General features: G+C 47.5%; 3 protein-coding genes, 1 long non-coding RNA gene and 1 pseudogene across 8 annotated transcripts in view; 1 reads left to right on the top strand and 4 right to left on the bottom strand.

Annotated features, from left to right (window-relative positions):
• Positions 1 to 4,768: 4,768 nt before the first annotated feature.
• On the bottom strand, positions 4,769 to 19,258 carry LOC149978881 (uncharacterized). The gene is made up of 2 exons (XR_016485478.1): positions 18,947 to 19,258; positions 4,769 to 5,684 (listed from the first exon to the last, which is right to left on the bottom strand). It is a non-coding gene; the product is annotated as an uncharacterized LOC149978881 (long non-coding RNA).
• A 3,883-nt stretch (positions 19,259 to 23,141) lies between these two features.
• Positions 23,142 to 98,143, bottom strand: LOC110485138 (calmodulin-regulated spectrin-associated protein 3). The gene is given in 16 exon segments (XM_090196160.1): positions 23,142 to 24,886; positions 26,863 to 26,981; positions 27,513 to 27,631; positions 27,878 to 27,980; positions 28,163 to 28,452; positions 28,572 to 28,705; positions 28,802 to 30,806; positions 30,939 to 31,011; positions 31,421 to 31,524; positions 31,724 to 31,766; positions 32,797 to 32,881; positions 33,317 to 33,456; positions 33,915 to 34,053; positions 75,753 to 75,927; positions 75,929 to 76,013; positions 97,892 to 98,143. Coding segments are annotated over 16 exon segments (4,050 nt in total). The 5' UTR covers positions 98,025 to 98,143; the 3' UTR covers positions 23,142 to 24,583.
• Positions 98,144 to 101,123: 2,980 nt separating this feature from the next.
• On the bottom strand, positions 101,124 to 128,158 carry LOC110485139 (pre-mRNA-splicing factor SYF1). Its single transcript, XM_036940739.2, has 19 exons — positions 127,961 to 128,158; positions 127,507 to 127,655; positions 123,185 to 123,308; positions 122,774 to 122,971; positions 120,635 to 120,769; positions 120,375 to 120,539; positions 119,887 to 120,031; positions 118,373 to 118,524; positions 117,777 to 117,896; positions 117,531 to 117,662; positions 116,983 to 117,114; positions 116,131 to 116,244; positions 115,663 to 115,825; positions 114,988 to 115,178; positions 105,861 to 105,983; positions 105,197 to 105,362; positions 104,823 to 104,949; positions 104,422 to 104,528; positions 101,124 to 102,949 (listed from the first exon to the last, which is right to left on the bottom strand). The coding sequence occupies exons 1-19, from the start codon at positions 127,994 to 127,996 to the stop codon at positions 102,882 to 102,884; spliced, it is 2,547 nt and encodes an 848-aa protein (XP_036796634.1). The 5' UTR covers positions 127,997 to 128,158; the 3' UTR covers positions 101,124 to 102,881.
• Positions 128,159 to 128,238: 80 nt separating this feature from the next.
• Positions 128,239 to 130,011, top strand: LOC110486099 (uncharacterized; annotated as a pseudogene). Its single transcript, XR_002468032.3, has 2 exons — positions 128,239 to 128,534; positions 128,735 to 130,011. The product of XR_002468032.3 is annotated as an uncharacterized LOC110486099 (transcript).
• Positions 130,012 to 134,647: 4,636 nt separating this feature from the next.
• The window catches only part of LOC110486100 (syntaxin-binding protein 2), a 21,267-nt gene continuing 11,735 nt past the window's right edge, over positions 134,648 to 144,179 (bottom strand). For 2 of the 4 annotated variants that reach the window (XM_090196174.1, XM_021557449.3), the window contains 6 exons: positions 142,779 to 142,920; positions 142,322 to 142,428; positions 142,076 to 142,174; positions 139,918 to 140,003; positions 137,221 to 137,378; positions 134,648 to 135,512 (listed from right to left, as the gene is read on the bottom strand). In XM_090196174.1, the coding sequence (XP_090052300.1) occupies positions 135,433 to 135,512; positions 137,221 to 137,378; positions 139,918 to 140,003; positions 142,076 to 142,174; positions 142,322 to 142,428; positions 142,779 to 142,920 (672 nt within the window). In that variant the 3' untranslated portion in view covers positions 134,648 to 135,432. Of the gene's footprint in view, positions 135,513 to 137,220; positions 137,382 to 139,917; positions 140,004 to 142,075; positions 142,175 to 142,321; positions 142,429 to 142,778; positions 142,921 to 144,179 lie in introns of all 4 variants that reach the window. The other 2 variants (XM_021557450.3, XM_021557448.3) reach the window with 1 other exon arrangement.

Below are 144,179 nucleotides of genomic sequence, written 5' to 3' on the forward strand. Positions count from 1 at the left end.
ATGTAACAACATGTGTGGTAAATTGCTTACAACATGCATGATCTGAGGATACATAGTGAAATTCTGTATTTACTATGAGGATTATATGGGAGGAACGAAATGTATTCTTATGTAGACCCCATCGGGCTTCTGGTAATGCATACTTTCTCCATAATAATGAATCTAAATGATGTAGCTTCAAGTTAACAGTTTGAATCCTAAGGGGCTAGCCTTAATCTGTCTCCAGGAAACTTATACTTTTTTCAGTGGAGGCTGTGAGTCATTTTTAAGTGGTTTCTAAATAGGTTTCTTTTGAGGGATTTTAACCCAAATGTGTCAACCTAAAAATAAAAATAAATCGGACTTTCCGCTGGGACCTACCTGATATCTACTCAGTGTGTGTATTGTTTTGCTTCTAAAGGTCAGTCATCAATAATTTATTCAACAACGGGAATGTAGACTTTACTACACAAAGTATGAAATATTTGTAGTACTCTATTGTGTTAGTTTTTTTCCATATAGAAAAGTATACTTTCTAACTATGCACATTTCAAATTAGTAAGTTCTTTTTCATCTTCTGAAGCTAATAAAGAAGCCGGTTCTGAACGTAAAAAAATATGGTAAACATTCACATTTGTTGTACAACAAAGCATCTCACTACCTGGAAGATGAAGCTCTGAGCTTTGGGCTAATAGAGCAACCTGCTGTTTACCTGGTAACAGCACATCGTCCCCTGCTGTGAGTTGGAAGCTTTTGCTTGTTTTTCCTTTCTGTTGATTCCTGTCCCCCTCTGTTAAGGCTACTGAATTTGTCACGCCCTGGCCTTAGTTATCTTTGTTTTCTTTATTATTTTGGTTAGGTCAGGGTGTGTCATGGGGGATTTATGTGTCTTGCCTGGTCTAGGGTTTTTTGTATGTTTATGGGGCTGTTTCCTTTCTAGGTAGTTTGTAGGTCTATGGTTGCCTAGATTGGTTCTCAATTAGAGGCAGCTGTCTATCATTGTCTCTGATTGGGAACCATATTTAAGCAGCCATATTCTGTGGGTATTTTGTGGGTGATTGTCTTGTCTTTGTGTCATTGCACCAGATAGGACTGTTTCGGTTTTCACATTTGTTGTTTTGTATTTTGTAGTGCTCTCGTGTATGGTCTTGATTAAACATGTGTCAGTGTAGTGTCTTCGTACCCATATTTGTTTATGTTCTTTTCCTGTTTAGTGTTATGGAGCATGTTTTTATGACATTATCTTCCCGCGCCCAGAGCCGCTACCGTGGACAGACGCCCACCCAGACCCTCCCCTATGGATTTAGGTGTGCGGCCGGGAGTCCGCACCTTTGGGGGGGGGGGGGTACTGTCACGCCTTGGCCTTAGTGATCTTTGTTTTTTTATTATTTTGGTTAGGTCAGGGTGTGACATGGGGGATTTATGTGTTTTGCCTGGTCTAGGGTTTTTTGTATGTTTATGGGGCTGTTTCCTTTCTAGGTAGTTTGTAGGTCAATGGTTGCCTAGATTGGCAGCTGTCTATCGTTGTCTCTGATTGGGAACCATATTTACCATATTTACCAGATAGGACTGTTTCGGTTTTCACATTTGTTGTTTTGTATTTTGTAGTGTTCTCGTGTATGGTCTCGATTAAACATGTGGAACTCCAACCACGCTGCATTTTGGTCCTCCTCTCCTTCAACGGAAGAAAACCGTTACAGAATTCATCTCCCAGGGAGGACTTGCCCTACAGGCAATGGTGAATTATCATATAAGATCGAGGGGCAGATTTGCGGACACAGATGAAGTTTAATCCTAGACTAAATTGCACTTTTAAACTGGACTAACTGAATGATTTATTAAATACATTTCTGTGACCGTTTCTGTATGTACAAAGAAAATCCACCTAATATTTGTTTGCTTGAGCCAAGGCTTTCATCTGACTCTCTTCTGGGAAGTCCCATCCCTCCTTCCCTTACAAGTTTTGATCACCTTGAGGTTTTTGGCATCTGGAATTTTTCATCATGAAACAGGAGATTTGTGTGATGTAAGTGAATCGACTGTATGCAGAATAGCCCGCAAAGTCTATGTGAACTGAAAGACATTTACATCAAGTTCCATGGTGCTGCTGTCCAAGCCAACTACACTGTAGAGTTCTATAAATATGGGAACGTCCCTGGAGTTATTGGCTGTATAGATGGATTCACATTGACAGGGCTGTAGTGGAGACAATCGAGAGCTTCAAGTTCCTCAGTGTCCACATCAGTAAGGACCTGTCATGGTCCAAACACACCAGCACAGTTGTGAAGATGGCATAACCATGCCTCTCCCCCTCGGGAGGCTGAAAAAATGTGTCATGGGCCCTCAGATCCTCAAAAGGTTCTACAGCTGCTCCATTGAGAGCGTTTTGACTGGCTGCATCACCGCTTGGTATGGCAACTGCTCAGCATCTGACTGCAAGGCGCTAGATAGGGTAGTGCATACAAACTAGTACATCACTGGGTCCGAGCGCCCTGTCATCCAGACCTCTTTAACCTGTAGTGACACCCCATCCCGTGAACGGGACCGTTGTCATCATCTGACACTAATTAGCATAACGCAACGGACATAAATCTTCCTAGAAAATCTTCCTAGTCATGAAACTTCATGAACTTCATCAGAATGCAGTCCTAGGAATCCCAGGTGCACAATAAATGCTTGATTTGTTCAATAATGTCCGATTAGCTACTTTGGTTAGCGCGTTTGGTAAACAATTCCAAAGTCACAAAGCATGTCCACTAAACCGTGACGAAATGTCCAAAAGTTCCGCAACAGTCAGTAGAAACATGTCAAACAATGTACTGAATCAATCTTTAGAATGTTGTTTACATACATCTTGAATAACGTTCCAACCGGAGGTCCTTCCGTTGTGAACGCGCATAGTGAAAGCATGGTCAACTCATGGCAGTGGTGACTATTTCCTGTCTCTTTCGACCCCCCTTCACATTAGTCATCAGACAAAGTTCTATTGACTGTTGACATCTAGTGGAAGGCGTAGGAAGTGAAAACTCATCCATATCTCGCTGTAATTTCAATGAGAGCTAGGTTGAAAATCTGCCACCCCCAGAAAGGGAGTGGAATTTCAGGTTTTTGCCTGCAATATGAGTTCTGTTATACTCACAGACATAATTCAAACAAACTTCAGAGTGTTTTCTATCCAATATTAGCAACTGAGACTGAGGAGCTGGCCTTTTACAATGGGCACCTTTTCATCCAAGCTACTCAGTACTGCCCCTGCAGGCATAAAAAGTTAAAAGGTAATTTACCACCTTCACAAGTGCAGTTTCAGTGCTATGATGAGGTCTAAAACCAGACTGAAGCGTTTCATATACATTGTTTGTCTTCAGGAAGGCAGTGAATTGCTGCGCAACAGCTTCTTCAAAAATCTTTGAGAGGAATGGGAGATTCGATATAGGCCAATAGTTTTTTATATTTTCCGGGTCAAGGTTTGGCTTTTTCAAGAGAGGCTTTATTACTTTCACTTTTAGTGAGTTTGGTACACATGCGGTGGATAGGGAGACGCTTATTATGTTCAACATAGGAGGGTCAAGCACAGGAAGCAGCTTGTCGCGATACGAAACCTTCAGCCCCGCCCCTTGGCTGGCAGCGGGGTGCTAGAGGTGATTAGCGTCCCATTCCCTGGATTGGACAGGGCACTATAGATACTTCAGGCTATCTCGGTATAACCAGGACCGCTCGCGTAGCCCTGCCTCTCTTTCTTTATCGATACGTTGTCCGCGTAGAGAGGTCTTTTGCCTTGTCACTCTCAACGGTCTAGCTCTAGCTGGGATGTGTGAACCCCACGTTTATCCTCTAGACTCCAGACTCTAACACCACTAATGGATCCTTGAGTTGTTATTAAGCCTTCTTCCTACCAGTCTCTATATGATTTCCCTCAGGTTGAGTATTTCCCCTCTGTGATGTATCTAGTTTAAAGTGTGAGGACCTTTAGTCAACTTAGTCTCACTACTCTGCCCGTCGGCTATGTATCACTTGGATAATAAAACTTAGATCGATAAGACAATTAATGAATCACTACTGGACACAACTCACTTTGTCATAGAGTATTAGTCTCCGTTTCCAGTGTCCCGGTAGAGGGGAGTGTCAAAGTTGTTATCTCCCGTGCCGCTAACTGTCTTTGGGAGGACATTTTACTCGAGACAAAATATGGCTACCGTTTATTTTTGGAAACACTCTGTTTTTTGTCTTTTACAATCAAACACACTTCAAAATACACAATTTGTTACTTGGTTACACACAGCGTTAATCAAAAACATGCAACTGCCTTAATGCTCTATAATGCCTGGTACAATGATAACACTTATCTCTAATAAAACATGATATTTCAACTTAATTACCTTTAAAAGATGACAGGGAGACCCACGGTATCAGGAGCAGAGTTTCAGTCGGTCAGAGTTCTTTTAAGAATTTAGGTAGGTAGCGACTCCCCTCTACTGGCTGAGAGGTTGAATTAGAGTTGTGCTTTACTAAATTTAGAGATTCAAGTTTGGACTGGATGAGAGAACCCGCTGGTGATTCCCTGCCCCACTGGAATATCAAATAGTCTGTGCCATGCAACTAGGGCGAGGTACTGAGCTCAATCGAGAGGTTAAGTTTTTTAGACTTTCTCTGGATGTAATTTGCACCAGTATACAAGCACGAAGGCCACAGGCGACAGAACAGCTGTTCAATAGTTAAACGGTATATCGGAGAGACACTTCTCAGATCCTGTAACGGTTTTCTTGGTGTGAAGGAGAGTCGGACCAAAATGCAGCGTGTCGATTGCGATCCATGTTTATTCAACAAACGAAACACGAATCTAAATACAAACACTACAAAACAATAAACGTAACGAAAACCGAAACAGCCTATACTAGTGTAAACTAACACAGAATAAGGACATCAAGACACTAAGGACAATCACCCACGACAAACTCAAAGAATATGGCTGCCTAAATATGGTTCCCAATCAGAGACAACGATAAACACCTGCCTCTGATTGAGAACCACTTCAGACAGCCATAGACTTAGCTAGAACACCCCACTAGCTACAATCCCCATACATACACACCACATACAGAAACCCATGCCACACCCTGGCCTGACCAAATAAATAAAGATAAACACAAAATACTTCGACCAGGGCGTGACAGATCCAACAAGTTAGAATCTTTAAGTAATTTGAGTCAGGTGCCAATTACCCTAAGTCAAATGGCTGTCTAAATGAATTCAGAATCCAAGAAGGCAGCGCCGAAGTATCGGCAGTTTCTCTATATATACCTTTTTTATCTCTCACTCAAGGTCACGTGAGTGTCCTCCCCTCTACAAACTTTGGAGGACACACAGCTGCATTACCACATATTAACAACAGTTGATATATGGGCATCCGTTTATGATAGTGCCCTTACTCTTATAACAGTACATATATGGGCATCCGTTTAGGACAGTGTCCTTACTCTATCAGCAATGAGTCTAACAGCTGTTCCCATTCAGAGGTGTCACTTGAGGCAGAGTGTGGTTCTTCCTGACACCAGTCTTGTTCAGTAGTGGGTTGGCTTGAGTCATCTTCTGGTGACGCTGTCCAATCCGGCATTTCAGTAGGTGCGGTCATCTCTGTCTCTACCATTGGTGGGTAAAGGCAGGGGAAGAGGGCCAGGAGGTAGATCCATTTGGCGTTTTACTACAAGCTGCAGTGGGGAGAACAAGTATTTGATACACTGACAATTTTGCAGGTTTTCCTACTTACAAAGCATGTAGATACCTCTGATGTCCTTACACAGCTCTCTGGTCTTGACATTGTGGAGAGGTTGGTGTCTGTTTGATTGAGTGTGTGGACAGGTGTCTTTTATACAGGTAACAAGTTCAAACAGGTGCAGTTAATAAAAGTAATGAATGGAGAACAGGAGGGCTTCTTAAAGAAAAACTAACAGGTCTGTGAGAGACGGAATTATTACTGGTTGGTAAGTGATCAAATACTTATGTCATGCAAAAAAATGCAAATGAATTACTTAAAAACTCATACAATGTGATTTTTGATTTAGATTCTGTCTCTCACAGTTGAAGTGTACCTATGATAAATATTACAGACATCTTCATGCAAACAGTAGCTATAAAAATGACTACTCAAGTAGGCTGCATAGATTTCATGACTAGAAGCTCAAAAGACGAAAACGGAGTCATTTTTTTGTAAATTGACATTTGCTATTGTAAATGTTAGCAAAACCTCTGCATTTGCAGGATACGCGAGGAATATGGTCACTAGTGTAACCAGGAGGAGAGGCCTCATTTAATACAGTAAATTCATCAGGCTTAAGCCATGTTTCAGTCAGGCCAGTCAAATCAAGATTATGATCAGCGATTAGTTTATTGACTATAACTGCCTTGGATTGAGGGATCTAACATTAAGTAGCCCTATTTTAAGATGTGAGATATCACAATCTCTTTCAATAATGACAGGAATGGAGAAGGTCTTTATTCCAGTGAAATTGCTAAGGCGAACACTGCCATGTTTAATTTAGCCTTTACCTAGAACGAGGCACAGAAACAGTCTCAATGGGGATAGCTGAGCTGACTACACCGACTATGCTAGTGGCAGACTCCTATCTTTTGGAAGGGGCAGAAAACAGTTTTCAACCAGCGATTGACTTGTGAGACTGCTGTTGAGCTCATCACTCCCCCTAACGGGGAGGGGGCCAGAGAAAATTACTCGATGCCGACATCTTTCTAGCTGATTTACACGCTGAAGCTATGTTGCACTTGATCACCTCAGACTGTTTCATCCTAACATTGTTTCCGAATGACATCACCAAGAGGTAATATGTATAGTGAAAACAGTTATGGTCCTAAAACTGAACACCGAACACCGTTGGTGCCGACGTGAATAACAATATCCCTATACTCTCTACACTCACCAGTTTTAGCCTTAGTCAGCACCATCTTCAGATTAGCCTTAACGTCAGTAGCCCTGCCCCCTGGTAAACAGTGTATGATCGCTGGATGATTATTTTTTATTCTAATACTCTGGCTAATGGAGTCGCCAATGCCTAGGGTGTTCAATTTGCCAGAGTTAATGGTGGGAGGCTTCGGCGTTTCAGACCCCATAATGGGTGGAGGAGAGACTCTAGAACTCGGCCTCTGACTCATTGCTTAACTTCTTGACGCAACACATCCCGTTAGCGGGATAATTGTCATCAAAGGAGTTTACTTTGGGAATGTTATTTTTCTAAAAATTAAAATAGTGCACCCTAGTTTCAAGAGGTTATGGATAGGGATAGCGTCTCAACTGGCCAATTGCCAGGGGAAATGCAGAGCGCCAGATTAAAATAAAATGCTATAAAATTCAAACTTTCATTGAATCACACATGTAAGATGCTCAATTAAAGCTACACTCGTTGTGAATCCAGCCAACGTGTCAGATTTTAAAAATGCTTTTCGGCAAAAGCATAAGAAGCTATTATCTGATGGCCTGGAACATCTGCACTAGGAGAAAACAAAGGAGCTAGCATAGCAGGCGCTACACAAAACACTGAAATAAAATATAAAACATGCATTACCTTTGATGAGCTTCTTTTGTTGGCACTCCAATATGTCCCATAAACATCACAATTGGTCCTTTTGTTCAATTAATTCCGTCAATATAAATCGAAAATTTCCATTTATAAAGCGCGTTTGTATATTTGTTTGTAAAATATTTCAAACTACTTTTGCAATACAACGTTAGGTATTTTTAAACGTTAGTAATCGATCAAATTGTAGATGGGGCAATCTGTATTCAATACAGGAACAAAAAGAAACCTGCACTGCTTTTCACATCTTGCGTTCCGAGTTGGCCTACTTCTTCATAGCACAAAGGAATTAACCTCAACCATATTCAAAAGACTGGCGACATCGTGCGGAAGTGGTAGGAACTGAAAATAGGTTCCTATTAAATATCCAATGACAAAGACAAATTAGTGAACAGAGAGGGGGGAAAAAAATTTCTGAACAGTTAGTCCTCGGGTTTTGCCTGCTACATAAGTTCTGTTATGCTCACAGACATGATTCAAACAGTTTTAGAAACTTCAGCGTGTTTTCTATCCAAATCTATGAATAATATGCATATCTTATATTCTTGGCATGAGTAGCAGGAAGTTGAAATTGGGCACGCTATTTATACAAAAGTGAAAATTCTGCCCCCTAGCTTTAAGATTAACTGACTTTCCTAGTTAAACATATATATATATATATTTTTTTTACAAATTACCTCGACTAACCGGTGGCCCCGCACATCGACTCTGTACCGGTACCCCACTGTATATAGTCTTGCTATTGTTATTTTACTGCTGGTTTTTAATTACTTGTTACTCTTATTTGTTATTCTTATTTTTTTTAACTGCATTGTTGGTTAGGGGCTCGTAAGTAAGCATTTCACTGTACCTGTTGTATTCGGCGCATGTGACTAATACAATTTGATTTGATTTGAACCCCTAGCCTAGCTAATGTTAGCATTAGCCACCTAGTAACAACAAATTGGAATTTGTAACATATTGTATGAATTGCAATTTGTAACATATTGTAAGCGATGCAATTCTTAACACATCATACGAATTGTAATTCGTAACATATTATACGAAATGGATGATGGACAATCACAAATTAATACATACCACATGAAACTTAACTGTCTTGGGTTTAGATTTACTATGTTACATTTACCCCTGATTCCAAGTTGTTAGGTCATGTGACTGTTCATATTGACTGTTCATATGGACTTCACACACAGGTACAATAAATGTGAGCTTCGCCCAGTGCAGAACTCAAGGCCTGATGAATAATGCACACTCTTATTGCAGCAAGAAAGTGTGATGATTTCGTCTCAGGTCTGGAAATGTGGAGATAATAGTCTAGAAGCTTTGGACCCTGACAAAGGTGTTTGGTAAATACTCTATCCTTTGCCCTGTCTACAGTGCTAACAAAAATTAAAATGTATCTTATTATAACTTCAGAATCAAAAGTAGAATGCACTGTAAGCAGTGGCGACCCTTCATTTAGCCCCACCTGTTTAGCATGTTATTCTGGCATAAATTCGTGTCATATCAGTTTGCAAACAATAAAAAACTAAAAATCCTTGAGTTAATAAAGCTGCACATAAACATGGCCTCTTTCTTGAGTAAGGCAGCTCCATAATGCAGGTGTTTCAGCCTAGCTCAGTGCATTATGTGGTGGTGGGACAGAGCATGGTAATCTAGTTGCACCGTGATTGGCTCAGTGTTCTGTCACTCATGTATAGGGACCCTGCATCATTGCAGAATCTACAGGGAGAGCTAGGCAGTTCAAGCCCCCTTGGGTGCTGCCATAGATTTACAGTAGAAGTCCCCGTCCAAGAAGGCTCAAGGTCATTGGCCACAGATAAAAGGACATAACATCACCTTATATCTACGATTCGATGGATCATGTCAACATCATACTTTCAAAATCTTAGCTAGCTAGGCAAGAGACAAGCAGTCACCATTATAAACCACATCAAAAATGTTACTGGCAAATCGTTTATAATCCTTGTCGTAGGAATAGAAATGATAGATAAAACGTATCGGTGCATAAACATTACACAACAAGTCAGAAATCACATTCAATAATGAGTGGTTTGGAAGGAATCACTGGTTAACTGCAAGCGTTGCAAAACAATCCCTATTTTGCTTCCCCTGCCTGCTATACCGTGGAGAGGGAGTGTGGTCCAAGACTGTGTTTCTACACCTGCATTGCTTGCTGTTTGGGGTTTTAGGCTGGGTTTCTGTACAGCACTTTCTTACATTAGCTGAAGTAAGAAGGGCTTTATAAATACATTTGATTGATTGATTGATTGACTGGGTTTAAAGATTTAAAACTTCCAGAGCTGCCAACTCTCATGCATTGGCAGTGAGACACATGCATTTCACCCTCACACTCACACGGCACACCTCTTGTATCTCATTGATTGAAAAGTACTGTATTTATTTTTCTAATTAGTCCAGAGTGTCAGTGTTAACCTTTCAACTGTTATTTGTTCTTACCTTTATTTAACTGGGCAAGTCAGTTGAGAACAAAATCATATTTACTATGACGGCCTACCCATGCCAAACCCGAACGACTCTGAGCCAATTGTGAACCACCCTATGGGACGCCCAATCTCAGCCGGATGTGATACAGCCTGGATTCAAACTAGGAACTGTAGTGATACCTCTTGCACTAAGATGCAGTGCCTTAGACTGCTGAGCCACTCAGGAGCAACTGTGCTCCAAATCGTTTTGAAATGCAATTTAAACGTCTCATGCGGAATTGTCCTGTCTTGCCCCAGCACTGTAAATTATGACACATTGAAAGATATGATTGGTCTAATTATGTAAAGGATCAAGGGGATTGGATGCATGATTTAAAGAAACACCCCTCAAGATTAGAGTGAGGTTAAAAGGAGAGAGAACATTCTCTGCTGAGTTTATAAAACTATAAAAAGAGCAGCACAGTAGCTCTGTTTATATACGTTGTCAACAAAACTAGGTTGCTGTTACTCCCGTCCCTATTGCAGAATACAGCCTTATAACAACATGTACTAAAGTTGATTTATTCCACACTTGCATTAGTCCCCTTGTTTGGTGATTGGCATTTAGGCTGTGACAACGCAAAGGCAGCAGCCCTACCTACAGTATGTTTTAGTAAGGAAGTTTGGTAGGGTGACCTGATTTGTAAATATGGAAATAATTTTGACAGACAGACTTTGAACCCAAAAGTGTAAATTTGATTCTAGAGGGGAGACAGTAAATATGAAAATATTTGGGTTGAGAGTCTTCAGGAGATTTTCTGAATTGAATTTATTTAGTCTGATCAGTGGACCAATTCTCATTCTTAACAATGGGCTATTACATAGGAAAATTACAGTTCTTGTCAGCAAGAACACTACCGTTACTTCCAACACTTATTTAATTATTCCATGTCTTTCCAATTCTGACAATGTAAATACAGTCGTCGCCTAAAGTTTTGAGAATGACACAAATATTAACAATTACATGAATATTGACGAAAAGAGTCAATATTTGCAGTGTTGACCCTTCTTTTTCAAGACCTCTGCAATTCGCCCTGGCATGCTGTCAATTAACTTCTGGGCCACATCCTGACTGATGGCAGCCCATTCCTGCATGATCAATGCTTGGAGTTTGTCAGAATTTGTGGGTTTTTGTTTGTCCACCCGCCTCTTGAGGATTGACCACAAGTTCTAAATGAGATTAAGGTCTGGAGAGTATCCTGGCCATGGACCCAAAATATTGATGTTTTGTTCCCCGAGCCACTTAGTTATCACTTTTGTCTTATGGCAAGGTGCTCCATCATGCTGGAAAAGGAATTGTTCATCACCAAAAAGGATGGATGGTTGGGAGAAGTTGCTCTTGGAGGATGTGTTGGTACCATTCTTTATTCGTGGCTGTGTTCTTAGGCAAAATTGTGAGTGAGCCCACTCCCTTGGCTGAGAAGCAACCCCACACATGAATGGTCTCAGGATGCTTTACTGTTGGTATGACACAGGACTGATGGTAGCGCTCACCTTGTCTTCTCCGGACAAGCTTTTTTTACGGATGCCCCAAACAATCGGAAAGGGGATTCATCAGAGAAAATGACTTTACCCCAGCCCTCAGCAGTCCAATCCCTGTACCTTTTGCAGAATATCAGTCTGTCCCTGATGTTTTTCCTGGAGAGAAGTGGCTTCTTTGCTGCCCTTCATGACACCAGGCCATCCTCCAAAAGTCTTTGCCTCACTGTGCGTGCAGATGCACTCACACCTGCCTGCTGCCAATTCATGAGCAAGCTCTGTACTGGTGGTGCCCCGATCCCACAGCTGAATCAACTTTAGGAGACAGTCCTGGCGCTTGCTGGACTTTCTTGGGCACCCTGAAGCCTTCTTCACAACAATTGAACCGCTCTTCTTGAAGTTCTGGATGATCCGATAAATTTAGGTGCAATCTTACTGACAGCAATATCCTTGCCTGCGAAGCCCTTTTTGTGCAAAGCAATGGTGACGGCATGTTTTTCCTTGCAGGTAACCATGGTTGATAGAGGAAGAACAATGATTGCAAGCACCGTCCTCATTTTGAAGCTTCCAGTCTGTTATTCAAACTCAATCAGCTTGACAGAGTGATCTCCAGCCCTGTCCTCGTCAACACTCACACCGGTGTTAACCAGAGAATCACTAACATGATGTCAGCTGGTCCTTTTGTGGCAGGGCTGAAATGCAGTGGAAATGTTTTTTGGGGGGATTCAGTTAATTTGCATGGCAAAGAGGGACTTTGCAATTAATTGCAATTCATCTCATCACCCTTCATAACATTCTGGAATATATGCAATTGCCATCATACAAACTGAGGCAGCAGACTTTGTGAAAATAAATATTTGTGTGGCCACGACTGTACATACAGTTGAAGTCGGAAGTTTACATACCCCTTAGCCAAATACATTTAAACTCAGTTTTTCATAATTCCTGACATTTAATCCTTGTAAAAATTCCCTGTCTTGGATCAGTTAGGATCACCACTGTATTTTAAGAATGTGAAATGTCAGAATAAGCTATTATTTCTTTCATCACATTCCCAGTGGTTCAGAAGTTTACATACACTCAATTAGTATTTGGTAGCATTGCCTTTAAATGGTTTATCTTGGGTCATTTGTTTCGGGTAGCCTTCCACAAGCTTCCCACAATAAGTTGGGTGAATTTTGGCCCATTCCTCCTGACAGAGCTGGTGTAACTGAGTTAGGTTTGTAGACCTCCTTGCTCGCACACGCTTTTTCAGTTCTGCCCACACATTTTCTATAGGATTGAGGTCAGGGCTTTGTGATGGCTACTCCAATATCTTGACTTTGTTGTCTTTAAGCTATTTTGAAACAACTTTTGAAGTATGCATGGGGTCATTGTCCATTTGGAAGACCCATTTGCGACCAAGCTTTAAAACTGACGTCTTGAGATGTTGCTTCAATATATCTACATCCTTTTTCACCCTCATGATGTCATCTATTTTGTGAAGTGGTGCCTCCTGCAGCAAAGCACCCCCAAAACATGATGCTGCCATCCCCACAACATGATGCAACCCTGTGCTTCATGGTTGGGTTGGTATTCTTCTGCTTGCAAGCATCCCCCTTTTTCCTCCAAACATAACGATGGTCATTATGGCCAAACAATTGTATTTCTCTTTCATCAGATCAGAGGGCATTTCTCCAAAAAGTATGATCTTTGTCCCCATGTGCAGTTGCAAACCATAGTCCTGCTTTTTTATAATGGTTTTGGAGCAGTTGCTTCTTCCTTGTTGTGCGGCCTTTCAGGTTATATTGATATAGGACTGGTTTTTACGGTGGATATAGATACTTTTGTACCTGTTTACTCCAGAATCTTCACAAGGTGCTTTGCTGTTGTTCTGGGATTGATTTGCACTTTCGCACCAAAGTACATCTCTAGGAGACAGAAAGTGTCTCCTTAATGAGAGTTATGATGGCTGTGTGGTCCCATGGTGTTTATAAGTGCATACTATTGTTTTTACAGATGAATGTGGTACTATCAGGCATTTGGAAATTGCTCCCAAGGATGAACCAGGTTCTACAATTTTTTTCTGAGGTCTTGGCTGATTTCTTTTGATTTTCCCATGATGTCAAGCAATGACGCACTGAGTTTGAAGGTAGGCCTTAAAATACATCCAGAGGTACACTCCAATTGATAATTTGACAAATTATGCCAAATAGCCAATCAGAATTGGGTCCCTCTCCCCCTCAGAACTTAGCCTACTGTTCTGACTTGGTGGTGCTCATGTAGCCTATGGCCTGTTTAAGATAAATGTTATCATTGAATATTGTAAGAGCTTTCATTGTCTGCTTGTACTGTATCCCTCCGTTATTTATTCTATGGTTCTGACCTGGTGTACCTGGAGAATACTGTAAGAATGGCCCATGTTATGAATTCTGTCACTGTCAATTTTATAGTGCTGAACAAATAGGCAAATTGCTACTACGTCCGCCTTAGCTTGCTCATTAATGTCATAATTGAAATTACGGCTTGCCTCCTATCTGCTCATTGTTCCCTTATGCCATAGTTTGTACATGTTAATTGTTATATTGCTTATATAGTTCTAGCTCATTGGTACCTTATTCATCATTTTTAGGCCATGTTGGAAGGATGCATTTCATTGTTTTGCTTACTTTGTGTATTGTAATTAGCTCATGTGCTTTTTTCCACGAGGAGGGTAAACTATATAATGTTGTTGGGTCTGTAACCATATTTGCCAGTGACAGTCTCTTCGCATTCAAATGTTTTTGTTTACAAAAAGTTCAGTAATAGACCCATGTAATTCCATCTAATATTGTGAGGTATTTGTTTGTTTGCGCAATGCTCTGTCTCTGCGTCGGTATATTCTCTATAAAAGTGGATCCTCGTGATTGTATTTCCCTTCCTTTTTAGACCACCTAGACCTAATAAAATACATACAATGGTAGGCTAACTATGTCTCTCTCGTCTCTCGCTCTCTTTCTCTCTCTTTCTGTTTAAGTCCTCAACATCTTGCTGAATTGAACAGAACTAACGTCTGTCTGAATTTCCGTCATTGTAAATTTTGAAAGTGCTGAACGAATAGGCTTACCTCGTCGCAGCATGTTTGCTTATACTTAGAGCTAAGTGTTAATTATATAAGAACAAACCTTATGAATTTACTGAACATAAATGTAATAATGTTTGTATATGATTCAAAAGTCAAAACCTATGTCGGCATTCGTTATTATTGAAGGAGAATGCGGTTCTTATCGAGTTACACAAATCCACCAGGAGTGAGTAGAAACCATATTTATTTAAGCAAGTCAGCTTAATTGTTTTTTAAAAAGGCAGTAATTTAGACTGAATTAACTTTCGCTACCCGAAGAGGCACCGCTGATAGCCAGGTGTAGTGGTGGTAAGGATTCACTGGTGCGGAAAGGAAAGCTCCTCTGTCGGGACAGCCTTATGTAGGCCCTAACAGTTTGTGGGCACCGTTTGTCACTGTTATAGTGCAATAAATGTATTGTTTAGTGTTTGTGTTGATTTACTTGCTAAAATTGCCACTGACTGGAAGGAATACAAAGGATGATGTGTGGTTCGAGTTCAGTTGACAGTTTTAAAGGACAAAGAAAGCCGTTGAGCATCCTTTTGACCCAAAGTAGTTTATAAACACTGACATTAACTAGCTGTGTCTGATGGTCCGCTTGGATCCTAAAATAGAAGCCCTCTCCTTGGATTGAATCACGAGGTGTGGTACTGAAACGGTTTTATGGCAGGTCACAGTGTGGCAAGATCTAAAAAGGCTTCCAAGTCGATTGAATGGAGTTGCTGAAACACTCCTTTAGATAGAGGGGCTTTCCGTGTCCTTGTTTTTTTGCCAGAAGAGACTGGTTATAAATAAAATAAATGATTAACAGACTAAATTAAAATACTTCTGTCACTAAATAGAAAATCCATAAAAGTGAGTGTCTCTTTAGGCCTAAGGGATGAGGTTTGAATTAAACATTTTCCAAACAAATATGTTCTTTCAATGTGTTTCTTGGTTCAATAATGCATTTCATTCAGATACTATTTGCCTAATTTGCGTTTCTGCTACAACAGATGAAAGAAACCTTCATTGTTTCTATGGTTATCACTGTGCATTAGCAGTCCTCTTTAGCCAAATGGCATGGGTGGCTTGAAAGAGGGTTATGATAAAGCATTTCCACTTCCTCTAAAAGTTACAAGAAAAATACCTTGCCATCACAGAAAAGTCTAAGGGTCCCAATTATTCCATCAGGGTCATACATAGAATTACCAATTGCATCTGGATTTCACCCAGTCCATTCCAGTATTAACTACATATTTGAGCTGGAATATCAGGCAGAGTTAATCACCTCTGATTTACGGGTCACCTGCTCAGTGGCATGTATTCATGGACGCCAAGGGAATTCAGGATTCCCATTTTTTTATACCAAAAAAATCATTAAAATAATTGATATTTTGTCTCAGTGTTTCATAATGTTCCTTCAATTTGCAAGAGGCTGAATGTATCTCACAGGATAAAGCATCCGAGCTAGCGAAACAGAGCCCCTCTGTCTCTTTACGTGTAAAATTGGCCATCTATCTGATACTGTCTGACCCAAAGGAGTATGACATTGTTGCCACCCGTAGCGCTGAATGTAAAGGAAGCCAGTGGGCATTTGGCATCCCATTGACAACAAAGTATAAAAAATAAGACAATCAGCATTGAGCTGATTGGAGCGAGCTCAACTGTGAATGGTCCTGGCGGGGATAAAAAACAGTGTAAAGGGAAACCAGCTTGGATTTGGCGTCTCTCCTATCAAATCGCTTCGAGAGCATACATCATTAACAGAAACAACTTGAATTGTTGCATCTCATTGTGTTGTTGTCCTCAGGTAGCTAGCAGCCTGTTGGGGTAGGGGGCAGCATTGTAACTTTTTGATGAATTGCGTACCAAACTGAACTGCCTCCTACTCTGTCCCTGATGCTAATATGTATTATTAATATCGGATAGAAAACACTCTGAAGTTTCTGGCAAGCAAAAATCTGAGAAGAAGTCGAATTTCAAAACACTGCCTTTTCAAATCCCTGATAGTTATGGATGTGCATGCACTTCCCAGGGCTTCCACTAGATGTCACCGTCTTTAGATCCTAGTTGTAAGATTATACTATAAAGGAGACCTCTTTTACTGAGTGGTGTCGGAGCTGGGTATCTCCACACATCTCCTCTCAGTTCCCATGGATGCCAGAGCATTGGACGGATGCTCTATTAGCATGGTCACTCACAGTACAATTCCTATCATCATGCAAGTGTCAGGGAATCACAGTCAGTTCATGCATTTTCTACTTAGTGAATCTCCTCATGTACTCATGGTTTTGGGGTTGTCATGGCTCCAGAGGCACAACCCCCTGATTGACTGGGCTACCGGTTCAGTTATGCGTTGGAGCCATTCTGCCACACGCATTGCCCCAAGGCAGCGCAGCCCGCCCCTGGATGTCCTCCTGCGGGCTTGGGTAAAGCCTCGGATCTCTCTGCTATTCCCACGGCGTATCAGGACAAGGCCCGTGCCACATCTCTTCCTTCGCATCGGCCCTATGACTGTGCCATTGACCTCCTCCCTGGCACTACACCGCCTTGGGGGCAGCTTTATTCCCTGTCTGGTCCGGAGACCAAGCCCAATGAAGGGTACATTGAGGACTCTCTGGGGGCAGGGATCATTCGTTCTTCTTCTTCCCCTGCCAGCGCAGGGTTCTTCTTTGTGGAGAAGGACAAAACCTTGCGCCAGTGTATCGACTACCGGGGGCTTAATGACATCACGGTAAAGAACCGTTTCCCGCTACCACTTCTCTCCTCAGCTTTCGAGCATCTCCAGTGGCCGACTGTATTCTCGATGTTGGACATTGGAATGACTACCATCTGGTTCGGATACGAGAAAGAGATAAATGGAAGACGGGCTTTAAACCCTTCCTGACTATTTTAGCAGTATCAGTTTCTAGTCAGGGTTCATCATTGTCATTGTCTGAGTCAGGCTTTGGGCGCCTCTCTCCTTTTTTTATTTTTACCCCCCTTTCCATGTGGTTTGTGTTTACAATCGCGGCGCTGATGTCCTTTTTTGTTTATAATATCCACATGGAGCCTCGCATACCCTGGCGAAATGTCAATTTTTATTACAATTGTAAAATTTTAGCACCCTCTTTCTCCCTTCCTTTCTGTCTGCCCCCGTCCTGCTCTCTCTGTTTTTAACTCCCGTTGCTCTATCTTCTACCACTGCCATTAAGAACTCATCTTTCTTATTCTCTTGACTGACCCTATATACTTCTAAAATGGGTTCCTGTCCTTCTTCCCCCGCCCGTGGGTTCAGTAAGGCAATTAGGGGATATTGACTGAGCTCTTCTCCTTTCTCAGCCTTGACTCTTTTCCTGGCTTCAGAAAGTCAGACCCTAGCTGTATTCAACCCTTGTTTATTCTGCTTCATGTAACGCTGATCTCCTCCTCCTTGGAGGATTTACTACGCATGTTTAATAAATCCTAGCCACTCCTAGTAGCTATGGTATTTATCACTATCTATGTGTATGTATTTCTATGATCTATGTATGTGCTGTTTTTACCGTTTCCTAGTTCCTATGGTTGTTCTCCTGCCTGACTATGTGTGTGTCTCTTTAATGCTTACAATCTATGTCTATGGATTTCAATTTGTGTTTTCTCCTTTCTGGAAACTTTATCTATAGCGTTGACTGTTGATCGGATACTAGGTCTCACCCGTACTACAACTATAATCTGTTACCCAGGGGTCGTAAATCCCTAGTTAACCTCCTATTTCATGTTGCGTCATAGGACTTGTATCTCACTCCGCTATATTAGGCATCCCTCTCCTAATCTTTTGGACTTTATTTCAGTACTGTTTGTTGAATCGGAACGATGGTCAATTCACCCTGAGTTTAATTGACCATTCAAGTTATCTTGTACGCATAGAATTCCCTTCCTGTCTCCCCAAGCCTAGTTAATATTCCCTCTTAATCCTATGAGTTATCCTATTTGTTTAAGATCGCCGTCCTATCTCCCAGCACCTATTTAATATCCCCTCTTAATAACCCCTCTGGCCACCAAGGCACCCGGATCTACCTCTTACCGAGGTGATCCCTGCACAGGAACACCTCAGCGGAAATTTCAGAGCGCCACCTATAGTACTATAGTATAGTACTCGATAAATCTCAAACTTTCATTAAAACACACATGAAAGGTACTGAATTAAAGCTACACTCGTTGTGAATCTAGCCACCAAGTCAGATTTGTAAAAATGCTTTTCGGTGAAAGCATGAGAAGCTATTATCTGATAGCATGCACCCCCCAAAATACCAGAACGTCACCTAAACAACAGATTTTGCAGTAGCCGGCGCTACACAAAACGCAGAAATAAAATATAAAACATTCATTACCTTTGACGAGCTTCTTTGTTGGCACTCCTATATGTCCCATAAACATCACAATTGGGTATTTTTCCCGATTAAATCCGTCATTGTATACCCAAAATGTCATTTGCTGAAGGCCAGTCATTTCCTGGAAAATGCCCCTTTACAAGACGCAACGTCACTTTTTAAAATTACAAAAGTTGCCTATAAACCTTTACAAATCACTTGAAACTACTTTTCTAAACCAACTTTAGGTATTAATAAACGTTAATAATCTATTAAATTGATCACGGGGCGATCTGTATTCGATAGCAGCAAGTATGGAAATCATCGGCCATGTTTTCATTTTCACAACATCCTGTGGTGCGCCTCAAGTCAGGAGGGGCCTATTCGTGACGTAACCAAGGATAAATTAGGCAGAAATGGACAGCAATGGCGACATCGTGTGGAAGCTGTAAGCGTTTACAGGGGATTCGCATATATTTTCTGTTGCCTTAAACAATTAATTGAATGGCGGATTAATATTATTTTTGTGTTTTTGGTAAACAGTTTTACCAGGGATTTTTACTCCTAAACACGTTCTGTTATAGCCACAGACTCGATTTAACCAATTTGAGACTTGAGTGTTTTCTATACACACATACTTATCATATGCATATACTATATTCCTGGCATGAGTAGCAGGACTTTGAAATGTTGCGCGATTTTTAACAAAAAGCTGCGAAAATTCGCAGCATCCTAAAGAGGTTTTAAGCTCATTTTATTTATGGAAGTGCACCTTACCTCAGGTCATTTCGGACCTGCCCTGTTATCGATATATGTATATTGGTCATACAAAACCCAGTGGATCTGTTTGGAATAGCAAAGCTCCTATTATCTATAAATTCTAAACATTTTAGAACATCAAATCAAAGATAACTTAAATCATTCCCCCCAGAATCGAGAATATAGGCTCCTGACCTTGTCGCCGACTGGGAAAAGCAATGTTCGTTGGATCTAGTCACCGTCCCTGTCGGTCTGGGGTGTATACCGGCCTGTTATAGAGCCCCAATGTCAGGGGACAGGACTTTGTTATATGGGACCACGGCCCGCCCGTGCACGATTCTCTGCTTATTACCTTCAGAGGACAGGGACAGGTATTTAGATCCGGCTCTCGAAGGACCAATTGATAAAGGAATTTTGTTCCTATTTGTTCATTTACCAATTCAATTAAAACACTCTGCCCATTTCTAAGAATTTGTAAGATACTTATTTGCATAAAATGGACAGAGACCAGTCTCAAAATCAATCAACAGTGTTTATTCTCGAGAGTACTGATCATGGTACAATTTACAACAATTTAAAAATGACGGTTTTATTCTGTCCTTCCTCCTCTCCGATACAATGGCAGTATAGTTCACAAACCTTCCCACATTGTCCACCACCTGTTAAATAATCTACTACTAGCCCAAGGTCTCTCCTCTCCCTGTGTAGAGACAGGATGTCCTGTAAGGAACACAGCATTCTAGCCAGTCTGACGATAACTTCATTAGTTTCTAACAAGGAACAGTATGTCCTAATTCTGGATGAAAACTACACACATTGCATTCAGTATTATGATTATAAGATTCACACATCCATACAGTAACATAGCAGTATTCTGTTGTCATAGTTCTGATTGAAATGTATACATAATTTAGTCATTATTCATAAAAATCCCTTAACATCCATCTACTTTGTGTACTTCCTCCCAAGTAATCATCGTTATTCAGATAAGTATTACATTATTCAAACACATCTCCAATTGATCATTTGTTTGAAACCCCGAGTTAGTCAGTATACATTCAGATGGGAGTAGGAACCAAAACACTGCCATTATGCTCCCTCCTCTTCTCATGTACACCCATTATGCAGACGACATATATCATTTGACAAGACAATTAATGTTGTGTACTATTTTTATGTCAGATAGAATCTGGAGTAAGGTATGTCATCCCTTTACCACAAGACCGGTTTGAAATATACAAGCAGAGATGTCCTGTACATTTTATGAATTTTTGGTTGTTCCTTCTCTGTAATACTACTCGCAATTTTATGAAGTTGGTTTTAGGTTCCCCACCTGGGCTAGCCATCTCCCAACTAGCTACCAAGAAGCCATTTCAGGCTATCAATCAAGTTAGTAGCTAGATTGTCTATGTTAGCTGGCATGCCTGCTGGCAAGGTTGGTAGACTTTAGAAAAGCAAGCAATTACTAAATGTACTGAATAAGATTCACATTCCTTTAATTTTGTACCCAGATTTGAGCATATATAGTTTCATTAAAATAACAACCACTCAAGAGGATACAGACTGCTCAAGAGGTATATGCTTTAATTAAGCATAATGAATATGGTTCTAGATTGCAGGAGAAAGTGGTTTCAGGTGTTTGAAAAATGCTAAATTCGCCAACTTCCAGACGGGGGACCTAGTTCACCCCCGAACCACCCGCCAGCCATCCTCACTTTGTTCCCCCTTAGATTTTTGGGGTGCATGACACCTCTATAAACAAGAATTGTGAAAAGTGGAAGTCTCGTGTGTGTGTGTGTGTAAGCAAGAATGCGTTCAACCTATACTCTCATTTCCACACACACTTTTTTGTTGACTTGGGCCATAGAGGGTACGAGTTTGTTACACACATGGCATTTAGCAAAGCAGTCTTCTTAGTCACAGTGCAATTCTGCTAATGCTGACAATGATAGTACGGACTTGAACTAAAAATCAAAATGAAGTGAGGGGAAAAAGAGACATTAAAAAGGCAAGAAATTCTCTCAAACTTTAAAAACGTGGAACTGATAGGCAATGTAACTTTAAAAGGTTTTATGAAGCTTTCATAAACACCAAGGCTTCCATACGGTAGATGCTTTAGAAATAATTTATTAGCAAATACCATTCTGTATACATAAAGGGTGAAATAAGAGCTGTCATATTTGGATAAGCACTAGATGTTCTATTTTTTTTATATATATAGTACAATTTGGCATCTAAATTATTTGTGAATATGTTGCCCTATAATGGGTTCATGAAGGCTTTGTTAAGCCTATAACGTTGTTCATTTAAAGGTGGGTTCAGAAACACTAAGAATGAGCATGACAAAAACTTTAAGGGGTAATGGTGATTTTTAAAAGGATTGTATTAGCCTGGTCCAGTTACCTGGGATAGATCTGTAATCAAGAACAATTTGAGAGGAACACAAATACTCCGCCCACATTGACACGGTGGTGACAGAGTAAAATAAAAAAGACAACATGACTTCTTATGAAATGAACGTGAATCACCACTTTAATGGAAAAAAATAATACAATCTTGAAACTAAAACAATCCTTACCCAATAAACACAGCTTGGGGTTACATGACTTGTCTGTCTACAGGAGAATTGCACAGAATCCAGTTATAGTTTGACTATCACATACGTACTCTTCTTTACAAACAGATTAAACCAACAGTCACACAATCCTTGCAATATACACCGAACATACAAACCCATTGTCACGCTTTCATTTAATAAATGCTGATTTAGAGAGACAATAAAAATCTCAGATCTCCATTTGAAATTCAGTCAAAACGACAGAAACATTTTGTTGTTGTTGGAGGCAGTTTGTGATGTATAACAAGACAGGAGAGATGACAGCTGACCTACATCAGCTGATGTAGTGCTAAATGAAGCCAAGAGGAGGTCAGAACCCACTTGAGCCTACAGGTTACACCAGAAACACCATGTGTCCCCTATGGGGTCTAGGCTTACCCAAAACTGCATATAGTATTACACCATACCCTGCAGAGGGACCAAATTAGGGCTGAGTCCTGATTATCCTTCATTCACAGGTAACATATACTGTGTGTGTGATCTCAAATGACACGTCTTGTTCATTTTTGTCCTTCTCGGTTTATTTCTCAGATTGTGGATAGTCCTCTAAGTCTCTGTTTCTCTAAGTCTCTGTTAAGACAGTTTTTCTACTCATTCGCTCGTTCTTTCACTCACTTGCACGCTCTTCTCTCAAACACACACACACCTCGCTAATGGTAAAGCAGCAGGCTAGTGTATTCATAGTTCTTTTTTTCTCTCCACACAATGTGAATCCAGGGTAATGCTAAACAGAGTATAAAGTCCTTCATTTTTTCCAATATTATTAATCAAGATAATCATGTACAACAATATTACGCTATTTTCATTCCTCCTGTCGTACTGAAATAGGAAATAAAGCAATTTTTTTTTTTTTTTTTAAGAGTTGAGTTCTCATTTCTGCTCACGAAGGCTGAAGAGATTCACTCAGCACATGTCAAAAGTAGTGGTGTAAAAAAAACAGCCAGATGTCTACAGCTGAAGTAGAGTTGGAGATGGGCGGAGCCCTTCATACCGCTCTGACTGACAGGCAAGGCAGCCAGTCAAGAGTGCTAGAGCCCTCAGTGGACCCGCCCAATACAGTACCTCCCAGTCCTTGACTGGCGAATGAAAACTGGGGGAGCAGTGGTTCGGGTGCGCCCTACATTCATGAGAGAACAGATTGCTAAGTCTGATTTTTTTCAGCTTGGGTTCTTCTGTCCCGTCTGCACGGAGAAGCAGCAGACGGGAGGAGAAAGAGTCCTGGAATTAAAGAAGAAAGGTCAGATGAAAGAGAAGAGAGAGAGAAATAGAGGGAGATTACAGGTCTGTTCCCCCCCCATGTTCTGTTCAGAGAGCTGCGGCAGTGTGTGAGATGTTCTCTCTCACGCTCACCACCGAGTGTTTAAGGTCACAATGGAGGACTGTGGACGGGGTTAGTCAAGGGGAGGCAGTGGGAAGGCAGGTAGGGTCAGGGGGGAGAAGGGAAGGCAGTAGGAGGCTGGGGGAGCCAGGTCCTGGGGTTGATAGGCCCAGTACAGTGGGAAGGCAGGTAGGGTCAGGGGGGAGAAGGGAAGGCAGTAGATGGCTGGGGGAGCCAGGTCCTGGGGGTGATAGGCCCAGTACAGTGGGAAGGCAGGTAGGGTCAGGGGGGAGAAGGGAAGGCAGTGGGAGGCTGGGGGAGCCAGACCCTGGGGGTGATAGGCCCAGTACAGTGGGAAGACGGCTTGTTCATTCCAGTCCTATCACAACATTATTATTATTATTTTACAAACTAGGTAGATCAGGCTGGGGGGGGGGGGGGCAATCAGAGGCACCTACGGGGTGTAGTGTGTGACAGATAGAGCCCTATGAATGGCTTTAGTAGTAGTGATTAGCTTGCCCCCTTGTCACATGACATGTACCAATGTCCCCCATGCACAGAGCTGATAAGGGTCATATTCATTAGTGCACACCGTAGCAAATCATTTTGCAACGAAAAACAAGCTTTTCTTATTGGACACATTCAGGTAGTCCCTCCCTGTTTTGGTCCGTTTTCTTCCCAGTGAATACAACCGAGGATGGTCTTAAAGGGACAGAGACCATCTGGTTGGACAGGCGGTTTGTATAGGCACCAGTGTCATTTATTCCTTTCAGATCCCTCTGGCGGTCTAACTGACCAGCCTACTGAGCTAAAGCAGTCTCCAAATCAACAGCCAACACTGGACCAAACCAATATAAGATAAAGGAGGGGGTTGACTGGGGGAAGAGGGGCCCCTGATTTAGATATGTCCACCTCCTTCCTCCCCCCGCCCATCACCACCTCCATCTTTGAGATGTTCTCATTATTATTTGGGGTTCCCCAGCTTCTTGGGGGTCCCTGGGCGCTTGCTCTGCCACAGGTGCCCGGGGATGGTGAAGGCATCGACGCTCATGGACATGGTCTTGGATGGGATGGTGGTGAACTGTTTGCGGTCCGAACTATACTTGTATATGGACTCCACCATGGCAGGGCTGATGACACGAGGCCCGATGCCCGTCAGGCGCATCATCTCCTCGGTCTCTGGGTTCATGGTGTAGACGGCCTGGAACTGACAGCTGGAGTCACGGAAGAGGATGAGGAAGTGGTTGGCCTGGCACTTCTCCATCTCCTGAACCATAGAAGGAGAGGGGAAGATAAAACAATGTTAAAAACGCTTTAACAATGACAATTCAACAAATTCAATGCAAAAACACATTAGAAAGAGTGAGAGCGCTTTGCCAATGTAAACACATGTTTCCCATGCCAATAAAGCATTGAATTGAATTGAATTGAGAGAGAGAGGCAAAGAGAGAGAGTCCCATAAGCAAGCTGGTCCTCTGTTCACAAACAGAGCCCAAGGACAGCAACACAATTAGACCCAACCAAATCATGAGAAAACCAACAAATTATTACTTGACACATTGGAAAGAACAAACAATAAAAATTAGCAAACTACAATGCCATTTAGCCCTGAACATAGAGTACATAGTGGCACTGTGTACCACTGTGACTGACCAAAATTAAGGAAAGCTTTGACTATGTACAGACTCAGTAAGCATAGCCTTGCTATTGAGCAAGGTTGCCGTAGGCTGACCTGGCTCTCAAGAGAAGACAGGCTATGTGAACACTGCCCACAAAATTAGGTGGAAAATGACCTGCACTTCCTAATCTCCTGCCAAATGTACGACCATAGAGACATATTTCCCTCAGATTACACAGACCCACAAAGAATATGAAAACAAATCCAATTTTGATAAACTCCCATATCTATTGGGTGGAGTGTGCAATCACAGCAGCAAGATGTGTGAACTGTTGCCACAAGAAAAGGGAAACCAATGAAGAACAAATATCATTGTAAATACAACCAATATTGATGTTGACTTATTTTCCCTTTTGTACTTTATCTATTTGCACATTGTTACAACACTTTATACAGACATGACGACATTTGAAATGTCTTTATTATTTTGGAACTGTAATATTTACTGTTCACCTTTTATTGTTTATTTCACTTTTGTAAACATATGTTTCCCATGCCAATAAAGCCCTTTTGAATTAAGAGAGAGGAGGTAAACGGGATATGAACAGAGGCAATGGGGAGGCTCCAACCAGGTAGACTGTGACAGCCAGTCCAGCCAGCGGAGCGGAGAGGGGGTTAGTGTCAGGAGAATTCTATACTCCTGTTCATTTACCAATTCAATTGTTACCCTCAGTCTGTTATATCAGGATTTGTAAGATACTGATAGAAACAAAAACAGACAGAGGCCCAGTCTACCGAAGTTAAATGTTTATTCACGGGAACGTTCTGACGTGTACAGTACAGGACCTTCAATTTATAGCGACACACATACTTCCACACCAACCATCAAATCCGCCCGCCAATAGAGCCTAGGGGAGTACATGAGAATAGTGTCTTCCTACCCTCCCCTATGATAGGGAGAGACCTGGGACTGGGAAGTTCTCAGTGTCCCAGCCAAGGTCTTCCCGGATCTGGCGCAGACAGTCTGTTCTCAAAACACTAGACACATTGTTCCCAAAACGTTGATTCTGACTAAAACCACACACAGTATAATAATATAATCATCGAATGAGACTATCTGTCTGAGCCAGATCCGGGAAGACCTTGGCTGGGACACTGAGAACTTCCCAGTCCCACATCTCCCTATCTTAGGGGAGGGTAGGAAGACACTATTCTCACGTACTCCCCTAGGCTCTATTGGCGGGTGGATTTGATGTTTGGTGTGGAAGTATCTGTGTCGCTATAAATTGAAGGTCCTGTACTGTACACGTCAGAACGTTCCCGTGATTAAACATTAAACTTTGGTAGCCTGGGCCTCTGTCTGTTTTTGTTTCTATCAGTATCTTACAAATCCTGATATAACAGAGTGGGGTAACATCATTTAATTGGTAAATGAACAGGAGTATAGAATTCTCCTGACAGTTAGAAAGGTTGTTGATTTAAAGGGCTCTAACAGGGGTTGTTGGCATCCTAAATGGCACCCCTATTCCCTAAGTGCACTATAATGGATTATGGTGGTGCCATTTGGGATGCATACATTGATTTAAAAGGATCTAAGGGGAGTTGTTGATTTAAAGATTTCTGACCTCTACAATCTTGTTTTTCTGCAGTGCGTTGACCTTGCCGGCAAGGCAGCAGCGGGAGATGGCGTTGTGGATGATGAACTTGTTGGACTTGAAGCTGGGCTCCTTGTACAGCTTGGGCCCTGTAAGCCAACACAAATCAACGCCGAAACACAATCAATACAAATAACACGCCATATATCAAAGACCAAGTACGTTCCCATATGGGCTTTCTGTTAATATGTGGTGGATTGGTTCAAACAGATACTTATGATGACATCGTATTCCCATATCCACACTAGCATTCCACTTATGATAAAGTAATCTATCGTAAACATAAATGGTAGCGTAGATCTGTCATGATTACAAAGGGATGCATGAGATAACGAGCAGCATTAGTTCTGGTACTTTGGACAAATCACGATTTTGCAGGTCTTAGCATCTTTCAATATTCAGACGGGGAGGGAACATTTAAAGAGAGAGTTCTTTGTTCCGGTTCGCTTTCTTAATCGAGCATCTGGCCAATTACACAATACTTTAGTTCTGGGTTAAGTAAGATTATTGATTAATGCTAGTGTGGATATTATTGGAACAGGAATATTGGAAGAGGGTATGTCACAGTCATGGACCCCGAGTGATGGTTAACAGTAAGCTGTAACGTAAGGTAAACATACCGGTGTATTCTGGAATGGAGGTAGGAGACGAGGCCGTGGAGGCGTTCTCCCAGTCCTTCTCTCCGTTCTGATTGGCCATTCGTCCTGGTGATATCAGCCTTGAGGGGGAGTGAGATCGGCTGTAGGGAGGAGAGGAAATGTGTTGTGAAGCATAACAACAAAACAATCTATATACTGGTACATAAAACAGACAGACACCGAATCACATATTTATTTAAAAAACAGGCCGATAGTGAGGACGGGAGCATAGTCGGGCAGCTACAGGTCCCTGTGGGGGGGAAATACAACTCGTTATGGTTAACCAACTGTGCGGTATAGTTACCTGTGCAGTAAAATACAACTTGTTATTGTTGACAGTTAGTTACCTGGGAGATTTCCTGACGGCCAGTGTCCCGCTATTGCCAGTGTTGTTAGCCATTGAGGACAGGTTCATGGTAGAGTGGGAATAGACCTTGTTGAGTTTGGAGCCTAGTGAGTGAGTGAGTGAGAGAGAGACAGAGAGAGAGTGAGAGAAACACAAACACAGAAAAAAACACATTAATATGACACATTGCAATCTTCTGATATACGCAGCAACAACAAAAAAACGACAAGGAACAGCCCAGGACTGACTCAGCAACAGGAGAGCAGGCGGTGGAGTTTATATCTACCCATTAATCCCTTGGTGGGGCAGCGGAAAAGCACTAAGTCGTCCCGGAACATGGTCTTGGGTCTCTGCTTCTTCACGCCACGCACCGTGGTGGGCTTCTGCTGCAACACCTCGTCCAGATCCTCCATGATCTTCAGCTGCTGCCTCCGCTCGTACTCCTGCCTGGTAAAGGTGTCTCTCCGCTGGGTCGTGCTATCCGAAGAGTGGGTACAGGGGGTCCGGGGCTTGTCCTCACCTCCGCCACCACCACTCTTGTCTCCACATCCCTCGATGTTAAACCACTCAGGTCGGCTACAGGTATAGAGAGAGGAGGTAAGAGAGGAGGTAACATAAGCAGCTCCATCTAGTTGATTCAGAGACTCGACTATTGGACAATGCAGTTCTATAAGAGGCTTGAAAACACAACGCACATCGCATGCTCTTTCTCGCTCTTCTCCTCCTGCTCGAGTCTGCGTCTCTTCATCTCCTCCGCCCTCTTCTGCTGTTTCTCCATCAGGGCTGCTTTCCTCTGGGCCATTTCGTCCTCCGGCCACACCCTTCCATCCTGATGGAGGACACAAACGCACACATACAGATACAGAATTAGTCAGGCTTAAACACATACACAGACAAACAAACACACACACATAGTCCGACTAACCTTAAAGAAGAAGCCGACCCCTCCCTTCATCTCAGGTTCGGTCACGTCGCTCATGGAGTCATCCATGACACTCAGGTCATCCTCGTCCCCACGCAAGGCTGATAGAGAAATCTCGATCAGGCTGCTGCGCTTGCCATTAAAAAACCCCGCCGCCAGAACATCACTCTCAAACGAGCACTCTGAGGGCGCCCCAGAGCTCCCACAACCCACACGCTCCTTTCTCCCCGAGGTGGAAGAGTTCTGGTCCCGGCACTGCCAGGGGGAGGCGCGGCGCAGGTGGGGGATAGTGTCCACATTCTTCGGGGGGGTGAGCACGCGCGACAGGCCCTGCACTTTGAGGTACTGGGGGCGGACGTGGTGGTAGTGGGTGGCCTGGTGCTTGGGGCTCTTGGGAGGCACCGACTTGGCCCGGCGCTGGACCTGGGGCGAATTGGATGTTCTGGTGGGACTGGCGGCGTTGCGGCGGGATGACGAGGGGGAAGAGGAGGCAGAGGCGAGGTCACGGGGGGTGGACGCGCGGGACATGCGGGTCGAGGGAGGGGCCGAGGATTTGAGACTGGGCAGGATCACCCAGGACTTGTTGCTGGCGGGAGCGACGGGCTTCTTCCTGATGAGTTGGTCCTGTTGTTCGGAGAGGCGCTGCATGTCGCTCTGCAGGGAGCTTAGTGCCGCGTTCAGCTTTGATACGGCGTTGTTGTAAACCCCCAAGGGCGCTGGCTGATGCCTTGCCACCCCGACCTGCTCTCCTCCTGGCCCTGCCACCCCTGCACCCTTCTCCCTTCTGGGTAAGGAGGCCTGCTTGTTGTCCAGGTGTGATGAAGGTTTGACGTTCCCCTCCTGCTGCTCCTCGTCCTCCACGCGAGCCAGCGTTTCCTCTAGCGTCAGCCCCCCGAGGTCCTCCTCTGTGGAGAAGGCGCTGACTTGACCGCCCTCCTCCTCCTCTCTCTCCCCCTCTCTGTGCTCCTTCTTCAACTGCAGGAAGGCGCTCTTGCCCAGTCTCTGGCGGTGCTTGGCAAAGATGGCCTCAATACGTTTCTTCTGGGCCTCGATGGCCTTCCTCTTCTCATCCAGCCGGGCTCCCAGCTCTGACATCTCGGTGGTCAGTCCAGGGCGCTTACTGGGGCTCTCCTCTGTCGACTTCTGGGGCTGGGCCACCCAGCTTGTCATCGGAGCCGTTGCTGCCGGGGCGACGGGTTCACTGCTGCTGGCGCTGCCGCTTTTAGGTGATTTGCCCACTGTCGACAGTTTCTTCTTGAACTCAGCAAAGCTGGTCATCCTCACGCCACTGTCCGGCGCGTCGTCATCCCCTCCGTGGCTTCTGGTGTGGACAGCAGGCGTGGACTGGGCATTGGGGAGGAGAAGGAGGTCCTCAGAGGCGTCAGAGTCCATGCTCCCGTCCCTCAGCAACGAGTCGTCATCTCGCCAGCCCTCCGAGGTGTGTCGGGTATGGGAGGAGGAGGGCTGCTCCCTGGGTGCCTGCGTCTTGCCCCCCATGGGGAGGTGGGGGTGGTACATCATCCCAGAGCGGGACGGGGCGGAGCAGCTGAGGGGTATGGGGTTAGGCGGGTGGGAGGGGTGAGTGGCGTGGCCGTTGTGTCTGGTGCTGGCCGGGTCATCGGGCGAGTGCAGGAAGAATCCATCGACCGCCCCGTCGGGGTGGAGCCGGGGCTCCATCTTGCCCTCGTTGTGGATGATCTGCAGGGCCTCCTCGATGGTGGGCAGCTCCCCTTCCCAGTCTCCCAGGCAGTTCTCCTTCAGCAGCATGGGCACCACAGAGGAGCTCTGGGTGGCCCAGGAGCCTCTGTGGGAGCCCGGGGTGGCTGGGGGCTTGTTGAGCAGATGGCTAAGGTCCTCTGGGGGAGTGTAGGGCACGCGGGTCACAGTCTGGCCGGGGGCCACGTTGTCAGAGCTGACCGAGCAGGTGATGGCTCCGCCCATCACAACGTCCACGTCGCTGTCCAGGCTGAAGGGAATGCTAAATGACATGGCTGAGGACAGGGGATGACTGGACAGAGAGAGACAGGAAGAGAGAGAGAGTTTACTTCCTGAATTGACCTCAACCGTTGTATTGAGAAGGAAGGAAGGAAGGAAGGCAGGCAGGCAGGCAGGCAGAGCAAGACAATGAGATGGGGCCTACCTGAAAGGCTTCTTGGTCATTGTTCTCCCAGCTCCCTCTACATGAGACATGGAGGCAGACTGAGTCAGAGATCCTGTACACATTCACACATATTCACACACACACACACATACACACACACAAACAAAAAGCACAAAAAACTGAGACAGAAAAAGCTTTACATGGACCCACTGATAAACACATGCAGACCACACAGTTACAAAAGATGCAATGGCATCCTCACCAGACCTGGGTGTAAACTTAACTATCTGTTCTCCCTCAAATACTTTGAGGAGCGATTGATTGAGCATGCCTGCATGTGGTCACAGATGAACGGGGTTTGCGCTTTCGGGACTACTCCATTGCTTTCATTGTGCCAGGCAAGCTCATCAATCAATCAGTTTTGTATTATATGTACTATGTATAATCATGTTGTTTTATTTTAAATAAAACAAATACTATTTGAACCCGGATGTTCTGCAGAGAACAGAAGTGTGACAGACCTAAATGATGGGATGGCGTTGCCCTGGTCTCAACTGGCACAGGCCCTGGCGACACTGGTGAAGAGATGGGCAGGAATGGCTTCTTGAAGATGGAAGGAGAGCCGCTGAAATACAGACAAAAATGTGATTCCAGTTTCAAGTTCAAGTTGATTTGCCATATGTAATAAATACATTGGAAATCTACTCATTCACCAGCTCTCACAATAAACTTTCACTCTAAAGATACCATTCCTGAAATAGATCACTTTATATTTTCTATATTAGTGGTAATGTTAGTGATTATGACTGTGCGAGCTGCTGTACCTGTTATTGCTCAAACTGGTTGGCTTGAGCAGTGCAGAAGCATCTGGAATAAAACAAACGGTCTCATTAGTCAAATATCGACACAGCCATTTAGGCCTACGCAGGAATCACATATAATGTATCAAGCATCTCAAAAGTAGAAGTGCTTGATATAGGATCAGTTTAGCCTTTTTTATCACAATGAATAAGATATGGACAGAGAGAACCTGATCCTAGACCAGCACTCCTACTCAGTCGCTTTATGAATATAGGCCTAGGGGTGTATTCAGTGAGGCGAAACGCTTTGAATATTGCAGATAGAAATGTAATAACTAGAGCTGACATAATTCCCTATTCTACTTGACAGACCATCTGTTCTATAGGACACATTTCTACGTGTCAAAGACCCCAGCAATAGACTGTTCTCTCTACTACTGCATGGCAAGCGGTACCGGAGTGCCAAGTCTAGGACAAAAAGGCTTCTCAACAGTTTTTACCCCCAAGCCATAAGACTCCTGAACAGGTAATCAAATGGCTACCAGGACTATTTGCATTGTGTGCCCCCTTCCCAAACCCTCTTTTCTACGCTGCTGCTACTCTCTGTTTATCATATGCATAGTCACTTTAACTATACATTCATGAACATGCTACCTCAATTGGGCCGACGAACCAGTGTTCCCGCACATTGGCTAACCGGGATATCTGCAACCGGGCTATCTGCATCCCACCCACCACCCCCTCTTTTACGCTACTGCTACTCTCTGTTCATCATATATGCATAGTCACTTTAACCATATCTACATGTACATACTACCTTAATCAGCCTCACTAACCGGTGTCTGTATGTAGCCTCGCTACTGTATATAACCCCTCTACTGTATATAGCCTCGCTACTGTATATAGCCTGTCTTTTTACTGTTGTTTTATTTCTTTACTCACCTAATACCTTTTTTGCACTATTGGTTAGAGCCTGTAAGTAAGCATTTTACTGTAACACCTGTTGTATTCGGCGCACATGAATTTTTTGTTGTTGATTTGATTGGAATGTTTTGTAACATTGCATCCTCTTGAACAGGGCCCAGCAAAACGCTTACCAGTGGTGTTCAGTGGCTGAACAAACTCTGGCCTCCGTACCTCAAACCAACCCAGTAGCTCTGCTAGGAAACTCATCACGTTGACCTGAACATACCAGAGAAACAGTTAAAGGGCCCCTGTAATGCTGTTTCGGTCTCCATAACAAATCATTCCTGGGTATCAATAAAGTTATATGCTCTAATAGTTTTATTACATGTATGGCATCCAGCCCCAGGTGGCCAAACACTCTCTGTATAAGACAGTCTAGGAAGTGACATATATTTAGCCATATATTTCTAAATACATGGTTCTGAGGCAAAGACAATGTGTAGATCAGAGCTCTCCAACCCTGTTTCTGGAGCGCTACCATCCTGTAGGTTTGTACTACAACCCTAGTCTAGCACACCTAATAATAAGCCAGATGAATCAGGTTAGTTACAACTGGGGTTGAAGCAAAAACCTACAGGAAGGTAACTCTCCAGAAAAAGGGTTGGTGTAGATGTGGCTATATGGGCCCACAATAAGGTGGGGGTGTAGTACCTGGAGCTCCTGTGGGGTGTAGAGCAGGTCCTCCAACACCAGGGGGCAGCAGCTCTTCAGACAGCTGTCACAGAACTCTCGGATCAGCTGCAGGTTGTACAGGCTGTCTGCCACCGCCATGGACTCCTTCATACACACATCTGAAGAAGAAAACAAGGATGACTTTATCATCCAATTATACACGGAAGACCGAATGAAATTCGACTTCCGCTTTATCCCAACCCTTCCGAAAGTCACACACAGAGGTTGGTTTTGGCTAGGGCACAGGGAAGTCGTATTGCGACACCCATTTAACACAGGAACGGTACAATGAGCAGGTAGTCAGGTCATGGACTCTAAACATCTAACACAGGACAATGAGAGGGTAGTACAGTAAGTGTTATGATACACTGCACACAGTATGTTACTGTATTAAAGTGTGGTTTAAACCTAATTGGAACCTTGTGTGACATAGTAAGCTAGGCTTTTTAGACAAACCCCCAGGCATGTACTATATTATATTGGACAACTGTACACTAGTCCAGTGTTTTTAATTTGTATTTGCATATCAAATACGGTCAAGTTCATTTTTATCATGTGGGTTTATGTATGTACGTACCCTCTAGTCGCAACAGGCCGGGGCAGTAGTAGTGTACAATAGCAGCGATGGCACAACCGTTGGAGAGGTTTTTGACTTCAGTCACCACCGGAAACGTAGGCTTCTGTTTAGACAGCGTCTTATCCTTTCTGTAGCGGATCTTAGATGGGGTGTGTGAGAGAGAGGGAGAGAAAAGAGAGGGACATCATTGAGTGAGTATGTGAGAGTTAGGGAGATGTCCAGGCTGCACAGTTCAATGCAATACCTTTGATGTTTGCATTTGGAGAGCTCGTTCAAGTCCAATGTTCTTAAAAAACACATCGCGCGCGCGCGCGCACACACACACACACACACACATTACATAATTACATACATTACATACAAACACCACCCATCATGAGTCCAGAGACAGCGAGGGCTTTGTCAGTGGAAAGTAGGCCATGAGAGAGAGTCTCATCGGAGGAAGATATTTAACCCAACCTGACGCAGGTGAGACTATTCAGGTTGAAACTATTCAGGAATTAGACAACGACTGAACTGAACACAGCCAGCACAGTGTCAACGCTATCAGCAGACTAATTACTGGGGTCTGTTCAGGAGAGTGTAATGTTACACAATAGTCCCAATCAGATAGAAACGTGTAATGTAAAACAGCTATGACTATCAGCCATGTTAGAATTGGGAATCTGTCACATCTACTTGTTGTATCTGCACTGTTCATAATGTTTCACCTCACATAAAAGGCCTCATTACTTCTTACTCTATGGGCCCTGGATAAAAGTAATCCAAGAAATAGGGAATACGGTGCCATTTGGGACTCAAAATAATGAGTGGATGGTGGCTAGAAACTAAAACCTCCCTCACACAAGGTCCGTTTTAAGACAGAGCCGACCAGAGGGAATGGTTTCTAGCATGAAAGTTTTTTCACATTGACGATATAGTGCACTACTCTTGACTAGGATTACATGTGAGTTACGTCCAACAACAACACCATACCCTTCTCTGCCACCCCCTGTGACATCAGCCCAAGGAAATGTACAGAGAAGCAGTATGCCTGCATTATTATATTGCTCCAACAGGGGGAGAGGCAGAGAGAGAAAAACAGAACAGACCTTTAATTTGAAAATCTAATAATAGAGAAAATATGAAGATGGAGAGAAAGATAAGAAATGACAACAGAGGATAAGAAATAGGAGGAACTTACAGGGACAAGTTTCCAGTACCAGCGAGTGGGACACTGTCAGAGAGGAGGAAAGAGTGAAGGAAAGGAGGTCGGAGAAAGAGAGGAAAGTGGGGAAGGAGAAGACCGGAGGAGAGGAGACTGTCGGTATTAAGGCTACTTTAGTAGGATAGTTAAGAGGAAATAGACAGTTTTGAAGAGGGTATATATATGCCTAAAAATCATACAACCAGTTGTTAACGTTATGTTGAGATACTGGTAACTGCCAAAATAAAGGAAACACTTGAGTAAATGAGGGATACGAAAGAAGGTGCTTCCACACAGGTGTGGTTCCTGAGTTAATTAAGCAATTAAAACATTCCATCATGCTTAGGGTCATGTATAAAAATTCCCAGCTGCCTGTTATTCTGGCTATTATGGCTAGAAGATATCTCAGTTACTTTGAAAAAGGGGTCTCAAAGGAGAATAGGGGGTTTACAGGGTGTGTGTGTGTCTCAGTCACCAGATCTCAACCCAATTGAACACTTATGGGAGATTCTGGAGCGGTGCCTGAGACAGTGTTTTCTACCACCATCAACAAAACACCAAAATATGGAATTTCTCATGGAAGAATGTTGTCGCATCCCTCCAAACTTCTAGGATCTATGCCAAGGCGCATTGAAGCTGTTTTGGCAGTTTGTGGTGCCCAACACCGTGTTTCCTTTATTTTTGGTAGTTACCTGTACAAGCACTAGGGTACTAGGGAGATTGCATGTATAGTGTGTGTGTAGGACACTATAAACGGTCACAATAAAGTATACATATCTTACAAGCACACTGTATAAAACATGCTTGTTCACAGGACATGTTTACATCAAGTGTTTTAATAGCATGAAATCCATGAGATTGATGTGCATGTATTACACAATGCATTGTGTAATGTGAGTGCTGTTGACATAAATACTGTTTGCATCCTAAATGGCACCCTATTCCATACATAGTGCGCTACTTTTGAGCAGGGCCCATAGGGCTCTATATTGATCCACTATATAGGGAGCCTTTTTTTTTTCTTGTTTTTCCATCAACCAACAAAACACATTCCACATTCACAGATGTGACAGACTTAAAAAATAAATAAAATAACAATAATAATAATTATAAATTAAAAATTAAAAAAACTTGCCGCAGCACTATTAAGGTTCTTATTAGCTATTTCCAGATTTAGCTGAGACGACAAGCAAATAATTTGTTTTTACAGCACCATACACAACATGTATCTGCTCATTTCCCTAATCACCCCATTTTACTCCGTCCAATTTGAAATATAGTTGAGTAGTGGAGACCAGTCTATCAAACTTGGGCTGTCTCTTGCGGAGGTCATAGGTGAGCTTTTCAAGAGGGAGAAAGTCAACAATCTGGTCAATCCACATTTTAAATGTAGGAGAAGTATTAGAAGCCCACAATAGAAGAATACATTTCTTAGCAAAGTATGTGATAGTCATAAAGAAATTCTCTCTGTCAGGATCTAGAACAAAGTCCTGCTGGGCATTAAGATAGCTCGATACACGGGGTCATATCAAACTGTACATCTAGTATTTTCTGCTCAGCAGTATGTATAGATTGCCAGATTTTGGCAATCTCTCTACAGCTCCAAAATACATGCATATAGGTTCCACTTTCAGAGGTACATCTTTTACAGTTAGGAGAAATGTCTGTTTTTATTCTCATTGGAGAGTAATACAATTTTGACAAATGTGTAATTAGATTCTTCCATTTTTACATTAGTAGAGGAGCAGTATACCCTGTCGCAAACCTCCGCCCTTAACTCATCACTGATAGTCAGACCAAGGTCCTTTTCCCAGATTATTTTCAAAGGAGTAAAGGAGGAGTCTCCTTTCTCAGAAAGGAGTCTATAGATATAGGAGATTTTGCCTTTAATGGATTGTGCTGTAGCAAGAAGGGTTTCAACTTCATTCAGCTGAGCTCTAAACCTCCTCTTGGAAGCAAATGAGGAAATGACATGTCTAATTTGAATATATTTAAAAAAAATGGGATCTTGGCACATTGAATTCACTGCAGAGCTCTTGAAAGGATTTCAGTGTAGTGGTTTTCTGATGGAATAGGTCTGAAAAGGTCCAGATTCCTAGAGTATGCCAAAGATTAAAGTTGGCATCACTCAGGGCTTTTAGCAAGTCTAGGTTGCATACTATAGACGAGTGAGAACATATTTGGGAGGAAATGCACAGGTATTTCTTACAATCCTTCCACGCTACAGTCCCTCCAGTCCCTCAACATTTTTGCAGATCTAGTATTTGTGGTTGGGACTTGAGATGATTTGTCCAGGGTTAGGTTGAGGGTACAATTAAAATCTCCAGCCAAAGGAAACACAAAGCGCTCATTGAACAGGGTTATCATTTTCAACATGAAAGCAGGACTATCTGTGTTAGGGGCGTTTAAGATAGCTGGGTCACTGTATGGGCAACCAATTTCTATCACTATTAGAGTAAATCTCCCCTCTGGATCAGATCTGTTTTTGTCAATTACGAATGGAACATGCTTATGGATAAGTATGGCTGTACCTCTACTGTTTGATTTGAAAGATGAGAAATAAACCTGTTCCACCCAAGCTCTGCGGAGTTTGGCATGTTCGGCATCACAGAGGTGTGTCTCTTGTAATAGTGCAATGTCTGCTTTTTTCTTATTTAGAGCACATAGTATCCTTTTCCGTATCATTGCATGACCTAGACCATGGCAGTTCCATGTCAATAGATTTAAGGTACTAGTCAACGTCATCGAACAGTAATGGAACTCTCTAAGTCATCTCTGGGTAAAGATGGATAATAGTTACAGCTGCGATCACATAAGAAAAATAAATGGTGTACATAAAATAACAATCTCTGAACACCCCAGCCGAGTTCCCAAACAACTCGACACATCCCGTTGGATCTATTACCCCCACGCTCAGTCTCAATTCTGTGTTCCGAAAAAAATGAAAAAACGGTAACAGTTAGCAACGCACAACGTCTCCCCCTCCCCACCAAAGAAATGCCTCATCCTCTCCGCCCCGCATTGAGTAAGTAACAACGTAGCCCCTGTCCAGACCACATTAAAAAAGAGGGAGAAAATAAAATCAATAGACCAGCCTACATATACCTCCCCAAAGGACATGGGGCTAATCGTATGGACCAAATAAAACAGAAATGTTGGGGCAAATCCTTAAGAGGGATCTATAGGATAAGTTGTTGATATTACGTTTAATTGAAAACAAACAGGATAAGGCCATAGGCAAAAAATTGACACATTGAGCTTCTCGTTAGGTCTGTAAATGTGTCGTAATCGACAGCCTATAAATGGTGGAGGCCTATGAGAAAATGATAACTACAAATAATAATAAAAGGGAAATAAAAGTAGGCTGAAACGTTAGTAGGCCTAGGTTATGCTATAGAGCCTATCCCTCTCAGCTAAAATAAAATAAATATAAATTAGATGGCTAAAATTACATTTAACAGGCAGGGCTGGTTCTTTGGATGGCGGCTATAAGTTGTCTTACCTCCTTTAGTAATAACAGTAATCGATTTTAGTCATTGGTACATTTCTCAGTGACCAGGATTGTCCTTCAAAAAACGTTTTGCCTCTTCGGGAGTTTTGAAGTGTAGCAGGGATCCTTGGTGAAGAATCCTGAGCTCGTTTGGGTATTTGAATCCCCTAAGATGCCTCGGTCAATGGGAATATTTCTTCAACTTGTCAAACTCTCTGCGCTTTCGGCGCATTCCAGCTGACAGGTCCTGGTGTAAAGTGAGTTTGGCGTTTCCGACTGTAATGGTGTTAATTTTCTCCGCCTGTAGGACTCGTTTTGTCAGTGAATCTCAGGAAACGTATGGTGATTGGGCGCGGTGGTTGTCTGGCTGCTGGTGGGGGCCTCAGTGCTCAGTGAGCTCTCTCGAGTTCTATGGGCCTGTCGGTGGACAGGTGGAGCGAATCCGGAAGTTTGTCTTGCAGGTAGCGGATCAGTGGCATGTTTCCCTCTTCTTTTTCGCCCAGATTTAATAGAAAATAATTATTCCAGGTCCTCTTTTCTCTTCCAGATGCTCCATTTTCTTTTTAACATATGCTATTGTTTCCATGGCGTCTGTCAGTGAGTTTTCCATGGATAGGATTCGCCCCTCTGCCTCATTCGCCCCGCGTTGATGGTGATCTTATTGTTGATGTCAGGCAAAGCATTTTCCAGGGTTGTCACCTTGCCCCCTATCGCACTTGAGCTGAGAGTTAATGCCATCTAATTTGATGTTGAGTTCTGTACGTTGAGATCTCAGCTCAGAAAGGATGCCTTCGACAGAGTGCGAGGTTGGCATTTGTTGGGCCTGGGGGGGGGGGGTCCTCTTGCTCCTGGCTAATGGCGCTAGCTTTTTCTGAAGCTAGCTGCTTCTTGGAGGTTTTTTTCCGTCGCTAATGCTCGAGTCCGGGAGAGACAGGGGCTGAGTGGAGAGACGGAGAGGGGCTGGGGGGAGAGACGGAGAGGGGCTGGGGGAAGAGACGGAGAGGGGCTGGGGGAGGAGACGGAGAGGGGCTGGGGAAAGAGACGGAGAGGGGCTGGGGGAAGAGACGGAGAGGGGCTGGGGGAAGAGACGGAGAGGGGCTGGGGGAAGAGACAGAGAGGGGCTGGGGAAGAGACGGAGAGGGGCTGGGGGAAGAGACGGGGTCTGAGGGGAGAGACGGGGTCTGAGGGGAGAGACGGGGTCTGAGGGGAGAGACGGGGTCTGAGGGGAGAGACGGGGTCTGAGGGGAGAGACGGAGACAGGGGCTGAGTGGAGAGACAGGGGCTGAGGGAAGAGACGGAGACAGGGGCTGAGTGGAGAGACAGGGGCTGAGGGAAGAGACGGAGACAGGGGCTGAGTGGAGAGACAGGGGCTGAGGGAAGAGATGGAGACGGGGGCTGAGTGGAGAGACAGGGGCTGAGGGAAGAGACAGGGGCTGAGGGAAGAGACAGGGGCTGAGGGAAGAGACAGGGGCTGAGGGAAGAGACAGGGGCTGAGGGAAGAGACGGAGACAGGGGCTGAGGGAAGAGACAGGGGCTTAGGGAAGAGACGGAGACGAGGGAAGAGACGAAGACGGGGGCTGAGTGGAGAGACGGGGGCTGAGTGGAGAGACAGGGGCTGAGTGGAGAGACAGGGGCTGAGTGGAGAGACAGGGGCTGAGTGGAGAGACAGGGGCTGAGTGGAGAGACAGGGGCTGAGTGGAGAGACAGGGGCTGAGTGGAGAGACAGGGGCTGAGTGGAGAGACAGGGGCTGAGTGGAGAGACAGGGGCTGAGTGGAGAGACAGGGACTGAGGACGGAGACAGGGGCTGAGGGAAGAGACGGAGACGGGCTGAGTGGAGAGACAGGGGCTGAGTGGAGAGACAGGGGCTGAGTGGAGAGACAGGGGCTGAGGACGGAGACAGGGGCTGAGGGAAGAGACGGAGACGGGCTGAGTGGAGAGACAGGGGCTGAGTGGAGAGACGGAGAGGGGCTGGGGGAAGAGACGGAGACGAGGGAAGAGACGGAGACGGGGGCTGAGTGGAGAGACAGGGGCTGAGTGGAGAGACAGGGGCTGAGTGGAGAGACAGGGGCTGAGTGGAGAGACAGGGGCTGAGGACGGAGACAGGGGCTGAGGGAAGAGACGGAGACGGGCTGAGTGGAGAGACAGGGGCTGAGTGGAGAGACAGGGGCTGAGTGGAGAGACGGGGCTGAGTGGAGAGACAGGGGCTGAGTGGAGAGACAGGGGCTGAGGACGGAGACAGGGGCTGAGGGAAGAGACGGAGATGGGCTGAGTGGAGAGACAGGGGCTGAGTGGAGAGACGGAGAGGGGCTGGGGGGAGAGACGGAGAGGGGCTGGGGGAAGAGACGGAGAGGGGCTGGGGGAGGAGACGGAGAGGGGCTGGGGAAAGAGACGGAGAGGGGCTGGGGGAAGAGACGGAGAGGGGCTGGGGGAAGAGACAGAGAGGGGCTGGGGGAAGAGACAGAGAGGGGCTGGGGAAGAGACGGAGAGGGGCTGGGGGAAGAGACGGGGTCTGAGGGGAGAGACGGGGTCTGAGGGGAGAGACGGGGTCTGAGGGGAGAGACGGAGACAGGGGCTGAGTGGAGAGACAGGGGCTGAGGGAAGAGACGGAGACAGGGGCTGAGTGGAGAGACAGGGGCTGAGGGAAGAGACGGAGACAGGGGCTGAGTGGAGAGACAGGGGCTGAGGGAAGAGACGGAGACAGGGGCTGAGTGGAGAGACAGGGGCTGAGGGAAGAGACGGAGACGGGGGCTGAGTGGAGAGACAGGGGCTGAGGGAAGAGACAGGGGCTGAGGGAAGAGACAGGGGCTGAGGGAAGAGACAGGGGCTGAGGGAAGAGACAGGGGCTGAGGGAAGAGACAGGGGCTGAGGGAAGAGACGGAGACAGGGGCTGAGGGAAGAGACAGGGGCTTAGGGAAGAGACGGAGACGAGGGAAGAGACAGAGACGGGGGCTGAGTGGAGAGACAGGGGCTGAGTGGAGAGACAGGGGCTGAGTGGAGAGACAGGGGCTGAGTGGAGAGACAGGGGCTGAGTGGAGAGACAGGGGCTGAGTGGAGAGACGGGGCTGAGTGGAGAGACGGGCTGAGTGGAGAGACAGGGGCTGAGTGGAGAGACGGGGCTGAGTGGAGAGACAGGGGCTGAGTGGAGAGACAGGGGCTGAGTGGAGAGACAGGGACTGAGGACGGAGACAGGGGCTGAGGGAAGAGACGGAGACGGGCTGAGTGGAGAGACAGGGGCTGAGTGGAGAGACAGGGGCTGAGGACGGAGACAGGGGCTGAGGGAAGAGACGGAGACGGGCTGAGTGGAGAGACAGGGGCTGAGTGGAGAGACGGAGAGGGGCTGGGGGAAGAGACGGAGACGAGGGAAGAGACGGAGACGGGGGCTGAGTGGAGAGACAGGGGCTGAGTGGAGAGACAGGGGCTGAGTGGAGAGACAGGGGCTGAGTGGAGAGACAGGGGCTGAGTGGAGAGACAGGGGCTGAGTGGAGAGACAGGGGCTGAGTGGAGAGACAGGGGCTGAGTGGAGAGACAGGGGCTGAGTGGAGAGACAGGGGCTGAGTGGAGAGACGGGGCTGAGTGGAGAGACAGGGGCTGAGTGGAGAGACAGGGGCTGAGGACGGAGACAGGGGCTGAGGGAAGAGACGGAGACGGGCTGAGTGGAGAGACAGGGGCTGAGTGGAGAGACAGGGGCTGAGTGGAGAGACGGGGCTGAGTGGAGAGACAGGGGCTGAGTGGAGAGACAGGGGCTGAGTGGAGAGACAGGGGCTGAGGGAAGAGACGGAGATGGGCTGAGTGGAGAGACAGGGGCTGAGTGGAGAGACGGAGAGGGGCTGGGGGGAGAGACGGAGAGGGGCTGGGGGAAGAGACGGAGAGGGGCTGGGGGAAGAGACGAAGAGGGGCTGGGGGAGGAGACGGAGAGGGGCTGGGGAAAGAGACGGAGAGGGGCTGGGGAAAGAGACGGAGAGGGGCTGGGGAAAGAGACGGAGAGGGGCTGGGGGAAGAGACAGAGAGGGGCTGGGGAAGAGACGGAGAGGGGCTGGGGGAAGAGACGGGGTCTGAGGGGAGAGACGGGGTCTGAGGGGAGAGACGGGGTCTGAGGGGAGAGACGGGGTCTGAGGGGAGAGACGGGGTCTGAGGGGAGAGACGGAGACAGGGGCTGAGTGGAGAGACAGGGGCTGAGGGAAGAGACGGAGACAGGGGCTGAGTGGAGAGACAGGGGCTGAGGGAAGAGACGGAGACAGGGGCTGAGTGGAGAGACAGGGGCTGAGGGAAGAGATGGAGACAGGGGCTGAGGGAAGAGACAGGGGCTGAGGGAAGAGACAGGGGCTGAGTGGAGAGACAGGGGCTGAGGGAAGAGACGGAGACGGGGGCTGAGTGGAGAGACAGGGGCTGAGGGAAGAGACAGGGGCTGAGGGAAGAGACAGGGGCTGAGGGAAGAGACAGGGGCTGAGGGAAGAGACAGGGGCTGAGGGAAGAGACAGGGGCTGAGGGAAGAGACAGGGGCTGAGGGAAGAGACGGAGGCTGAGTGGAGAGACAGGGGCTGAGTGGAGAGACAGGGGCTGAGTGGAGAGACAGGGGCTGAGTGGAGAGACAGGGGCTGAGTGGAGAGACAGGGGCTGAGTGGAGAGACAGGGGCTGAGTGGAGAGACAGGGGCTGAGTGGAGAGACAGGGGCTGAGTGGAGAGACAGGGGCTGAGTGGAGAGACAGGGGCTGAGTGGAGAGACACGGGCTGAGTGGAGAGACGGGGCTGAGTGGAGAGACGGGGCTGAGTGGAGAGATGGGGCTGAGTGGAGAGACAGGGGCTGAGTGGAGAGACAGGGGCTGAGGACGGAGACAGGGGCTGAGGGAAGAGACGGAGACGAGCTGAGTGGAGAGACAGGGGCTGAGTGGAGAGACGGAGAGGGGCTGGGGGGAGAGACGGAGAGGGGCTGGGGGAAGAGACGGAGAGGGGCTGGGGGAAGAGACGGAGAGGGGCTGGGGGAAGAGACGGAGAGGGGCTGGGGGAAGAGACGGAGAGGGGCTGGGGGAAGAGACGGAGAGGGGCTGGGGGAAGAGACGGGGTCTGAGGGGAGAGACGGGGTCTGAGGGGAGAGACGGGGACAGGGGCTGAGTGGAGAGACAGGGGCTGAGGGAAGAGACGGAGACAGGGGCTGAGTGGAGAGACAGGGGCTGAGGGAAGAGACGGAGACAGGGGCTGAGTGGAGAGACAGGGGCTGAGGGAAGAGACGGAGACATGGGCTGAGGGAAGAGACAGGGGCTGAGGGAAGAGACGGAGACAGGGGCTGAGTGGAGAGACAGGGGCTGAGGGAAGAGACGGAGACGGGGGCTGAGTGGAGAGACAGGGGCTGAGGGAAGAGACAGGGGCTGAGGGAAGAGACAGGGGCTGAGGGAAGAGACAGGGGCTGAGGGAAGAGACAGGGGCTGAGGGAAGAGACGGAGACAGGGGCTGAGGGAAGAGACAGGGGCTTAGGGAAGAGACGGAGACGAGGGAAGAGACGGAGACGGGGGCTGAGTGGAGAGACAGGGGCTGAGTGGAGAGACAGGGGCTGAGTGGAGAGACAGGGGCTGAGTGGAGAGACAGGGGCTGAGTGGAGAGACAGGGGCTGAGTGGAGAGACAGGGGCTGAGTGGAGAGACGGGGCTGAGTGGAGAGACAGGGGCTGAGTGGAGAGACAGGGGCTGAGTGGAGAGACAGGGACTGAGGACGGAGACAGGGGCTGAGGGAAGAGACGGAGACGGGCTGAGTGGAGAGACAGGGGCTGAGTGGAGAGACAGGGGCTGAGGACGGAGACAGGGGCTGAGGGAAGAGACGGAGACGGGCTGAGTGGAGAGACAGGGGCTGAGTGGAGAGACGGAGAGGGGCTGGGGGAAGAGACGGAGACGAGGGAAGAGACGGAGACGGGGGCTGAGTGGAGAGACAGGGGCTGAGTGGAGAGACAGGGGCTGAGTGGAGAGACAGGGGCTGAGTGGAGAGACAGGGGCTGAGTGGAGAGACAGGGGCTGAGTGGAGAGACAGGGGCTGAGTGGAGAGACAGGGGCTGAGTGGAGAGACAGGGGCTGAGTGGAGAGACGGGGCTGAGTGGAGAGACGGGGCTGAGTGGAGAGATGGGGCTGAGTGGAGAGACAGGGGCTGAGTGGAGAGACAGGGGCTGAGGACGGAGACAGGGGCTGAGGGAAGAGACGGAGACGAGCTGAGTGGAGAGACAGGGGCTGAGTGGAGAGACGGAGAGGGGCTGGGGGGAGAGACGGAGAGGGGCTGGGGGAAGAGACGGAGAGGGGCTGGGGGAAGAGACGGAGAGGGGCTGGGGGAAGAGACGGAGAGGGGCTGGGGGAAGAGACGGAGAGGGGCTGGGGGAAGAGACGGGGTCTGAGGGGAGAGACGGGGTCTGAGGGGAGAGACGGGGTCTGAGGGGAGAGACGGGGACAGGGGCTGAGTGGAGAGACAGGGGCTGAGGGAAGAGACGGAGACAGGGGCTGAGTGGAGAGACAGGGGCTGAGGGAAGAGACGGAGACAGGGGCTGAGTGGAGAGACAGGGGCTGAGGGAAGAGACGGAGACAGGGGCTGAGGGAAGAGACAGGGGCTGAGGGAAGAGACGGAGACAGGGGCTGAGTGGAGAGACAGGGGCTGAGGGAAGAGACGGAGACGGGGGCTGAGTGGAGAGACAGGGGCTGAGGGAAGAGACAGGGGCTGAGGGAAGAGACAGGGGCTGAGGGAAGAGACAGGGGCTGAGGGAAGAGACAGGGGCTGAGGGAAGAGACAGGGGCTGAGGGAAGAGACGGAGACAGGGGCTGAGGGAAGAGACAGGGGCTTAGGGAAGAGACGGAGACGAGGGAAGAGACGGAGACGGGGGCTGAGTGGAGAGACAGGGGCTGAGTGGAGAGACAGGGGCTGAGTGGAGAGACAGGGGCTGAGTGGAGAGACAGGGGCTGAGTGGAGAGACAGGGGCTGAGTGGAGAGACGGGGCTGAGTGGAGAGACAGGGGCTGAGTGGAGAGACAGGGACTGAGGACGGAGACAGGGGCTGAGGGAAGAGACGGAGACGGGCTGAGTGGAGAGACAGGGGCTGAGTGGAGAGACAGGGGCTGAGGACGGAGACAGGGGCTGAGGGAAGAGACGGAGACGGGCTGAGTGGAGAGACAGGGGCTGAGTGGAGAGACAGGGGCTGAGTGGAGAGACAGGGGCTGAGGACGGAGACAGGGGCTGAGGGAAGAGACGGAGACGGGCTGAGTGGAGAGACAGGGGCTGAGTGGAGAGACAGGGGCTGAGTGGAGAGACAGGGGCTGAGGACGGAGACAGGGGCTGAGGGAAGAGACGGAGACGGGCTGAGTGGAGAGACAGGGGCTGAGTGGAGAGACAGGGGCTGAGTGGAGAGACAGGGGCTGAGTGGAGAGACAGGGGCTGAGTGGAGAGACAGGGGCTGAGGACGGAGACAGGGGCTGAGGGAAGAGACGGAGATGGGCTGAGTGGAGAGACAGGGGCTGAGTGGAGAGACGGAGAGGGGCTGGGGGGAGAGACGGAGAGGGGCTGGGGGAAGAGACGGAGAGGGGCTGGGGGAGGAGACGGAGAGGGGCTGGGGGAAGAGACGGAGAGGGGCTGGGGGAAGAGACGGAGAGGGGCTGGGGGAAGAGACGGAGAGGGGCTGGGGGAAGAGACAGAGAGGGGCTGGGGAAGAGACGGAGAGGGGCTGGGGGAAGAGACGGGGTCTGAGGGGAGAGACGGGGTCTGAGGGGAGAGACGGGGTCTGAGGGGAGAGACGGAGACAGGGGCTGAGTGGAGAGACAGGGGCTGAGGGAAGAGACGGAGACAGGGGCTGAGTGGAGAGACAGGGGCTGAGGGAAGAGACGGAGACAGGGGCTGAGTGGAGAGACAGGGGCTGAGGGAAGAGACGGAGACAGGGGCTGAGGGAAGAGACAGGGGCTGAGGGAAGAGACGGAGACAGGGGCTGAGTGGAGAGACAGGGGCTGAGGGAAGAGACGGAGACGGGGGCTGAGTGGAGAGACAGGGGCTGAGGGAAGAGACAGGGGCTGAGGGAAGAGACAGGGGCTGAGTGGAGAGACGGGGCTGAGTGGAGAGACAGGGGCTGAGTGGAGAGACAGGGGCTGAGTGGAGAGACAGGGACTGAGGACGGAGACAGGGGCTGAGGGAAGAGACGGAGACGGGGGCTGAGTGGAGAGACAGGGGCTGAGGGAAGAGACAGGGGCTGAGGGAAGAGACAGGGGCTGAGGGAAGAGACAGGGGCTGAGGGAAGAGACAGGGGCTGAGGGAAGAGACGGAGACAGGGGCTGAGGGAAGAGACAGGGGCTTAGGGAAGAGACGGAGACGAGGGAAGAGACGGAGACGGGGGCTGAGTGGAGAGACAGGGGCTGAGTGGAGAGACAGGGGCTGAGTGGAGAGACAGGGGCTGAGTGGAGAGACGGGGCTGAGTGGAGAGACAGGGGCTGAGTGGAGAGACAGGGGCTGAGTGGAGAGACAGGGACTGAGGACGGAGACAGGGGCTGAGGGAAGAGACGGAGACGGGCTGAGTGGAGAGACAGGGGCTGAGTGGAGAGACAGGGGCTGAGGACGGAGACAGGGGCTGAGGGAAGAGACGGAGACGGGCTGAGTGGAGAGACAGGGGCTGAGTGGAGAGACGGAGAGGGGCTGGGGGGAGAGACGGAGAGGGGCTGGGGGAAGAGACGGAGAGGGGCTGGGGGAGGAGACGGAGAGGGGCTGGGGGAGGAGACGGAGAGGGGCTGGGGGAAGAGACGGAGAGGGGCTGGGGGAAGAGACGGAGAGGTGCTGAGGGAAGAGACGGAGAGGGGCTGAGGGAAGAGACGGAGAGGGGCTGAGGGAAGAGACGGGGCTGAGTGGAGAGACGGAGACAGGGGCTGAGTGGAGAGACGGAGACAGGGGCTGAGTGGAGAGACAGAGACGGGCTGAGTGGAGAGACGGAGACAGGGGCTGAGTGGAGAGATGGAGACGGGCTGAGTGGAGAGACGGAGACAGGGGCTGAGTGGAGAGACGGAGACAGGGGCTGAGGGAAGAGACGGGCTGAGTGGAGAAATGGAGACGGGCTGAGTGGGGAGACGGAGAGGGGCTGGGGGGAGAGACGGAGAGGGGCTGGGGGGAGAGACGGAGAGGGGCTGGGGGGAGAGACGGAGAGGGGCTGGGGGGAGAGACGGAGAGGGGCTGGGGGAAGAGACGGAGAGGGGCTGGGGGAAGAGACGGAGGGGGGCTGGGGGAAGAGATGGAGAGGGGCTGGGGGAAGAGAAGGGAGGGGCTGGGGGAAGAGAAGGGAGGGGCTGGGGGAAGAGACGGAGAGGTGCTGAGGGAAGAGACGGAGAGGGGCTGAGGGAAGAGACGGAGAGGGGCTGAGGGAAGAGACGGGGCTGAGTGGAGAGACGGAGACAGGGGCTGAGTGGAGAGACGGAGACAGGGGCTGAGTGGAGAGACAGAGACGGGCTGAGTGGAGAGACGGAGACAGGGGCTGAGTGGAGAGATGGAGACGGGCTGAGTGGAGAGACGGAGACAGGGGCTGAGTGGAGAGACGGAGACAGGGGCTGAGGGAAGAGACGGGCTGAGTGGAGAAATGGAGACAGGGGCTGAGTGGAGAGACAAGGGCTGAGTGGAGAGACAGGGGCTGAGTGGAGAGACAGGGGCTGAGTGGAGAGACAGGGGCTGAGTGGAGAGAAAGGGGCTGAGTGGAGAGACAGGGGCTGAGGACGGAGACGGGCTGAGGGGAGAGACAGGGGCTGAGGGAAGCGAAGGGGCTGAGGGAAGAGACGGAGAGGGGCTGGGGGAAGAGACGGGGTCTGAGGGGAAGAGACGGGGTCTGAGGGGAGAGACGGAGTCTGAGGGGAGAGACGGGGTCTGAGGGGAGAGACGGCGTCTGAGGGGAGAGACGGCGTCTGAGGGGAGAGATGGGGTCTGAGGGGAGAGACGGGGTCTGAGGGGAGAGACGGGGTCTGAGGGAAGAGACGGGGTCTGAGGGAAGAGACGGGGTCTGAGGGAAGAGACGGGGTCTGAGGGAAGAGACGGGGGCTGAGGGAAGAGACGGGGGCTGAGGGAAGAGACGGAGACAGGGGCTGAGGGAAGAGACGGAGACAGGGGCTGAGGGAAGAGACGGAGACGGGCTGAGGGAAGAGACGGGGACAGGGTCTGAGGGAAGAGACGGGGTCTGAGGGGAGAGACAGGGTCTGAGGGGAGAGACAGGGTCTGAGGGGAGAGACGGAGACGGGGGCTGAGGGGAGAGACAGAGACAGGGGCTGAGGGGAGAGACAGAGACAGGGGCTGAGTGGAGAGATGGAGACGGGCTGAGTGGAGAGACGGAGACAGGGGCTGAGTGGAGAGACGGAGACAGGGGCTGAGGGAAGAGACGGGCTGAGTGGAGAAATGGAGACAGGGGCTGAGTGGAGAGACAAGGGCTGAGTGGAGAGACAGGGGCTGAGTGGAGAGACAGGGGCTGAGTGGAGAGAAAGGGGCTGAGTGGAGAGACAGGGGCTGAGGACGGAGACGGGCTGAGGGGAGAGACAGGGGCTGAGGGAAGCGAAGGGGCTGAGGGAAGAGATGGAGAGGGGCTGGGGGAAGAGACGGGGTCTGAGGGGAAGAGACGGGGTCTGAGGGGAGAGACGGGGTCTGAGGGGAGAGACGGGGTCTGAGGGGAGAGACGGCGTCTGAGGGGAGAGATGGCGTCTGAGGGGAGAGATGGGGTCTGAGGGGAGAGACGGGGTCTGAGGGGAGAGACGGGGTCTGAGGGAAGAGACGGGGTCTGAGGGAAGAGACGGCGTCTGAGGGAAGAGACGGGGTCTGAGGGAAGAGACGGGGGCTGAGGGAAGAGACGGGGGCTGAGGGAAGAGACGGGGCTGAGGGAAGAGACGGAGACAGGGGCTGAGGGAAGAGACGGAGACAGGGGCTGAGGGAAGAGACGGAGACAGGGGCTGAGGGAAGAGACGGGGACAGGGTCTGAGGGAAGAGACGGGGTCTGAGGGGAGAGACAGGGTCTGAGGGGAGAGACAGGGTCTGAGGGGAGAGACGGAGACGGGGGCTGAGGGGAGAGACAGAGACAGGGGCTGAGGGGAGAGACAGAGACAGGGGCTGAGGGGAGAGACGGAGACAGGGGCTGAGGGGAGAGACAGAGACAGGGGCTGAGGGGAGAGACAGAGACGGGGGCTGAGGGGAGAGACGGAGACAGGGGCTGAGGGAAGAGACGGAGACAGGGGCTGAGGGAAGAGACGGGGACAGGGTCTGAGGGAAGAGACGGGGTCTGAGGGGAGAGACGGGGGCTGAGGGGAGAGACGGAGACGGGGGCTGAGGGGAGAGACAGAGACAGGGGCTGAGGGGAGAGACGGAGACGGGGGCTGAGGGGAGAGACGGAGACGGGGGCTGAGGGGAGAGACGGGGGCTGATGGGAGAGACGGGGGCTGAGGGGAGAGACGGGGGCTGAGGGGAGAGACGGGGGCTGAGGGGAGAGACGGGGGCTGAGGGGAGAGACGGGGGCTGGGGGGAGAGACGGAGAGGGGCTGGGGGGAGAGAAACAGGGTCTGAGGGGAGAGACAGGGTCTGAGGGGAGAGAAGGGGTCTGAGGGGAGAGACGGGATCTGAGGGGAGAGACGGGGTCTGAGGGAAGAGACGGAGACAGGGGCTGAGTGGAGAGACGGAGACAGGGGCTGAGTGGAGAGACGGGCTGAGTGTAGAGACAGGGGCTGAGTGTAGAGACAGGGGCTGAGTGGAGAGACAGGGGCTGAGGGGAGAGACAGGGGCTGAGGGGAGAGACAGGGGCTGAGGGGAGGGACAGGGGCTGAGGGGAGAGACAGGGGCTGAGGGGAGAAACAGGGTCTGAGGGGAGAGACAGGGTCTGAGGGGAGAGACAGGGTTTGTGGGAAGAGACGGAGACAGGGTCTGAGGGAAGAGACGGAGACAGGGTCTGAGGGAAGAGACAGAGACAGGGTCTGAGGGAAGAGACAGGGTCTGAGGGAAGAGACAGGGTCTGAGGGAAGAGACAGGGTCTGAGGGAAGAGACAGGGTCTGAGGGAAGAGACAGGGTCTGAGGGAAGAGACAGGGTCTGAGGGAAGAGACAGGGTCTGAGGGAAGAGACAGGGTCTGAGGGAAGAGACAGGGTCTGAGGGGAGAGACAGGGTCTGAGGGGAGAGACAGGGTCTGAGGGGAGAGACAGGGTCTGAGGGGAGAGACAGGGGCTGAGGGGAGAGACGGGGGCTGAGGGGAGAGACGGGGGCTGAGGGGAGAGACAGGGGCTGAGGGGAGAGACAGGGGCTGAGGGGAGAGACAGGGGCTGAGGGGAGAGACAGGGGCTGAGGGGAGAGACAGGGGCTGAGGGGAGAGACAGGGGCTGAGGGAAGAGACAGGGGCTGAGGGAAGAGACAGGGGCTGAGGGAAGAGACAGGGGCTGAGGGAAGAGACAGGGGCTGAGGGAAGAGACAGGGGCTGAGGGAAGAGACGGAGACAGGGGCTGAGGGAAGAGACAGGGGCTTAGGGAAGAGACGGAGACGAGGGAAGAGACGGAGACGGGGGCTGAGTGGAGAGACAGGGGCTGAGTGGAGAGACAGGGGCTGAGTGGAGAGACAGGGGCTGAGTGGAGAGACGGGGCTGAGTGGAGAGACAGGGGCTGAGTGGAGAGACAGGGGCTGAGTGGAGAGACAGGGACTGAGGACGGAGACAGGGGCTGAGGGAAGAGACGGAGACGGGCTGAGTGGAGAGACAGGGGCTGAGTGGAGAGACAGGGGCTGAGGACGGAGACAGGGGCTGAGGGAAGAGACGGAGACGGGCTGAGTGGAGAGACAGGGGCTGAGTGGAGAGACGGAGAGGGGCTGGGGGAAGAGACGGAGACGAGGGAAGAGACGGAGACGGGGGCTGAGTGGAGAGACAGGGGCTGAGTGGAGAGACAGGGGCTGAGTGGAGAGACAGGGGCTGAGTGGAGAGACAGGGGCTGAGTGGAGAGACAGGGGCTGAGTGGAGAGACAGGGGCTGAGTGGAGAGACAGGGGCTGAGTGGAGAGACAGGGGCTGAGTGGAGAGACAGGGGCTGAGTGGAGAGACAGGGGCTGAGTGGAGAGACAGGGGCTGAGTGGAGAGACGGGGCTGAGTGGAGAGACAGGGGCTGAGTGGAGAGACAGGGGCTGAGGACGGAGACAGGGGCTGAGGGAAGAGACGGAGACGGGCTGAGTGGAGAGACAGGGGCTGAGTGGAGAGACAGGGGCTGAGTGGAGAGACGGGGCTGAGTGGAGAGACGGGGCTGAGTGGAGAGACAGGGGCTGAGTGGAGAGACAGGGGCTGAGGACGGAGACAGGGGCTGAGGGAAGAGACGGAGATGGGCTGAGTGGAGAGACAGGGGCTGAGTGGAGAGACGGAGAGGGGCTGGGGGGAGAGACGGAGAGGGGCTGGGGGAAGAGACGGAGAGGGGCTGGGGGAGGAGACGGAGAGGGGCTGGGGGAAGAGACGGAGAGGGGCTGGGGGAAGAGACGGAGAGGGGCTGGGGGAAGAGACGGAGAGGGGCTGGGGGAAGAGACGGAGAGGGGCTGGGGGAAGAGACAGAGAGGGGCTGGGGAAGAGACGGAGAGGGGCTGGGGGAAGAGACGGGGTCTGAGGGGAGAGACGGGGTCTGAGGGGAGAGACGGGGTCTGAGGGGAGAGACGGGGTCTGAGGGGAGAGACGGGGTCTGAGGGGAGAGACGGAGACAGGGGCTGAGTGGAGAGACAGGGGCTGAGGGAAGAGACGGAGACAGGGGCTGAGTGGAGAGACAGGGGCTGAGGGAAGAGACGGAGACAGGGGCTGAGTGGAGAGACAGGGGCTGAGGCTCACTCAGGGGAGAGCTCCTTAGCGCCCATAAGAGGGTTAGCTCGTTATCGGTCTACTGCTGCCTCCCTCTATGCTTTCCATGGGGCTAGGTCAGGGATGGGCAACTTTGATGGGATCGGGGTCCAAAAAAGTCTGAACTCATCATAAGGGCTAAAATTCTACACATTTTGCCATGAGGCAGGCGGAGAGAAGATTTTGCAATTTTATAAATCCCTCAATGCAATTCTATTAATTTTGCAACTCAACAAGAAAAAGGGCAGTTTTTCAGGACCCTGGCTTTAAAAGATAATTCGTAAAAATCCAAAAGACTTCACAGATCTTCATTGTAAAGGGTTTAAACACAGACTCCCATGCTTGTTCAATGAACCATAAACAATTAATGAGCATAAACCTGTGGAACGGTCGTTCCAGAACTCTGAACTCTATGGGCCCTGGTCATAAGTAGTGCACTCTATTAGGTATAGTAAAAGTAGTGCAATAGATAGGGAACAGGGTTCCATTTGGGACACAGCCTGTGCCTGACATTAATCCACACAGCAGCAGCAGTGGGCCTCCTCCCTTCTCTCTATTGGCTAACCGCATCCCCCTCTCTCTGTTATAATCATGAACCCTGTCTGAGTCTCAAATGGCACACTATTTGCTACATAGTGCACTACTTTTGACCAGATACCAATGGGGCCTGGTCAACAGTAGAGCAGTGGAGAGGACAGACAGGTCATAACAGATTCCCTTGTCAGGGGGCCCTTTCTTCCATCTCAACCCTTCTCTAGTCTAAGCCTAATCTGTAACTAACAAGTGCCGGGCCCCTTTTACTCGTTTTACTACAAGTTTTTATTTTACTCAAATTCTCCCTGACTGGTAGTCATCATAGCGCGCACACACGAACACACTGCTGCAGCTGCTACAAGGCTGCGGCCTGAATCTCTCCACACAACTGCTGTTCGGTCTGTCTGTGTCTCTCTCTCCATGTTGGGTGTAAAGTGCTGACGTAGGCACCTTGCTGTGTGTGTGCACGCGAGACAGAGACTAGAAAGAGAGAGAGACTAGAGACTACATGGCAGTGCCAGCCCAGCCAGCATAGCCCTGATGTCATATACCACTCTACCTAGGGGAGGGATAGAGGGTGCTGGGCACTGGGAGAGACTGATGGACTCTCCCCTCCTCACTCTAGGGGTGTGCTGTGCTCAATGGAGGCAGGGTCACACTACTAGCTTATCTGTGACGGAGAGGGGCTGAGTGGAGAGACGGAGAGGGGCTGGGGGAGAGACGGAGAGGGGCTGGGGGGAGAGACGGAGAGGGGCTGGGGGGAGAGACGGAGAGGGGCTGGGGGGAGAGACGGAGAGGGGCTGGGGGGAGAGACGGAGAGGGGCTGGGGGGAGAGACGGAGAGGGGCTGGGGGGAGAGACGGAGAGGGGCTGGGGGGAGAGACGGAGAGGGACTGGGGAAGAGACGGAGAGGGGCTGGGGGAAGAGACGGAGGGGGGCAGGGGGAAGAGACGGAGGGGGGCTGGGGGAAGAGACGGAGAGGGGCTGGGGGAAGAGAAGGGAGGGGCTGGGGGAAGAGACGGAGAGGGGCTGGGGGAAGAGACGGAGAGGGGCTGGGGGAAGAGACGGAGAGGGGCTGAGGGAAGAGACGGAGAGGGGCTGGGGGAAGAGACGGAGAGGGGCTGAGGGAAGAGACAGGAACTGAGTGGAGAGACGGAGACAGGGGCTGAGTGGAGAGACGGAGACAGGGGCTGAGTGGAGAGACGGAGACGGGCTGAGTGGAGAGACAGAGACGGGCTGAGTGGAGAGACAGAGACGGGCTGAGGGGAGAGACGGGGTCTGAGGGAAGAAACGGAGACAGGGGCTGAGTGGAGAGACGGAGACAGGGGCTGAGTGGAGAGACGGGCTGAGTGTAGAGACAGGGGCTGAGTGGAGAGACAGGGGCTGAGTGGAGAGACAGGGGCTGAGGGGAGAGACAGGGGCTGAGGGAAGAGACAGAGACAGGGTCTGAGGGAAGAGACAGAGACAGGGTCTGAGGGAAGAGACAGAGACAGGGTCTGAGGGAAGAGACAGAGACAGGGTCTGAGGGAAGAGACAGAGACAGGGTCTGAGGGAAGAGACAGGGTCTGAGGGAAGAGACAGGGTCTGAGGGAAGAGACAGGGTCTGAGGGAAGAGACAGAGACAGAGTCTGAGGGAAGAGACAGGGTCTGAGGGAAGAGACAGAGACAGAGTCTGAGGGAAGAGACAGAGACAGGGTCTGTGTGGAGGGACAGAGACGGGGGCTCAGGGGAGAGACAGGGGCTGAGGGGAGAGACAGAGACGGGGGCTGAGGGGAGAGACGGGGGCTGAGGGGAGAGACGGGGGCTGAGGGGAGAGACGAGGGCTGAGGGGAGAGACGGGGGCTGAGGGGAGAGACAGAGACAGGGGCTGAGGGGAGAGACAGAGACAGGGGCTGAGGGGAGAGACAGAGACAGGGTCTGAGGGAAGAGACGGAGACAGGGTCTGAGGGAAGAGACGGAGACAGGGTCTGAGGGAAGAGGGAAGAGACATGGGCAGAGGGAAGAGGGAAGAGACAGGGTCTGAGGGGAAGGGTCTGAGGGGAAGGGTATGAGGGGAGAGACAGGGTCTGAGGGGAGAGACAGGGTCTGAGGGAAGAGACAGGGTCTGAGGGAAGAGACAGGGTCTGAGGGAAGAGACGGAGACAGGGTCTGAGGGAAGAGACGGAGACAGGGTCTGAGGGAAGAGACGGAGACAGGGTCTGAGGGAAGAGACAGAGACGGGGGCTGAGGGGAGAGACAGAGACGGGGGCTGAGGGGAGAGACAGAGACGGGGGCTGAGGGGAGAGACAGAGACGGGGGCTGAGGGGAGAGACAGAGACGGGGGCTGAGGGGAGAGACAGAGACGGGGGCTGAGGGGAGAGACGGGGGCAGAGGGGAGAGACGGGGGCTGAGGGGAGAGACGGGGGCTGAGGGGAGAGACGGAGACAGGGGCTGAGGGGAGAAACAGGGGCTGAGGGGAGGGACAGGGGCTGAGGGGAGAGACGGAGACGGAGGGGAGAGACGGGGTCTGAAGTGAGAGACGGGGGATGAGGGAAGAGACGGGGGCTGAGGGGAGAGACGGGGCTGAGGGGAGAGACGGGGGCTGAGGGGAGAGACGGGGGCTGAGAGGAGAGACGGGGGCTGAGGGGAGAGACTGGGGCTGAGGGGAGAGACGGGGGCTGAGGGGAGAGACGGAGACGGGGGCTGAGGGGAGAGACAGAGACGGGGGCTGAGGGGAGAGACGGGGGCTGAGAGGAGAGACGGGGGCTGAGGGGAGAGACGGGGGCTGAGGGGAGAGACGGGGGCTGAGGGGAGAGACGGGGGCTGAGGGGAGAGACAGGGGCTGAGGGGAGAGACAGAGACAGGGGCTGAGGGGAGAGACAGAGACAGGGGCTGAGGGGAGAGACGGGGCTGAGGGGAGAGACGGGGCTGAGGGGAGAGACGGGGGCTGAGGGGAGAGACGGGGGCTGAGAGGAGAGACGGGGGCTGAGGGGAGAGACGGGGGCTGAGGGGAGAGACGGGGGCTGAGGGGAGAGACGGGGGCTGAGGGGAGAGACGGGGGCTGAGGGGAGAGACTGGGGCTGAGGGGAGAGACGGGGCTGAGGGGAGAGACGGGGGCTGAGGGGAGAGACGGGGGCTGAGGGGAGAGACGGGGGCTGAGGGGATAGACAGAGACGGGGGCTGAGGGGAGAGACGGGGTCTGAGGGAAGAGATGGGGTCTTAAGGAAGAGACAGAGACGGGGGCTGAGGGGAGAGACAGAGACGGGGGCTGAGGGGAGAGACGGGGGCTGAGGGGAGAGATGGGGGCTGAGGGGAGAGACGGGGGCTGAGGGAAGAGACGGGGGCTGAGGGAAGAGACGGGGGCTGAGGGAAGAGACGGGGGCTGAGAGAAGAGACAGGGGCTGAGGGGAGAGACGGGGTCTGAGGGAAGAGACAGAGACGGGGGCTGAGGGGAGAGACAGAGACGGGGGCTGAGGGGAGAGACGGAGACAGGGGCTGAGGGGAGAGCCAGGGGCTGAGGGGAGAGACAGAGACAGGGGCTGAGGGGAGAGACAGAGACAGGGGCTGAGGGGAGAGACGGAGACGAAGACAGGGGCTGAGGGGAGAGACGGGGGCTGAGGGGAGAGACGGGGGCTGAGGGAAGAGACGGGGGCTGAGGGGAGAGACAGAGACGGGGCTGAGGGGAGAGACAGAGACAGGGGCTGAGGGAAGAGACGGAGACAGGGGCTGAGGGGAGAGACGGGGGCTGAGGGGAGAGACGGGGGCTGAGGGGAGAGACGGGGGCTGAGGGGAGAGACGGGGGCTGAGGGGAGAGACGGGGGCTGAGGGGAGAGACTGGGGCTGAGGGGAGAGACGGGGCTGAGGGGAGAGACGGGGCTGAGGGGAGAGACGGGGCTGAGGGGAGAGACGGGGGCTGAGGGGAGAGACGGGGGCTGAGGGGAGAGACGGGGGCTGAGGGGATAGACAGAGACGGGGGCTGAGGGGAGAGACGGGGTCTGAGGGAAGAGATGGGGTCTGAAGGAAGAGACAGAGACAGGGGCTGAGGGGAGAGACGGAGACGGGGGCTGAAGGGAGAGACAGAGACGGGGGCTGAGGGGAGAGACGGGGGCTGAGGGGAGAGACGGGGGCTGAGGGAAGAGACGGGGGCTGAGGGAAGAGACGGGGGCTGAGGGAAGAGACGGGGGCTGAGGGAAGAGACGGGGGCTGAGGGAAGAGACGGGGGCTGAGGGGAGAGACGGGGTCTGAGGGAAGAGACAGAGACGGGGGCTGAGGGGAGAGACAGAGACGGGGGCTGAGGGGAGAGACGGAGACAGGGGCTGAGGGGAGAGCCAGGGGCTGAGGGGAGAGACAGAGACAGGGGCTGAGGGGAGAGACGGAGACAGGGGCTGAGGGGAGAGACGGAGACGAAGACAGGGGCTGAGGGAGAGACGGAGACGGAGGGGAGAGACGGGGTCTGAGGGGAGAGACGGGGGATGAGGGAAGAGACAGAGACGGGGGCTGAGGGGAGAGACGGGGGCTGAGGGGAGAGACGGGGGCTGAGGGGAGAGACGGGGGCTGAGGGGAGAGACAGAGACGGGGGCTGAGGGGAGAGACGGAGACGGGGGCTGAGGGGAGAGACGGAGACGGGGGCTGAGGGGAGAGACGGAGACGGGGGCTGAGGGGAGAGACAGAGACAGGGGCTGAGGGATGAGACAGAGACGGGGGCTGAGGGGAGAGACGGGGGCTGGGGGAAGAGACAGAGACGGGGGCTGAGGGGAGAGACGGGGGCTGAGGGGAGAGACGGGGGCTGAGGGGAGAGACGGGGGCTGAGGGGAGAGACGGGGGCTGAGGGGAGAGACGGGGGCTGAGGGGAGAGACGGGGGCTGAGGGGAGAGACTGGGGCTGAGGGGAGAGACGGGGGATGAGGGAAGAGACAGAGACGGGGGCTGAGGGGAGAGACGGGGGCTGGGGGAAGAGACAGAGACGGGGGCTGAGGGGAGAGACAGAGACGGGGGCTGAGGGGAGAGACAGAGACGGGGGCTGAGGGGAGAGACGGGGGCTGAGGGGAGAGACAGAGACGGGGGCTGAGGGGAGAGACAGAGACGGGGGATGAGGGGAGAGACGGGGGCAGAGGGGAGAGACGGGGGCTGAGTGGAGAGACGGGGGCTGAGGGGAGGGACGGAGACGGGGGCTGAGGGGAGAGACAGAGACAGGGGCTGAGGGATGAGACAGAGACGGGGGCTGAGGGGAGAGACGGGGGCTGGGGGAAGAGACAGAGACGGGGGCTGAGGGGAGAGACAGAGACGGGGGCTGAGGGGAGAGACAGAGACGGGGGCTGAGGGGAGAGACGGGGGCTGAGGGGAGAGACAGAGACGGGGGCTGAGGGGAGAGACAGAGACGGGGGATGAGGGGAGAGACGGGGGCAGAGGGGAGAGACGGGGGCTGAGTGGAGAGACGGGGGCTGAGTGGAGAGACGGGGGCTGAGGGGAGGGACGGAGACAGGGGCTGAGGGGAGAGACAGAGACAGGGGCTGAGGGGAGAGACGGGGGCTGGGGGAAGAGACAGAGACGGGGGCTGAGGGGAGAGACAGAGACGGGGGCTGAGGGGAGAGACAGAGACGGGGGCTGAGGGGAGAGACGGGGGCTGAGGGGAGAGACAGAGACGGGGGCTGAGGGGAGAGACAGAGACGGGGGATGAGGGGAGAGACGGGGGCAGAGGGGAGAGACAGGGGGCTGAGTGGAGAGACGGGGGCTGAGGGGAGGGACGGAGACAGGGGCTGAGGGGAGAGACGGAGACAGGGGCTGAGGGGAGAGACAGGGGCTGAGGGGAGAGACGGAGACAGGGGCTGAGGGGAGAGACGGAGACGAAGACAGGGGCTGAGGGAGAGACGGAGACGGGGGCTGAGGGGAGAGACAGAGACGGGGGCTGAGGGGAGAGACAGAGACGGGGGCTGAGGGGAGAGACGGGGGCTGAGGGGAGAGACAGAGACGGGGGCTGAGGGGAGAGACAGAGACGGGGGATGAGGGGAGAGACGGGGGCAGAGGGGAGAGACAGGGGGCTGAGTGGAGAGACGGGGGCTGAGGGGAGGGACGGAGACAGGGGCTGAGGGGAGAGACGGAGACAGGGGCTGAGGGGAGAGACAGGGGCTGAGGGGAGAGACAGAGACAGGGGCTGAGGGGAGAGACGGAGACAGGGGCTGAGGGGAGAGACGGAGACGAAGACAGGGGCTGAGGGAGAGACGGAGACGGAGGGGAGAGACAGGGTCTGAGGGGAGAGACGGGGGATGAGGGAAGAGACAGAGACGGGGGCTGAGGGGAGAGACGGGGGCTGAGGGGAGAGATGGGGGCTGAGGGGAGAGACAGGGGCTGAGGGGAGAGACGGGGGCTGAGGGGAGAGACGGAGACAGGGGCTGATGGGAGAGACAGAGACAGGGGCTGAGGGGAGAGACGGAGACAGGGGCTGAGGGGAGAGACGGAGACAGGGGCTGAGGGGAGAGACGGAGACGGGGGCTGAGGGGAGAGACGGAGACGGGGGCTGAGGGGAGAGACGGGGGCTGAGGGGAGAGACGGGGGCTGAGAGACGGGGGCTGAGGGGAGAGACGGGGGCTGAGGGGAGAGACGGGGCTGAGGGGAGAGACGGGGGCTGAGGGGAGAGACGGAGACAGGGGCTGATGGGAGAGACAGAGACAGGGGCTGAGGGGAGAGACGGAGACGGGGGCTGAGGGGAGAGACAGAGACGGGGGCTGAGGGGAGAGACGGGGGCTGAGGGGAGAGACGGGGGCTGAGGGGAGAGACGGGGGCTGAGGGGAGAGACGGGGCTGAGGGGAGAGACGGGGGCTGAGGGGAGAGACGGAGACAGGGGCTGATGGGAGAGACAGAGACAGGGGCTGATGGGAGAGACAGAGACAGGGGCTGAGGGGAGAGACGGAGACAGGGGCTGAGGGGAGAGACGGAGACGGGGGCTGAGGGGAGAGACAGAGACGGGGGCTGAGGGGAGAGACAGAGACGGGGGCTGAGGGGAGAGACGGGGGCTGAGGGGAGAGACGGGGGCTGAGGGGAGAGACGGGGGCTGAGGGGAGAGACGGGGGCTGAGGGGAGAGACAGAGACGGGGGCTGAGGGGAGAGACAGAGACGGGGGCTGAGGGGAGAGACAGGGGCTGAGGGGAGAGACGGGGGCTGAGGGGAGAGACGGGGGCTGAGGGGAGAGACGGGGGCTGAGGGGAGAGACGGGGGCTGAGGGGAGAGACGGGGAATGAGGGGAGGGACGGAGACGGGGGCTGAGGGGAGAGACAGAGACAGGGGCTGAGGGATGAGACAGAGACGGGGGCTGAGGGGAGAGACGGGGGCTGGGGGAAGAGACAGAGACGGGGGCTGAGGGGAGAGACAGAGACGGGGGCTGAGGGGAGAGACAGAGACGGGGGCTGAGGGGAGAGACAGAGACGGGGGCTGAGGGGAGAGACGGGGGCTGAGGGGAGAGACAGAGACGGGGGCTGAGGGGAGAGACAGAGACGGGGGATGAGGGGAGAGACGGGGGCAGAGGGGAGAGACGGGGGCTGAGTGGAGAGACGGGGGCTGAGGGGAGGGACGGAGACAGGGGCTGAGGGGAGAGACGGAGACAGGGGCTGAGGGGAGAGACAGGGGCTGAGGGGAGAGACAGAGACAGGGGCTGAGGGGAGAGACGGAGACAGGGGCTGAGGGGAGAGACGGAGACGAAGACAGGGGCTGAGGGAGAGACGGAGACGGAGGGGAGAGACAGGGTCTGAGGGGAGAGACGGGGGATGAGGGAAGAGACAGAGACGGGGGCTGAGGGGAGAGACGGGGGCTGAGGGGAGAGATGGGGGCTGAGGGGAGAGACAGGGGCTGAGGGGAGAGACAGAGACGGGGGCTGAGGGGAGAGACGGAGACAGGGGCTGATGGGAGAGACAGAGACAGGGGGCTGAGGGGAGAGACAGAGACGGGGGCTGAGGGGAGAGACGGGGGCTGAGGGGAGAGACGGGGGCTGAGGGGAGAGACGGGGGCTGAGGGGAGAGACGGGGGCTGAGGGGAGAGACGGGGGCTGAGGGGAGAGACGGGGGCTGAGGGGAGAGACGGGGGCTGAGGGGAGAGACAGAGACGGGGGCTGAGGGGAGAGACGGGGGCTGAGGGGAGAGACGGGGGCTGAGGGGAGAGACGGGGGCTGAGGGGAGAGACGGGGGCTGAGGGGAGAGACGGGGGCTGAGGGGAGAGACGGGGGCTGAGGGGAGAGACGGGGAATGAGGGGAGGGACGGAGACGGGGGCTGAGGGGAGAGACAGAGACAGGGGCTGAGGGATGAGACAGAGACGGGGGCTGAGGGGAGAGACGGGGGCTGGGGGAAGAGACAGAGACGGGGGCTGAGGGGAGAGACAGAGACGGGGGCTGAGGGGAGAGACAGAGACGGGGGCTGAGGGGAGAGACAGAGACGGGGGCTGAGGGGAGAAACGGGGGCTGAGGGGAGAGACAGAGACGGGGGCTGAGGGGAGAGACAGAGACGGGGGATGAGGGGAGAGACGGGGGCAGAGGGGAGAGACGGGGGCTGAGTGGAGAGACGGGGGCTGAGGGGAGGGACGGAGACAGGGGCTGAGGGGAGAGACGGAGACAGGGGCTGAGGGGAGAGACAGGGGCTGAGGGGAGAGACAGAGACAGGGGCTGAGGGGAGAGACGGAGACAGGGGCTGAGGGGAGAGACGGAGACGAAGACAGGGGCTGAGGGAGAGACGGAGACGGAGGGGAGAGACAGGGTCTGAGGGGAGAGACGGGGGCTGAGGGGAGAGGGAAGAGACGGAGACAGGGGCTGAGGGGAGAGACGGGGGCTGAGGGGAGAGGGAAGAGACGGAGACAGGGGCTGAGGGGAGAGACGGAGACGGGGGCTGAGGGGAGAGACAGAGACGGGGGCTGAGGGGAGAGACGGGGGCTGAGGGGAGAGACGGGGGCTGAGGGGAGAGACAGAGACGGAGGCTGAGGGGAGAGACAGAGACGGAGGCTGAGGGGAGAGACAGAGACGGGGGCTGAGGGGAGAGACAGAGACGGGGGCTGAGGGGAGAGACAGAGACGGGGGCTGAGGGGAGAGACGGGGGCTGAGGGGAGAGGGAAGAGACGGAGACAGGGGCTGAGGGAAGAGACGGAGACAGGGGCTGAGGGGAGAGACAGAGACAGGGGCTGAGGGGAGAGACAGAGACGGGGGCTGAGGGGAGAGACGGGGGCTGAGGGGAGAGACGGGGGCTGAGGGGAGAGACGGAGACAGGGGCTGAGGGAAGAGACGGAGACAGGGGCTGAGGGGAGAGACGGGGGCTGAGGGGAGAGACGGGGGCTGAGGGGAGAGACGGGGGCTGAGGGGAGAGACGGGGGCTGAGGGGAGAGACGGGGGCTGAGGGGAGAGACGGGGGCTGAGGGGAGAGACGGAGACGGGGGCTGATGGGAGAGACGGAGACGGGGGCTGATGGGAGAGACAGAGACAGGGGCTGATGGGAGAGACAGAGACAGGGGCTGATGGGAGAGACAGAGACAGGGGCTGAGGGAAGAGACGGAGACAGGGGCTGAGGGGAGAGACGGGGGCTGAGGGGAGAGACGGGGGCTGAGGGGAGAGACGGGGGCTGAGGGGAGAGACGGGGGCTGAGGGGAGAGACGGGGGCTGAGGGGAGAGACGGGGGCTGAGGGGAGAGACTGGGGCTGAGGGGAGAGACTGGGGCTGAGGGGAGAGACTGGGGCTGAGGGGAGAGACTGGGGCTGAGGGGAGAGACGGGGGCTGAGGGGAGAGACGGGGGCTGAGGGGAGAGACGGGGGCTGAAGGGAGAGACGGAGACGGGGGCTGAGGGGAGAGACAGAGACGGGGGCTGAGGGGAGAGACGGAGACGGGGGCTGAGGCTGAGGGGAGAGACGGAGACGGGGGCTGAGGCTGAGGGGAGAGACAGAGACGGGGGCTGAGGGGAGAGACGGGGGCTGAGAGGAGAGACGGGGGCTGAGGGGAGAGACGGGGGCTGAGGGGAGAGACGGGGGCTGAGGGGATAGACAGAGACGGGGGCTGAGGGGAGAGACGGGGTCTGAGGGAAGAGATGGGGTCTGAAGGAAGAGACAGAGACGGGGGCTGAGGGGAGAGACAGAGACGGGGCTGAGGGGAGAGACAGAGAAGGGGGCTGAGGGGAGAGACGGGGGCTGAGGGGAGAGGGAAGAGACGGAGACAGGGGCTGAGGGAAGAGACGGAGACAGGGGCTGAGGGGAGAGACAGAGACAGGGGCTGAGGGGAGAGACAGAGACAGGGGCTGAGGGGAGAGACAGAGACAGGGGCTGAGGGGAGAGACGGGGGCTGAGGGGAGAGACGGGGGCTGAGGGGAGAGACGGGGGCTGAGGGGAGAGACGGGGGCTGAGGGGAGAGACGGGGGCTGAGGGGAGAGACGGAGACAGGGGCTGAGGGAAGAGACGGAGACAGGGGCTGAGGGGAGAGACGGGGGCTGAGGGGAGAGACGGGGGCTGAGGGGAGAGACGGGGGCTGAGGGGAGAGACGGGGGCTGAGGGGAGAGACGGGGGCTGAGGGGAGAGACTGGGGCTGAGGGGAGAGACTGGGGCTGAGGGGAGAGACTGGGGCTGAGGGGAGAGACGGGGGCTGAGGGGAGAGACGGAGACGGGGGCTGAGGGGAGAGACAGAGACGGGGGCTGAGGGGAGAGACAGAGACAGGGGCTGAGGGGAGAGACAGAGACAGGGGCTGAGGGGAGAGACGGGGCTGAGGGGAGAGACGGGGGCTGAGGGGAGAGACTGGGGCTGAGGGGAGAGACGGGGGCTGAGGGGAGAGACGGAGACGGGGGCTGAGGGGAGAGACAGAGACGGGGGCTGAGGGGAGAGACAGAGACGGGGGCTGAGGGGAGAGACAGAGACAGGGGCTGAGGGGAGAGACAGAGACAGGGGCTGAGGGGAGAGACGGGGCTGAGGGGAGAGACGGGGGCTGAGGGGAGAGACGGGGGCTGAGGGGAGAGACGGGGGCTGAGGGGAGAGACGGGGGCTGAGGGGAGAGACGGAGACGGGGGCTGAGGGGAGAGACGGAGACGGGGGCTGAGGGGAGAGACGGAGACGGGGGCTGAGGGGAGAGACGGAGACGGGGGCTGAGGGGAGAGACGGAGACGGGGGCTGAGGCTGAGGGGAGAGACGGAGACGGGGGCTGAGGCTGAGGGGAGAGACGGAGACGGGGGCTGAGGCTGAGGGGAGAGACAGAGACGGGGGCTGAGGGGAGAGACGGGGGCTGAGAGGAGAGACGGGGGCTGAGAGGAGAGACGGGGGCTGAGGGGATAGACAGAGACGGGGGCTGAGGGGAGAGACGGGGTCTGAGGGAAGAGATGGGGTCTGAAGGAAGAGACAGAGACGGGGGCTGAGGGGAGAGACAGAGACGGGGGCTGAGGGGAGAGACGGGGGCTGAGGGGAGAGATGGGGGCTGAGGGGAGAGACAGAGACGGGGGCTGAGGGGAGAGACAGAGACGGGGGCTGAGGGGAGAGACAGAGACAGGGGCTGAGGGGAGAGACAGAGACAGGGGCTGAGGGGAGAGACGGGGCTGAGGGGAGAGACGGGGGCTGAGGGGAGAGACTGGGGCTGAGGGGAGAGACGGGGGCTGAGGGGAGAGACGGAGACGGGGGCTGAGGGGAGAGACAGAGACGGGGGCTGAGGGGAGAGACAGAGACGGGGGCTGAGGGGAGAGACAGAGACAGGGGCTGAGGGGAGAGACAGAGACAGGGGCTGAGGGGAGAGACGGGGCTGAGGGGAGAGACGGGGGCTGAGGGGAGAGACGGGGGCTGAGGGGAGAGACGGGGGCTGAGGGGAGAGACGGGGGCTGAGGGGAGAGACGGAGACGGGGGCTGAGGGGAGAGACGGAGACGGGGGCTGAGGGGAGAGACGGAGACGGGGGCTGAGGGGAGAGACGGAGACGGGGGCTGAGGGGAGAGACGGAGACGGGGGCTGAGGGGAGAGACGGAGACGGGGGCTGAGGCTGAGGGGAGAGACGGAGACGGGGGCTGAGGCTGAGGGGAGAGACGGAGACGGGGGCTGAGGCTGAGGGGAGAGACAGAGACGGGGGCTGAGGGGAGAGACGGGGGCTGAGAGGAGAGACGGGGGCTGAGAGGAGAGACGGGGGCTGAGGGGAGAGACGGGGGCTGAGGGGAGAGACAGAGACGGGGGCTGAGGGGAGAGACGGGGGCTGAGGGGAGAGACGGGGTCTGAGGGAAGAGACAGAGACGGGGGCTGAGGGGAGAGACGGGGGCTGAGGGGAGAGACGGGGGCTGAGGGGAGAGACGGGGGCTGAGGGGAGAGACGGGGGCTGAGGGGAGAGACGGAGACGGGGGCTGAGGGGAGAGACGGGGGCTGAGGGGAGAGACGGGGGCTGAGGGGAGAGACGGAGACGGGGGCTGAGGGGAGAGACGGGGGCTGAGGGGAGAGACGGGGGCTGAGGGGAGAGACGGAGACAGGGGCTGAGGGAAGAGACGGAGACGGGGGCTGAGAGGAGAGACGGGGCTGAGGGGAGAGACGGGGGCTGAGGGGAGAGACGGGGGCTGAGGGGAGAGACGGGGGCTGAGGGGAGAGACGGGGGATGAGGGAAGAGACAGAGACGGGGGCTGAGGGGAGAGACAGAGAAGGGGGCTGAGGGGAGAGACGGGGGCTGAGGGGAGAGACGGGGGATGAGGGGAGAGACGGAGACGGGGGCTGAGGGGAGAGACGGAGACGGGGGCTGAGGGGAGAGACAGAGACGGGGGCTGAGGGGAGAGACAGAGACGGGGGCTGAGGGGAGAGACAGAGACGGGGGCTGAGGGGAGAGACAGAGACGGGGGCTGAGGGGAGAGACAGAGACAGGGGCTGAGGGGAGAGACAGAGACAGGGGCTGAGGGGAGAGACGGGGCTGAGGGTAGAGACGGGGGCTGAGGGGAGAGACGGGGGAAGAGACAGAGAACGGGGGCTGAGGGGAGAGACAGAGACGGGGGCTGAGGGGAGAGACGGGGGCTGAGGGGAGAGACGGGGGCTGAGGGGAGAGACGGGGGCAGAGGGGAGAGACGGGGGCTGAGGGGAGAGACGGGGGCTGAGGGGAGAGACGGGGGCTGAGGGGAGAGACGGGGGCTGAGGGGAGAGACGGGGGCTGAGGGGAGAGACAGAGACGGGGGCTGAGGGGAGAGACAGAGACGGGGGCTGAGGGGAGAGACAGAGATGGGGGCTGAGGGGAGAGACGGGGGCTGAGGGGAGAGACGGGGGCTGAGGGGAGAGACGGGGGCTGAGGGGAGAGACGGGGGCTGAGGGGAGAGACGGGGGCTGAGGGGAGAGACGGGGGCTGAGGGGAGAGACGGGGGCTGAGGGGAGAGACGGGGGCTGAGGGGAGAGACGGGGGCTGAGGGGAGAGACGGAGACGGGGGCTGAGGGGAGAGACGGGGGCTGGGGGAAGAGACGGAGACGGGGGCTGAGGGGAGAGACGGGGGCTGAGGGGAGAGACGGGGGCTGAGGGGAGAGACGGAGACGGGGGCTGATGCTGAGGGGAGAGACGGAGACGGGGGCTGAGGGGAGAGACGGGGGCTGGGGGAAGAGACGGAGACGGGGGCTGAGGGGAGAGACGGGGGCTGAGGGGAGAGACGGGGGCTGAGGGGAGAGACGGGGGCTGAGGGAGGAGACGGGGGCTGAGGGGAGAGACGGGGGCTGAGGGAAGAGACGGGGACTGAGGGATGAGACGGAGACAGGGGCTGAGGGATGAGACAGAGACGGGGGCTGAGGGGAGAGACGGGGGCTGGGGGAAGAGACGGAGACGGGGGCTGAGGGGAGAGACGGGGGCTGAGGGGAGAGACGGGGGCTGAGGGGAGAGACGGGGGCTGAGGGGAGAGACGGGGGCTGAGGGGAGAGACAGAGACGGAGGCTGAGGGGAGAGACAGAGACGGGGGCTGAGAGGAGAGACGGGGGCTGAGGGGAGAGACGGGGGCTGAGGGGAGAGACGGGGGCTGAGGGGAGAGACGGAGACAGGGGCTGAGGGGAGAGACAGAGACGGGGGCTGAGGGGAGAGACAGAGACGGGGGCTGAGGGGAGAGACAGAGACAGGGGCTGAGGGGAGAGACAGAGACGGGGGCTGAGGGGAGAGACAGAGACAGGGGCTGAGGGGAGAGACAGAGACAGGGGCTGAGGGGAGAGACGGGGCGAGACGGGGGCTGAGGGGAGAGACGGGGGCTGAGGGGAGAGACGGGGGCTGAGGGGAGAGACGGGGGCTGAGGGGAGAGACGGGGGCTGAGGGGAGAGACGGAGACGGGGGCTGAGGGGAGAGACGGAGACGGGGGCTGAGGGGAGAGACGGAGACGGGGGCTGAGGGGAGAGACGGAGACGGGGGCTGAGGGGAGAGACGGAGATGGGGGCTGAGGGGAGAGACAGAGACGGGGGCTGAGGGGAGAGACAGAGACAGGGGCTGAGGGGAGAGACAGAGACAGGGGCTGAGGGGAGAGACAGAGACAGGGGCTGAGGGGAGAGACGGGGCTGAGGGTAGAGACGGGGGCTGAGGGGAGAGACGGGGGCTGAGGGGAGAGACGGGGGCTGAGGGGAGAGACAGGTGCTGAGGGGAGAGACGGAGACGGGGCCTGAGGGGAGAGACGGAGACGGGGCCTGAGGGGAGAGACGGAGACGGGGGCTGAGGGGAGAGACGGAGACGGGGGCTGAGGGGAGAGACGGAGACGGGGGCTGAGGCTGAGGGGAGAGACGGAGACGGGGGCTGAGGCTGAGGGGAGAGACAGAGACGGGGGCTGAGGCTGAGGGGAGAGACAGAGACGGGGGCTGAGGGGAGAGACGGGGGCTGAGGGGAGAGACGGGGGCTGAGGGGAGAGACGGGGGCTGAGGGGAGAGACGGGGGCTGAGGGGAGAGACAGAGACGGGGGCTGAGGGGAGAGACGGGGTCTGAGGGAAGAGATGGGGTCTGAGGGAAGAGACAGAGACGGGGGCTGAGGGGAGAGACGGGGGCTGAGGGGAGAGACGGGGGCTGAGGGGAGAGACGGAGACGGGGGCTGAGGGGAGAGACGGGGGCTGGGGGAAGAGACGGAGACGGGGGCTGAGGGGAGAGACGGGGGCTGAGGGGAGAGACGGGGGCTGAGGGGAGAGACGGAGACAGGGGCTGAGGGAAGAGACGGAGACAGGGGCTGAGGGGAGAGACGGGGGCTGAGGGGAGAGACGGGGGCTGAGGGGAGAGACGGGGGCTGAGGGGAGAGACGGGGGCTGAGGGGAGAGACGGAGACGGGGGCTGAGGCTGAGGGGAGAGACGGAGACGGGGGCTGAGGGGAGAGACGGGGCCTTTTGCCACATTTCAGGCTTCAAACATAAAGATATAAAACTGTATTTTTTTGTGAAGAATCAACAACAAGTGGGACACAATCATGAAGTGGAACGACATTTATTGGATATTTCAAACTTTTTTAACAAATCAAAAACGGAAAAATTGGGCGTGCAAAATTATTCAGCCCCTTTACTTTCAGTGCAGCAAACTCTCTCCAGAAGTTCAGTGAGGATCTCTGAATGATCCAATGTTGACCTAAATGACTAATGATGATAAATACAATCCACCTGTGTGTAATCAAGTCTCCGTATAAATGCACCTGCGCTGTGATAGTCTCAGAGGTCCGTTAAAAGCGCAGAGAGCATCATGAAGAACAAGGAACACACCAGGCAGGTTCGAGATACTGTTGTGAAGAAGTTTAAAGCCGGATTTGGATACAAAAAGATTTCCCAAGCTTTAAACATCCCAAGGAGCACTGTGCAAGCGATAATATTGAAATGGAAGGAGTATCAGACCACTGCAAATCTACCAAGACCTGGCCGTCCCTCTAAACTTTCAGCTCATACAAGGAGAAGACTGATCAGAGATGCAGCCAAGAGGCCCATGATCACTCTGGATGAACTGCAGAGATCTACAGCTGAGATGGGAGACTCTGTTCATAGGACAACAATCAGTCGTATATTGCACAAATCTGGCCTTTATGGAAGAGTGGCAAGAAGAAAGCCATTTCTTAAAGATATCCATAAAAAGTGTAGTTTAAAGTTTGCCACAAGCCACCTGGGAGACACACCAAACATGTGGAAGAAGGTGCTCTGGTCAGATGAAACCAAAATTGAACTTCTTGGCAACAATGCAAAACGTTATGTTTGGCGTAAAAGCAACACAGCTGAACACACCATCCCCACTGTCAAACATGGTGGTGGCAGCATCATGGTTTGGGCCTGCTTTTCTTCAGCAGGGACAGGGAAGATGGTTAAAATTGATGGGAAGATGGATGGAGCCAAATACAGGACCATTCTGGAAGAAAACCTGATGGAGTCTGCAAAAGACCTGAGACTGGGACGGAGATTTGTCTTCCAACAAGACAATGATCCAAAACATAAAGCAAAATCTACAATGGAATGGTTCAAAAATAAACATATCCAGGTGTTAGAATGGCCAAGTCAAAGTCCAGACCTGAATCCAATCGAGAATCTGTGGAAAGAACTGAAAACTGCTGTTCACAAATGCTCTCCATCCAACCTCACTGAGCTCGAGCTGTTTTGCAAGGAGGAATGGGAAAAAATGTCAGTCTCTCGATGTGCAAAACTGATGGAGACATACCCCAAGCGACTTACAGCTGTAATCGCAGCAAAAGGTGGTGCTACAAAGTATTAACTTAAGGGGGCTGAATAATTTTGCACGCCCAATTTTTCCATTTTTGATTTGTTAAAAAAGTTTGAAATATCCAATAAATGTCGTTCCACTTCATGATTGTGTCCCACTTGTTGTTGATTCTTCACAAAAAAATACAGTTTTATATCTTTATGTTTGAAGCCTGAAATGTGGCAAAAGTTCGCAAAGTTCAAGGGGGCCGAATACTTTCGCAAGGCACTGTATATTCTGTTTACCCTTGCTGTGTGTGTGCGCGCGTCTGGTGTGAAATGGCTAGCTAGTTAGCAGTGCGCGCTAGTAGCGTTTCAAATTGGTGATGTTACTTGCGCCGAGACCTTGAAGTGTTTCCCTTGCTCTGCAAGGGCAGCGGCTTTTGTGGAGCGATAGGTAACGATGTGTCTTGGGAGGCAGTTGTAGATATGTTCACAGGGTCCCTGGTCGAGCCCAGGTTAGGGGCAAAGAGAGAGACGGAAGCAATACCGATTACGTGTGTGCGCTTTGGGTGGTGTGTGAACATGCTTTGTGTGTGCGTGACTGCATGCATGCGTGTATGACACAGATGAGCCTTAATATAAAACAGCACATTACAGCAGCAGATTGCTGTTGCTTCAAAGCTGTTTTACTGGCCAAGGCCCACATTGTTGCACTGCTCCATCTTCTTAATGCTGTGCGTGTTGCATGACCCACTTTTCCCCCTGACAGAGCCAGGCAGCGGCGGCCCAGCTCAGACAGCAGCACTGTCCCAAAGCTCAAGCTCAGAGAGCACTACAAGTGCAAGTTGAGTAGCAGCAGTAGCAGCAGCCTAACAGTGGCAGCCAAGCAGTGAGTGTCACTATCAGCTCTTGGCCAGCTTAGGCTGAGGCAGCCTCCCAGGTCTGGCGGCATGGCAGCAACACCATCACCAGCATGGAGCTGAGACAGCACCAGCTGAGCACAGAACACAGCACACACTGTACTAGCTGACCACAGAACATAGCACACTGTGCAAAGACAGCACACTGGAGCACAACTCTCACCTCCACTATTCCATCGGTTCCACTGTGCCTGCCAGGCAAGCTCAATTGATCGCAGCTTAAGTGTTTAAAAGAAAGTCAATACTATTTGAACCTAGGTCTGGCTCAAAGCTGAGAACACTTGATAAAGTGACTTGACAGCCCAGTGTAGCTCCCCTGTTAGAGGCACCAGGGAGAGTTAGTGGCAGAAACAGGGGCACAGGCAGAGAGGTAGAAGTAGAGAGGCACCAGGCAGAGAAGCAGAGAAAGAGGTGGAGTTAGAGAGAGGTGGAGGCAGGAGTAAAGGAGCGTTCTACTTTTCACCTGACTGACTACAGCTACACAGGTTCTCCAGAAACAGAATTCAGGGCACTCAAGTCACAGAGCCGGTGACTGTTGGGCTGGTGTCTGCTAGAGGAGCTGGGCTGGCTGAGGGTGAGAACATAGATGTTGTAGTGAAGATTATATATAGTATAGGGGGGGTAATATGGTCAAAGCCACAATGTAAACATTTGCAGAATGTCAAAGTATGCTCATGCAGCCAAAATGTAGCCTTTGACTACAGCACTTCCATGATGTATAATAAGAATTCAATGATGTCTAGGGCTCAAGAGCTGAGGTCAAACGCAAGTTGGAATTCCATTAATTGTTTACAAAATCTTCTACATCTCATTAAGATATATATTTTTTAAATCGAGAAGGTATAATATTTAATTAGTTAAAGACTGTAATGTTACACAGACTCTGTAAATTGGGTCACAGTGAATTCAGAGAAATTAAGCTGTAATACATCTGTTCCTATTTGAACAGGCTCAGGCCTCCGGAACCATGCGGGTTCCCCTTCTAATTGGCTGCTGAGAGAGATCATTTGGCCAATTGAATGGGAATATGGTTCTCAGACAGAGCAGACATGATCAAGCTTCAATGACCACATAACAATGCAAGAGCGAGAGAGAGAGAGAGAAACAGACAATAGTTAGATTTCCATCCAATTGGCGACAGATTTTCTTGCAAATATTCTAAAATCTGCATAAAGACTTGTTATAAAAATCAGTGCATGATGACGTAGTGCATTTTTATTTTTCACTTAAGTTTTCATGTACCTAATAACATTTCAATATGTTTCCATTGCATTTTCAACTCTACCACTAAGTTTTCTTTAACAAAAACTGTTGCGTTAAATAGCAAATGTGCCCAATCGGGTCTTGGCACGTGCACTCCAGCCAACAGCTCGTAGTTACAGTGCGGGTAGGCTAGTCTATATGATGAGATTATTATGGATAAGAGTCAGAATATTTGTATGTCAAACAGCAGTCAAGCATCGATCATCAAGCTCATCACCTTGTACTTTCACCACTCTGAAGTTCATCATAACATACAGTGCCTTCAGAAAGTTACAGCCTGAATTAAAAATGGATTAAAAAAAAATGTCTGACCCATCTACACACAATAACCCATAAAGACACAGAAATACTAACTTACATAAATATTCACACCCCTGAGTCAATACATGTTTAGAATCCCCTTTGGCATCGATTAAATCTGTGAGTATTTCTTGGTAAGTCTAAGAGATGTGCACACCTGGATTGTACAATATTTGCACATTCTTTAGAAAATTCTTCAAGCATTGTCAAGTTGGTAGTAGATCGACATTTTCAAGCCTCGTCATAGATTTTCAAGACGATTTAAGTCAAAACTGTAACTAGGCCACTCAGGAACATTCAATGTCATCTTGGTAAGCAACCCAAATATTTGGCCTTGTGTTTTAGGTTATTGTCCTGCTGAAAGGTGAATTTGTCTCCCAGTGTCTGTTGGAAAGCAGACAAGTTTTCCTTTTGGATTTTGCCTGTGAGTAGCTCTATTCGGTTTATTTTTATCTTAAAAACTCAGTAGTTCTTTCCGATGAAAAGCATACCCATAACACGATGAAGCCAAGACCATACTTGAAAATATTAAGAGTGGTACTCAGTGTTGTGTTGGATTTTCCCCAAACATAAGGCTTTGTATTCAGGACATGAAGTACATTTCTTTGGCAATTTCTTTTGTGCCTTTTTGCAAATCCTCCAAAAGTCTTCGCCTCACTGTGTGTGCAGATGCACTCACACCTGCCTGCTGCCATACCTGAGCAAACTCTGTACTGGTGGTGCCCGATCCCGCAGCTGAATCAACTTTAGGAGACGGTCCTGGCGCTTGCTGGACTTTCTTGGGCGCCCTGAAGCCTTCTTCACAACAATTGAACTGCTCTCCTTGAAGTTCTTGATAATCCGATAAATGGTTGACTTAAGTGCAATCTTACTGGCAGCAATATCCTTGCCTGTGAAGCCTTTTTTGTGCAAAGCAATGATGACGGCACTTGTTTCCTTGCAGGTAACCATGGTTGACAGAGGAAGAACAATGATTCCAAGCACCACCCTCCTTTTGAAGCTTCCAGTCTGTTATTCGAACTCAAATCAGCATGAGAGTGATCTCCAGCATTGTCCTTGTCAACACTCACACACCTGTGTTAACGAGAGAATCACTGACATGATGTCAGCTGGTCCTTTTGTGGCAGGGCTGAAATCCAAATATTTTTGGGGGATTTGCAATTTGCATGGCAAAGAGGGACTTTGCAATTAATCTGATCACTCTTCATAACATTCTGGAGTATATGCTAATATGCTATTTGCCATCATACAACCTGAGGCAGTATACTTTGTGAAAATTAATATTTGTGTCATTCTCAAATATTTTGGCCACAACTGTCTTTTAGCCACAGAGTGATGAGTCCATGCAACTTGTGAAGCAAATTTTTACTCGATTTATTTAGGCTTGCCATAAACAAAAGGGGTTGAATATTTATATATTTTTTAACTAGGCAAGTCAGTTTTAACTTCTTATGGGCAGGTGGGATGTTAACTACAGAATTATCAATATTTAATTTCATAAAATCACAAGTGTAATACATCAAAATAAAGCTTAATTTCTTGTTAATCCAGCCGTTGTGTCAGATTTCAAAAAGGCTTTATGGCGAAAGCACACCATGCGATTATCTGAGGACAGCGCCCCGCATGCAAAAAATATTTCAACCAGGCAGGTGCGACACGAAAGTCAGAAATAGCAATATAAAAAATGCCTTACCTTTGATGATCTTCTTCTGTTGGCACTCCAAAAGGTCCCAGTTACAACACAAATGGTCCTTCTGTTCGATAATGTCCTCCTTTATATCCATAAAAACTCAGTTTAGCTGGCACGATTCCACCCAGTTTCCCTCCATCAAAATGCATACAAAATTATCCCCAAACGTCACTGATAAACTTTTCCAAACAAGTCAAACAACATTTATAAATCAAACCTTATGTACCCTAATACATAAATAAACTATAAAATTTCTCTCCGGTTATTGTCTTTACCGGAGAAAAATACCAAAGAACGCGCTCTCATTCACGCACTTGGAAATACTACAGCCAAAATGGGAGCCACCTAGAAAAACTGCAATTTCTGGCTCATTATTCCAAAAACCAGCCTGAAACTTTCTAAAGACTGACATCTAGTGGAAGCCCTAGGAACTGCAATCTGGGAGGACTTTGCGTTATAATAAAAGTGACATCAATTGAAAATAGTGGTCGGCTGAATTTTTTTAGGGGGGCATGGTTTGTCCTCGGGGTTTCCCCTGCCATATCAGTTATGTTATACTCACAGACATTATTTTAACAGTTTTAGAAACTTTAGAATGTTATGCATATCCTAGCTTCTGGGCCTGAGTAACAGGCAGTTTACTTATCATCCTGACGTGAAAATACTGCCCCCTACCCAAGAGAGGTTAAGAACAAATTCTTATTTTCGATGATGACCTAGGAACAGTGGGTTAACTGCCTTGATCAGGTGCAGAACAACAGATTTTTACCTTGTCAGCTCGGGGGATTCGATCTTGCAACCTTCTGGTTACTAGTCCAACGCTCTAACCACTATGGAGTATTGTGTGACACAAAATCTCATGTTAATCTATTTTAAATTCAGGCTGTAACAGAACAAAATGTAGAAAAAGTCATGGGGTGTGAACACTTTCTGAAGGCTCTGTATTGCATCTGTAGTCTAATAAACTGCATGGTTTCCCCGAGTCTAGTGGGAGGACCACACACACCATATCATTGTGTGATTCCATGTTTACTTCGATATGATGGTTATTATATCAATATTTGCACATAAAGTTGTTTCCACCGCTGTTTTTCACATAACACATTTTACCGACACAAACAAATCCCACCATGTCGAATGAACAAAGTATCTGTTGGCATTTATAAAATTGTACCGAAACCTCCTGTTTCCATCACAGCTGTTTTTTTTTTTTTTATTCGGTATGACTTTACTCGCATAAAAACAGTGGACAGAAACGTGGTGAGTGAATAAGACCAAAATATTCATTGTGAATGACTAGAGATGACAAACCAGTTTCTCTTGCTTCAGAAGCTGCATTGACAGCCAGCTACAGGGAGCTCTGGTTTCACTGGTGCTGCGCAGTTTGCCTATTGTTCTAATCTAAGGCCTAGTCAGAGCCACCGATTGTCTAGTAAACACTACCTTCTCCAGGCCTCCAACCCCTCCCTCCCAGTCCTACCAGAATTAAGACTGAATCCCAGCTGGAGTTGCTCTGACATCCCCATGGTCCTCACAGCTGGATCCACTCATCTTCAGGAGATCGGCTTGGGTGAAGGTGGGGGGGTTGGGAAGGACTAGGGAATGGGTCCAGAAAGGGGGTATTTTTTAATGTCGTCTAATCCGTGGAATCAAAGCATAAACAAGACCCACAGGCCAATCCCCTCCACAGCTTTAACATCCCCACTCCAGCCATGGCCAGCAGGCTGAGGGTGACCAGACAATGCCTGTGTGTGCCCAGACGACCAGATCGATCACTGCTGGATGGATTATTGTGACACCAGGACCGGTCCAGTGGCAGTTTCCAGTGCAGCTTCGATCTTCCCTCAATTGAACCTGTGTGTTGTGGCAGTCGTCCCCAGTCACCCCAATCCCATCCCAGGGGCATTACTAATACTGGGAGACTGGTGGCCAACAGTAAAACAGGAATCCTTCTCCTTTTACATATTTCCATAACTCGAATCATAGTCTCACATGTCAGACTAAAAACATAACACAAGACTTGGTTCTGGGTACCAAGATTACCCAAAATCACAATGGACTAAACCATGTCAACATGTCATATGCATATTCCACACCCACTCCCACCTCTTACCATTTTGATTGGTTTATGCCGGAGGTCGACGTCAGACACGGGGACGTCTTGATCATTGGGGACCACGCCCCTGTTGGCGAGGAGCTGCAGCAGGGTGGCGTTGTCTTTTGGAGCCCCTGACCCCCCCTGGTCCCCCTGCAGCAGACCGTAGGTGCGGCAGTAGTTCAGAGGAGAACAGGAGGCGTGTGACGGGGGGCTTCAGGTGCTCCTGCTCATACTGGTCACAGTAAAAGGGCTCCCGCAACTCCACTGGAACATGCTCTACGGACGGAGAAGAGGGACAAAAACAGTGAGTGAAATAATCATGTTGTGGGAGACGAGTACACGATTAATAGGTCAAACCAGCGCATCAATAGAACGCGTTTCCACTGAGGGAGAAAATACTAAAAAGATACCCATACTGCATCCAATATACATTTGAATTCACAATGCAGCTGTGCTGCTGCATGCAACATTTTGAGTTTCACGGTGCGTCGCTTTCAGATGGTTAAGCATCGCACCTGTACCACCATTACTGTACCTCAATTTCAACTCGCAAAGTTTGTATTTCATTCTCATTTAACTTCTCAAAGTATTGCCATACAGGACTTCACAGCTGCCATTGTTCCAACTGTTAACGACAATGACTTAGTCGTCGTGGAGAGTCGATTCCTTGCACGGCTCCTTATACGTTGACTCCCATTTCTGAGTGTCAAGATTCGATTCCGGTAGGATTCAGTATTTTTGGAACGAAGTACGAAGTTCTTCGAAGTTCGGCAACTAATCGAACACTCGCATCTTTCATAGCATGCTAGCGAGGGACGGAGAATGAAGGGAAGGGCACAGTATAGGCAGTAGGGTCGGGAACGATACTACTATCGTGATACACTACATGACCAAAAGTATGTGGACACCTGCTTGTCGAATATCTCATTCCAAAGTCATGGGCATTAATATGGAGTTGGTCCCTCCTTTGCTGCTATAACAGCAAAGTTTAATCTGCTTCATGTTTACATTTTTGATATGGAAAAAAATATTGGCATCATCCCGGCCCTAATGGGCATGTCGGCTACCAGCCAGACAGAATCAGAACCGTGGACTATTTGCAATCAAAAGCTTTATCTCACAATGGCATACTGTATATCGCAGATTTCTTGGCTTGCCATGTCTCGTAACTTCAGTAAATCAGGGCCTATCATCAATGAATAGGCTAGGATATTGAGATGAGCAAGATGCAAAACAAAGTATCTGTGCATGTGCACAGGTTTGCTTCAAGCTGTTCACAGTGTGGTAGCAAGGGCACCAAAGCTCTTAGTTGTTGCGAAAATTGACCCACTATGCTGTTTACTTTCTGCATTTACAAAAACATTAACAATTATAATTAGGTTTGATTTTTCTTAACATTAAGGATCACAATTTAGTTTTAATGTTTAAAATGTCACACCCTTAATACCAGAGGACTTTAAAAGGAATAGTGTGCCATTTCAGATGCAGCCACAATCTCTCAGCAGTGTGTTGTGGATATAGGTTACACAGAACATCAACGAAAAACACAGTTCAAAGTCCTAACAAGATCATTGACAAAACACAGTTTAAAGTCCTATTGTCAGATAAACACACATTCTGTTTATCTCTTAGTATATAATAGAAACAAACTTAAAGAAGTTGGTGTTTCCTCATCAGTTATACACAGAGTATACAAAACATTAGGAACACTAGCTCTTTCTATGGCATAGCTGTCACCTGGATTCATCCTGGTCAGTCGATGATCCTTTGTTGATATCAATTGTTAAAGCCACTTCAAAATCAGTGCATATGAAGGGGAGGAGACAGGTTAAAGAAGCATTTTTTAAGCCTTGAGACATGGATTGTGTATGTGTGCCATTAAGTGACGAGGTATGTCAGTAGGTGCCAAGCGCACAAGTTTGAGTGTGTCTAGAACTCCGACGCTGCTGGGATTTTTCCTGTGCGTATCAAGAATGGTCCAAACCCAAAGGACATCCAGCCAACTTGACACAGCTTAGGAAAGCATTGAAGTCAACATGGGCCATCATCCCTGTGGAATGCTTTCGACACTTTGTAGAGTCCACGCCCTGACAAATTGAGGCTGATCTGAGGGCAACAGGAGGTGCAACTCAATATTAGGAAGGTGTTCCTAATGTTTTATACACGCAGTGTATAGTGAAGGTATAGCGTTTAGTTACCTTGACAGTACTATGGGCATAGTTAGATATGGATAGGCAATGCTAGGCATCTGCCTAAGTAACTACAATCATCTGAGTGAATGAGCTGAGCAGGGTACATGTGAGTTTGTGTGCGCTTGTCGTGCATTTGTGTGTGTGTGTGGCATGTGTCTCGGTGTTGTTTTTCACAGCAAATCCACCCAGCCAATCATAGGGTCTGCAGGAGTCATAAAGTTACACATATAGGCACGATACACTGGTTACAATTAGATATTTTCTGGGGGCTTGTATCAACTCCTCCCTCCATTTCCCTGTCTAAATGTTCATTCAGCAGTTCAGGTCTCATGGTGAACGTGTCATTCTTCCCCCACGGGAACGATACTGTGGTGCATTCCATTTCCAACCCCACGCGTCAGTCCGTTAGTTGCGTCCCAAATGGCACCCTATTCCCTATATAGTGCACTACCTGGGCCATTTTGGATGCGGACAGTATGGAACCACATCATCAGTCTGGGTCAAGAGGAGCATATGAGAATTACCAGACAGAGCCCTGTGGTATTGATAGATAACCAGGGTTGTGTTCATTAGGCTTCAATTGGCCTATCAATTAAGAAAAGCTCAATTTCATTTGCCATTGTGTGCCCCGATGAACACGACCCCAGTGTTTTATTTTTAGCTGAAGGCAGTCTCTGTGGGAAATTATCTTTAAGGTGACTTGTTGGGGATTAATCAGAATAGTTGGGTAACATAGATAAGATGTTTTATTTTCATTATATGCTTGTGAGTTACTTATCATTTAGAATGTATCTTGTTGTACTATAGTGGTGGCCATTTGCAGTTATCTTTTCCTGTCCTGGGTTCAGTTACTTGGGCCGCAGAGAGGGGAGAGGTCAGGCTTGTCTTCATATGTAAACATATCTTTTAAACCATGTGAAGGGATGATTGAGGGGGAACCAATTATCTCTTGGTCCACAATGTCTGTGTGCCAGTCACTGTTGATGCCTGTTGATGAGGTTTTGTTTTATGGTCCTGAGTGGTACCAAGAGCGAGATAAGAACATAGTTTAGGAGACAAAGCTGAACGATAATTTATAGCCAATGCTGTTTGGCTATGTGTTTCTTTACTATAAAGGATCTCAGTTGCAATGTGTAAGCACTCTCAGAGAATTAATTTATAGACACTGAATTAATCTGGGAGTCACAGGGTTGTGATGGAGCTCATATAATTAAAGATAGACTTTATGATAACTCTGACTTGTGTGTGGTTTGCTCTCATGATTTGGTAAATACAGGACATTTCCACTACAGACTTCTGGACAGACCCTAACCCTAAGCTTTGTGGCACATTTCTTTCAGAGCAGCTAGGACAAGAAAGTAACCTGAACCTAGTTAAAGGGCAAACCAAAACACTTGCTGCATCCCAAATGGCACCATATTCCCTTTATAGTGCACTACTTTTGAGTAGCTCTGGTCAAAAGTACTGCATTATAAGGGGAATAGGGTGCCATTTGGGGCAGACACACGGTTTCCACCTCAATGGAGCACACAGCACCATGTAGGAAACTGAATACAAACATGAATCTGAAAACCCACATCCGACACACCCTCTTAACTGGTTTAGCGGTATTCAGAGTGGATGAGACTAGGGGGGCGCAGTGGTCTAAGGCACTGCACCGCAGTGCTAGCTGTGCCACTAGAGATCCTGGTTCAAGTCCAGGAGACCCATGGGGCGGCGCACAATTGGGCCAGCGTCGTCCGGGTTAGGGGCCGGGCGCAATGCACGCTGACACGATCGCCAGGTGTACGGTGTCTCCTCCGACACATTGGTGCGGCTGGCTTCCGGGTTAAGCGGGCATTGTGTCAAGAAGCAGAGGCTTGGTTGGGTTGTGTTGTGTTTCGGAGGACGCGCGGCTCTCGGCCTATGCCTCTCCCGAGTCCGTAGAGAGAGATATATATATATATATTTTTTTTTTTTTTTTTAAAGACTAGGGCTGTTACGGTGACCCTATTACCGCCACACCGGCGGTCAAATTAGTCAAATTGTAGTCAAATTCCACGAGACCACGATAATTAGGCTTCTACAAGGTCTGATGCTGCTGATGGTCATACATAGCCTACTAAACTTGCTAACTGCCTGGTACTCAGCACTCCATTGTCCCTCTAATCACTCTGACATCAATGCAAATGTAATCGAAAATCTAATCAAACACTTCATGGAGCCCATGAGCTCATGTTGCGCAACATTTCTATAGGCTATGCAGTTGTGAGAGAAAATAGACTGATGGCCTCTAGTAAAAATAGGAGGATTCCCCCATCAGGTTTCTATAGGCTAGGCCTACTATATTTATTTCTCCTCTTTCCTAATATTAAGCGCATTGCTTCTCTTTACAACAGGAGTGTAGCCTGGCTGGCATGAAAATGAATCACGGGAAAAGTGTCCTCCATTCTCTATTTAAGTTCATAGATGTCATGTATTTTTTCCCCCTGCCCCTATTTCGAGACAGGTGCATGATAATGGTCCATTCTAAATCAAAACAAATTTCACATATATTATTTAGTATATGTAAAGACAAGATTAAAATAAGAACAGTCTGATGGGTGACAACATTAGCCTGTCACTTGTGAATTATATATTATCACTTATGAATGATGCCCAGCTTGGGTGCAGTAAGGCAAGAAACAGCACATGCCTATTTTTTTGCACATTTTTCAAATCATAGTCGCACACCTCATGTAGCCTAGCCAATTGGTCTATATGTTTTATTAAGGTTTGTATCAGAACTAAAAAGTGGCCAAATAACTTATTAAATTAAGCACATTCATCTGCTTTACAACAGCTTAACTGGCATGATTTCAAGTTTGATGAAAATAATTTGCACCATAAAAATGCACCTTTATAATAAAGCATAACATTTTCCCTTTTGGTCCCTTTTGAGAATGGTGTTTTCCTGCTAATTGATTGCATTATGGAACATTCGCCCTTATAGCCTACTGCCATGTGCGCATTGCTGCGCTTGGGTGAAGAAATAGCCTAATAGTTTATCAACATTTTAAGCGGAACATTCTGATCTGTTGCATCAGCCTCATTGCATAAAAAAAGTTACAAGTTTTAGGGATGGTAGTGGTAGTGCTAATTTGGGATCTATCGCATCCCACAATTGTCCCAGAATATGTTTGGAATATTACTTTCTCACACAGAGAATAGGTCAACTATTGTACTATGGCGGATAGTAGATTGATATACAGTGGGGCAAAAAAGTATTTAGTCAGCCACCAATTGTGCAAGTTCTCCCACTTAAAAAGATGAGAGGCCTGTAATTTTCATCATAAGTACACTTCAAGTATGACAGACAAAATGAGAAAAAAAATCCAGAAAATCACATTGTAGGATTTTTTGTGAATTTATTTGCAAATTATGGTGGAAAATAAGTATTTGGTCAATAACAAAAGTTTATCAATACTTTGTTATATACCCTTTGTTGGCAATGACAGAGGTCAAACATTTTCTGTAAGTCTTCACAAGGTTTTCACAAACTGCTGCTGGTATTTTGGCCCATTCCTCCATGCAGATCTCCTCTAGAGCAGTGATGTTTTGGGGTTGTTGCTGGGCAACACGGACTTTCAACTCCCTCCAAAGATTTTCTACGGGGTTGAGATCTGGAGACTGGCTAGGCCACTCCAGGACCTTGAAATGCTTCTTACGAAGCCACTCCTTCGTTGCCCGGGCGGTGTGTTTGGGATCATTGTCATGCTGAAAGACCCAGCCACATTTCATCTTCAATGCCCTTGCTGAGGTAAGGAGGTTTTCACTCAAAATCTCACGATACATGGCCCCATTCATTCTTTCCTTTACACGGATCAGTCGTCCTGGTCCCTTTGCAGAAAAACAGCCCCAAAGCATGATGTTTTCACCCCCATGCTTCACAGTAGGTATGGTGTTCTTTGGACGCAACTCAGCATTCCTTGTCCTCCAAACACGGCGAGTTGAGTTTTTACCAAAAAGTCATTCTCCCAATCTTCTTCTGGATCATCCAAATGCTCTATAGCAAACTTCAGACGGGCCTGGAAATGTACTGGCTTAAGCAGTGGGACATGTCTGGCACTGCAGGATTTGAGTCCCTGGCGGCGTAGTGTGCTACTGATGGTAGGCTTTGTTACTTTGGTCCCAGCTCTCTGCAGGTCATTCACTAGGTCCCCCCCGTGTGGTTCTGGGATTTTTGCTCACCGTTCTTGTGATCATTTTGACCCCGCGGGGTGAGATCTTGCGTGGAGCCCCAGATCGAGGGAGATTATCAGTGGTCTTGTATGTCTTCCATTTCCTAATAATTGCTCCCACAGTTGATTTCTTCAAACCAAGCTGCTTACCTATTGCAGATTCAGTCTTCCCAGCCTGGTGCAGGTCTACAATTTTGTTTCTGATGTCCTTTGACAGCTCTTTGGTCTTGGCCATAGTGGAGTTTGGAGTGTGACTGTTTGAGGTTGTGGATAGGTGTCTTTTATACTGATAACAAGTTCAAACAGGTGCCATTAATACAGGTAACGAGTGGAGGACAGAGGAGCCTCTTAAAGAAGAAGTTACAGGTCTGTGAGAGCCAGAAATCTTGCTTGTTTGTAGGTGACCAATCTACTATCCCCCATAGTACAAAAGTTGATAGGCTAGTGCTTTTGCTGTTTGTAAGGCCTACTCATCTTGTAGGCTGACGAAAACTAAATGTGGACAGTTCTTCCAATATCTTAAATGTACACCTCGGAATTGGAGAAGGACATATGCCGGATGTTTTAAGGGGTATTACAGCCACACAAAGGGGATGCAGCTGGGAAATTCGAGGCATAATCAAGTGCTTGTCAAATTGTGAATGAGAGACTGATGAAGTGTGAAAAGCCTGCGCAAATAAAGCAGAGCTCATGACTTTTTCATGCAAATCTTCATTAATCGCATCATGCAGCCTTAGAATGTATTAAAAAATAAAACATATAGCCCAACCTTTGTATCACAACTAAAGTTACATAAATAACTCTAAATTAAGCAAATAGGAGTACATGTTTCGTTGTTAACAGCTCAACACAGAATAGCCGCATGTGCGCACTCCCTCAAATCGTTTGGAGAAAATATACTTTCCATTTTATTCAGCTATGTTCAATTGTATTCTTCATATATTCTTATATAAAATAAATTATATAAAATAATGGCATGGGGGGGATAGGAGGGACCCCATGTGCGACTGACGTGTTTTCCGTTTGCTCCCGTGGTATTCTTAAAGTTTGTGAATTTTGCAGCAGAACCTATTTATTTTCAAATATTAACTTGGTGATCCCTTTCCGTAAAAACCAAGACTACTTTGCTTCCGAATGTCAGCATGTCGACCAAACATAAGGCCAAAAGCATGACTGAGAAAACCCGGCCTACAAAACCCGCTCTCATCACCGCCCTCTCTTGAGTCTGAGGGCCCGGGGACGCACACTTTACCCGGGGGGTGCGGCTTGGCCTGGCGTCGCTGAAATGAACATTCAAGGCCATCAAACTACTATGCTCTGAGATAGTTGAAATGAAAACACAGATGGTTGCTACGATTGAGGCCAGAATACAGGAGGTTTCTGATACTTTAAAAGCAGATTTAACCATCCTGCGGAACGAGACTGTGCCAACAATCACATTACTCAAAACAACAGCTGCATCACACACAACGATTGCAGCACTGGAGACCTCCGCTACTAATGTCTCCGACTTAACTACATCCCTGGAGGCTGAAGTTAAACGCCTAGCTGCGGATATGAAAAAGGTGAAGGAGAGCTGTGTGAGTTTAGAGGGATTCTCTCGCCGCAATAATCTGAGACTTGTATCGGTCCCAGAGTCAGCGGAAATGCACCGCGCCACGGATTTAGTTTCAGGGCTGCTGAAGGATGTTCTTGCCTTAGATGAAAAGCCCCTGATTGATCGTGCCCACCGGTCGTTGCGCCCAAAGCCCCGGGATGGGGAGAGGCCCCGTGACATAATTCTTCGAGTGCACTTTTTTCATGAGAAGATGGAGATCCTCCGACGAGCCCGCAATACCACACTGAGCTTTCAAGGACAGAGCTTCTCCATCTACCAGAACTACTCCCCCACTGTTTCCTGGCAGCGCACAGCTTGTGGACAGGCCAAACGAGTACTTCGGGACCATCCAAGTGTGAAGTATGGACTGCGATTCCCGGCCCGTTTATGGCTCTCATGAGGGTAAAGACTACACATTTGAATCTCCGGATGAGGCTATGGCTCACATTCAACGTCACATCAAGAAGTCTTGAACATGCTCACAGTTCAGCAACTGTTGCTTGCAAACTGTGGATAGTAAGTAACCCACCTGTGGTACAATTATGTTTAGATATAACAGGCTAGTCTTGTATAGTTGGTGAAACCATTCAGGCTTATTTGATGTGATCTAATGTTTTGATCATCTAGTGTGCGTGCCTTACAAGCATTCAGTCATTTTAATTTAATTGTATTAAGGTTTTACTTAACTCCTGTGTTTCTAGGCTGTCTCGATCACCTATTCCGTTTGTTTACACAGTGTCTCAAAATATTTTTGGTTATTTGTTTACTACATCCGTTTGCATTGACCCAGTAAACAGTAAATGTCTCCCGAGGCTACACGGTTTTTGGGGTCTCACTTCAATTTTTAAAAATTTGAGTGTCATTTACGCCCAGCAAACGTTTAACGTTGCGCACACGCAGTTTTTTGGTATTGTTTGTAAGCTGTCTCAGTCAACTAGACTACTATTATAATTACTATTATTTTTGATTGTCTTACTACGATTTCCTTACTTCAAATTAGATTTTTGGCTGAGAGCCTTTATACATTTTACTTATTTTCTCTCTCAATGCCTGTTATAAGACTGGGAATATAATTATATACATCTACAAGTGGTGCTTTTGTCATTCCGTTTGCACAAGGGATTCGCCTTTTTTTAATTTGAAAAAAAAAACATAAAAATCGTTCATTTTGCTTCTTGATCCACTAACAAAACGCAACTTTCAAGAGCGGGACTGTGGGTTTAGGTTTAAGACCGCACTCTCACAGACATACTCTGCGAAGAGAACATGTTCTATTTAGGCTTGTACCTCATTTGGGGAGGTATTGTCTGGGATGGGGGGAGGGGGTGGGGGGGCAGGTTGAATTGTTCAGTTCTAATGTTGTCATTCTGTCTTTTTAGTTTTTTTTCTGTACTTTTTCCAAACATCTACCACTGTACATTATTACTCTGAGACAAGTTATTCTGGGGGTTTTGGGCACTCATTGCTTTTCCATTCTATGCTCTAATGACAGGGATGAATAACGGGAATGCCAGAGGGGCCGAAATAATGTGATAAAGTACATTTCATGGAACACCAAAGGGGTTAATAACCCGGTGAAGCGTAAGAGGGTGTTGACACATTTAAAGGGTTTGAATGCAAATATTGTATTTCTACAAGAGACTCACTTGAGGACTGGTGAGCATTTTAGGATGTGTAAGGACTGGGTTGGTCAAGTGTTCCACTCAAACTTTCATAGTAAATCAAGAGGTGCTGCTATTCTGGTTGATAAAGCTACTCCCTTTGTAGCTTCTGAGGTTATTGCTGATCCTAAGGGACGATACGTCATAGTAACTGGTTTTCTAACCCTCTTGTTTTGGCTAGTGTTTGTGCTCCCAATTGGAATGACAAGTTTAATTTCTTCCTTTCTGTCTGCAATTCCCAATTTAGATTCTCATTCTTGTTGATTTTAGGGGGGGATTTCAACTGTAAAGTGTCCCCAGTTCTTGACAAGTCCTCACAAACAAATACAGGCCCATCTAAATGTGCCCTACTTATTCAATCCTTTCTTCAGAAATATGCTATGTTTGAGGCCTGGCGTTTCCTACATCCTACAGATAGACAGTAATTCCTTTTATTCTCATGTTCATCAAACATACTCCCGGATTGATTACTTCTTTTTGGACAAAAAAAACTTCTGCCCAACCTTCGGCAGTGTACTTACGAGAGTATTGTTATCTCTGACCATTCACCATTAGTGCTTGAACTAGAGTTTCCCCAACGACCTCCTATGTGTTATCAATGGCGTCTCAACCCCATTTTACTCTCAGATAAGGAGTTTGTCAATTTCATTTCTTCTGAATTCACCTTATTCCTAGAAACTAATTCAACACCAGGTATGTCCTGCTCTACCATATGGGAGTCTCTCAAAGCACACCTACGTGGCCAAATTATTTCTTACACAGCCAACCAAAACAGAGTTTGCTCTCAGCGACTTCGGGACCTGAGCGAGTCCATAGCCACATTGGATAACGTTCTTTGCTTCACGGAAACGTGGCTTACTGGAGAGACGCTATCCGAAGCGGTGCAGCCAACAGGTTTCTCCACGCGTCGCGCAGACAGGAAAAAACATCTTTCTGGTAAAAAGAGGGGCGGGGGCGTATGCCTTATGACTAACGTGACATGGTGCGATGAAAGAAACATACAGGAACTCAAATCCTTCTGTTCACCTGACGCTGAGGTCTGTCCAACGCTGGTCCGACCAAGCTGACTCCACACTCCAAGACTGCTTCCATCACGTGGACTGGGAGATGTTTCGTATTGCGTCAGATAACAACATTGACGAATACGCTGATTCGGTGTGCGAGTTCATTAGAACGTGCGTTGAAGATGTCGTTCCCATAGCAACGATTAAAACATTCCCTAACCAGAAACCGTGGATTGATGGCAGCATTCGTGTGAAACTGAAAGCGCGAACCACTGCTTTTAATCAGGGCAAGGTGTCTGGTAACATGACCGAATACAAACAGTGCAGCTATTCCCTCCGCAAGGCTATCAAACAAGCTAAGCGCCAGTACAGAGACAAAGTAGAATCTCAATTCAACGGCTCAGACACAAGAGGCATGTGGCAGGGTCTACAGTCAATCACGGACTACAGGAAGAAACCCAGCCCAGTCACGGACCAGGATGTCTTGCTCCCAGGCAGACTAAATAACTTTTTTGCCCGCTTTGAGGACAATACAGTGCCACTGACACGGCCTGCAACGAAAACATGCGGTCTCTCCTTCACTGCAGCCGAGGTGAGTAAGACATTTAAACGTGTTAACCCTCGCAAGGCTGCAGGCCCAGATGGCATCCCCAGCCGCGCCCTCAGAGCATGCGCAGACCAGCTGGCCGGTGTGTTTACGGACATATTCAATCAATCCCTATACCAGTCTGCTGTTCCCACATGCTTCAAGAGGGCCACCATTGTTCCTGTTCCCAAGAAAGCTAAGGTAACTGAGCTAAATGACTACCGCCCCGTAGCACTCACATCCGTCATCATGAAGTGCTTTGAGAGACTTGTCAAGGACCATATCACCTCCACCCTACCTGACACCCTAGACCCACTCCAATTTGCTTACCGCCCAAATAGGTCCACAGACGATGCAATCTCAACCACACTGCACACTGCCCTAACCCATCTGGACAAGAGGAATACCTATGTGAGAATGCTGTTCATCGACTACAGCTCGGCATTCAACACCATAGTACCCTCCAAGCTCGTCATCAAGCTCGAGACCCTGGGTCTCGACCCCGCCCTGTGCAACTGGGTACTGGACTTCCTGACGGGCCGCCCCCAGGTGGTGAGGGTAGGCAACAACATCTCCTCCCCGCTGATCCTCAACACTGGGGCCCCACAAGGTTGCGTTCTGAGCCCTCTCCTGTACTCCCTGTTCACCCACGACTGCGTGGCCACGCACGCCTCCAACTCAATCATCAAGTTTGCGGACGACACAACAGTGGTAGGCTTGATTACCAACAACGATGAGACGGCCTACAGGGAGGAGGTGAGGGCCCTCGGAGTGTGGTGTCAGGAAAACAACCTCACACTCAACGTCAACAAAACTAAGGAGATGATTGTGGACTTCAGGAAACAGCAGAGGGAACACCCCCCTATCCACATCGATGGAACAGTAGTGGAGAGGGTAGCAAGTTTTAAGTTCCTCGGCATACACATCACAGACAAACTGAATTGGTCCACTCACACAGACAGCATTGTGAAGAAGGCGCAGTAGCGCCTCTTCAACCTCAGGAGGCTGAAGAAATTCGGCTTGTCACCAAAAGCACTCACAAACTTCTACAGATGCACAATCGAGAGCATCCTGGCGGGCTGTATCACCGCCTGGTATGGCAACTGCACCGCCCTCAACCGTAAGGCTCTCCAGAGGGTAGTGAGGTCTGCACAACGCATCACCGGGGGCAAACTACCTGCCCTCCAGGACACCTACACCACCCGATGTCACAGGAAGGCCATAAAGATCATCAAGGACATCAACCACCCGAGCCACTGCCTGTTCACCCCGCTATCATCCAGAAGGCGAGGTCAGTACAGGTGCATCAAAGCTGGGACCGAGAGACTGAAAAACAGCTTCTATCTCAAGGCCATCAGACTGTTAAACAGCCACCACTAACACTGAGTGGCTGCTGCCAACACACTGACACTGACTCAACTCCAGCCACTTTAATAATGGGAATTGATGGGAAATGATGTAAATATATCACTAGCCACTTTAAACAATGCTACCTTATATAATGTTACTTACCCTACATTATTCATCTCATATGCATACGTATATACTGTACTCTATATCATCGACGGTATCCTTATGTAATACATGTATCACTAGCCACTTAATACTATACTATGCCACTTTGTTTACATACTCATCTCATTTGTACATACTGTACCCGATACCATCTACTGTATCTTGCCTATGCTGCTCTGTACCATCACTCATTCATATATCCTTATGTACATATTCTTTATCCCCTTACACTGTGTACAAGACAGTAGTTTTGGAATTGTTAGTTAGATTACTTGTTATTACTGCATTGTCGGAACTAGAAGCACAAGCATTTCGCTACACTCGCATTAACATCTGCTAACCATGTGTATGTGACAAATAAAATTTGATTTGATTTGATTTGAATTCACCTTATTCCTAGAAACTAATTCAACACCAGGTATGTCCTGCTCTACCATATGGGAGTCTCTCAAAGCACACCTACGTGGCCAAATTATTTCTTACACAGCCAACCAAAACAGAGTTTGCTCTCAGCGACTTCGGGACCTGAGCGAGTCCATAGCCACATTGGATGAGAAGTATGCTACGGATCCTTCCTCTGATCTGCATAAAGAGCGTCAACTACTCCAATCTGAATTCGATGAGCTTTCTACCAGGCAAGCTGAACAGTTACTCTTGCAAGCTCGATACAAAGTCTATGAACAAGGCGACAAGGCCAGTAAACTCCTTCCGCATCAGATCCGTAAATCTGAGGCCTCACGTTTAATCCCACAAATAAGGACCCCGTCTGGTGCCACCACAGTTTTTACATAAAGAGATCAATGATCAATTTAAACAATTTTACTCTGCGCTATACATCTCTGAATCCCCTCAAGACCATTTCCTGATTGACTCCTTCTTTAATGGCTTGAATATGCCTTCAATTGATACAGACTCCCATGACTGTCTAGAAGAAGAATTTACGCTTGAGGAGATTGCAACAGCAGTGACCGCAATGAAAAGTGGTAAATCACCAGGTCCGGACGGTTTTCCAACCGAATTTTACAGGACGTTTTCTGGTCTGCTTTGCCCATTCTTGTCTAGACTATTTGCAGAGTGCATAATACTTCAAAGCTACCGCCTAGTCTTTATCAGGCTTTAATTTCATTACTATTAAAGAAAAATAAAGACCCCCTGGAATGTGGATCCTATCACCCAATCTCACTTTTAAACTGTGATTACAAAATCCTAGCTAAGCTTTTAGCCATCCGCATGGAAGGCTTGCTGCACCAAGTAATACACCCTGACCAGACTGGCTTTGTGAGAAATAGGCATTTATTTTTCAATATTAGGCGCCTTATGAATATACTGTACTCCCCAGCGTCGGGGGACCCGGAGGTGGTGGTCTCACTTGATGCCGAAAAAGCGTTTGACCGCGTTGAGTGGGATTACCTAACAGCTGCCCTTTATAGATTTAGCTTTGGCCCCAAATTCATTGCGTGGATAAAGATGATTTATTTTTCCCCCATGGCTTCGGTACGGACTAATAACTTGTCCTCTGACTATTTTCCCTTGCATCGCGGATCCATATAGGGTTGTCTACTCTCCCCCTTGTTGTTTGCTTTGGCAATCGAGCCTCTCGCCATTGCACTACGCTCTAATGATGCCATTCAAGGTATAATCAGGGCGGGCTGGGAGCAGAAAGTCTCGCTATATGCTGACGACCACCTATTGTTTATTTATAACCCTGATACCTCATTGTCACGTGCCCTATCTGTTCTCAAAAAGTTTGGATCAATCTCAGGGTACAAGCTGAATCTAGGCAAGAGTGAGCTTTTTCCGGTAAACAAGCCTGCTTTAAAGTGCTCTTTTACAAGTTCTCAGTTTAGGATTGTCCGGGATCAATTCACCTACTTGGGAGTAAAAGTGACAAGGAAATATTCTAAATTTGTTTCAGGAAAACCTTGTTGCTCTAGCATACCTTAAGGGAACATTTTGACATTTCGTGTATGGTTAGTGAGAAAGTCCATATTGCAAATGTACGGTCCCTTACTAGACGTCCGAAAACGTTTGTAAAATTTGCGGTCGGCGTCGGGCCGTGCGGTAGGGCCGGACCTACCGGGAAGTCATCGAATGAACTTTGTCGGACATTCGGTTTCCGTTTTATAAAATAAACAAGTTTTGGACCATTTTTTCCGCTATCCCGGAAATTCCCACAAGAGGGCATAAGGAATCATATGGCAATTTGACAAAACATCACGAATCACGACAGGGCCTTATTTTTGCATCACGAAAATGACGACATTTAGAAATGTCCCAGAGTCGCAAGACTAGGTGCATTGCGAATATAGACAGACCCCAACGTTTTTCTCGGACACCAAATGACCTATCGAGCCGAAACTTGGGATTCGGGGTCGCCTCAGCTAGGCCGACACATAACATAAGAAATGGACCCGCAACTAGAACGTAACTACGTGTATGTTTTTTTTATGGTTTGAACCGAAGGCGTTGTGAATTTTGGGCCAGCTCTGAAGTATGTAATAGTTGGCTACTAAACGAGTTGGAAAAAGTGGGTTTGGTGTCAGTTTGTATCAGTTTGGTGTCAGAATGATATCTAATTGACTGATGGACTCTTGTCCACTTGACGCTTGTCCATTTGCAATATGTTTAAACAGTGAGGTACCATCACCAAAAGTGACATTCTGAAATCTACCCTAACGAGCGATTGAGATGAACCAGAATCACTGCAAAGCCATCCCGAGTTCATCGGGCCAGTCAATTTCACATTCCTGCAGGATTTTTATAGCATGACAAATTTGTGATGGTACCTGCCCATTAAAATATATTGCAAATGAACAGTGACTTTGAAAAAGTAAGGAAACATAAACAAATGGACATAATGAAATCACCATTTTTTTATTTTTGGGTTACCAGTTGCACAACAATGCACGTGCATTTGCAATATGATTCTATAGTGAAAAAACATCACCAAATGGACATTCTGAAATCAACCCAAACGAGCAATTGAGATGAACCAGAATCACTGCAAAGCCATCCCGAGTTCATCCGGCCAGTCAATTTCACATTCCTGCAGGATTTTTATAGCATGACAAATTTGTGATGGTACCTGCCCATTGAAACATATTGCAAATGCACAGTGACTTTGAAAAAGTAAGAAAACACAAACAAATGGACATAATGAAATCATGAAAACAATGCGTATCCATCGTCATATTTTAAACTGTCCATAAAGCACTCAAGGATGGCCCCACTGATAGAGGGCCGTAGTAGGGTACTCCCATAGCGGGCATGGACAATAGTAGTCCCAGTAAATGCATTTAAAACAGTATTTTAATTTTTGGGTTACCAGATGCACATTTCAGATCACCAGTTGCACGGAGGAAAATCACAATCTGCATCCATCGTCATATTTTAAACTGTCCATAAAGCACTCAGGACGGCCCCCATGGATCGAGGGACGTAGTAGGGTACTCCCATAGCGGGCATGGACAATAGGAGTCCCGGTAAATGCATTTACAACCATATTTTTGATTTTTGGGTTACCAGTTGCACAACAATGCACGTGCATTTGCAATATGATTCTATAGTGAAAAAACATCACCAAAGTGACATTCTGAAATCAACCCTAACGAGCGATTGAGATGAACCAGAATCACTGCAAAGCCATCCCGAGTTCATCGGGCCAGTCAATTTCACATTCCTGCAGGATTTTTATAGCATGACAAATTCGTAATGGTAAATGCCCATTGAAACATATTGCAAATGCACGTGCATTTGCAATATGATTCTATAGTGAAAAAACATCACCAAATGGACATGATGAAATCAACACAACGAGTGATGGAAATGAAGAACTATCACTGCCCGGCCATCCCGAGTTCATCAGTTCAGTCAATTTTGGCCCCCCCAAAAATTTACTTTTGACTTTGACTTTTGACTTCCTATGAAATCATATTGCAAATGGACAAAACATATGCCTTATGCACAAGTAAAACAAACAAAAAAATTATGATAATACAAGTTGACAAAAGTATAGTTTGAGCAAAGTATAGTTTGAATTTTGAGCATGCCAAATTCGTGATGGTACATGCCCATTGAACCATATTGCAAATGCACAGTGACTTTGCAAAAGTAAGAAAACATAAACAAATGGACATAATGAAATCACCATATTTTTATTTTTGGGTTACCAGTTGCACAACAATGCACGCGCATTTGCAATATGATTCAATGGTGAAAAAAACATCACCAAATGGACATGATGAAATCAACACAACGAGTGATGGAAATGAACAACTATCACTGCCCGGCCATCCCGAGTTCATCAGTTCAGTCAATTTTGGCCCCCCAAAAATTGACTTTTGACTTCCTATGAAATCATATTGCACAAGTTTAAAAAATAAATATGCTAATAACATTTTACAAAAGTATATTCATACAGTTCTTACACATGATTAATTGTCTTAAAATCGAAACAATTTCGAAAAACGGTCCAGAAAGCACTTTTTTTAGTTTTTAAAGTTTTTAAAATAAAATCACATTTTCAACTTTTGACTTCCTATTAAATCATATTGCAAATGGACAAAACATATGCCTTATGCACAAGTAAAAAATAAATAAAAAAATAATGATAATAAAATACGAATAAAGTATGTTGATACAGTTCTTATACGTGTGTAATTGACAAAATTCGAAATAATTTTGAAAAACGGTCCAGAAAGCACTTTAAGGGTGTGTGAAGTTTTTTACCAAATTTTGACATTTTTTACTTTTGACTTCCTATGAAATCATATTCCAAATGGACAAAACATATGCCTTATGCGCATGTAATTTTAAAAAAAAACAATTATGATAACAAAATTGGACAAAAGTATATTCATACTGTTCTTACACGTGTAATTGACAAAAAAAATCGAAAGAATTTCGAAAAACGGTCCAGAAAGCACTTTAAGGGGTGATAAGTTTTTGACAAAAAAATCATTTTTTCAAAATTTTGCTTTTGGATGTTGACTTGGGTTGCATTTCCAATATGAAAAACCCCGGTGGAGCGCACTCGCCCCCTGTTGGATTTTTGAAGTGTTACAACTGGCAATTGCCATATGGCATTTGCAATACACTTTGCACGAATCAACGCCACATTGGGTGGTATTGGACATCGTGTATATGGTTTGTCCAATGCCAATATGTTGCCATTCATTTTTGTCCATTTCAGGGGGGTATTCCCTTACATCTTTTACTTTTTGGAATTCGCTACCCCTTTCTTTTATCGGAAGGATTCATGTCATTAAAATGAATGTGTTGCCCAAATTTTTATATTTATTTCAATGTTTACCCATTTTTATTCCAAAATCTTTTTTTATTTCACTGGATCAAACATTCATGCATTTTATTTGGGATGGCAAAGTACCACGGATTGGTATTAAACATTTACAGAAGCCTAGGTCATTGGGGGGTTTAGCTCTACCAAATTTTCAGACATACTACTGGGCTGCAAATTTCAGAGCCCTTCTGTTACTGGCTGCAGACTGATCCTACTGGCCCTAGACCACTCTAGGTCCAGATGGAGTCTGAATCGTGTAAACCTGCAGCACTTTCCTCTGTGTTGTGCTCGTCTCTCCCAGTGTCCCTAGGCAAAAGGTGTGTCAACCCAATTGTAAAGCAGTCTCTTGAAATCAGTTCTGTTTAGCCTTTAGCCTCCGAGGCTTTTCTCTATCAGGCCCAATCAATCAGAACATTTTATTTCCTCCATCTTTGAATGATGGGGCTTTTGGCATTTGACACTCACTAGGCCTCTCCTCACTAGCCCAATTATTCTTTGATGATACATGTTCCTCTTTTTCTCAGCTGCAGGAAAAGTTAAAACTCCCCCAATCCTTTTTCCGCTATCTCCAGGCTAGAAACTTTGTCAGAGCTAACACACCTGGATTTCCCAATAGGCCTGCGAATACAGCTACAGAGAGCATCTTGGAGTTGAACAAGCTTCCTAGGGGTGCAATTTCAGATGTATATGCAATCATTCATGACTTACAGAACCCTTCTTTGGTGCCTTTAAAGACTCGAAGGGAAAAGGATTTGGGGGAGGAACTTGGGGAAGACGCCTGGGAATCTGTGCTGCACAGATCAGAGAAGATTGAAGGATAAAGGGAGTCACCCGACCATGTTGTTGTTTTATCATTACGGTTCCTTGAAATAAGTTAATGGTTATATTTAGGGGACACAATAGCATGGGATAGTTTTCCCAAAAACAACATTCCATATACCTCTCTCCAGCTTTCTGTACTTTCACTGACTTCACAACTACAATGTTTTGCAACAGAAAACAAAACAATCTGTGCTCTTATGGGACAAGTCATGTAGTACCACTCTGTTTCTCAAAAGGTTTTCTCCCAACTGAACACAACCCTGGTGTAGAATACTAGTGTGTCAAACAGAGGAAGATTACAATGGGGTGTGAATGTTCCATTGTGTTTAAACCACAGGGCATTGTTAGCCATATAAACATTTCAGGCAAACTGACTGACCAAGTGAGGGAGGTTAAACTACGGGTGCATCTCAATAGTCTTAAGCAGTTGACCTTCTCGTCTCCTTTCTCTCATCCACTCTGATTCAAAAGAACTGGACTGATGGAAGGAAACACATTGACCCGCCAAGTTGCTAGACTATTGAAATGCAACATAAGATACTGCCTGGAACACACAAGGCATTTTCAGACACTGCACAAGGAATAATAATGTTGAGGCTTTTCCATGCAGTTCCACCATGCACCACCAGGATGTCACTATAGGAAGTGGTGAAAAAAAAAGCATAATGCAAAGTAGGATGCAAAGCAAGATGGATGCCGTCGATACAAGCATAATTTCCCTGTGGGACGCTCCAGAAAGATGAATGACCAGTCTGTGTCACACACATCACCAGGTTGTAACAGACAGACAGGGGAGCAGCAATGGCTAGAAATATACATTTTGCAAATGGGATTTCAGGTATTGGGAACCGCAGTTTTAAAAAGGCCTGCAGCACACCTGCTCTCTTTTTCCATTCACATTTTGTTAGAAAAAAAAATGCTTAGGACACAGAAAGGAAATTGAATATGAGAGAGAGAAAAAAAAGAGTGAGAGTGGAAAGCAGGAATAGGGTAATTAGTCAGTAGTAAATGGAGGATATCAATGTCACCAGGACATTGATATCCACAACCCCTCAAGAGGATAGTATTTTGAAAGCAAACACTAACCTGTCCGACTTTGAGTAAACTGAGTAAACTGAGTGAGTGAGTAAACTGAGTGAGTGAGTAAACTGAGTGAGTGAGTGAGTGAGTGAGTGAGTGAGTGAGTAAACTGAGTGAGTGAGTGAGTAAACTGAGTGAGTGAGTAAACTGAGTGAGTGAGTGAGTGAGTGAGTGAGTGAGTGAGTGAGTGAGTGAGTGAGTGCATTTGGGATGGTGGGTAGCCTAGAGCGTTGGGCCAGTAACCGAAAGGTTGCTAGATCGAATCCCCGAGCTGACAAGGTAAAAATCTGTCGTTCTGCCCCTGAACAAGGCAGTAACCCACAAGGCCGTCATTGTAAATAAGAGTTTGTTCTAACTGAGTTCCTAGTTAAATAAAGGTGAAATACAAATTAACAGGGAAGCAGCCTAACAGGACAGCCTAACAGGACAGGGCATATCTATTGGTCTAGGTGAGGGGTCAAAGGTCATACTCGTGCTGCACACCAAGGGAATTATGGGAGCTGGGTTGCACCCAGAGAGCTCAATACACAAAGGCTCTGTGCCTTTTTGTATTACTCACCAAATTTGCATAATGAGCTCTCTGGGTAGCTCATCGGGTACCACAATTACGGTGGAAAATAAGTATTTGGTCAATAACAAAAGTTTATCTCAATACTTTGTTATATACCCTTTGTTGGCAATGACAGAGGTCAAACGTTTTCTGTAAGTCTTCACAAGGTTTTCACACACTGTTGCTGGTATTTTGGCCCATTCCTCCATGCAGATCTCCTCTAGGGCAGTGATGTTTTGGGGCTGTTGCTGGGCAACACGGACTTTCAACTTTCAACTGGAAGGAGGTTTTCACTCAAAATCTCACGATACATGGCCCCATTCATTCTTTCCTTTACACGGATCAGTCGTCCTGGTCCCTTTGCAGAAAAACAGCCCCAAAGCATGATGTTTCCACCCCCATGCTTCACAGTAGGTATGGTGTTCTTTGGATGCAACTCAGCATTCTTTTTTTGACGAGTTTAGTTTTTACCAAAAAGTTATATTTTGGTTTCATCTGACCATATGACATTCTCCCAATCTTCTTCTGGATCATCAAAATGCTCTCTAGCAAACTTCAGACGGGCCTGGACATGTACTGGCTTAAAGCAGGGGGACACGTCTAGCACTGCAGGATTTGAGTCCCTGGCGGCGTAGTGTGTTACTGATGGTAGGCTTTGTTACTTTGGTCCTAGCTCTCTGCAGGTCATTCACTAGGTCCCCCCGTGTGATTCTGGGATTTTTGCTCACCGTTCTTGTGATCATTTATTTCAATTGACTTATTTCCTTATATAAACTGTTACTGTAATCGTTGAAATGGTTGCGTTTATATTTTTGTTCCAGGAGGGTAGGCGGCCTATATAAAACATAAGAAACTAAAACGGGTTTCGTTTAAATTGTGTAGTAGGCGTATATCCAACAAAAGGATTGTCTTTAAGTGGGTGTGTATGCGCGTCATCGAAAGCGCACGGGTGGTTTTAGTAGCCTCCATGCGCCGTCTACTACCAATATTATAGAGAAACAGACCCTCCTCTATACCTCCTGTTTTATTATATTTGGATACATTATTAAAATCTCACGTTATTTGTTCAGCAGCTGACCTGACAAATAGCCTATGCGTTTGTCAGTGGTGAACCTCGGTTCAGGTCAGGATATTTTATAGTCCAGTCCCTGAGTTGCTAGCCAGCCAAAGTGAAATTGGTTCGATACATTATTTGAAATTAGGCAAGCTGTCAAAACCGATGCCTCGAGCTGGATCTTAAATCGGCTTAAGTCAACTACTGTAGATCAAATAGGCTGCTGTGATCCAAACAAAACAATAGTGCCTCTGTTTTTAGGATGTTGTTAATGATATATTTTAGAAGTTATACAATATTTAGGTAGAACACCTGGGAATCTGAGGAAGGGCCGCTATTCGTGTTAAATGGGGTGCAGAGTAGGACTACATACCACACACGCTCTCTGTCCCACCGCTCATGTACTGTGGGCTATTACTCTTTGTGTGCCCAAAATCGCTGAGTTTACACAACGTGCAGTCAGTTCACCTTCATGCACACGCTTTTCAATACACTGACAGTCAGGGAACAACGCTGGATTACATAGGAGGGAGGGGATGTAGGGAAAAACAGAACACAATATAAACGTTTGGCCACAATAGCCTAAGCCACATACCTGCATTGCCGTAAGATTTAGCCAAGAGCCATCCCACACTTGCGCATATTTTTGCCCTGGTACAATCATACAGATCCAAAGGTGTTATGTCCGGGACTACAAAAGTCTTCCTCGTCGCGTCGGAGTCCACCATAGCAAGTCCGCAGACAGGCCGTGATAACCGGAGGGGGATAGAGACCTAGAAAAATAGTTGGTGGCGAAAGAAGCTTCAAATCAAGCATTCATTATTTTATTCATCCTATTTCATAACACTGGGGCTGAGGCACACGGATGTGGGTAAGCGTTTTCTCAGGAACTATCCTGACACTATGGGCCCCAGCTCATAGTGTCAGCTCCCGTTTCTCTCCTGATTCGACCCCAAAAAATTGTCATAAAATGAAGGCGCGCGCTGTCTTAAAGCCCTACAGAAGCCCCCAACACATCGGGTTATACAATTTATTCACACATATATATATATACATATATATATATATATATATATAAAGGCGTATTATTTTCCGTTTCGCCGTCCCCATTGCTAACGTTTGGTTAGCGCTCTACAGTAGGCTAGAGCCCGGCCGATGACTGATTTCCAGGTGCTCCACAATGGCATCACTCACTCAGCCGACTGGCCAATCGTGTTTGAGGAAGAGTGAAGGGGTGGGATCTTGGTCGTGTGAACCCGACCAGCAGGTATGATGACAGCTCTCGAGACAGGTGCATTAGGTTGGTGAAACTTGCCGAGTTGAGCAAGTAGCCTTACAGGAGGTTTTCATACACTTGTCTCCAAATATTGTCCTCTAACCATGAAACATACCATACAGATAAAAGAAAACACCAACGATGCATTTTGAGAATTATATGCCATGTATAGGCTTTTACGTTTTAATTAAACAGGTGCATAAATGGCCTAGGTGCGATAAATTATAATGCAAGTAGGCCTACTCTGTGGGGTGTTGAACAAAAAGTAGCCCATCAAATTATAAGCAACTTCTATCAAAATAAAACACATGGACTGCCACAAACCCCCAAATTGTACTAAAATAAAACATGTGAAATAGGAGACTATGCCTTAATTTATTTTCTTTACACTTTCCAGTCAACGCTCAAGCTTTGCAAACCACACAGGAAACACCGAATTCTCAGCAGGCACACAGATCTCACAATCACATCACTGCCTTGAAAGTTCCAAGAGCTCTTTCAGCGTCCCTCAGCAGTAACATTGTGTCTGCGTCCCAAATGGTACTCTATTCCTTATATAGTGCACTACTTTCAACCAGGGCCCATAAGGCTCTGATCAAAAGTAAAACACTATGTATGGAAAAGGGTATCATTTGGGACACAACCTGTGAGGATTACCTCAACTATTTTGATCTAATTATGAAAGAGAATAATGCTAAGGCCTATTATTTTCCATTCCAGGTTTATTCCCTTCTCTGAATAACTAATGCGTCCCAAATGGTACTCTATTCCTTATATAGTGCACTACTTTCAACCAGGGCCCATAAGGCTCTGATCAAAAGTAAAACACTATGTATGGAAAAGGGTATCATTTGGGACACAACCTGTGAGGATTACCTCAACTATTTTGATCTAATTATGAAAGAGAATAATGCTAAGGCCTATTATTTTCCATTCCAGGTTTATTCCCTTCTCTGAATAACTAATCGATCACTGAAAACAGAAGATGGAAGAGAATGCTAGGTCTATTTCTTTTTCCGTTCTAGGGTTATTAATTTCCCTTCATAACAATACAAACTAATCAGTAAAAAACTGGTTTAAGGGTTAGTTTAGGTGGAAGTTTACATTATATAACTTTTGGCTACAATTCACAACATACTGCTCAGATCCAGTCTTGGATACGACGTGTTTTTTCCTAATTCCTAAGAATTTTTGAATGCCAGCTAGAGTGAGTGCTAAACAGTTTTTAATCAAAAAACAGTAAGCCAGGGAGGATGACAAGGCTGTAAAATATGGCTCTTGTTGCTTACTACAACTCCCAGCTCCAGTATCAATTAAATATTCCCTATTCACCCAGCGTAACTACTCCCTCTGTTTTTCTAGGGAAGTAAACTCCTCTTTCTGCAGCAAAGCACTGCTGCACAGACTGTCAGTCATGGTGTTGGACTTACAGTGGGAGTTATGTCAGCAGTTTACACATCAATTTCATAGAACCATTGTGAACAGACTCAAATGTCATGCAGGTTGAAATAATCGCAATGCCAAGACATACAACAGACTCAAAAATATGTGCAAGTGTAGGGTGGTAGTGGTGCATGAGGGCACACAGTGTGTTGTGAAATCTGTGAATGTATCGTTTCGCTTTTAAAATTGTATGAACTGGGCCTCCCGGGTGGCGCAGTGGTTAAGGGCGCTGTACTGCAGCGCCAGCTGTGCAATCAGAGTCCTGGGTTCGCGCCCAGGCTCTGTCGTAACCGGCCGCGACCGGGTGGTCCGTGGGGCTAGGGCTTGGTCGGTAGGGGTGTCCTTGTCTCATCGCGCACCAGCGACTCCTGTGGCGGGCTGGGCGCAGTGTACGCTAGCCAAGGTGGCCAGGTGCACGGTGTTTCGGCGCACCGGCGTATTGGTGCGGCTGGCTTCCGGGTTGGATGTGCGCTGTGTTAAAGAAGCAGCGGCTTGGTTGGTTGTGTATCGGAGGACGCATGACTTTCAACCTTCGTCTCTCCCGAGCCCGTACGGGAGTTGTAGCGATGAGACAAGATAGTAGCTACTACACAATTGGATACTACGAAATTGGGGAGAAAAAGGGGTAAAAATTTGTAAAAAAATTTAAAAAATTGTATGAACTGCCACAATTTTGCTGGAGCCCGGGAAGAGTAGCTGCGCTAATGGGGATCCATAAAAATACAATACTGTAGCAAACAGTGATTGTTGCCAATGCTAGTTTTGCTTTAATGCATCACTACATTTGTTGAAAAAAAGAATAGGAAGCGCTGCTAGGATACACTACTAGTAGATCTTTGTATGTTGAAGGCGCTCTTCGGTTAAGGGGTTAATTTGACATAAATAACAAGGAGGACCAAGGCCCACATACAGAGCATGTTCAATAGATACATCTTAAAAACTACCTGACAAAACTTGTGCCAAAACACGTCATTAGTTTTTACGATTTTGTTCTATTGAACATGCCGTCGTAATTTAAACATTTTAACTTTATGAAACGTGCCTTGGTCCTCATGTTTAGAAGGAAATTGAGCATTTACATTGTTTTTAGAATAAGGAGCATTTAAACTTTATTCACAAATCTCATTTTTATTCACTGATCTAGTGCAGACTTGACAATCTATGAATGTAGAGCAAAACACTTACAGTCGACAACATAGTGGCAAGAAAAAGTATGAACCCTTTGGAATTACTTGGCTTTCGGCATAAATTGGTCATCAAATTTGGTCTGATCTTCATCTAAGTCACAATAATAGACAAACAGTGTGCTTAAACTAATAACAAACAAATTATTGTATTTTTATTGTCTATATAGAATACATAATTTAAACATTCACAGTGTAGGTTGGGAAAAGTATGAACCCCTAGGCTAATGACTTCTGAAAAAGCTATTGCAGTCAGGAGTCAGCTAACCTGGAGCCCAATCAATGAGACGAAATTGGAGATGTTGGTTAGAGCTGCCTTGCCCTATAAAAAAAACACTCAGTTTGCTATTCACAAGAAGCATTGCCTCATGTGAACCATGCCTCGAACAAAAAAGATCTCAGAAGACCTAAGATTAAGAATTGTTGACTTGCATAAAGCTGGAAAGGGTTACAAAAGTATCTCTAAAAGCAGTCTATAAATGGTGAAAGTTCAGCACTGTTGCTACTCTCCTTAGGGGTGGCCGTCCTGCAAAGATGACTGCAATAGCACAGTGCAGAATGCTCAATGGGGTTAAGAAGAATCCTAGTGTCAGCTAAAGACTTTACAGAAATCTCTGGAACATGCTAACATCTCTGACGAGTCAACGATACGTAAAACACTAAACAAGAATGGTGTTCATGGAAGGAACCACGGAAGCAGCCACAGCTGTTCAAAAACATTCATGCACGTCTTTAGTTTACAAAAGTGCACCTGGACTGTCCACAGCGCTACTGGCAAAATATTTGGTGTACAGATGAAACTACAGTTGAGTTGTTTGGAAGGAACACACAACAACTATGTGTGGAGAAAAAAGGCACAACACACCAACATCAAAACCTCATCCCATCTGTAAAGTGTGGTGGAGGGAGCATCATGGTTTGGGCTGCTTTGCTGCCTCAGGGAATACACTGCTTGCTATCATCGACAGAAAAATGAATTCCCAAGTTTATCAAGACATTTTGCAGGAGAATGTTGGGCTATCTGTCTGCCAATTGAAGCTTAACAGAAGTTGGGTGATGCAATAGGACAACAACCCAAAACACAATAGTAAATGGCTTCAAAAGAAAATACACCTTCTGGAGTGGCCCAGTCAGAATCCTGACCTCAACCCGATTGAGATGTTGTGGCATGACCTCAAGAGAGCAGTTCAAGTATATTGCTGAACTGAAACAGTTTTGTAAAGAGGAATGGTCCAAAACTCCTCCTGATCGTGGTGCAGGTCTGATCCGCAACTACAGAAAACGTTTGGATGAGATTATTGCTGCCAAAGGAGGGTCATCCAGTTATTATATCCAAGGGTTCACATACTTTTCCCACATGCACTGTGAATGTTTATATGGTGTGTTCAATAGACATGAAAACGTATAATTGTTTGTGTTATTAGTTTAAGCAGACTGTGTTTGTATGTTGTTGTGACCTAGATTATCAAATTTTATGACCAATTTATGCAGAAACCCAGGTATTTCCAAAGGGTTCACATACTTTTTCTTGCCACTGTAGAAAAGATCAACGACGAAGTTCACATTCCATACAATCTATTTTCATCATACATTTTACGGGTGTTGAAGGCTCCATTCGTAGACCATGGAGCTCGTCTGTGATGTCATGTCTGTGGGACAGATACCATCCCAACATTCTGTATTCAATCTTCTCCTTCTTTCAGCCCTCCAAAGACAGCAGTGGGGACACTTTTCTGTTCCAGCTGCACCTCTGGAGAGAGACAAACATAATCAAAGCACACATTTACATAAACACCATGGTAGTGTCTCAAATGGCACCCTATCCTCTATATAGTGCACTACCTATGACCAGTTAAAAAAGTGCACTATATAGGGGATAGGGTGCCATTTGGAACATTGACACCACTCTCAAAGTAAACAGGTCACATGCTTGTTGCAGCCATCACGCTGTGCTGCAAGGCATCTCTCGCTCTCTCAAAGACACACACCTGCTCGTCAAACATTTCATTCCAAAATGTCATTCCAAAATCAAAAACATTTGGGATGAATTGGAACCTAATTGGCCAACATCCGTACCCGCAGCAATGTTCCAACATCTAGTGGAGTTGGTCCCCCCTTTGTTGCTATTACAGCCTCCACTCTTCTGGGAATGCGCTCCACTAGATGTTGGAACATTGCAGCGGGCACTGATGTTGGGCGATTAGGTTCCAATTCATCCCAAAGGTGTTTGATGGGGTTACGGTCAGGGCTCCACCCTGATCTCGACAAACCATTTCTGTATGGACCTCGCTTTGTGGACTGGGGCATTGTCATGCTGAAACAGGAAAGAGCCTTCCCCCAAACTGTTGCCACAAAGTTGGAAGCACAGAATCGTCTAGAATGTCATTGCATGCTGGAGCGTTAAGATTTCCCTTCATTGGAACTAAGGGGCCTTGCCCAAACCATGACAAACAGCACCAGACCATTAATCCTCCTCCGCCAAACTTTACAGTTGGCACTATGCATTCGGGCAGGTAGCGTTCTCCTGGCATCCACCAAACCCAGAATGTGAAGCGTGATGCTTGTGTGAAGGCTGAAGGCTTGTGTGCGCCTGCTTGGCCATGGAAACGCATTTCATGACGCTCCCAACAACAGTTCTTGTGCTGACTTTGCTTCCAGAGGCAGTTTAGAACTCAGTAGTGAGTGTTGCAACCGAGGACAGATGTGTGGCCTACCTCTTCGCGGCTGAGCCATACTGCTCCTAGATGATTTCACTTCACAATAACAGCACTTAGTTGACTGGGGCAGCTCTTGCAGGACAGAAATTTGACAAACTGACTTGTTGGAAAGGTGGCATCCTATGACAGTGCCACGTTGAAAGTCACTGTGCTTTCATCAAGGCCATTCTACTGCTAATTTTTGAGATTGCATGGCTGTATCCTCAATTTTATACACCTGTCAGCAACAGGTATGGCTGAAATAGCCGAATACACTAATGTGATGAGGTGTTTATATATTTATTAATATTTTTTATTATTAGGGTTGTCAAGAAAACAGCTAGAACATATTCAATCAAGTGAAACATTCAAAACATTGCAGATAGAAATGCAATGTATAGAGTTGTCATGCTTCTATATTATATGACAGAATAATTTTCTGTAATCTACACAGTCCATTTCTATGTGAATGTTCTGTAGCATTGCTCCCTCCTGAACAGCGCCACCTAGTGGTGTTGTAACTCACCCTCTGGGCCCTGGTCTTCATCATCACCATCCTCATCCTCAATATCAATCTCATCGGGGTTGGCTTGTTTGGCCAGTTCAGCCAGCTCACTCCGAGATGTGTCACTCCTAAACAAACAGATTCACAATGACACAGAGTGGTTAAGACCAGTATTGAACCATTTCTGCATTGTTGTATTTATATTAAATGACTGCCCACTTACTGGGCCCGTATCCACACAGCATCTAAAAATAGGAGTGCTGATCGAGGATCTGTCCATATTATCTTATTCATTATGATTTAAAATCTTAGATCAGCGCTAATATTCTGAGACGCTTTGTGGATACGGGCCCTGGTCTGCAGTTGGGTTTTCAGAGGACAATGGAAAGGATGCTAAATGGGTGGGGGGATGGATGACAGACCTGACGAAGAGGATCTTCTCTTTGAGTTTGGGTTTGTCCTGTTCAGCCTCGGCAGCCAGCTGTTGGGCCTGCTGCTCCAACAGCTTCATATCATCCAGCCCCAGCTGGCCCGGGGCAAGGTCTGAGACTGCACAGACATAAAATAACAGAGTTATACAGAGGTACACCCTAACACTGATTTAGCCCTAACACTAACCAAGCCCCATCTGGCCTGTGTTTTTCATGAAAAACATTTACAGCTGTAAGCATGACACTTCAAAATCATGTTAAAAATCAACATGGAAGATGACACGAGATTAATTGATTCATCATTAGAGACCGAAGGTGTGGGTGCGTATATGTTTGTATGCGTGTGTGTGTGTGCGCATTCTTACTGGTGGCGTTGGTGGTGGCCTTCATCATCTGTGAGGACATGAAGTTGACCTGTGTGTTGTACGTGGCCTGGACGCTGCGCTTGATTCTCAGCATCTCCCGGATAGTGTCTTCGTTCCCGTGGCGGATCTCAAACTCCTTCCACGTCTGCCAGAACGTGGCCGTCATCTGAAGCAAACACACATACAGGAAGTAAAACTTTTTATCGCTACTGTGCACAAACCTGTGTTTCCACAAATTGAGGAAAGGACTGAAACAGGGAAGGAGTACGTGGATTGTCCAATAAGAACAGCTAGTTTTCTGTTCAATAACATTTTCTTACTGTGTGCGTTACAGCTGGGACAATAAACCACAAATTATCGTCACCGACCATACCGATAACTTATCGCAGGCATTTTGCTTATATCATTAATTATAAGTAGCGTACACTAGAGAAATGTGAAGTTTGAAATTAAATACGTTTGCAGAGTGATTGTTAATTGCCCATTTTGTGGCTACAACCATCAAACTAGTAGTAGTGGTAGCACATTAATGTTATAAACGTATCACTCTATTTATTGTTATCACATCAATTCAGGCAATTTATCGCAATATGGATTTTTTCATATTGCCCAGCTCTAGTGCGCACTAATGAAGAGGACCCTAGGTCAGAGTGTGAGAGCTCACCCTTGGGTCACAGATCTGAGAGCAGTAGGAGTATATGGCTCTGCCCCGGTCGATCTCGCCCAGTTTGCTCTCCATGTCAGCGAAGCGCAGGCACATGTCCCTGGAGTGTTCGTCTGGAAGCACCTGGAAGAAAACAACATATTATATTATATATTCGAATATATTAGTTGCACCATCTCAATAAAGAAAAATCACATGATTAATTTAGGGGTGTCTAACTCATTTTGCCATCGGGGCTGCATTCGTTCTTCAACGAGGTCCGGAGAGCCGAAACAGAAGATGTGTTATCTTTCTTTGCCGTCAGAATTAGCAAAACATTTTCCAATATCCATCTTTTGGGAAATGTTTTATGCTCACTGATTGTCTAGCTTTCATTTCAGTGATTATTAGCGAGCTGGAGACAGTCAAGAAATGGTATGAATGTAGGTCTCTTATCATTTTTACAACGTTTCTATTTGGTTTTAGTCATTTGAAAGTATATTGAGTTTGTTCGCCCCCCCACAATTTTTTTGAATCTATATAAGTTTGGACACACCTACATATTCAAGGGTTTTTCTTTATTTGTACTATTTTCTACATTGTAGAATAATAGTGAATACATCAAAACTATGAAATAACACATACGGAATCATGTAGGAAACAAAAAATGTGTTAAACAAATCAAAATATAATTTTAGATTCATCAAATAGGTGCCCTTTGCCTTGATGACAGATTTGCACACTCTTGGCATTCTCTCAAACCGCTTCACGAGGAATGCTTTTCCAACCGTCTTGAAGGAGTTCCCACATACGCTGAGCACTTGTGGCTGCTTATCCTTTACTCTGCGGTCCAACTCATCCCAAGCCACCCTCTTCTAGGGTTACTTCCGGTCACAACTTGCAGACTTGGCAACAACATGCACAGCAACACGTAAACAACCTTACTTTGCTACCTGACAACTTTACGTTTTTTACTTTTTAATTACCGTTTATATTTTTTGTTTTTCCCTCACTCAACTTTTTCACTCCGGACGCTTTATCTGGACATTGTTCGTCAGGACCTCCAACAGCCGAAGCTAAGTAGTAACATTAACATGATGCCTTCTAATTGCAGTCGCTGTACTCATAATATACAGGAGAACGATCGCCTTATGGCGAGGATAGCTGTGCTGCAAGCCCAGCTTCAGACGCAATCGTTAGGCAAGGGTAATTTCAGTGTAGGAAAGGATGAAACAGCGTCTGTGCCACCAGTAAGTACAGATAGTAACATTAGTATAAATCCACTCGCACAGTCCCCGCAGCTGGACAACTTTCTCACGGCTTCTGGAGGGAAATGCTATAGGAATGCTCAACCGGTGTCGCTCATTCAGCCGACAGAAACTTTCAACCGGTTCTCCCTATTAAGCAACGATCCGGAGTCATTGGCCGAGCCATCTCCCGTTACGGGGTCTGAGACGCCGAAGCTTCCCACCATTAGCTCTGACAAATTGAAAACGCTAGTCATTGGTGACTCCATTACCCGCAGTATTAGACTTAAAACAAATCATCCAGCGATCATACACTACCGACGGTAATGCTAATCTGGAGATGGTGCTGGCTAAAGCTAAAACTGGCGAGTGGAGAGAGTATAGAGATATTGTTATCTACGTCGGCACCAACAATGTTAGGATGAAACAGTCAGAGGTCACCAAGCGCAACATAGCTTCAGCGTGTAAATCAGCTAGAAAGATGTGTCGGCATCGAGTAATTGTCTCTGGCCCCCTCCCAGTTAGGGGGAGTGATGAGCTCTACAGCAGAGTCTCACAACTCAATCGCTGGTTGAAAACTGTTTTTTGCCCCTCCTAAAATATAGATAGATAGATAATTGGCCCCCTTTCTGGGACTCACCCACAAACAGGACCAAACCTGGCCTGCTGAGGAGTGACGGACTCCATCCTAGCTGGAGAGGTGCTCTCATCTTATCTACCAACATAGACAGGGCTCTAACTCCTCTAGCTCCACAATGAAATAGGGTGCAGGCCAGGCAGCAGGCTGTTAGCCAACCTGCCAGCTTAGTGGAGTCTGCCACTAAGCACAGTCAGTGTAGTTAGCTCAGCTATCCCCATTGAGACCGTGTCTGTGCGCCTTAGCAAACTTACTAGGATAAAGACCTCCTCCATTGATGCCATTATTGAAAGAGATCATACCTCACATTTCAAAATAGGGCTACTTAATGTTAGATCTCTTACTTCAAAGGCAGTTATAGTCAATGAACTAATCACTGATCATAATCTGATGTGATTGGCCTGACTGAAACATGGCTTAAGCCTGATGAATTTACTGTGAGAAATGAGGCCTCACCTCCTAGCTACAGTGACCATATCACCCATGCATCCCGCAAAGGCGGCGGTGTAATTAAAAATGTAACGGTAGCAAATTTCAATTTACAAAATAAAAAAATGGCGTTTTCGTCTTTTGAGCTTCTAGTCATGAAATCTATGCAGCCTACTCAATCAATTTTTATAGCTACTGTTTACAGGCCTCCTGGGCCATATACAGCGTTCCTCATTGAGTTCCCATCGGCCCTTGTAGTCATAGCAGATAATATAATAATTTTGGTGACTTTAATATTCACATGGAAAAGTCCACAGACCCACTCCAAAGGGCTTTTGGAGCCATCATCGACTTACTGGGTTTTGTCCAACATGTCTCTGGACCTACTCACTGTCACAGTCTGGACCTAGTTTTGTCCCATGGAATACATGTTGTGGATCTTAATGTTTTTCCTCATAATCCTGGACTATCGGACCAACATTTTATTACATTTGCAACAAATAATCTGCTCAGACCCCGACCAAGAAGCATCAAAAGTCGTGCTATAAATTCTCAGACAACACAAAGATTCCTTGATACCTTCCAGACTCCCTCTGCCTACCCAAGGACGTCAGAGGACAAAAATCAGTTAACCACCAAACTGAGGAACTCAATTTAACCTTGCGCAATACCCTAGATGCAGTTGCACCCCTAAAAACATTTCTCATAAGAAACTAGCTCCCTGGTATACAGAAAATACCCGAGCTCTGAAGCAAGCTTCCAGAAAATTGGAACGGAAAAGGCGCCACACCAAACTGGAAGTCTTCCGACTAGCTTGGAAAGATAGTACCGTGCAGTATCGAAGAGCCCTCACTGCTGCTCGATCATCCTATTTTTACAACTTAATTGAGGAAAATAAGAACAATCGGAAATGTATTTTTGATACTGTCGCAAAGCTAACTAAAAAGCAGCATTCCCCAGAGAGGATGGCTTTCACTTCAGCAGTAATAAATTCATGAACTTCTTTGAGGAAAATATCATGATCATTAGAAAGCCAATGACGGACTCCTCTTTAAATCTGGGTATTCCTCCAAAGCTCAGTTGTCCTGAGTCTGCACAACTCTGCCAGGACCTAGGATCAAGAGAGACACTCAAGTGTTTTAGTACTATATCTCTTGACACAATGATGAAAATAATCATGGCCTCTAAACCTTCAAGCTGCATACTGGACCCTATTTCAACTAAACTACTGAAAGAGCTGCTTCCTGTGATGGCCCACCTATGTTGAACATAATAATCAGCTCTCTATCCACCAGATGTGTACCAAACTCACTAAAAGTGGCAGTAATAAAGCCCCTCTTGAAAAAGCCAAACCTTGACCCAGAAAATATAAAAAACTAGCAGCCTATATTGAATCTTCCATTACTCTCAATTTTTTTTGAAAAAGCAACTCACTGCCTTCCTGAAGACAAACATTGTATACGAAATGCTTCAGTCTGGTTTTAGACCCCATCATAGCACTGAGACTGCACTTGTGAAGGTGGTAAATTACCTTTTAATGGCATCAGACAGAGGTTCTGCAGCTTTCCTCGTGCGCCTAGACCTTAGTGCTGCTTTTGATACCATCAATCACATTCTTTTGGAGAGATTTGAAACCCAAATTGGTCAACACGGACAAGTGCCAGCCTGGTTGAGATCTTATCTGTCAGAAAGATATCAGTTTGACTCTGAATGGTTTGTCCTCTGACAGAATCAAATGTACATTTCGGTGTTCCTCAAGGTTCCGTTTTAGGACCACTATTGTTTTCACTATATATTTACCTCTTGGGGATGTCATTCGAAAACATAATGTTAACTTTCACTGCTATGCGGATGACACACAGCTTTACATTTCAATGAAACATGGTGAAGCCCCAAAATTGCCCTCGCTAGAAGCCTGTGTTTCAGACATAAGTGGATGGCTGCAAACTTTCTACTTTTAAACTCGGACAAAACAGAGATGCTTGTTCTAGGTCCCAAGAAACAAAGAGATCTTCTGTTGAATCTGACAATTAATCTTGATGGTTGTACAGTCGTCTCAAATAAAACTGTGAAGGACCTCGGCGTTACTCTGGACCCTGATCTCTCTTTTGACAAACATATCAAGACAGTTTCAAGGACAGCTTTTTTCCATCTACGTAACATTGCAAAAATCAGAAACTTTCTGTCCAAAAATGATGCAGAAATATTAATCCATGCTTTTGTTACTTCTAGGTTAGACTACTGCAATGCTCTACTTTCCGGCTACCCGGATAAAGCACTAAATAAACTTCAGTTATCCTGACTAGAACCAAAAATATTGATCATATTACTCCAGTGCTAGTCTCCTTACACTGGCTTCCTGTTAAGGCAAGGGCTGATTTCAAGGTTTTACTGCTAATCTACAAAGCATTACATGAGCTTGCTCCTACCGATCTTTCTGATTTGGTCCTACCGTACATACCTACGCGTACGCTACGGTCACAAGACGCAGGCCTCCTAATTGTCCTTAGAATTTCTAAGCAAACAGCTGGAGCCCGGGCTTTCTCCTATAGAGCTCCATTTTGATGGAATAGTCTGCCTACCCATGTGAGAGACGCATCCTCGGTCTTAACCTTTAAGCCTTTATTGAAGACTCATCTCTTCAGTGGGTCATATGATTGAGTGTAGTCTGGCCCAGAACGGAAAGGCTCTGGAGCAACGAACCGCCCTTGCTGTCTCTGTTTGGCCGGTTCCCCTCTCTCCACTGGGATTCTCTGCCTCTAACACTATTACAGGGGCTGAGTCACTGGCTTACTGGTGCTCTTTCATGCCGTCCCTAGGAGGGGTGCGTCACTTGAGTGGGTTGAGTCACTGACGTGATCTTCCTGTCTGGGTTGGCACCCACCTTGGGTTGTGCCGTGGCGGAGATCTGTGGGCTGTACTCAGCCTTGTCTCAGGATGGTAAGTTGTTGGTTGAAGATATCCCTCTAGTGGTGTGGGGGCTGTGCTTTGGCAAAGTGGGTGGGGTTATATCCTTCCTGTTTGGCCCTGTCCTGGGGTATCATCGGATGGGGCCACAGTGTCTCCTGACCCCTCTGTCTCAGCCTCCAGTATTTATGCTGCAGTATTTTGTTTCGGGGGGCTAGGGTCAGTCTGTTTTATCTGGAGTACTTCTCCTGTCTTATCTGGTGTCCTGTGTGAATTTAAGTATGCTCTCTCTAATTCTCTCTTTCTTTCTCTCTCTCTCTCTCTCTCGGAGGACCTGAGCCCTAGGACCATGCCTCAGGACTACCTGGCATGATGACTCCTTGCTGTCCCCAGTCCACCTGGCCGTGCTGCTGCTCCAGTTTCAACTGTTCTGCCTGCGGCTATGGTATCCTGACCTGTTCACCGGACGTGCCACCTGTCCCAGACTTGCTGTTTTCAACTCTCTAGAGATGGCAGCAGCGGTAGAGATACTCTCAATGATCGGCTATGAAAAGCCAACTGACATTTACTCCTGAGGTGCTGACTTGCTGCACCCTCGATAACTACTGTGATTATTATTATATAACCATGCTGGTCATTTATGAACATCTTGGCCATGTTCTGTTGTAATCTCCACCCGGCACAGCCAGAAGAGGACTGGCCACCTGGTTACAGTTGAAAAAAACTTGGTTTCTTCCTAGGTTTTGGCCTTTCTAGGGAGTTTTTCCTAGCCACCGTGCTTCTACACCTGCAATGCTTGCTGTTTGGGGTTTTAGGCTGGGTTTCTGTACAGCACTGAGATATCAGCTGATGTACGAAGGGCTATATAAATACATTTGATTTGATCTCAATTGGGTTGAGGTCAGGTGATTGTGGAGGCCAGGTCATCTGATGCAGCATTCCATCACTTTCCTTCTTGGTCAAACTGCCCTACCAAGCAAAAAGGCAGTAACTGCTCAGAGTGGAACTGAGAAAAATGGCTTTTATTAACCTTGGTATCACAGTAACATTATGCAGTTACTGCTAACAAGGACCCCCATTTTCTCCAAAACACCATACAATAGAGGCAGGATACTTGTCCACGTGATGAAGCATGTATTTAATGTAGCAAAAATGACATTAACTCATTTTTGACCAAGTGAGCAGATGCTGCCTTTTTGCTTGGTAGGGCAGCATAGCCCTTACACAGGTAGGTGTTGGGTCATTGTGCTGTTGAAAAACAAATGATAGTCACACTAAGCGCAAACCAGATGGGATGGTATATCGCTGCAGGATCCTGTGGTAGCCATGCTGGTTAAGTGTGCCTTGAATTCTAAATAAATCACCGACAGTGTCGTCCGCAAAGCAACCCCACACCATCATACCTCCTCCTTCATGCTTCATGGTGGTAACCACACATGCAGAGATCATCCGTTAACCTACTCTGCGTCTCACAAAGACACCGCGGTTGGAACCAAAAATCTCAGATTTGCACTGGTCTAATGTGCCTTGCTTGTGTTTCTTGGCCCAAGCAAGCCTCTTCTTCTTATTGGTGTCCTTTAGTAGTGGTTTCTTTGCAGCAATTTGACCATGAAGGGCTGATTCCCGCAGTCTCCTCTGAACAGTTGATGTTGAGATGTGTCCGTTACTTGAACTCTGTGAAGCATTTATATGTGCTGCAATCTGAGGTGCAGTTAACTCTCATCCACTTATCCTCTGCAGCAGAGGTTTAACTCTGGGTCTTCCTTTCCTGTAGCGGTGCTCATGAGAGCCAGTTTCATCATTGCGCTTGATAGGTTTTGCAACTGCACTTGAAGAAACTTTCAAAGTTCTTGAAATTTTCCGGACTGACTGACCTTCATGTCTTTAAGTAATGATGGACGGTTGTTTCTCGCTGCTTATTTGAGCTGTTCTTGCCCTAATATAGACTTGGTCTTATACCACCCCTACCTTGTCACAACACAACTGATTGGCTCAAACGCATTAAGAGGGAAAGAAATTCAACAAAATAACAAGGCACACCTGTGAATTGAAATGCATTCCAGGTGACCTCATGAAGCTGGTTGAGAGAATGCCAAGAATCCGAAAATATACGTTGATTTGTTTAACACTTTTTTGGTTACTACATGATTCCATGTGTTATTTCATAGTTTTGATGTCTTCACTATTATTCTACAATGTAGAAATAGTAAAAATAAAGAAAATCCTGGAATGAGCAGGCATGTCCAAACTTTGGACGTGTACTATATGTATGTATGTATATAAAACAGCCGGAAGTTAACATACACCTTAGCCAACTACATTTAAACTCAGTTTTTCACAATTCCTGACATTTAACCCTAGTAAAAATTCCTTGTCTTACATCAGTTAGGATCACCACTTTATTTTAAGAATGTGAAATGTCAGAATGATAGTAGAGAGAATGATTTATATCAGCTTTTATTTATTTCATCACATTCCCAGTGGGTCAGAAGTTTACATACACTCAATTAGTATTTGGTAGCATTGCCTTTAAATTGTTTAACTTGGGTCACATGTTCCGGGTAACCTTCCACAAGCTTCCCACAATAAGCTGGGTGAATTTTGGACCATTCCTCCTGACAGAGCTGGTGTTACTGAGTCAGGTTTGTAGGCCTCCTTGCTTGCACATGGTTTTTCAGTTCTGCTCACAAATGTTCTATAGGATTGAGGTCAGGGCTTTGTGATGGCCACTCCAATACCTTGACTTTGTTGTCCTTAAGGCATTTTGCCACAACTTTGGAAGTATGGTTGGGGTCATTGTCCATCACTTGGAAGACCCATTTGCGACCAAAGTTTAACTTCCTGACTGATGTCTTGAGATGTTGTTTCAATATATCCAGCTAATTTTCCGTCCTCATGATGCCATCTATTTTGTGAAGTGCACCAGTCCCTCCTCCTGTTTTTCGTTTAAACATAATGATGGTCATTATAACCAAACAGTTCTATTTTTGTTTCATCAGACCAGAGGACATTTCTCCAAAAAGTACATCTTTTGTCCCCATCTGCAGTTGCAATCCGTAGTCTGGCTTTGAGGTTGTCGATATAGGACTCGTTTTACTGTGGATATAGATACTTTTGTACCCGTTTCCTCCAGCAAGGTCCTTTGCTGTTGTTCTGGGATTGATTTGCACTTTTCGCACCAAAGTAGGAGATAGAACGTGTCTCCTTCCTCAGCGGTATGATATCTGCATGGTCCCATGGTGTTTATACTTACGTACTATTGTTTGTACAGATGAGCGTGGTACCGTCAGGTGTTTGGAAATTGCTCCCAAGGATGAACCAGACTTGTGGAGGTCTACAATTTTCTGAGGTCTTGGAAGATGTATTTAGATTTTCCCATGATGTCAAGCAAAGAGGCACTGAGTTTGATGGTAGGCCTTGAAATACATCCACAGATACACCTCCAATTGACTCAAATGATGTCAATTAGCCTATCAGAAGCTTCACGGAATTTATTGTATGTAAACTTCTGACCCACTGTAATTGTGATACAGTGAATAAGTTAAATAATCTGTCTAAACAATTGTTGGAAAAATTACTTGTGTTATGCACAAAGTATATGTCCTAACCGACTTGCCAAAACTATAGTTTATTAACAAGAAATGGAGTGGTTGAAAAACGAGTATTAATGAATCCAACCTAAGTGTATGTAAACTTCCGACTTTACACACAGGTACATCTCAATAGTCTAAATCAGTGTCCCGTGAGGGGCGTCCAATCCGGCCTGTGGATGGTTTGAGTAAAAAAAATATATATATATATATATATATTTTTTTTTTACTCAAACCATCCACAGGCCGGATTGGACGCCCCTCACGGGACACTGATTTAGACTATTGAGATGTACCTGTGTGTGTGTGCATAACAAAATGAGCCACTACACTCTTACCTCGATGGCTTTCTGGTAGATCGCTCTGGTGTAGGTGACACCGTAGATCTCTGCAGCCCTCTTGATGTAGATGTTGAACATGTGATGCCTCTCCGTGTTGTCCACCGCCTGCGTAGCTCTCTCGTACACCGCCATGGCGTGACGCGCCAACCCAAACTCCTCCTCCAGTTTGGCGTACAGCAGGTAGATAGCTGTCAATCACAACAGAAAATAGTTAACATATCACTCGTCATTCCTGTAGCTGGGGGGATAGTACCACATAAATAAGGCCATTATCACAAATAGAACCCAGCAACAAACTGATTATAAAAACTGACTGAGGCTGAAAGATACTTGAACACCCTTTTCATACTATCATGCCAACCTGAACCGTACTGAGCTGGCTCGGTCATGGTCTTTTAACATCTGTCATTCCCAGCACGATTCCTGCAACTGTGGTCGATGCGTAACCAGGCCAGCACAGTACAGCTTGGCTTCGTAGTGTGAAAAGGATTGTATTTTCTTTGGTGCTTCTCAGTACCTAAAAAGCAACTGTGATGATGATGACTTTATTGTATAAGTCAGGAAATTATTTTTTCATTGTACAGCATGTCAACTTAGAGTCTAGACAGACGTCACAAACATGCATTAGACATAAAGACATACAGAAGTCACGTAGACAACAATGTATCTTACTCTTGGCGAACTTGGCTGGACAGCCATCCAGCGCCTGCTCAAACAGGTCCCGGGCCCTCTCCAGCTTCTTGCCCCCGTAGCGGTCGATGAACTTGGTGAGGTAGGTGTTCCAGATGTCATAGACGTTGGGCCACCTGAAGAGGGCGATGCCACGCTCGTACGCCTGCAGAGAGTGCATGAAGACCATCAGCGACAGGAATTTACAACTGATCAAAATGCTGTAGTTAAGGGTGAAGGCATGGTCAGGGTCGTTCGTGTTCAGTAGGGAACTCGGCCCTAGACATGACCCAGTTGTAAAGTAACAGTTTGAATGCAGTATGAGTTAGCGTTTATGTTCTAGGCTGTGAAATGTTAGACTGGTCCCAGTTCAGGCATCATGACAATGACCATAAAGGTTGTCAAGACAGCACAACAGAACTGGGACCAGGCTAGTGAGATGTGTGCAGCAGGGCAGGTGGTTGGTGTCACCTTGAAGCTCTCCTCAAAGTAGTTGTGCTCCTCCAGGAACATGGCGTAGTTGATGATTATCTGGGGCGTGGCTATGCGCAGGTCAATGATGCGGTCGTACACCGCCTTGGTGGACTGACGGGGAGAAACGACCAAGACAAAAGGTAGGGTTGTTAGTTACATCGTATGGTCGTTACATGTTTGGTCCCTAAAACCGGGTCATCACTATGCACAAGATGCAATTTTCAGTTTCTCCTATTCTAACAAGATTTCATCTGAGAGAAGAGCTCACGGAATACAAGAAACGTATAACCTAAACAATGTTAATCAATCCAATCCAGAAACCCTAATGAAGGATTTTTGGGCTCCCGAGTGGCGCAGCGGTCTAAGTGTGGCGCACTGCATCCGAGTGGCGCACTGCATCTCAGTGCAAGAGGCGTCGCTATAGTCCCTGGTTCAGATCCAGGCTGTATCACATCTGGCCATGATTGGGAGTCCCATAGGGCGGCGCACAATTGGCCCAGCGTAGTCCGGGTTTGGCCAGGGTAGGCCGTCAATGTAAATAAGAATTTGTTCTTAACTGACCTGCCTAGTTAAATAAATGTTTTTTTTTTTTTTTTTTTAATGAAAGCTTCTTGCAGCCAAAACGTTAGTTGACTATTGCGTATACACAGGCAGCTCAATTCTGATCTTTTGACCAATAAGAGCAGATATTTATTTTGCCAATAATGGGGCAAAAGATCAGATTTGGGCTGCCTGTATAAATGCAGGCTTAGATGTGTTGCATCAAAGCTACCTTCTTTTCCTTTCTAAATCAGTGCAATTGAAATACAACGAAGACAGACACCGTAGAGGGAAACATGAAGAAAGTACCTGGAAGGTTCCCATACTCTCCTCCAGGTCAGCCAGCATGGACCAGACCTTCAGAGACTTGTACACTCTGTTCTGCACGGACTCTGACACGTCAAAGTACTCTGCCTTCTTGGACGGGATGGCAGTTGCTTTCTACATATTTGGAAAGAGAGAAAGTCGAGGGATATTTGCACAGACATGCATCCAGTTCATTCATTCATCCCCCTGTAACTATTCCCCAGGTCGTTGCTGTAAATGAGAATGTGTTCTCAGTCAACTTACCTGGTAAAATAAGGGTAAAATAAAAAATGTACATCTATAGAAAGAATATTTGAAACTATGAGAAGAGCAGTCTACATCATAGAATTTGAGATTAGATGAGGGTATTCATTTATTGAAGTTATTAAATAGATACATTAAAAAAGCAAGTACAGGTCAGCCGCCCACACAGCAATGTGTAGCAGTTTAAACGCATTAGAAATAATTCAGGATGACAGAAAAGTAAAAACAAAATGTACGTGTCTTTGGAGTGTGTGACAGTATTTGTTGTGCCTGTGTTTCCGTCTCACCCTCAGTATACGTAGCGCCTGTTCGTAGTTCTCATGGCGTAGCTCCATCTCCCCGTATTCACACCACACGCCAGCCAGGTCGTCAACCTGCTTGTAGTTCACCTTGGTGGCTTTCTCAAAGATGGTCCGCGCCTGATGGTGGGGAAAAGTGGAAAAAGAACATTTAAAACAATAAATAAAACTTAACTTCCTCTTGGGTTGAAGGAGTAAATCTCCTAAATGGGGAAACCTTAGTTTGAGACTCACGTCGTCTAGCTGCTCGTTCTCCTCGTAGAACTTGGCGAAGGAGACCCAGAGAGAGCTGGGTTTCCCTGTAGCCTTCATAGGGTCCACAGTCTGAACTGCCTCTGTGTAGGTGTTGATGATCTGAAAAGGGGGTTAAGAGACACTGTACATGTATGTGAGGAAGAGCATGCAAGGTACCTATTGCCAGCTAGAAAGACTAAGAAACCATGTTAAATGTAAAATCTTTAAACATGTATTAATTGCTACTCTCTACCAATAACACAGATGTAAACTAGCTCGGATTTTTCTCAAACCCTTTTCACATAATTCCAACCTGAAAAGTACTGCGCTGGCTCGGATATTTTCATTTCACATCACAGTTCCAGCTACAACAGTGGACGCGGAACCAGGCCAGGGCAGTACACCGCAGTTCAGTAGAATAAAATGGGTATTAGAGACAGTGCCAAAAAGATGGCACAGTAAGACTAGGGCTAAGAGCTCAGGGCCTGTATCCACAAAGGGTCTCAGAGTGCTGATCTAGGATCTGGTCCCATCTGTTCATATAATCATATTCAGAATAAACTGATCCTGGATCATCCACTTCTGGTTTCAGCTACCTGTCGTGGTTTCCCCTCGTACAGTTTGACCCTCTTATGCCACTCGTGGACGTTGTGGGGATTCTGTCTCAGCAGCACACTGTTCAGCAGGAGGGGCCTGCGGGCGATCAGCTGCTCAAAGCGGGCCAGACGCAGCTCCAGGTCTATGTCCTCTGAGACGGGAAAGGGAACACGAGTTGAGCATAACGACAAAGGCAAAGCATTCACTTGCGGCTGTGATTCCCCCCCTTGTAATATTTATTTACAGTTATTCTCGTTGAGATCAAATCTATTTTTGCGAGAAATTGTGATACTCTACAATCCAGACACACTGGGTGCATCTCAATACTCTAAAATGGCTGGCTTCCCAAGACTACTCTCTTCAGTTGCATTTATGTTGAAGGAACTAGCGCACAAGCATTTCTGTAAACTGTGTACGTGACAAATAACATTTGTTTTAACTCGATTTTTTTTACTCAAAGTCGCAACCAGGATTGGGAAAACAGTAACATGGATACCTAGGTCAGGAATCGATTTCCCTTAACCTTTTTGGGATAGGGGGCAGCATTTTCACTTTTGGATAAATAGCGTGCCCAGAGTGAACTGCCTCCTACTCTGTCCCAGATGCTAATATATGCATATTATTATTAGTATTGGATAGAAAACACTCTGAAGTTTCTAAACCTGAACGCGCTTTTGGATTTGTTTACCAAACGCCCTAACAAAAGAAGATATTTGGACCTAACTGATCGACATTATCGAACAAATCAAAACATTTATGCTGGAACTGGGATTCCTGGGAGTGCATTCTGATGAAGATCATCAAAGGTAAGTGAATATTTAAAATGCTATTTCTGAGTAATGTTGACTACCCAATATGGCGGGTATCTTTTTGGCTGCTTTGTTGTCTAAAGGCTGTACTCAGATTATTGCATGGTTTGCTTTCTCCGTAAAGTTATTTTGAAATCTGACACAACGGTTGCATTAAGGAGAAGTTTATCTAAAGTTTCATGTATAATAGTCGTATCTTTATCATTGTTTATTATGAGTATTTCTGATGTGGCTCTCTGCAATATCACCGCATGTTTTAGAACTACTGAATGTAACGCGCCAATGTAAACTCAGATTTTATCAAACAAAACATACATGTATTGTGTAACATGAAGTCCTATGAGTGTCATCTGATGAAGAACATCAAAGGCTAGTGATTAATTGTATCTCTATTTCTGCTTTTTGTGACTCCTCTCTTTGGCTGGAAAAAATGACAGTTTTTCTGTGGCTTAACATAATCGTTTGTGGTGCTTTCGCTGTAAATCCTTTTTGAAATCAGACACTGTGGCTGGATTAACGAGAATTGTATCTTTAAAATGGTGCAAAATACTTGTATGCTTGAGGAATTTTAATTTTTGTTGTTGTTAATTTGGCTGTTGCGGGAGGGGTGGGGTTCCGCTAGTCCTAGACAGGTTAATAGTTATTTGAGATCTGAGCAGGAGACAAGGAGAGTAAGACACTTTAGACTATTGAGATGCACCTACCTTCTTCATCTTTCCCCAACTCTGAGGTAGTCTCCATCTTGGCAGCGATCATGCTCTCCTCAAACTGGGCGTAGCTGTCGAACACCTGGGTGAAATCTCTCACCGTCACCACCGTCAAGATGGCCTCCTCATACACATCACGAGCCTGGTGGGCCACAACACACAAGCATTCAAATTAGTCTGTGTGTGTGCATCCCAAAAACTGTGAATATATTTATTAACACTTAACTTGCACTACATAACAATGTTGTAAAGCTTCATAACATGCATGATAGCTATTAAAAACGTGTCAAATATATATTATGACAATGTTATGGTGGTGAGTTACCCTATAATCCTACATCATTTCTAATGACCCTGATGCATGACGACAGAGTCAAAAGTGGACTATAAAGATGATCGTCTATAGGGCTCTGGTCACAAGTAGTGCAATACAAAGGGAATAGGGTCATCCCTGCCGTTTGGGAAGCATCTATCCAGACCAGTACCTTTTCAAAATGTCCACTGCGGATGTAGTAGTCAGCCAGGGAGCACCAGAGTTTGCCCAGCTGGTCTGTGAAGCGAGTGAGGCCTCCACGGATGATGGCCCCAACATTCAGAGAGTTCACCTTGTCTGGGTTCTGAGAGATCAGGTCACACAGCTCGTGCCATAGCTGTTAGATATTAACCAAACAAACATGGGGATAACGTTAGATATCAACCACACAACAACATGGGGATAAGGAGGATGAGCCAGACGTGGTCTTACCTGGTAGTTAGACTTTCCCTCCTTGGACACAAAGCTCTCATCGTTGACAACGGCTGCCAGACGTACTGCTGCTTCATCCAGCTTGCCGCAGGAACGCAGGTAATCTATGTACTCCTCCGCATTCTCTGGGGACAGCTGCAGAGAAAGAGAGAGTCAAATCCAGGGGGCTGTTGCAGAAATAACTGTCATTTTGAGAAATATAAACTTTTGGCACATGACAACCAATATATAAATGTAGCTTTCTTTATCAACCATGTATCTAATAATTCTGGAATACGGGCGCAGTGTTCTAAGGCACTGCATCGCAGTGCTAGCTATGCCACTAGAGATTCTTGGTTAGAGTCCAGGCTCTGTCGCAGCCGGCCGCGACCGGGAGGCCCATGGTGCAGCGCACAATTGGCCCAGCGTCGTCCGGTTAAGGGAGGGTTTGGCCAGCGGAGATATCCTTGTCTCATCGCGCACTAGCGACTCCTGTGGCGGGCCGGGCGCAGTGCACGCTGACCAGGTCGCCAGGTGTACGGTGTTTCCTCCGACACCTTGGTGCGGCTGGCTTCCGAGTTGGATGGGCATTGTGTCAAGAAGCAGTGCGGCTTGGTTGGGTTTCGGAGGACGCATGGCTCTCGACCTTCGCCTCTCCCGAGTCCGTACGGGAGTTGCAGTGATGAGACAAGACTAACTACTACCAATTGGATACCACTAAATTGGGGAGAAAAATATATATATATAATTCTGGAATACCACACTGCTGCTTGTGTGGAAGACAAGAAAACATTAAGCAGAGAGAAAATATTTTGAACGCATGTATATGGTCCTGTCCATTCCTTCAAATAATTACAAGAGCTAAATAAATATCTAGGGTTATCAGGGTAATGCATACAGGTAATTCCAATATGAACCCTAGAGGTCAGAGCTCTCTTGACCCAAATATTCAGAAAATGTTTCAGATTTCTAATGATATATGATTTGGAGATTACACACACAACATGACATTGCTGCAATGTTATCACAAGTTAGGAAACTCTAGGAACAGGGCCAGTAAGTAAGCTTTGTCCAAGCCCACTCTAGGTACAAAATCACAGACAAATAAACAACAACAAAAAATCACAGCCCCAGATGGTACCGACAGATCAAATTTGGGGGTCTGACTTATGGACTATAAGGTTGAATAGTTAACTATAAAACCAACAAGGACTAACTTCCAGTGAACTGGATCACGTCAAACCTGGCTGCTTGAAAAGAAGCTGAGAGAACTCTGGAATCAAAAAAAGGTTAGGCCGACCAATACAGGTTACTCAGAGAGGTATCAGAACCCAGGTGAAGGATGAAAACTACTGCATTTCTGATGGTGTCTCTGAGCTGCGGCCTGTCTGTGGCACAGGACGACACCCCAATGACTGAACATGAGGTGGAATGCGCTGCAGAACTCATGCTACATGTTGACTCTGATTACAGAATTCGGAGTCATGGAGGAGAAACCGCAAACCACAGTGGAAAAACTGCAAACCACAATGGAAAAACTAGGAGTCAAAGGTGCTCTTCTCCACTGTCCTGAGAGAGACTGGAGAAATAGGGCCCTTCAGCCAGGAACTAATCTGACCTACAGCAAGGTCATCCCTAACATTGGCAATGCCTACCACCCCCACATAGGAGAGTTAACAGCCCCTGTAAGAGGGGTGTACTACTTCAGCTTCTTCTTTCATGCTGGAGGATCTGAAGACTCCCACACATCCCTGTTCAAGAATGAAGAGTGTATGCCTATTACATCTGATCACAAGTCTAGTACTGATACAGCAGATAACGGGGATGCAGTCACTCTACAGCTGGAGGTGGGAGATCAGGTGTACATACGCCTACGGGCAAATGCACACTGTCATCTATTCCAGGCCTACCTTCTATGTTAAGTGATATATTGTAGGTTTCTGATGTGACGTGTGGTTGGTGTTGTTATAATCTCATAACCAAGACAAAATCTTATCACCATTGTTGAAAATAAATAGTGTGTATTAATGTGAATTCTGATTTGTTATTTATTTATTTTTTAATCCTGTGACTATCTTCCATAAGGTGAGGCTTCCGTGGCTTCAGCTTTGGTTGTAGTTCAATCACAGAGGAGCAAATCTTCTAGAAATGTCCTCTTACCTTGAGGTACCTGCGGTAGACACGGATGGCGGTCTCAGGCAGGGGCAGGTTCCGGGCAAAGCGGAGGTACAGGGGCCAGATGCGAGGGTGCTGAGTGACGGGAAGGGCTCGGAGCGCTCGGTCAAATGTGCGTCTGCTCCTGGTGATCTTACACTGAGACACCAGGAACTGGCAGTAGTCCAGCCATATCCTCGGCATCTAGGACATCCACGGGAAGAACAAGTTATGTGGGATACTATTCCTACAATCTCAGACGACAAAATCTACTTCCAAGTAAAAAATACTCTCACACATAAATGTACTCTGTGATAGTCTGTGCCAATGAATGGACAATGATATTCCTCAGAGTTTGTGCGAGTATTTTCTCTTAACAGGGGATGGACGGACAACGGGACATAAGCATATGCCTACCTTGTGCATGAAAACCAGTGCTCTTTCATGGCAGTTGTTGATCTCCTCGTAGGCTGGCTCCATGATGCACTTCCCTTTGACCTGTTTCCGTCTCTCTCTCAGGTAGTTGTACCATAACTTGTAACTGCAAGGTCACGTATGAACAATCCGTGAACACAGTCATGACATTTAGCAATGCCTAAAACCATAACCCAGACACTGGTTGTTATTGAATACCATACCATTCTATGATTTTCAAATAAGCCTAGATTTTGGGCCGATTTTCCAGAGACTGATTGACAAATGTTTTTAGTCCAGGACTAGGTCTAAGATTTGTCTAAACATCAGCATGTTACCATGGTTACTCCATGGATGTCAGTCTGAAAGAAGTTGCTGTAAAGACACAATAGTCTCAACAAGCCAGAATGTTGAATACAATGATATTTTAACATACTCTACCGGTTGTCCATGCTGTTGGTTCTTTTGGTGGTAGGAAGTGGAGATAAGGTAACCACAGGATAGTGTTGTTTACCTCGCGTTTTTGAGGGCCGGAAGGTTCTGTTGCTTGCATTTTCCATTCTTGACGCATTTCACGCGATGCACAATATGTGAACAATAGCCGGATGTAACCGAATGCTGTCGACCAAAGCGCGTTCCCTCACAGTCAGCTGGAAGTTTTTGTGATATTTGCCAGCTCTTTGCGTGGGACAACATGTGGTCTGTGCTTTGGTTAAACTCGGCCATTGTTGACATATTGTGTAAGTTGCGTGCAAATTGTGTCAGCATTGAAAATATAAAACAGAAATACAAACCGGCATACAGACCAGCGTACTAAAAGTCGGGTTAATAACACTACTCTGTGGATATTTTGTCTCAGAGTAACTCCTACATTAAGACAAAATCAGCAGACAACAGGTCAAGCAGGTTCAAATTAAGTTTATTCAACAGTCTGACTTGTGATGGGACTGGTCACAAAAATGAGACTACATGTTAGAGACGAGAAATAGGCGTCTTCCACTCTCAGATTCGTTGAAAGGCTAGTTTAAGATGAGTCCTGGAAATCAGCCCTACAATTGAAGTCGGAAGTTTACATACACTTAGGTTGGAGTCATTAAAACTTGTTTTTCAACCACTTCACACATTTCTTGTTAACAAACTATAGTTTTGGAAAGTCGGTTAGGACATCTACTTTGTGCATGACAAGTAATTTTTCCAACAATTGTTTACAGATTATTTCACTTATTATTTCACTGTATCACAATTCCAGTGGGTCAGAAGTTTTACATACACTAAATTGACTGTGCCTTTAAACAGCTTGGAAAATTCCAGAAAATGATGTCATGGCTTTAGAAGCTTCTGATAGGCTAATTGACATCATTTGAGTAAATTGGAGGTGTACCTGTGGATGTATTTTAAGGCCTACCTTCAAACTCAGTGCCTCTTTGCTTGACATCATGGGAAAATCAAAAGAAATCAGCCAAGACCTCAGAAAAAATAATTGTAGACCTCCACAAGTCATGTTCATCCTTGGGAGCAATTTCCAAATGCCTGAAAGTACCACGTTCATCTGTACAAACAATAGTGCACAAGTATAAACACCCTGGAACCAAGCAGCCGTCATATCGCTCAGGAAGGAGACACGTTCTGTCTCCTAGAGATTAACGTACTTTGGTGCGAAAAGGGACCTTGTGAAAATGCTGTAGGAATCAGGTACAAAAGTATCCATATCCACAGTAAAACGAGTCCTATATCGACATAACCTGAAAGGCTGCTCAGCAAGGGAGAAGCCACGGCTCCAAAACAGCAATAAAAAAAGACTATGGTTTGCAACTGCACATGGGGACAAAGATTGTACTTTTTGGAGAAATGTCCGCTGTTCTGATGAAACAAAAATAGAAATGTTTGGCTACAATGACCATCGTTATGTTTGGAGGAAAAAGCGGGAGGTTTGCAAGCCAAAGAACACCATCCCAATAGTGAAGCACCGGGGTGGTAGCATCATGTTGTTGGGGTGCTTTGCTGCAGACGGGACTAGTGCACATCACAAAATAGATGACATCAATGAGGGCGGAAAATTATGTGGATATATTGAAGCAACATCTCAAGACATCAGTCAGTCAACACCATAGTACCCTCCAAGCTCGTCATCAAGCTCGAGACCCTGGGTCTCGACCCCGCCCTGTGCAACTGGGTACTGGACTTCCTGACGGGCCGCCCCCAGGTGGTGAGGGTAGGCAACAACATCTCCTCCCCGCTGATCCTCAACACTGGGGCCCCACAAGGGTGCGTTCTGAGCCCTCTCCTGTACTCCCTGTTCACCCACGACTGCGTGGCCACGCACGCCTCCAACTCAATCATCAAGTTTGCGGACGACACAACAGTGGTAGGCTTGATTACCAACAACGACGAGACGGCCTACAGGGAGGAGGTGAGGGCCCTCGGAGTGTGGTGTCAGGAAAATAACCTCACACTCAACGTCAACAAAACTAAGGAGATGATTGTGGACTTCAGGAAACAGCAGAGGGAACACCCCCCTATCCACATCGATGGAACAGTAGTGGAGAGGGTAGCAAGTTTTAAGTTCCTCGGCATACACATCACAGACAAACTGAATTGGTCCACTCACACAGACAGCATTGTGAAGAAGGCGCAGTAGCGCCTCTTCAACCTCAGGAGGCTGAAGAAATTCGGCTTGTCACCAAAAGCACTCACAAACTTCTACAGATGCACAATCGAGAGCATCCTGGCGGGCTGTATCACCGCCTGGTACGGCAACTGCTCCGCCCTCAACCGTAAGGCTCTCCAGAGGGTAGTGAGGTCTGCACAACGCATCACCGGGGGCAAACTACCTGCCCTCCAGGACACCTATACCACCCGATGTCACAGGAAGGCCATAAAGATCATCAAGGACATCAACCATCCGAGCCACTGCCTGTTCACCCCGCTATCATCCAGAAGGCGAGGTCAGTACAGGTGCATCAAAGCAGGGACCGAGAGACTGAAAAACAGCTTCTATCTCAAGGCCATCAGACTGTTAAACAGCCACCACTAACATTGAGTGGCTGCTGCCAACACACTGACTCAACTCCAGCCACTTTAATAATGGGAATTGATGGGAAATTATGTAAATATATCACTAGCCACTTTAAACAATGCTACCTTATATAATGTTACTTACCCTACATTATTCATCTCATATGCATACGTATATACTGTACTCTATATCATCGACTGTATCCTTATGTAATACATGTATCACTAGCCACTTTAACTATGCCACTTTGTTTACATACTCATCTCATATGTATATACTGTACTCGATACCATCTACTGTATCTTGCCTATGCTGCTCTGTACCATCACTCATTCATATATCCTTATGTACATTTTCTTTATCCCCTTACACTGTGTACAAGACAGTAGTTTTGGAATTGTTAGTTAGATTACTTGTTATTACTGCATTGTCGGAACTAGAAGCGCAAGCATTTCGCTACACTCGCATTAACATCTGCTAACCATGTGTATGTGACAAATAAAATTTGATTTGATTTGATTTTGATTTGAAGTTAAAGGTTGGTCGCAAATGGGTCTTCCAAATGGACAATGACCCCAAGCATACTTCCAAAGTTGTGGCAAAATGCCTTAAGGACAACAAAGTCAAGGTATTGGAGTGGCCATCACAAAGCCCTGACCTCAATCCTATAGAAAATTTGTGGGCAGAAGTGAAAAGGCATGTGCGAGCAAGGAGGCCTACAAACCTGACTCAGTAACACCAGCTCTGTCAGGAATAATGGACCAAAATTCACCCAACTTATTGTGGGAAGCTTGTGGAAGGCTACCCGAAATGTTTGACCCAAGTTAAACAATTTAAAGGCAATGCTACCAAATACTAATTGAGTGTACGTAAACTTCTGACCCACTGGGAATGTGATGAAAGAAATAAAAGCTGAAATAAATCACTCTCTACTATTATTCTGACATTTCACATTCTTAAAATAAAGTGGTGCTCCTAACTGATGTAAGACAGATAATTTTTACTAGGATTAAATGTCAGGAATTGTGAAAAACTGAGTTTAAATGTATTTGGCTAAGGTGTATGTAAACTTCCGACTTCAACTGTATATGTGCAACAGTAACTGTCTGTGAAAATGTTCCTGTCTCTAGTTAGAGACAGACTACAAACATTAGTCTGGGACACTACAGTATTTTCCATGAACCTTTAGCAGTGTATTCTTATTCTGGCACTGGAGGCCAAGGGGGGTGTATTTTGGGGCAAAAACAAAACTATGCATGGCACGCACCCCTTTGCCCAGGACCAGGATTGGGAGAAACGTTGCCTCTACCTGCCAGGTAGCTCTTTCAGAGCTCGTTCGTATATCATGTTGAGGATGGACATTGTGCCGTTTTGTTTGAACTCGATGTAACGCATCCAGCACTTGACCGAGTACGGATTCCTGATGATCTCCTCCTCATAAGGCAGGTCATCTTCCTCCTGAAAAATACCATCACAAACCCAGCAAAACGGTCAACAGGAAGCCTTCTCTCCTTCGGAAGTTGAACACTTTTCTCTCCTTCGAAAAACGCGGCACTGTTCTCAAAACTAGTGCAACGTTGCTCGGAGAATAGAAAGGGCAACAATATGCTGTAAATTCACACACAGTAGACTGTACAGTATCTCAAGGAACAGTTTGCCGGGACATTCAAATCGACACAGCCGAGGTCGAGGAGGCCGCATAAATATTACAGCATGCTGAGAGAATTCCACAAGGAAATATCAATATTCATTAAATAACTTACAAATATTACGTCCGGTTTCCCATTTAGAGACGCCATTTTTTATTTTAAGACCAAAATAAACGCCCGTAGTTGTCAAAAGTTCCCAAAAATGTAGGTATTGTTACTAAACTTCCTGACTCCTCCAACGTGTTCAGAATGTAAAATAAACCCCGCCCCGTGTGGAAATAATATTGGGTAGTATAACGGTCACTCAACAGACTATCCAATCATTAGTCACAAAGAAAACAGCATATGTTAGCACTCCAGCCCAGCAGGTGGCGACAGTGGAAAATCTGATATGCTCGTGCATGGACAAAACTAAAGGTGAAATGTTATCAAAACGTCGACAAACACGAACGCCCTAGCCAGCCGCGTAGGCTACTTGGATTATTTATAATGGCTAAAATACAGTTATTGACAATGTTTCTCAACCAGCGCTTAACAGCAGCTGCTAATGAGATATTTGGGGCTGTTGAGAAAACGATAGCAGAGTACCTGGAAGAAGTGTATCGTTCAAAAGAGGAGAACGGCCTCTACAGAGGCAGCTTGATTGATATCGTTCTCAAACCACCAGAGATAAAATTACATAGGACAGGTTTGTCATTAGCTATTACATTTTTTCCCGCTGACATCAATATTATGCGACATTGGCCATCTTTTTTATTTTATTACATTTGAGCACGATACATGTCATGTCTTGCTGAAAGACATTTTGTATTATGTTGCATACATAGGAATGTAATTATGGTCTCATGTCAGCTTTTACTTTTTTGTTGAATCCTTTCTCCTCTCCAGACTTTCAGCAGCTCTCTCTCACTGTCTTCGAAGAGGAGGTTTCCCCTGAGCAGCAACACTGAGCAGGAGTGGAGCCCCAGTCTGGGGCAAGAAGACCCAGAGCCCACACAGATTAAAGAGGAACAACAAACAGGACCCGTCAGGAGGAAGAGTTTCATAATGACACCTTCATAATTAGCTCTGACTGTGTGAAAAGTGACTATGATCAGGAAGAGGACTTATGTCAGCCCTCACATCTTTACCAAACCCAAAGTGAGGAATATGGACAGGGAGCCTCTCTACCTACCACCTCATTGGAACAGATCAAAGCTGAAACCGATGGAGAGGGCTACAGAGTATTAGAGCTAACGAGTGACTCTCAGCCCCTCTCTGCAGTAAATCCAGACTGTTATCCAATCCCAAGTGAGTTGTCAAAGAAGAGGAAACAGAACCTTGGATTAGGTTTAAGCCACTCAAATCAAAGAAAGCACAGAAAATAACAAGCCAAATCTCCGGTATCTGGAAAAAAGGAAGGAAATCCAGTCTCATCCCATTTTAGCCCACACTGTCAAAACCTGTTGGTGTGGTGTGTGTGGAAAAAATGTTACTCTGAGTTTTTTAATAAAACATACACGAGAACACACACGAATATAAACCTAGATTGCCTTTGTGGTGTCTGTGGAAAACAAAAAATTCTTATAGACGATCTCCAAACTCACATGAAAAATATTTTTTGTCACTTATGTGGTCAATGTTTCAACTGGACTAGTAATCTGAAAAGACATATGATGATTCACACAAGGGAAAGATCCCATTGTTGCAGTGACTGTGGCAAAGGCTTCAGGTCGGGTGATTTGTCTGACAAAGCATAGGAGTATTCACACGGGACAAACCGTTTCCTTACCCCGGTTTGCCATCGTCTTTTTAACAGACGAGATAACCTGAAAGTGCATATGAGAGTTCACACAGGGGAGAGACCCTAAATGTGTTCTGAATGCTATAAATGTTTTGCCACGTTAGCTTCACTGAATAAGCACCAGACAATGCACAATGAGGAATGACTGTATGTGTGCACTGATTGCGGTACGCGCTTCAAAGCGCTTGAATCCCAAAGAAGGCACACAAAGAGTGTTCACAAGAAGGAGAATACAACATGACAATGCCTTGTATGGGTTATGGTATCAGACAGAAGTTTGAGGCACATTCTAACCAACATTGGACAGGAGAACAGCCCTTCAGGACAAATGCATTGCATTATGGAATCAGCACAGTAGTATCCATTAGTTAGTTTACCAACTGCAAATAGCAGACAGAGGTTATTTATGTGCATAAAGGGACGCATTCTGTATCTTGTTGACAGCCAAGCTAATTTAAAAAAAAATATATATATATAAATCCACAGTCGGACGCATTTAATTGGCTGGGATGCTGGATCCGGCCTAACCCAAATCCAGGCCTACGTAAACCCAACCACAGAAGTGATCTGTTTAGATTAGATCTAATATTGACCTGTTATGATGGGAATTAAAATTATCTTCTCAACATTCTGAATAAAGTTTGCATTTTTGGCCTCAATTTCTGCTAGTGATTCAATTGTGTACTATTCTGCTTTTCTCCATTCCCATTGGTGATTGAGAGACTTCCATGGCACGTTTGGTCTTTGACTGTGATGCTGCAGACTGAACCAAAGCTATTATCTGCAAGGTTCTGAACATTTCACATGACTGAATACACACTAGGACATTCTTCAAAAACGACTCGACATGAATTAAAAATTCAATGAGAAGCAACAGAATTTCAACCAATCATGTATTTTTTATTGGATAGCTATTAACAAGAGTTACACTGACTTACAACTTGCTTTTCAAAACAAGAACTTTCACATAATGCTGCATTCTCACCTGCAGCTCATCATAAAATGCATAACATGGCTGAAAAATATGACTATATATCAAGACATTCGAGATTCTGATATGGTGGTGTTGTTCCAGACAGTCTTTTTTTTCAATGGGGATACACATCTTGGAAGATTAAAACACATAGGAGCACTTCACCAGGCTTAGTGAGATCTGATCATCTGCAACATGATTGAAATAAACACAACCTGGAACAGACCCATTTTCCACCCTAACTTCACCTCCCTGAGCATGACAAAGTCAGGAATTGCTTGGCTCGTTTCGCTTTCACTCAAAGACAAACAGAAACAACAATAACAGACAATGATAAATAAAAAACAATGAAGAAAGACTGTATTTATATCAACCCTTGCAATTTGTCATCTCTGTACTGCAGCTCAACCTATCTCATCTCCAGATATTCCACATTTGATCGCCAACTATCTTTTCCTGCCTCCCTCCTTCCTGTTTTTTCTTCCATTCCCCTTCCTTGATCCTCTTTGACCCTTCCCTTCTCTAGATCTCCTCTCCCCTTCTCCCCCACTAGTCCCAGACCCTTCTGGAGCTGTGCAATGCCCACTCTCTGGATCCATGTTGAAGGATAGGGGTCTTCCTGGGGTTAAGCTCAGAGTGACCATCAGAGCCTCTCCTGGAGGTCCCAAATCGAGGAACATTTCTGGTAAGGAGCATGGCATTTGTTGTCGACCTTGCGTCCCTGAGTGAAAGAAACGGAAAACGAATTGTAATGTGAATTCTATTGCATTCTTAGTCTTATATAACTGCATTCTGTAACTGCCTTTATGAGTTCCCAAATGAGTAATCAACACAGTGTTGTAGGTTGACGTTTTACTTGTTGACCACAATAGTGACGTACTGTATGACCACACTCTTCAAACAAGTAGACTGTAACCAACATCATGCATAGGCTTACCAGTTGTGGAGTGAAGCACATGAGCAACCTCAATGTTACCTTCAGAGAGAAGATATCACAGTTAATGTCATTAAAAAACAACACAGACAACAATAAAACTATTCTTTCAGAGTTCAGATGTTGAGTATAGCAAGCATAGAATAAACTGATTTAATCATGCTTTCAAAATACAAGCGTCTGATGGTGGGAATGTATAAGAAGCCAAGTTAATAAATCAACATGCATCCATAATCAATAGACAACGGTTTATCAAAATGAGAATGAAAATATATAATGAAAATGAAATATAAGAAAACATGAAAACATTCATATATTTACTTGATCTTCCCTGTTGCGTAGTGACTTGCCTGTCTAACCCACATATGAATACCTCTGAATTTGTTTTCCTAAATGTGCATGTGATGTTATCCCACAATAGCAATAAACATTTCAAGTGAATTTATTTACTTGAGCTGGGGGATCCTGTATGGTCTTATTCAGAGCTAGGGCTAAAGGAGGCTGATCTCGGTGTGTCTCTCTGGGAGTCTGCTGGTTCAGGAAAGGGGCGCCCTCAGAGCATCTGCAGCTGTTGTGTTTTCAGACATTTTCAATCTCTATCTAGCCCAGGCTGTTATCCCCAATTGCTTCAAGACGTCCACTATCCTCCCAGTGCCCAAGAAAGGGAAAGTAACTGAACTGAATGACTGCATCACCTCCTCTCTCCCCGACACACTCGACCCTCTCCAATTCGCCTATCCCCCGACAGATCCATGGACGACGCCTTCACCATTGCACTGCACACTGCCCTCACCCACCTGGACAAGAGGAATGCATACCATCGTGTCTTAGCTCGTCTTAGCTCACAGCATCCGGAACTGAACTCCCAAAGCAACTGGGTCTTGGACTTCTTGACGGCCGACCCCAGGTGGTGAAGTTTAACAAGATTACCTCCTCCACACTCATCCTCAACACAGGGGCCCCACAAGGGTGCATCCTCAGTCCCCTCCTGTACTGCCTGTATACCCACGACTGCGTGGCCTCCCACAGTTCCAACTCCATCATCAAGTTCACTGATGGCACAACAGTAGTAGGACTGATTACCAACAACGACGAGGCGGCCTACAGGGAGGAGGTTGCCAGGTAAACAACCTCTCCCTCAATGTCAGCAAAACAAAGGAGCTGATTGTGGAATTCAGGAACGCCCCCATCCTTATCAACAGGACTGCCATGGAGACGGTCAAAAACTTCAAGTTCCTCAGCGTACACATCTCCAAGGAGCTGAAATGGTCAAACCATACCATGTTCAAGAAGGCACGACAGCGATTCTTTAACCTCAGAAGGCTAAAGAAATGTAGCCTGTCCCCGAGGGCCCTCATAGTGTTCTACAGGAGCACCATCGAGAGCATACTATCGGCCTGCATCACAGCCTGGTACGGCAATTCCACTGCAGCTGACCGCAAGGCACTACAGAGGGTGGTATGCTCAGCCGAATGCACATTGGGTGCACACTGCCTGCCCTCCATGACACCTACAACACCAGGTGTCGCAGGAAGGCCACAAAGATCATCAGGTTCCTCAGCCAAGCCACGGCCTGTTCTCCCCGCTTCCATCACTCAGACGTGGGCAGTACAGGATTATCATGGTTAAAACGAACAGACTGGCCAATACGTTCTACCCCCAGACCATCAGGCTGCTAAATAGCCACCTACCTGCTCCCCTTGTCCCCCTCGTACCTCTTAGAAGTAGGGGCTAAAATGTGCACCCCTTTGGGAAGAAAAACACTGGGCTAGGGGTTGATTTGGAAGTCAGAATAGGGCCTACCTGGGGTGTGACAGCTTGACCGGGTCCAGCCTTCGTCTTCACCCCATCCTGATGACCAGCAGTATCCCCGGCAACAAGGGAAGGGTCCCTTGCTGGTCGTCAAGCCGATGCCCCTGGGTGTTGGCCAACAGGTTAAAGAACAGGTCAGCATCTTGTGCTATCAGAAAGAGAGAGATGGAGAAGTGAGAGAGGGGGGGTTGGAGGGGGAAGAAGAGAGAGAGAAAGAGATGGAGGGAGAGAGAGAAATTGAGTGGGACTGAGGGAGAGAAAAAAGGGAGGAGAGAGAAAGAAAGAGGGGAGAGAAAGAAGACAGAACAATCAATACCAACTTTTCCAAGATGAATAGAAAGAACTACTGGCAGCTATTTGTCTGTATATCTGCATTTTCAGTACAGTGCCATCCTTAACAGCATCATAAAAACCCAGAAAAATACATTTTTCAGGAATACATTATCTTCAACCTAGCTTCATTTTCCCCTGAAAATCTGATGTGAGGATCCTGCAAGGGTATTTCTTTAACACCTGCTACGTTAGGTTAGTACAGTACTGACCTGAGGGTATAGTAGTGGTGTGTTTGGGGGTAGAGGGAGTGGTCCCGGTAGGGTTCAAGACAGTGCTGCTCTTCCATACGACCACGTTGGGCGTGACTCATCATGGTGAGGAACTTGTCCTGCTCAGCTGGTGCTCCCTGTTGGACAATAACAAAGAGTTGGTCCTGGGAACTGAACCCCCAATCCTGGTATTGCATGCTCTACCAGCTGAGCTACAGTGGACCATAGCAAATGCCAGATGTAAGGGCCTGTTATATCCCCTTTATCTAATTATAAATGCTATAAATGACTTGAGAAGCATGTGGTGTTTATGAAGACCTCATGAATGCTCAAAGCCTTTACACATTAAAACAAGTGGGACAAATATTTGCTATTCAGACTGAGACATAATGCAGTATTAAGAGGTGAGGTTAAGCATGCATAAGCAATTAAGATCAGTGCCATAAGGTCTCTAATTCTAAACAGGCTTATGGTCAATGTCAATTACATTAAACAAATACCTTCAGCATCGATTGTGAAAGCCATAGAAATGGAAATTAGAATCCATGTATGCAATAAATATAGGGACAGTTTCCTGGACACATAATATGCCTAGTCCTGGGCTAAAAATAATCTCAACCAAGTGTTTTTCCAGGCTTAATCTGCACCCAGACTAGTACTGTTTTTTTCTCCTAGCTTCAAAACCAGGGATTCTATAGGCATTCTCATGGCAGCTAGAACATATGACATTTCAATAAGACACAATGTACAAAACAAGTAAAATGTATGCATATTGTTTATTCATAATTGACTAAAAGACAAAGGCCCAAACATGAAAGTGCATGATTTCAGAGGCACACTACAGTAGTAAAGACATTTAGACATATGAAAACAAATGTAACTTGGGAGAGGCACAAGTATTTAATGGTCCCAACACAAAAGTTGCATCTCAATAGTCTAGAGGCCACTGCTCCTTATGTCCTTTAGTTCATCTGCACTAACAGGACAAAAGGAGAAGAAGCCACTTTAGACTTGAGATGCAACCCATATTTGTAACTCGAAGACAGAGACAGATTAAAATGATCCTCATAATATAAGGACTGTTTTTAATTTAATATTCAGAGCAAAAAATGTCCATCACAGCATTACGTATTAATGTATGTACATAATTTATTTTTACTTCAACCGTAATTAAAGAAATTCAATAAAAGATTGAGAATCAAAAGATACTATCCTTTAATGACTACATCTTAAACCGGCACTTTGTTTTACAGTTAGACGAGTACACAAGTGTCTCATAATGAGCAGACCAGGGTTCAAATAGTATTTGTTCTCTTTCAAATACTTTAACTGTGCTTAATTGAACTTGTCTAACCCAAAAGAACCACTGGAACAGTCCTAAAAGTGCAAACTGCAAATCCCACTGATCTGGCACTCCCAGCAGGCTTAATCGAAACACTCAACATATTTGAAAGAAAACAAGCACAATTTGAATCCAGGTTTGTGTTCAGATCCATTCTCTCTGCAGACTCAGAACAGCTCCCTTCCAGGCCGAGGACATATCTAGCTTTCAGGAGTTGGATCCAGGTCCAGCTTCTTCAGATCATTTAGGAAGCTGGTGGGTGTGACAATGTGAGACGAACCTATAGAGAGAAGGGGAACAGACAACACAGAAACATTAACACTATAGTAGTACTTTTCTGAAACCCAAAAGATGCTTACATTCGTTGAAGATTCACGACGAAAATGTATGGAGAGAGACAGACTTAGCGGTGCATTTACCAGACATAAAAAAACATGCATGCTGGGGAATATACAGTGCCTTCAGAAAGTATTGACTTTTCCCACATTTTGTTGGGTTACAGCCTGAATTTAGACATGTTTTGTTACTAGCCTACACACAATATCCCATGTCAAAGTGGAATTGTTTAAAAATAAATATTTTAAATTTGTAAATTTTTTTAACTGAAATGTCTTGAGTAAATAAGTATTCAACCCTTTTGCTATTGAAAGCCTAAATAGGTTCAGGAATAAAAAATGTGCTTAACAAGTCACATAATAAGTTGCATGGACTCACTGTGTGCAATAATAGTGTTCATCATGATTTTTGAAGGACTACCTCATCTCTCTACCCCACACAGATAATTGTAAGGTACCACAGTTGAGCAGGGAATTTCAAACACAGATTCAACCACAACAACCAGAGGTGCCTCACAAAGAAAGGCACCTATTGGGAGATGGGTAAAAAAAATAAAAAAAATAAAAGCAGACATCCCTTTGAGTGTGGTGAAGTTATTAAATTACACTTTGGATGGCGTATCAGTACACCCGGTCACTACAAAGATACAGGCGTCATTCCTAACTCAGTTGCCGAAGAGGAAGGAAACCGCTCAGGAATTTCACCATGAGGCCAATGGTGACATTAAAACAGTTAGAGTTTAATGGCTGTGATAGGATAAAATTGAGGATGGATCAACAACATTGTGTACTGATTAAAAATAAACGCAACATGCAACAATTTCAAAGATTTTACAGAGATACAGTTCATATAAGGAAATCAGTCAATTGAAATAAATAAATTAGGCTCTAATCTATGGATTTCACATGAATGGTTTGGGCACAGCCATGGGTGGGCCTGGGAAGGCATAGACACACCCACTTGGGATTTTTTTTTGTGTCCGACCTGGTTCAGTCTGCTTCAACTTGACAGCAGGACAATAACCTAAAACACAAGGCCAAATCTACACTGGAGTTGCTTACCAAGAAGACAATGAATGTTCCCGAGTGGCCGAGTTACAGTTTTGACTTAAATCTACAGCAAGACCTGAAAAATGGTTGTCTAGCCATGATCAACAAACAATTTGACAGAGCTTGAAGAATTTTGAAAATAATAAACATACAAAATGCACAATCCAGGTGTGGAAAGCTCTTAGAGACTTACCCAGAGGTGTAAGGTGCTTCTACAAAGTATTGACTCAGGGGTGTGAATACTTAAGTAAATTAGATATATTTCTATACATTTCATTTTCAATACATTGGCAAAAATGTCTGAAAACATGTTTCCACCTTCTCATTATGGGGTATTGTGTAGAAGAAGAAAAAACAGCCTGAATTGAAAATGGATTACATGTAACACAACAAAATGTGGAATAAGTCAAGGAGTATGAATACTTTCTGAAGGCACTGTAGGATCTTTTAGCGCCACCAGCAGGGGAATCCAAACGAGGGTACATGGTGTGTCATCATTGTAAATAAAATAAAACAATTAAACTGCCTTGCCTGGTTAAAGAAAATGTTAAATAAAATAAAGTGTACACTATTAAGGTTCAGTCCAACTATTGTGTTCCTTACCAATCAGGACCTCCCATTTTCCGTCGGTGGCTCGAGTGACCTCGTAGGCGGAGCGCATCTCAGAGTGGGACACACCTCCGATCATGAAGATGATGAGCCGAGGGCCAGAACGATACTCCGTTGGAGACTTGTTCTTGTGCCATTGTCCAAACCGAGCACTGCTGCAGTATGATATAAATGTAAAACATATAGATACCTAATTATGTACAGATTATCTGCGGCAGCAAAATAAAATAACACATGTAGACTACCATTCAAAAGTTGAGTCACGTCGGCATTTTTGTCCATCAAAATTTATCAGAAATACAGAGTAGACATTGTTAATGTTGCAAATGACTATTGTAGCTGGAAACGGCAGATTTTTTTTAATGGAATATCTACAAAGGTGTACAGAGGCCCATTATCAGCAACCATCACTCCTGTGTTCCAATGACACGTTGTGTTAGCTAATCCATGTGTATCATTTAAAAAAGACAAATTGATCATTAGAAAACCCTTTTGCAATTACAGTTGAAGTCAGAAGTTTACATACATTTATTTGGCTAAGGTGTTTCACAATTCCTGACATTTAATCCTCGTAAAAATCCTGTTTTAGGTCAATTAGGATCACCACTTTATTTTACGAATGTGAAATGTCAGAATAACAGTAGAGAGAACTATTTATTTGTGCTTTTATTTATTTCATCACATTCCCAGTGGGTCAGAAGTTTACATACACTCAATTAGTATTTGGTTGCATTGCCTTTAAATTGTTTAACTTGGGTCAAACATTTCGGGTAGCCTTCCACAAGATTCCCACAATAAGTTGGGTGAATTTTGGCCCATTCCTTCTGACAGAGCTTGTGTAACTGAGTCAGGTTTGTAGTCCTCCTTGCTCGCACACGCTTTTTCAGTTCTGCCATTACATGTTCTATAGGATTGAGGTCAGGGCTTTGTGATGGCCACTCCAATACCTTGACTTTGTTGTCCTTAAGCCATTTTGCCACAACTTTGGAAGTATGCTTGGGGTCATTGTCCATTTGGAACCAAGCTTTTAACTTCCTGACTGATGTCTTGAGATGTTGCTTCAATATATCCACATCATTTTCCGTCCTCATGATTTCATCTATTTTGTGAAGTGCACCAGTCCCTCCTGCAGCAAAGCACCCCCACAACATGATGCTGCCACCCCCGTGCTTCACTATAGGGATGGTGTTCTTCGGCTTGCAAGCCTCCCGCTTTTTCCTCCAAACATAACAATGTTCACTATGGCCAAACACTTCTATTTTTGTTTCATCAGACCAGAGGACATTTCTCTAAAAAGTACAATCTTTGTCCCCATGAGCAGATGCAAACCGTAGTCTGGCTTTTTTTAAATGGCGGTTTTGGAGCAGTGGCTTCTTCCTTGCTGAGCGGCCTTTCAGGTTATACTTTTTTACCCGTTTCCTCCAACATCTTCACAAGCTCCTCTGCTGCTGTTCTGGGATCGATTTGCACTTTTCACACCAAAGTACGTTCATCTCTAGGAGACAGAACGTGTCTCCTTCCTGAGCGGTATGACAGCTGCGTGGTCCCATGGTGTTTATACTTGCATAATATTGTTAGTACAGATGAGCGTGGTACCTTCAGGCATTTGGAAATTGCGCCCAAGGATGAACCAGAATTGTGGAGGTCTACAAAGTTTTTTCATGAGGTCTTGGCTGATTTCTTTTGATTTTCCCATGATGTCAAGCAAAGAGGCACTGAGTTTGAAGGTAGGCCTTGAAATACATCCACAGATACACCTCCAATTGACTCAAATGATGTCAATTAGCCTATCAGAAGCTTCTAAAACCATGACATCATTTTCTGAAATTTTCCAAGCTGTTTAAAGGGCACAGTCAACTTAGTGTATGTAAACTTCTGACCCACTGAAATTGTGATACAGTGAATTATAAGTGAAATAGTCTGTAAACAATTGTTGGAACAATTACTTGTGTCATGCACAAAAGTAGATGTCCTAACCGACTTGCTAAAATTATAGTTTGTTAACAAGACATTTGTGGAGTGGTGGAAAACCGAGTTAATGGCTCCAACCTAAGTGTAGGTAAATTTCCGACTTCAACTGTATGTTAGCCCAGCTGAAAACTAGTCTAATCAAAACAACAGTTGAGTATCTGGAGCGTCAGCATTTGTTGTAGAAACATCAAGGATGATCAATGAAAACAGGATGAACCTGAGCTCAATTTCAAGTCTCATAGCAAAGGGTCTGAATAGTTATGCAAATAAGGAGTCGGTTTTTAGAGATGTTTGCTAATTTATAAATAAAAAAACATGTTTTTGTCCTTTTGGGGTATTGTGTGTGTAGATTGATAAAAAAAATTGATTAATACATTTTAGAATTAAGGCTATAACATTACAAACATGGAAAAAGTCAAGGGGTCTGAATACTTTCAAAATGCACTGAACAACATGAACAAGCGATGTCAACAAACTAAAAATAAAATAACTCCTGGTATGGGGCAGGGGAGATTATTCACAGGCTGTCTAATGGCAGCTTGGATCAACTAACTGTTCACCTCTCCAGCTCACATAACTACAGCAAAGCTCTATTTTCAAGATGACAAGTGAGGATAAAGTGTTAATGTATGTGACCCTTCTGTCTCTGTCCCTGGCTCAGCCCCACCCCTTCCATGTTGTGTGCCCCCCCCCCCCCATGGTGTATACACACACACACACCTGACAGTCGTCTGCATGGTGTTAATGGGGGCAGGGTCAGAGATGAACGGCCACTGCTTCCTGTCCAGCTTGTCTGTTATGGCATTCTGGGAAAATAGACAGACAGGGTTGGTCAGACTTGGGCTGTGACAGTCATGGCCTTTGGATAACCTTTCAAATAGCAAAACATATAATAAAATACTTTCAATAATCTCCTTCTGACTGCATGTGCTGCCATAGAAATAGAACGAATAGAACAGGCGTCCCTATTCAAGTCAATGATGGCATAATGGGTGGACTGGCGGCCATTGCCAATGTACCCATAGAAGCAAAGCAGGAAGTGTACCCATCAATTGTTGATTCAACTCAGCTGACCTTACAAAAAACACATTCCATTGCATAAGCCACATCAGTTAAACATTTTTGAATGAACATTCTTTATTATCATGGAAATATTGCCTCACAATAGTACCAGTCAGTTCTCATGTAATAAGGAATTTGACCACGCCCACAAATTGGGGAAAACCAAACTTCTTTCCTGTTATTCCCCATTGTACAGGATTTGTTTTGTTATACAGAAACAACAAAACATGCAGAAAAGCTGCTGTGTTGCTCAATGTACATGTAGCCAAGTCAAAAAGTAGGTGTGTGGAAAACATTTAATCACAAGACATTTAACTTGTTTAGTACAGTCCGTTTGTAACTCCACTCACTACTTGTATAGTCTGTTTGTTTGTGTTGTTGGTCTTCGCTAGCTTAATGTTCCAGTCGGTAGCTAGTACTCTCACTCAAGTCGCTGCTGGCTAGCTAGCACCGTCAAGACAGAAAAGGGGATGTGGGAAGCCTTGCGTTTATTTCTAAGTAGTGAGAATGCAAGAGAGTAGGCAATGTTGAAACGTAATCTTTAGACATTTAGTACTTTTCTTCAATGTATTTTTGTAATTGACTAAAACAAGGAAATTGCGAAAAATGTTTTTGCTGTGAGCCACTGGGGTAACCACAGGTTGTCTTCCACACAGACGGGCAGGGTCGCGACGTTCTAATACCGACTGGGTCTATATCAGGAAGTCATTGCGAGTGTACCCATGAGTTTACTAGTCAAATTGCCAAGGTTATAGGTTCCAAGCCACTTCTATTCATTTTATTTCTGTGTGCTGCTGCATTGTGGGGGGTGTTTTGTTGCTTGTTTCAGTAAGGAGCAACAAAGTTTAATCACTTTGTTTAGAATCCACCAAAACGGACTCAACTGCACTACTGCCCGGCCATCCTGTTTTCAGTCAGCTGTTCACAGATCCACCTGTATCAAAATACCCGATCCGGATCCAGAACTGTAAATAATGTCACGGGTCTTATCTTATATTATTGTCACGGTAGAAGTCATTTGTCCAGAAGGACCCATACAGGTCCGAATGGTCCCGAATGGTGTGAATGAGACTTCTCAGAAATTGTATAATTGATGTTGCTTTCCACAAGAGCGGCGCCTGGAGCTTGTTGTTGGCCAAGCATAAGTCATCAAAGCTGCAATTGGCTACAGTCAGAGCCTCCGTGTCTGGCAAAAGTTGGGAGATATCTAATCAATGGAATTAAAATAACGGAATTCATTGTTAAAGGAGAACGAAAGGCTACACCGACCAAGAGGTAGGCTTGCTACGTAATAATCTGAATGGAGTTATTTGTAACTGAGTAAGACGAGAAAGTACATGCAGCCTCAATTAGACTAGCTTCATGTTTGATGCAGTCAAGACAGGTACTATGTATATTGAACTATATCATATTGAATGATAAATAACCTAACTATGGCTGCCATTAATCTACTATAGTACAAGTCTTTCTTGGAGTCTCTCCTTCACTCACAGTTCAGACACACAAGCACGGCCCCTGCTAGAGAGCCACCTCTCTTCCTCACACTTTATCAGCTCTTGTTAATGAAGTATCTTAAAAATGTACTTTTCTGCTGCTTCCCTCATTCGGATCCGACCGAGTCTGGATCCGACCAGGTCTATATGGAACGGGTCTACTTGTCCCGGGTCCGTTCGGAAAGTGTCTCTATATTGAAAAAATATATATACACATATCGGGTCCGGGTGGGAAATCCCCAGGCCCATTTCAGAACAGGTCCAACATTTTGGACCAGTGAAGTCCTCTACCACACTGTCTGTCTATCCTTCCTCTTCCATACCTCCATCACATCTTTGATGGTGGGTGTCCATCGGGAGAGCTGGTACGTGCTCTCCTTGTGCTCTTTCTTCTCAGGCAGTGTTTTCCCAGCATTGGGAGCCTGAAACATTTCACATAATTCAAATATAAACAAGAGAAAAAAGGCTTCACTGTAAAGAGATGCAATTGTTCAATGTGTGAGAGAGAGCAACAGAGACAGACAGTTGGACAGAGCGAGAGAGGGACAGACAGACAGAGCCCTACTGACCCCTGCGATGATGGGGCAGCCCAGGTGCTGTAGGTTGGTGATGATGTTGCTGTTTGCCTGCACGTTGGCGTGCTGGATTAACTTGGTCAGGTTCTCCTCTCCAATGCCTGTGTGTGAGGAGGCCACCGTTATACAGAGTAGAGCTGGAGAATGTAATGACGACTCATCACCAAGTTAGCCTAATCAAAACTGCTTCTTTAGCTAGCCTGTTGTCATTCCACGAGGATCAATAGTAACCACAGAGACCACCATTATATACAGAGAGGAGCCAAATGCTCAACTTAAAGATCCCCATCTGCTCCTCTTTAATTTCAATAGCAGCCATGTGGAGAGTAGTAGCTGTGTCATATCATATTAGAAACACTCATATTGCTGTACCTGCTGTGTGTATCTTGACAATGCACTGACAGAAAGCAGACATTGGGATCATGCAGCCAGTGCCATTCTGTTGACCTACCCTTCTTCTTGTGGAAGATATAGAGGAGTATGATGCGGATCTTGTCGTAGGGGTCGATGTCGGTGTTGAGGAGTACAGGGACGATGCTCTTCATGGCATCCTTCAGGGGTTCCCCATCTACATCAGTCCCCATGGCCAGGTCCTGGGAAACATATGGGGGAAAACAATCAACAAAGAATGATGCCTTTAAGTTCTCCCAAGCTACATCACTGCATTAACACTTCAGATCATAATCCCACAACCAGACCCAGATTACATCACTCCTGGACATGTTAGGAATGTTTCAAATGATCGACCACTAAACCGACTATATTAGAGATTATCAAAAACAAACCTGTGCGGAGCTATTAGAACTATTAAGACCAAAGCAATGCTTGCATCCCAAATGGCACGCTATTAGTAATGCACTAAATAAAGACTAGGGTGCCATTTGGGATGTAGTAATTGTGTTGAGGGAGAAAGTAGGAGCTGTTCTGGGAACTAGGAAGGGAAAGAGGTTATAGAGATGTTTGATGCCTTATGGTGTAAGATTTCTGGAAGACATGGATGGATGGATGTTGTAATAACAGCCTGGCAACATGAATGGTTTTTAAAAGACTTGACATAATGGCATAACAGCTTCCTGTGCATTACTGTAGGTTCAGAGGGGGACAGTTGATCAAGGTGTGCGACACGTCTCGTCTCAAGCCCTTTACACAACATTAGTGAAGTGGATGCCCACTAGGCCGCCAGAAAGCGTCAGACAATGTCTGAGTCTCAAATGGCACCCTATGCCCTATATAGTGCACTACTTTTGACCAGGACACACAGGGCTCTGGTCAAAAGTAAGCACTGGTCAAAAGTAGTGCACTAGAGAATAGCGTGCCATTTGGGAAGCAGCAGCCTATGAAGCTTTTATGAGACTCAGAGAGGTAAAAATAGAGATGGGAACGTGGGGAGGTCAGCACCCCAGTGGAGGCTAGATGGGGTGAGTATTATTATATGATACGATAGTACTAAATATATTACACAACATCATGGTGACCTGGTCATTCATGGTTTAACCACCTAAGGCTAACAACCAGGGATTTGATTATTCAAGACATTCTTTAAAAAAATATATTATATAGAAAACGGATGAAGATATCAGTTTGGGAAAATAAACATTTCAGTGTAGAACGGATGTCAGGAAAGATGGGAAAATTACAGAACACAAACATAATTAAAATGCTATAGGTCACTCTTGAAAAAGAGATGATTCATCTCAAGGGTCTTGCTGGTTAAAAGGTTGAATAAAAATAGCCTTTTTTACACTTCCGAGAATCAAAAACATGCTCCTGGGAGTACCTGCCAGGTCATTTGCATATGGTTTCATAAGAGAGGGAGGGAGCTTGACAGCACCCTATTCCCTATATAGTGTAC

This window comes from Oncorhynchus mykiss, chromosome 13, assembly GCF_057628025.1.
Source record: "Oncorhynchus mykiss isolate SJ-2025 chromosome 13, ASM5762802v1, whole genome shotgun sequence".
In the NCBI taxonomy this organism is placed as follows: Eukaryota; Metazoa; Chordata; class Actinopteri; order Salmoniformes; family Salmonidae; genus Oncorhynchus; species Oncorhynchus mykiss.

Coding starts and splice junctions, on each gene's coding strand:
- LOC110485139 (XM_036940739.2), bottom strand. CDS start 127,996: ATGGCGTCTCTAAATGGGAAACCGGACGTAATATTT. Junction 122,972..123,184: donor CACTGGTTTTCATGCACAAG/GTAGGCATATGC, acceptor TGGATGTCCTAG/ATGCCGAGGATATGGCTGGA. Junction 115,179..115,662: donor TCCAGCCAAGTTCGCCAAGA/GTAAGATACATT, acceptor TGTGATTGACAG/CTATCTACCTGCTGTACGCC.